This window comes from Pomacea canaliculata, linkage group LG4 (genome assembly GCF_003073045.1).
Source record: "Pomacea canaliculata isolate SZHN2017 linkage group LG4, ASM307304v1, whole genome shotgun sequence".
Lineage (NCBI taxonomy): Eukaryota > Metazoa > Mollusca > Gastropoda > Architaenioglossa > Ampullariidae > Pomacea > Pomacea canaliculata.
This window is the reverse complement of record NC_037593.1, coordinates 16,902,596-17,015,196: the sequence shown is the minus strand read 5'-3', so window position 1 is coordinate 17,015,196 and position 112,601 is coordinate 16,902,596. Positions and strand designations below refer to the sequence as shown.

Below are 112,601 nucleotides of genomic sequence, written 5' to 3'. Positions count from 1 at the left end.
TATGTCACACTGTATAAAATTCATGCGAACTTATCTGTACAAACTCTCATGAAGTGGCTGTAGGACAGTAGCTCTGTTCAGTCTGGCAGGCTAAATGCAGTTCACAACCTTTACTGACTCAGCTGTGGAAGGATGATAGCTCCAAGCACCCGAACAGACGATTACAAAGTAAATTCAAACAGCAGCACGAGATGTCTGAAGCCGCTCAGAAAATGTTTGTACATCGTCCTGTGGGTTTTAAGTTCAAAGTTACAACTACCTCTTCCCTCAGTCTCTGGCTGTCCAGCCCTGGTAATGTGATCTGACTTTCTTTAAAGTGGTAGAGATTTATCTCTACCCTTCTCCACCACCCCACTTAGGTCCTTTCAATCTTTCTCTCCTCTCTCTTTCTCATCTCACGGACAACTATCAAGTAACATCGCACCAACTTCTTTGTCCAGTCTGCTAGTCTGATCCGACTGGTCATTAACTGTGACAGATTTATCGCTACCTGTGGGCCTGCCTAGGTGGCACCTCCATCGGCAAGTGCTTTCAATGGTTCTCTTCTTTCTCACCTCACAGACAAACTAACAAGTAAAAGCGAACTGACTACATGTTTGCTGCTTAAAAATAGTAGAAAAGTGGTTTTCTACAAGAACTCATTACGACCAGAGGCGTTAGAACCCAGAAGTGTCAAAGAATGGCTTATTAAAATTAAATCTTTTTCGAGAATTTGCTGTCAGATTTGATTAATAACTTATAAGTAAAAACTACTTTTTGTCAAGAAAAAGTACGTCTGTTTTTCAATTGCAGGCGTGCATCAAACACACATGGATGCTTGCATGCCTCCCAAATCAGACCTACACTTATGAGTAGGGGATTTCAAACACTCGTGTAAAAGGTTTTATGGAGTGCACACTGATGGAGACAAGAAATGTGTAGCACCTTGCTCTGGTCTTATTTTGCTGTGTGGTCTAAAACTCAAGCTATCACAGCTTCCAGCCTCTAGACCAGTGGTTCTCAAAGTTTTTCGGACCGCGGACCACTTTACTTAAGTAAAAGCTATGGCGGACCACCAAGGCCTAAGTAAAAAATATGGCGGACCACCAAGGCCTAAAAATCAGTCTGTACTATGAATTTCAAATTTAAATTGCCGCATTTGTTTCATTTTAATTCAAAACTTAATGTCTTTTTGTAAAAGTAGTATAGTAATAAATTGACATAAAACTACTTTGCAATTAAAATGTTAATGCGAGGAATGCATCACTTTAAACATCACTTTGCTGACACATGACGACTGTCAGCCGCGGACCACCTGACTTATGCCCGCGGACCACTAGTGGTCCGCGGACCGGACCACTAGTGGTCCGCGGACCACACTTTGAGAACCACTGCTCTAGACCAGTGGTTCTCAAAGTTTTTCGGACCGCGGACCACTTTACTTAAGTAAAAGCTATGGCGGACCACCAAGACCTAAGCAAAAACTATGGCGGACCACCAAGGCCTAAAAATCAGTCTGTACTATGAACTTCAAATTTAAATTAGCGCATTAGTTTCATTTTAATTCAAAACTAAATGTCCTTTTGGAAAAGTAGTATAGTAATAGGCATAAAACTACGTATACCTCGTTATTTGTAATTAAAATGTTAATGCGAGGAATGCATCACTTTAAACATCACTTTACTGACATATGACGACTGTCAGCCGCGGACCACCTGACTTATGCCCGCGGTGGTCCGCGGACCACACTTTGAGAACCACTGCTCTAGACCACCCTGATAGCAGCTACTTTGTTCCCATCCAAAGTCACACCTCACAGGTGGGCGGGGAGCAAGGTCTGTCAAGAGAGAGTCTTCTGGACGCTAACAATGCAAAGTTGTAAATCATGGTGTCAGCTCCCCAAACACAGTCCAGTGATCAACACTGCGTGGTGTCCAGCATAGGGTTTGGTGAAAACAAGAGAAGTATATAGACTGTAGGTCTTAGTACGCATTATCTCTTAATAACCAATTTCAAATATTCTGTCAATGGAGCATAACAACAAGCTAGCCATTCAAACTGTAGACAAACAGATGCACTCTTAGATAATTAAAATAAACATTACAATTTGACAACTAAATTAAGCGTAATACACCAATCGAACAGAAATTTAATAATTAATAAGAAAGTTAAATATTCACGACCATGAGTCACAACAGTAAGTACAAGACTATAGGCCATCAGTGTCAGTAAGTAGATATGCTATAAACTTCAAATGGCTCTACCTTGATGTTTGTCTGCTAAAGACTTTAATACTCTTATTAACTAAGAACGCGTTGGTGACATTAGGTAAGTTCCTTCGGGTTGAAAGTTCGTAAGTGTAATCAATATTGAGCATAAAACTGTTGTCATAACCACAGAGAAACTCGAGTAGCAAACACAAGTCAGTGTTGTTGTCCCTGATGTCAGCTGCAGTGTTTTCAATGCATAAGTGTGGAACCTCTTCCAAAGTAGGATAGAAGAAAGAAAGGTGAGCTTGGTATTAGTGGAATGCGGTCCACTCCATCGTAGGGGTCCGCACTGACCAGGCCCCATCCACCAACCCGCCCCTCCGCTGTCTATTCTCCGCCCCCTTCTTCCCCGCTGGTTAGCTGGTCACTTCAAGTGCGCCCTGTAATAATGGGTTTTCCTGTACTACATCACTACATGAACTGAGAAACTCGGTGGTGAAGTCAACCTACAAGCTGAGGAAAAGGTACCTTCCACCTTTGTCTTCCACCAACGCCGCCCCTCTCAGCTCCCTTCCCCGCCCCTCTCCCGCCCTCTACTTCCCTGCCGGTTAGCTGTGGTCACTGCAGGTGCGCCCTGGGATAATGCGATAATGGGGTTTTCCTGTCATACATGTACTGAGAAACTAGCTTGGTGGTCAGTCTACAAGCAGAGGAAAAGTGTCCTGCTAATATCATTTTGTGAAAATGACATTTTTCCCTAAAATTATTCATTAAAAAAAAAAAGCAGGCCATTTTTTCCGCCCCCCTCGGTCGCTGCGCCCTAGGCGATTGCCTAGTTCGCCTAATAGGTAGAACCGGGCCTGGGGGTAGGGACGTCCGGCCCGCGAAATAATTTGATCTAGCCCGCCAAGGCAAATGCAGATTTCTGTAAGTCTAGGAGCTTTTTTCATAGCATCATAAATTTATAATAATGGGAATTTATAACGACCAAAATATATCACACTCTCTGCACAGATTTATGATGAAGTGAATAACATAACGTACATTTTGAGGGATTGGCAACGAACGTCTATATGGGATAGACAGAACACACACACTTTAGTAGTTGAGTACACTACGAGACAGACACATATGTTTCTCGTCGGCTGCCTGCGGTCTGTTTGAAAGGGTAAACCACTTTCAGTTTAATGGCGGCTGTTGATAGCGTTCTCTAGTTAACCATGCATGTCGACTCATACAATGGAAAAAAAAAATTTCGTCGACGTTTGCTGTGTACCTTAGTAAACAGTTCGGGCTTACAAATGTCCAACACTATCCTTTCATTTATTTCCAAAGGATGATCAAATGGAGAAAAACTTGGGCTGCGAAAAATTTGTTTGGGTTTATGAGTTGGGTTTTTTTTTTTTTTTTTTTGTGCATGTGGAAGCATGCCTGTGCGTGTCTGTAAATGTCATGAACAGGTATGTGCTTGTGTACTGAATAGTCATTATTATTATTGCTGTTCCTCTTCTTTCACTGCACAACTACAAGCAGCAAATTGTTAGGAAAAAGGTTTTGTTACTACTCTGTCCCTTATAGGAACTTTCTTATTTTAAACATGTATTTTACAGATTCCAAACGTGCATTGTTTCTTTAGGCCTGTTATAGGAGGAGAATACCTTTTTTGCTCACCTTATTGTTGATTGTGGTGATCGCTCACAGGACAGTAGTGCCATGCAGGATAGGACTGAACACGCTACAAAAGTGATAACACAATGGCAAAACTACAGCTTGACCAAAAAGAGAAGGGTAATTTTCAAGTAGATAATTTTGTATGGGCCGCGAATGATGTTATAAATATCAAAATGGCCCTTGAAGTAAAAAAAATTGTTCCCTATCCCTGACGTAATCAGTGAGAGATGGTAAGGTGCGGCAGCTCTGCCTTAGCTGTTTTAATGTGGCTGACTTCGACAGTATTCAAGATCGACGTGTTTCCCGAATCTGCAATGAAGTGTACCTCTTCTGCATCACGTCTTCATCTACATATTTCGACGCTACAACTTATTGTTTTTGATCAGCCCAATACTGTTTTTATATATTTTTGCATACATTTTTAAGTGCTAATTTTTCATAAATATATGTAGATGTTCATGTAAAGTCGGCGTTTTTTTCTGTTTTGTTTTAGAGAGAGGGATAAAATGATAAGGGTAGCAGGAAGGGAGGCGGACATACAGAGATAGAAGAGAGGGGAACTATATATTTCCTAGTCACAAAACCAAGCTAACAGTGACAGCTGCAAATGCTTCATATCTTGTTGGACAACTATTTACTGAAACAGTCGGACATAAACTCCAAAAATGGAGCCATAATACGGCTTGGAGATGGACAGGGGTGCTCCATATGTCATATAAAACACATAAACGTAGGAACCAGGTGGGGGGGGGGAGGGAGAAGGGGGCAACCTCCCATAAAAAAAAGGACAAGAATGTGAACGTCGTTCGCTGTCAGCATGGAGTCCCTCCCCCCTCTCCCGCCAAAAGCTGAGCCTCTTCCTACGCTACTGGTCAGAGATCTGTCATACGCACTCAAGCACGCACGTACACATGTAAGTGAAAAAAAAGGAGGCCCCTCTTGGCCTCTAATCAGCCAGAGATTCTTGGAGATGTAATGCCACACGTGATGTTTGGCATTCGGTAACTTGGAAACCGTTCAAGGGGAGCTTCTTGATTGTGAAAGTCACGCTGAATGATAACGCGGCCTGAAGTGCAAACACGCGGAGGGAATCTCAAGGGAAATAACAAGCAAAAACAGTTAACGTCTTCGCCTAGCAGTAGCTACCTCCCTTTAAATATTTGCCCTCCCGGTCGGAAATTAAAAGCCAGTGGCGATCAAAGCATTGTGACGAACCTGAAAAAGGTGGACGGCAAACATTATGAAACACGGCTGAAATAACGAAGCAGCATTTGAAATGGATCCCGGATGAAGCAAATACGAGAGGACTAGCAAGACAAACATTGATTGGAAACACCGAGCAGCAGACCTTGTGGGCCGCCACAGGGCAGACAGCATAGCGGGGAGACAAATGCTACGCTTATGCCTCAGATATCGCAAGACGACTTTCCTTCCTTTCTTTATTTCACTCTTTCTCTCGCTTTTTCTGCTTTTTTTTTCTTTATAGTTGTTAATGGCTTAGTGTTTAACAAGAGTAGTTTAGTTTATTCCTTGTTACAGTTCGAGGAGCATAGCGCCGTAACAAGTAAGAATAAATGCGGTGGTAGTGGTGGTGGGGAAATGGGGGAGAAAGAATTAAAATATGGAGGTTATAACGATATTTCAGTCCGCATGACCGACAATTCCACTGAAGTCGACACTCGCTGAAAAAAAAAATTGTTGACGTTTGTTATTAAATGTAGTCATTTATTGCGCATACGAAAAAAAAATTGTGCATAAATGAAAGTTGTGTTGTAAGCTTATTTACCAAGGCACTTGGTTTTTTTAGTCTCAGCGGCGTTAATAATATTGCAGGCTATGAGTTACATGCTTGTCTCTGGCAAAGTTTAGAAGAGAATCAATTACAGGGCTATGATCTATTTGTAGGAACAATATTCTGGCACGTGCACACAAAGTGCGCTGTTTACATCATTTCGCTTCTATTTCTGGCCGCTTGGCTTGTTGTAAAAATATCCGTTTTCTGGTTGTTAATTAAGCTAAGACAAAACCGCCTAGCTCTCCTAGTATTCTGTGGCGCCCAGGAGACCATTTAGCAGTCCATTGAACAAGGCTGCAGAGAGACAGAGAAGCGATGAACGAGGGTTCGGAAACATCAGCAGCATCTTGATCAGAGTGTGAGGGGTGGAGGGGGATGAGAGAGAGAGAGAACTTGAATTGAATTTGGAATTTTATTGAGTAGGCCTTCAGCCGATTTCAAGGGGTTCAAAAGCCAAGAAACTTTAAATTGAATTTAAATTGAACGCTGCATTGAATAATCAGCTATTCATTACAAATTTTAACTTCGTACGCATCATAGATGTAATTGACAGATTACTAACATTAGCTAATGACAAGGAGAAACGAGAAGCTGACGGATACTGGAAATATCTTTTTTTTTTTTAGGAATATACTTTTGTTTTCTCAAGTCACGGTAACTTGAACAGAAGAACATAAAATGTAATTCTGATTCCATAATTCCTGGGGCTAATTGCATAACACGTTTTCAAACGGACCTGCCGTTTTCTCGTCTTCACTTCGCGATCTTGTCGTCACTTTTTTTCTCAGTGATGTCTATATTTAATGGAACCCCTTGCTAGAAGTTTCCAGTCTATCATTTTCAACGCTCGATTTCTCAGGAACACTGGTCATGCTTGCTTGCTAAGCTAGGCGCGTATTCTCGACTACCCGAGTTGTACTTCAAGACCGAAGATGTTGTTTTTTCTTCATTATCATCAGTCATCATCGTCATCGTCGTCGTCGTCCTTCAACTGTTAATGATAAACAAGAAGAACAAGAACCAAAAAGCAGTTTAATTAAGAACAAAGAAGAAATGTAAACTCTTGTTACTGACATACAATTGTGGCAAAGAAGCTAAACATTGTACACGTACACACAAAGAGATTCTTGGTTCAAACACACATGCGGGTGTTCACCTATTCTCACAGCCAGTATTTTTACAACAGACCAAGATTTTGGGCTAACAGTTTTTACATTCAGATCACCTCGCTAAGAACTGTGCAACAGCTTGGTCATAGTAAATTTTTTTAACCTTAATCATAACTGAGAACTGTGAAGCTGAGCATGGACAAAGTCTTTTAAAATCGAAGAGTTTGGAAGTCTTTTGTTTGAAGGGAAAATTCCAGACCGAACTCGTTTTGACGGCAACATTTGGCCGCGGTCGTCCGAGCGTAAAAAAAAGGGGGGACTGATGGGGTGCTTTTTGAATCAGTTGCCGGTGTACACGTGTCGGCTGTGTGAAAAACTCTTGTATTGGGGAGGTGGGGGAGTCGTTACTCGCCATCCGATTTACATTTCCGATGACGCTTAATTACCTCCCCTGCTGCAAGGCTGCAGACAGATGAGAGAAAAGGCTGGCCAGAGATACTAACCATCTGCCTCTTAAAAACGTCAACATTTATTGAAAACCAGGGTTAGGAGGAGGGAAAGGGAAGGCTTCGGTCGGACAAGCGAAGCTACTCGCGGTACCACGCCGTTGTCTTCAAAGAGAATTCACGGCTGCGAACACCGCATGTGTGTGTGGTTTTTTTTTTTTTTAATGTCTACAAGAAATTTGAGTACAAGGTAAATGTGTATTTACTATAAAAGTCAAGGTTGGAGGGAGGGTGAGGAACCCCAGACACATACTTTTAGCTATGCTTCAACTTTCTTACTATTTGTCATCTTCCTCCTGTCTCCATCCTCTCCTCTTCTCTTTCACGCACATTTATTCTAAGTAAGAATTTAACACTTGTCAAAACAGTAACCACACGGATTCGTCCGAACTCTGTAGCACATCAGTCCAGACCCCTACTCGTGTCGTAGAGCAGCCGCAGTACCATTCTCGATGTCTGCAAGCTCCGTGTGTGGAGCTCGGCCTGGAGAAGGAACGTTTGCACGGTTCGTACAAGAGAACAGGAAATAATCGAGACCACTCATGCGGGGAAAGCATTGATTAAATCATTCGTTGGGCGCTAACACGCATCGCCGATTGCCAAAAAAAAAAAAAAAAAAAAAAAAAAAAAAAATTGCAAAGGGCTCTAACCAGCGTTCATTCTTTTGCCGATGAAAGAATGGTAAAGTGTTCTGGCAAGAACGACAACGAGCCTTGACTGTCGTTCTTATGGAAGCAACAGGAATGCAGAAAGGAACGCCGAATGAAACAGATGTCAACAGACGTCAACCGAGGTAAGTCTGTGAATTTCAAACTATAAACGAGAGATAATGATTATTTGTAAACAATCCTAATCAGTACTCTGAACAATAAATAAAAAATAACTAAATAAATAAATAAAAAAAAAAATCAGCAAAAACCTAAGATTTGACTGCAAAAGTTATGTCTACCGTGTCTTATCCTGCAAATCGAAATTATGGCTGTTTTGTGCTTCGCTAGTGGGAAGCCCAGCTTCTTAACTGTCGGGTAGATTTTTTTGGAATCGAGATGAATCATGTTCATCGACTGCTATGAAAAACAGAGATGCACCTGCAATAATTTATACCCTCGTCCAACGGCAAGGCACTTAAAGGTCGGTCAATAATTTTTAATTGAAATGATACCATGTCCAGATTTCTGTTGTGAGTCGTTCTGCGAAATTAAATCCAATACGGACCGCAGATCGTCACAACAAAAAGATTAGGGACGGCTAGGGCCATTGGCTAAAGCCACCAATCGTGTCGACACTCAGAGCGAGAATGAGTGATGTTCATGTAACGCATCGTTCACGTGCAGATAATGAGGACCCATGGAATTATGCGGGTGGAGCGTGTGGGGCGGGTGGTAACGCTCAAAGTTTGACCCTTTCGCTGCTGGCTAGAAATTAGGCCCAGCTAACCTACAAGTAAATGCATGGGACTCCTCCTGCATTGATCCCTAGAAAAAAATATATTGATGTGTAAACTATGAGATTCTATTAGAGGTCGTTACTCTCCTTTTCCAGTTTTATTTTCAAGGATGCAAATGATCAAGAAAGCCCATCGCACTTGCTTACACGGACTCAAAAAACCTGAATAACATACCTTGACTTAAAGGCGAACCCGAGTCAATTCAGCTCAAAGTTAAAAGCAATTTTTGCAGTATTAATGGCCGGTCTTAACTGAACAAATATTGCCAAACGATTGAAAATGTTTGGCAATGTTGTTGCATTAGGGTTATATATATATAGATGGTCGTCTATATTTGTCGGACTTTTAACTTTGGAATTATTTTATTAAAATTAATTATTTTAAGAAATAGAAGATTGGATTGACCTATGTACCTTACCGCGTCACTGAAGTCCGCAACAAATTTAACAGGGTTAAAATAAATCGACAGAATTCAGTAGTCAGGAAGTGCAATGTCGTCTCCAGCACAAACTTTACTTATTTTTGTTTAAAACCGTTCAGGAAAGAACTCTTCTTCCATGAAAATTGGATAAAACCCATTCGCTGCACATATCTCGGACCTAATCCCGTTTTCGTCGACTCACCGTCGGATCGTGTGAAGATACCTTAAGTGACGTTGACGAGAATCGCTCCACAATGTAAGTCGACGCCTGCTTGCGGCCAACCCCTCCCACTACAACCCCTTCCCTCACTTTCTCTCCCTCTCTCCATTTTCCCCCCTCCAAGCGTGAACGATCGAGCAGAGTATTGGAGATAATGTGATACCTGCTGTCAGAGCGGACGTTTCCAGTGCCCTAATAATATAAAAAAAAAATAAAAGATGGCGTGGAGTCGGTGAACAAGAGCGTGTTGACCTGCTACGTTTAGCAACAATCCATAATCCGCCCGCAAGAACACTGAGCACTGCTCACCAATTAGCTGGCTGTCGAGAGCCGCAGACGGTGTCACAGTACGCGATCGAATCGTCCTGGATTGCACCACGGAAAGTGAAGAAGGTTGTTGTCTTTGTTTACCTCCTTTTTTTGATCATTCCACGCAAGCTGAGGAAGGGGAGAAAAGGACAAGTTATTTGTGAACGATGGTGTTATTGTGTGATGATGTCTTGTAGGGTCAGTCTTCAGGAGGTGTGTGTGGGTGAGAGAGAGAAGGAGTGTGTGTATGTGAGTGAGATAGTAATAGCAATAGTAGTTCAAAAAAAGGGAAAGGAAAGTAAAAATATTAAACCAGATTCTGAATATTTAAATTAATTATGTTAAAATTAATTAATGCAAGTCAACAAACAGAAAAGCTTAAAAACAGAGAGAAACTTCAAAAACATCCCAAACTCTGTTCTTTATTTTCACAAATGGCATGTTCAAAATATTCAGGAGAGACTTAGTGGACCAGAGAGTGGCCGAAACCAGGACAGGACAGTTGGTCTGGCTTTTACGTCAAACAAACAAACAAACAAACAAACAAACAAACAAACAAACAAACAAACAAACAAACAAACAAACAAACAAACAAACAAACAAACAAACAAACAAACAACAAAACAAAACAAAACAAACGTGGAAACATAAACTGTTGGATTACTAGAATATTGTCAAGTTAGATGTACATCGTTCTTGATGGATCCGTCTTTTACAGATGTGATGAGCACCAGGCTGTGTGACTGTCAAAAATGGCTTTCGAAAGGAGTATTTTCTGGTGTGCACATGCACGCCCGCGGACACGCACACATACGCACAGGCTCAGCATGACGGTTGGGGGCAAGTACACGAGGTGCATGCGATGGCGCCACTTACACTGTCTCGACCAGTGTTTTTAAAATTCCTGCAGGCTTGTCTGGTAATGGTACACCTGCCTGCTTTGTTGTCTTCGAGTTTCCACTTCTCCCGACTTCCTTTAAAGAATGCGGGCTGTCAGACACGAGCGCTGGTGAAGCATTTCTAGTCGAGTACGAGTGAGTGCGATTGTGCGTGTGCTAGCGTGCGTGCGTGCGGTAGCGAATGAGCGGTCTGGAAACCGAGTATGTCATATTCCTTCGTGTCAGCATCTGCAAACTTTTCTCCTCCTGTGAACATCACACATTTATGCCCATAGCCTTCGGTCAGATGAGGTGTAAACAACTCTCTGTGGAGACCATCTCCTTTATTTCTCTCTGACTACTAAGAACAAAGCAAAATATTTTTCATGCGCGAAAGTGAGCCCAAAGGGAACTGCTCCCCCTCGCCATCTTAAAAGCGCCATCATGAGCAAACTTAGAGTGTAAATGATGGAAGTTGTGGGATGAGAGGGTAGGGGGAAGAAGGTAATATAAAAACCAAAATAAAAGTAAGAATTTAAAAAATAAAACCATTCAAAATGGAGATAAAACACGATTAAAAGGGGCTGTTCTCGTGATACATGGACCGACTCTGACGCTGGAACAGAAATTCTGTCAGGAAAATAGCTTTTGTTCTGCTTCGGCATGAGAGATTTGTGTCCCTTTTAGACGAATACATTCATCTACAGCTGGCATTTGGCACGTATGCTTTATGCAGGTGCTGGGATGCACGCACTCAGCCACTCCATTTTCTCGCGATTTTTTTCTCAACCCTGAGAATGGGTACTACATACATTTCGTAAAACTGAAAAAAAAGTGTTAAAAGACCTTTAGGTGATCTCTTTAAAAAAGAACAACAGCTTTAAAAATTACTTAAGAACTCGGCTTTTCTCACGTGACGTGTGTGGAACACGAAAACGCTCTACCCTGAGTGACGTCGCCACGTGACGGAATGACAGGTGCGCGACAGTCAGGGCGGCTCTGGGACGAATCTCGCGAGATTACGTAATGGCGAGATTTGCCAGAAGCGAGTGAGGAGATTTCATAAAGTTGACTCACTTCAACCTCTGGTCAAGTCAGCTTCCATGAACTTCTGCTCCGTGTGTGTGTGGTGGTGGTGGTCGGTGGTGGGATGGAGACTGAGGGGGGAGGTAGTGGTAAGGGATGAGGGAGAGTGCGAGGTGAGAATGTTTTGTCTGTACGAGACCCTCAGTGACGAGACTACAGGAACGAGTCACTTTGTCAAACAGCGTCCAAAGGTCTAGCGGGTAAAAATCTCCGAGGTGGGAGTGAGAGAGCGGGGAGGAGGAAGGGAAGTGTTTGCTGTGCAGGAGAGGAAGAGAAGGGATGGGAGCGGGTGGAAAGGTGGGGAAACTTCCCCCCCCCCTCATTAGGTTCGGCGAGCCACTCACAACACAGGCGTTGAAGCCTCGTCTGGCAACACGGGGCTGGCTGGCGGGGCGACATGGTTAGCAGCTCGCTCGATGTTTCACTGATACGCCGCTTCTATCGGTTGCACTTTTTACGCTCAAGTTACCCTTGCAAGCTGCGAATCTCCGGGGGGTCCTCCAGAAGCAAAAAAAAAAATACAAAAACTACCTCCCCCTGAACACGCACATACACACCACCACCACTACCGACACCACCACTACCGATACTTCAGATTCTGGGGTGGCGGAAGATAGGGTGGCGTTGTCTTGTGGTGGAAGAGAGCACTTCATGCACCAGCTCACGATGTAATGTTTAGTGAAGCATCATACATCATTATTTCCCCTACCTCAACAAATTTAAAAAAAATATCCTCCGATTTAAAAAAAATGTTTGGGGTCCGAAATGTTTTCTATCCAAGCTTACACAAACACAGATCTGCATGTACGAGCGTGTTCATACAGGGATCAGGGACATACACCCGGGTTCAACTGTGGAGCAAAGAGACTGTGGTTCAAGGCTCACCAAGTCTGTAACTAAGAGAGTATGGGAACCTTTTTCTTCACACACACATGCACGCGCATGCGTAGGAATTCGTGCGCTGAAATACAAATACCAGTTCATTCAGTTCGTGCATAGTGAACAAAGTATTTGCACTCATGCGTGTCACCCTGAGTATCGACCCTCAGCTCGTGCATCTCGTCATCTGTTGCTGGAAAGCAATCTCGTGAGACTGTCGTCTGCTCCGGGACCTTCTCGCCGCCGCGTCTGTGAGTGACGTATGAGCCTCTTGCCAGCAGACTGGGGACACTCGCGTGTCGCTGGTCAAACTAGCCAGACCCTCGTCATCAGCGCCTTCAGTCATCGGGTGTCTGGAGTAGCAATGCCGCTCATCCTTTGCCTTATAGCAGCCAGACCGGCTTGAATAGTCCTGCTGACTATAAGAGATACGTCACCCATCACGGGATGAGAGAAGTAAGGTCAGCCCCTCACAGAGAAAGGTCCAGGAGCTGGGTGCACGCACACACACAGAGGATGACATAGTAGTCTGTTTAAATGTTTATAAAGTATTAGGAGTAAGGTTAGACATCCTCCCAGCAAACACGTGGAAGCAGGTTGCACTAAGAGTCCCTCACAGACCTTCAGTAGAGTTTCCCAGGTTCTCTACACTGTGACGTGTACATGCGTGCGTGACTGAGTGTCAGGAGGTAATCTCAGTCCGAGGCGTACATCAATAGGTTCGATACCCGTGCCGTATGTTACATATATATGTTACATACTTTACCCAGCTGTTGATTGACTACCCCACTGCTTTGATGGCTGCGAAAAAAGACAGAGAGAAAGAGGAGAAGGAAATCGTCCTCACAAGAAACATCACGAGATAACTGCGGTCTCTAATACTTCACTCCCACAACGACCACAAGATTACAGGGCTATCATTACTGCTGAGCTTTATCATTATTTCGGGTTTTTTTCCCTCGTCACAGGACATCTATGTCTTGTAAGCAAAGAGAAATTAATTCCGGTGGTGGCCTTTGAAGCCACGTCACTTGTGAGTGAAATAGCTCTATTATGTGAGGAGAAAAACTACCGGCGATTGTGAGGGCCTGTCAGATAATCTTTTTATTTGCTAATACACATCTATGTTGCACCCGTTTGAATTGCTGGAAAGCGGAGCCGGCAACTGCAATTTCCTGGCAAGGAAAGCCGCCGCCATTTGCTGGTAAGAAACACTGACCGCCATGGGCAGGCCCGGTGAATTATTTCAGTCAGCGATCTACCCCGGACAACGATCGCTTGTTTTAGCACATAAACTGAATTATAGTTATTTTCTGTCATCGTTTCAGCTAGGTATCATTACTCCCTGACGAGGATAGAAATAGATCACTAAGTGTAGTTGATCAGGTTAGCCAGGAACCTTGGTGCCAGACCGAGTGCTGGGTCAATGGGTGCTGACGGCTGTCCTCTGTGTGTGCGTGCGCGCGCGCGTGTGTGTGTGGACATTGAAAAGATAAGACTAAGAATATTGCCAGAGTATATCTTGTATATATATGATGTGTATATCTTGTATATATATATATGATGTGCTGATGAGATACAGCTGAGATAAAACTTGACGACTTGAGTGACAGAAAAATAGAGAGAACGAGTGAAAAACTAGTTCGATATTGTTTCTCTCTTAAGATTGTATGTATTATATGTGTATATTTATGTATGAATAAGCACTTTTACTTGGTTAATGCATGTTTTTATTCTGATGAACTGGTTTTGTTACATTGAAATGGACTGATATTTTTTATTCAGACGATTTAAATTCATTTCTTTCTCTCTTCTCTTTTTGTGCGTTTATTATAAATTACTCTTTCTCACTCTGCTTGCCCCTGGGGTTGTAAACACCTGACTGCAAGGTTTCGGGTGAGGCGCACCTGAGGGCAGGTGAAATCGCAAGGCGTCTTACTTCGTCTGCCGTCACGTCACGCACACCGGGCGAACGTCACTTGAGCTGTGAATGGCTCGTTGTCGCTCTTGTCGACATCCATTTAGACCTGCGCTTTTGCCCACGAGCGATGATATCGACAGCATCCCACCACCACCACCACCACCACACACACCACCACTACACACAAATAATGGCATCAGCTCTGTCTGCAAAGTGAAACCTAGGCGGCGCTAAAGAGCGTGACAGCTGTAAAACTGATTCTGCCGACACCAATGGCGGGGCGACAGGTTGGGGGAAGAAAAAAAGAACAAGAAAAAAAAGTTGTAAGACTTTCGTTTCAGATGAGTAATCCTGACATATAACAGTGTGCACGCACACTGCACAAAGAAAAGGGTAATGTTGGAGGATGAGGGGTTATATGGGTGTCAGGGGATACAAAAAAAAAAAAAAATCGCGGGCCTCGTCTCTCCAACTTCTTTGAAACGTGGAATGAGAGAGGAGGGGGAGGAGGAGGAGTGATGGGTAGACGGAGGGCGGCGGGTGTGTCGCTTGCTTTGCTAGACAGGATGGCTTCTCCAAGTTGTGAGCTCTTTGAAAAAAAAAAAAAAAAAAAAGAAAGGCACTTCCGAGGCCAGGGCTCACGTTGTAAGCGGCTTTCGTTCACTTCCTGCAAATTGGCAAAGGGGGGGCCAGGCGATCGCCGCGGGTTCCCAGCGCGCCGCTCGTGCAGCCAGTGATGATGATGCGGCGGCGGCTGTGTTGCTGTTGACGTGCGGCGGAGCAGAAGTCTTAGTTCCAGTCGCGATCGACGCTGTGGTAGCATCTTGCAGTAAGAGACCTCCTCTCGGTGTCAGGATCCCATCCAGCTGCTAGTAAGTCTGTAGATGAGACGGTAGCTTTATAGTCCTGCTGGCAACATGAGAGAGTGATTTCTTTCTTCTTCTCTCTGTATGATGTTTTTTTCTGTCTATCCCTTCCTCTCTCTTTTTCTCTGTATGATGTTTTTTCCTTTCTGTCCGTCTTTCCTTCTGTTCCTCTCTGTATCATGTTTTTTTCTTCCTATCTCTTCCTCTCTCTTTCTCTCTGTATGATGTTTTTTCCTTTCTTATCGTCTTTCTTTCTGTTCTCTCTCCTTCTCTCTGAATGCATGTTTTTTTTCTTTCTGTCTGTCTTTCTGTACCTTTCTCTTTCTCTCTGTTGCGATTGGGATGAGAAATGTAAGGGTTGGAAAGCTTGGTAAATCCACTTTTTAGAAATGAAGTCGACGTATGAAATTTGTTTAACGTGTATATTTGAAAATAATTTAAGCGCTACAGAACTGTTACATTCAAACAATCTCTCAACTTTATTGATAGTATTTTTCATTCATCCTTGGCGAGTAAGAATTTTTATAATATGAAAAGATCGACTTCCTTTCATGTGAGCAATCCTGGGGTTCCACTTACATTTTTTTTATGCTTATGTTTACACCTTACCACATGACATGATATGTTGACATGATTGAAAAAAAAAACGTAACCTGTTGCTGACATGAAACTCGAATTAATGTTATTGAAATGTGGCATGATATGGATGTACCCGAATGTTGGGATGATAGAAACATAAACCCTCATTATGGGATATCTTACGAAGTAACCTTTTGTTGACATGATATTAATGTAACTTGGTGACGACATGGGGGGAACCTGATCCTCATGTTTGCATGAACTTCAACTGACCTGCAAAATAACTTCCGCTCGTTTGGCCGAAAATAATAGATGATGGAGTTGGTTGTGGAGCGACAGCTGAACAGCTCGGTGTCAATGACATAGAGTGTGTATGTGTGTGGATGAGAGAGAGAGATGGATGAGAGGACAAAGAATGTGTACTGGTGGTGTTACGGGAGAGAGAGAAAAGAAGAGGGGTAGCTCTGTATACTCTAACACTGTGGACCTCTTGACGCAAAAAAAAAATATAAAAAAAATAAAAAATAAAAAAATAAATAAATAAAAAAGGCTGACAGTCTTGGTGGACACCAACACAAGAAATCTTCTCAGAAATGTATTTATTAGTTTCTCCTGGCATCGGGACCTCATCTTGAGAGCGAGCTGATTTCACGCACATAGCTGAAAGTATTTGTTGAGCCTCGACCAATCTCCTCCCTTCAAACTCCCCAACATCCGCACTGCCACCCGGCTGAACTCTTGTCAGCGCCAGCTTGTGATTTCACCATTTAAAACGCTGTCATCATTTTTTTAATGTTAAATTAGATTTTTAGCTTTCATTGTAAAACTTCCATTCTTATTTCCTTTGGCGGCGTGTTTATTTCCGCGTTAATTTCGCTGTTTGTGCGCGGAATCAGTCGCCTTGAAATTAGCAAGTGCCGTGTGTTTTACACCCGGGCCGGAAATTGCATGCCAGCTGACATGCGCATTGGCATTCCTGGCCTCAAACTAATCGCGTAGGTCGTTTACCTTCTCGCTGGATCCGCGAAGCACTGGGTGCTTGCTCTTCTTTGCGGAAGTCATTTCCATAATTTTCTTTCGCCGGCATGTACGTACATGGTCGTTATGGTCACCATGCAAAGCACTTTGTGTGTTTAGGCTGCTAACGTCTGTAACTGTCTCACCATCGGCGCCATATTGACAAGGTCCCGTGAAAGAGACCAGCGTCTACTTGCTAGGCGACCGTACTGCGCATGCGCACTTCCTTTGCAGGCTATGCGCGCGCACACTACACACTTTATCTGTAGCGGATAAATGTTTAGATATATAAAAATACTTTAAAGCTGTTAAGTTTTGTAAGTGCGGGTGAATCAGGTAGACCGGAAGTGTTGCGATCGTAAACAATCAGTTAAAGCAAAAAAAATTCTTTTCTAATCTCAAAATAATTTTTTTAATATATTTATATCTCGGTAAAAATGGTTTGCGATCTTCGCAAGAGGCTAAGCGTTGGTCTCGGCAGACAGACAGCAGTCCACCTATACTCGTCCCTGGTTCTATCCTTCTCTCAATTTTACGTGCGTGCGTGTGTATATCTCTCAAATCTTAGACTCGCTAACTTTTACAGTTGTAAGTGGGAATAGGAGCAAAGGTCTTGCGGTTATGATTTATCAGATGCCAGAGCTTGTCTCGGCGTGCCCCTACTCTCACGTTCACTGCTCGGTCTCACGGCCACTGGTCTCTCGGTTTCGCAGACCCATGGAGGAGGAGAGGCGCGGGTCTGTGTGCCGACCGTGAGAGGTCTGGACAGTTGTCGGCACTGGTTCTGGCCACTTTCCACTCTTCTCCCAGTGCAGCTGTCATATCTCTTTCATGTCGACGGCTCTGTATTGACAAGATTCTGTCTGCCCTCCATCCTCCTCCCTCCACCATCACCTCCTCTCTGCTGCTGCCCGCTGTATTTCTCTCTGTTCCTTGCTGTATGTCCCTCTGTTGGGAGCTGTATTTCTCTCTGTTCGCTCTATTTCTATTTGTTCCTTGCTGTATTCCTCTTTGTTCGCCGTATTTCTCTCTTTCACGCTCACTCAATTTCAAGATCATTTACAACTTCATAATTTATAAGTTTATAAACTGTACTTCACCTGTCCATTAATAATAAACAAACTCAATTTTTCTCGCCATTAACCTTCTTTCTTTCGTTCTTTTTATTTATTTACATTTTTGTTTTATTAATATTTTCTCATTTTATTTATTTCTCTTTTTTTTCATCGTATTTTTTCTCTCTTTTTATTTTTCTCTCTCTTTCCTCTGTCCACAAACTACAGATAAAGCTCCGTGGTTTGCAAGATATATACTCTACCACCAGCCCTATGACAGGAAATGCTACCCTGACAAGAAACCACACATTAAGCTTTCCTTTATCTGTTATTAAACTAGCAACCACATTACTATCTTCATCCCAAAGTGTATCTGTATGCGGACTGGGCTCAGAGGACCAGCTATAATCGCTTTTTTTCAGCCAAACTCGAGTTTATCTCTGCTATTACCCATTACATGGAACATTACGGGCCACGTAGGTAGAAGAATGGAATAAAACTAACTCAGAGAAGGCTGGAATGTTGCTGTGTGGACCAAATGTCTTTTCTTTCTTTCTTCGCCCGTTGACTATCCCTTATCTTTCTCTGAAAACCGCGGAGACAGAAAACTTGGAGCTGAAGATGTCGAGACTGGAGCTGAGTCAACAACAGGAGGAGGCAGCAGTTCCTCTGTTCCATGTCACTGTACCAGTTCACTACCACTCTACCCTCCCTACAATACCGGGAAATGTCGGACTGTAAGACTGATTATGGAAAACTAAAATATCAGGTGTGTTTGCTGATCTCTTGACTCAAAATCGAAATCACTGTTTGCAAAACAATGTTTCTGGCTCCACGTTTGCTGTTGGAGCTGGCGGCTATATTCTTTGGTGACGACCATCAGATTTTTTTCAGAGATGATGTAACCTTTTGTCCACAATACCTGTGAACTTTCATCCTTCTTTTGTTCTAAAGATTTTCTGTTCAGCCACTCCCAGTCTTTTGCATCTTGTCTTCACACATACACACACACACTCGCACGTGCACGCACAGCAAAATCTTTAAATACTTATCGCATCATTTATTTCTTCTATGCTCTTTTCTTTCTCTCTAGAATCTCTTGATGGCGAAGCGACCCATTTCTGTCCCTTTCGTTGGTGTTATGTGTTGTCTTGCCATGCGCACTGTGACGAACCACACACAAATCTTCCAGACCCGCCATGCCCCCGGTTCCCATGCTGTGACGTCTTACTTCGTGCTGCGCTCCCAACAGCACTTCGTTGTGTCACCATGGAAACCCCACCCCAGGAACAGTGCATTAATCCAGTTCCGAAGCTGAACCGAGGGACCTCCTGTGAGGGCCAGACTCAACTTCAATGCCCCCCTTCCCCTGCTCTACCCACCATGACACTCCCCAGGATTCACCTGGTCATCTCCTTCACCCGAGTCTACCTGGTACCCCTCCTCTCTGCCTACCCACAGCCCACATGCCATGTGTTTTGGGTGCAGCATCCGCGGACCATATGTTGAGAAGCACAGGATGGGGGTGGAGAGAAGGGATGCAGAGGCAGCAGTTCTGGCTGTTATCTATGCTTGGTTCGAGATTAAACTTATCTTCACCGTGGCTTCGTTGATTCGAACCTGGTGTGAAATAAAGTTTGTACATCGTTTAGTCGCTAAACAGCTGTGCGCATTCAGTTTCTATTGTATTTTTATTTGCTCATATAACTCTGTGAGTGATCCAGGTTACTTTAGGCCATTAATATACACCTCACTGGACTGTTCATCAGTCCCGATTCTGCAGTTGTTTGTGGTTAATGTAGCTCTGTGAAAGCGCCATCTCTATCAACTAATATAGCTCGGTGTCCCTACATCCACAGTGCTTCGGGGTATGTTTGCTGTAAACTTCGAATATAAATAATATTCAGTACAACAGCTAATGTCACAAATAGAGGTGCTGTCACTATGACTAAAATTATTTTGTATTTCTTTTAGTTATCGAAGATGGTGATTACAATCAGAGGGGGAAGACTAGTAAATAACAAAAACACAACAACAACAACAACAACAACAACAACAACAACAACAACAACAACAACAACAACAACAACAACAACAACAACAATAATAATCTCAAAAATAATAAACATCCCGTAATAGACATAGTAAAAAAGAAACTGAGTAGTAACACAACAACCTTTCATAATCCACTCAACAATGAAAAGGATATATAAAGGTTATATAAAAGTGAGTTAACAACTGACTAAATAATAAAAAGAATTCAATAAAGAGACTTATAGACCTCTTAAGCGAAAACTTTGAGGCAGACATTAATCATCATCATCAATCATCAATCCATCATCTATTACCACTACTTTAAAGAGTGTATAGTGAAATGTTTGACTCTCTATGATGTGACACTCAGTGGAGGACAGACTCGCAGCCATCATTGTCCTTAGTAACTTTTTTTTTCGTCTGTTTTGTGTTTCAGCATTTTTTGTAAGCGAGGCGACAGGCGCCGGATGGCGAGGGTCTGTGAGGCTGGCGTCGGCTTTAGTCTGAACACGTCTTGCCCGCGCTCCCAGCCTCGGTCTCGTGGCGGGTCCTAACGACGTCTGCAGCCGCCTCCGCGCGCAGCTTCCGGTGTCCAGAGGAGTCCGTAAGGCCCCCTAACCAACGGACATGTAATGGGGGAGGGGAGGACAATCTGAACCAAGTTCTCTAGGCAGTGCCAAGGGATACCGCAGTGGGCGGATTCATTTGACATCATTACCGCTCTTGTTTACTGGAGCTGAGAAGGATTTAGCAACTGGACATGCTGTGGATGGACAAGAGGCTGAGTTAATTGTTTGGACAGGATTTCAATCCAAAGGGAACATTGTAAGGACGCTTTTGCAAGGATATTTTGGAGACGGTGGTCAATGATCAGAGACCAGATGGTGCACATTACAGAATAGTGAAAAGCACGTTTTGGGGGCGCTGGTGCTGGTGCTGGTGTCTACCTCTCGCCCGAGTGCATCCTGTGAAATGCTGCCGAGAGGCGAAAAAGACACAGCAGTGAGAAACTTTGAAAACATGCAGACGCACCTGACTACGTAACCCTTTCCAAGTATGGCCGCCATGGGCCACTACTCGCACGTCCACAACGGAAGTTCCCCACGCCCCCCAGGGCGTCTGCGCACCTATGACGTCACGGTGATGGCCATGAGGGCGGAAGTGGCCACCATCGCCTTCTGGCGCGCGGTCATCGCCGAGTGCCTGGCCTCGCTGCTGTACATTCTCTTCGGTTGCCTGGCAACGCTGACGTGCACCAAGCACCTGGACAGCAGCGCCCACACGCTGATGGTGTCGCTGTGCTTCGGGCTGACCGTGGGCACGCTGGTGCAGTGCTTCCAGCATATCTCCGGCGCTCACCTCAACCCGGTGGTGAGCCTGGTGCATGCAGTCACATGCAAGGTGACGCCCTTGCGGGCTTTGCTGTACGCCGTGGCGCAGACCGGAGGAGCGGTAGCAGGGGCTGCAATTCTACACGGGTGAGTGAATGGTCACGCTGATATTTTATACCAACTTGGTTTGGTTTAGAAGGTTTCTCTTTTGCTAGTCTTAATAAATCAATCAATCAATCAATCAATCAATCAATCAATCAAATAATAATAATTAAAATAGAGGTGGGGTGTGGGTCAAACGTTCGAAAAATTTTGATGTAAAAATAAGTCCAATAGTAACCCAGAGGTTTAGTTCATTAACATATATTAACAAATTCACTCGCAGATATCAAGGTTCTCCCTACCCGCACAAAAAAACCACATGCTTACACGAAAATTTTGATTTAGAAATTCTTCGAAATTTTGGACATCCCAACGAAAATTAAAAAAATATCCGCCGACGATAGAAAATGATTTTTTAATTTTTTAAAGTGTTTTTAATATAACACACCTTTGATTCTGCATCAAACTTCTGATTGAGAAAATTCTTCCAACTTCCTGATGTTCCTTTCTTCTACAGAAGGTTATTATTTTGTTTTAAAATAATCGCTGCAGACCACCTTTTCTAAAGAAAAAATTTCTTCGATGATTTAAAAAATCAAAATCACGAATGCATTTTACACAGCAAAAATAAATCCACAGAACCACAGAGTTGAGTGAAGTGAGGTCAGAGGTTAACCGGGTGTATTCATGTTAACTGACGTACCCTGTAGGGATGTGAAGTCTGCATGTAGATCAGACTGGAATGTTGATGTTTATATCTTCAAAAAGACAAAATATTCTCATAGATTATTGCTCTGAAAGTCGTATCTTTGTAATAAAATAGGAAACAGATATTAGAAAAATATTAGACTGTGTTAAGTCCTTTTTTTAAAAATTCAGATACCTTTTACTTGTTTTCTGATCATGACGGCCAATTATGTCCAAGCATATGCACTCATAAGCCGTTTGCACCTGTTGGTATGCTTGTGTAGATATGAATGAGTGTGTTTTATATGTGCGTTTTTATATGCATTTATGTTGGTAATAATTTACAACAGCAAGTAATAATAATAATAAAAAATAATTTTCTGATTATCTATCCGTCTCATTATCAAAGTGGAAGTCTCCATTTATCACGAGAAAAAATTTACGATTTAATGACATATAATGTATCAACTGTTAGCTATTTATATTTCTATTACTCTACCGTTAGTCTGTCCATCTATGAGTGTATGTAGATGTACTTGCATGTGATTTCCTTCCTGAAATTATTAGTCACGAATTTGTTGCTGTCCGAGTTTGAGAGCATGCATACATTATATTACTATATAATTATGACTGCACAAATATATATCACGAGAAAAAATTTACGACATTGTAATATTATTATAAAATATGGAAAATGTTTTCTAACCCTATTTCAATCAACTGTCTATCTGTCTGTCTGACGATATGTTGAAAAAAAGGAACTGTTAGACTGTGTGGTAGTTTACCAAGAGAGAATATCTGGAGGAGGGTGATGGTTTGAAGAGATGTGGAGGCCAGTGTGTGTTTCAGAAGGCAGAAGTAGAATGGTGGTCAGGGTGGGTATAGGGGTGGTTGTGGTAGGAGGAGGTGAAATGTATTATAGTTGTGTGGAAGTGGGTGTGCAACTTTACAATCTTTTCTAATATGTCCTTGCTGCATAATTATAAGTGTATATGAGTGTTTGAGAACACAGGTGAATTTGCGAATAAAAATTGTATATGATTTGGGTATATTACCATATTTGAGTAGGTTCTCGCACCCTTGCTCTAGCCAATGTGCTTAAAGCAATAAAAGATCTGTCTGTCTGTCTGTCTGTCTGTCTGTCTGTCTGTCTGTCTGTCTGTCTGTCTGTCTGTCTGTCTGGGAGTGTGTTATGTTAGACTGTATGTTTTAAGCTGATGTTTGAACCCAACATAACGCTGATATGTGACGGTTACTGATATTATGAGTGTCGCGACTTCTTGTTTGCCGATTTGACAACCTGGAGATATTCACACACTTATGTCAATCATGACTGTAGAAGTATCAAATAATGTGAAAACAGTGATAAATGAGGTCGTTAATGTGATAACAGAAAACTTTAAGTATATACTTTTAGCTGTCGACAATGATTAGAGAAAAAGGAATATTCATCACACAAGTCGATTACGAATCTATCATAGAATGACCCACCACCACCAACCACCACCACCACAAATCTTCCCAAATACAAATAACCACATTACACAATCCAGCAGCCAAGCCAGCAGACTGACTGTATCTCAGAAAGATGGAGAGGACCGAGTTAGAGATCGATGCTTGCAGACCGTGACACCGGTATGAAATATTTATTGTTCCTCTTCGCAAACTAGAAATTCGCGTGCTGCGGTGAGCGTGGGACAGTCTATATATAGACAGACATTTACCTTTTTTTTCCTTTTTTCATTGCCTTTGCACAAACGTAGAAAGAACAAAAAAAAAAAAAAAAAAAAAACACAAAAAAAAAACACAAAAAAAAATCACCACGAAGCAGACGAAGACGAAGACGAAGAAGAAGATGAAGATGAAGACGAAGAAGACGAAACGCGAGATAAACTCCAAAAGAAATGCAATGAGCCACCGAAGCCCGACGACCGCTATTAAAGGCGGGAGGAAATTCTGGTGGTCTAAAGTGCTGATGTATGGTGGAGAAAAGACCATTCGGAGGTCTGCTTGTGGCTGGAGATCAGTGCAGGAGGGTCCGTGTGCTGGTGTTCACTTGGCGGTTTATGGCCTGGACTGTCTGGGATCGAAAGCCTCTCGACTTGTCTATTTCTTTTTCTTTCTATTTCTTTTTTTCTTTTCTTTCTTTATTCGTCGATTGTGAAGCGTGGTCGAGATGTGCGATCAAGACTGATTGGGAACGAAAGCGGGTTGGAAGTGGGTGGGGATGGGGAGAGATAGTTGTGGGGGAGGGTTGAGGATGGAGGTAATGACAGTCCCAGGCCTTTGACCTGATATGGTGACTGGAGTTGAGGATGGAGTCCTTCCTTTAAAGATTCACTAATCTTTCATGGTCTTCTTTTCATCATTTATCATCTGTCATCAGAAGGTTTGAAGGAATCTTCGGGGAAAGAAATGTTTCGTTTCTTATCATTTATCTCTTTCGATATATTTCATCTTCATCCTCTTTGAATATTTCAGAAAATGTTTCTCCAAAAATACATTGAGTCGGGTATTTTTCATCATCATTATCTGTTTACTTTAAAGATGTCTGTTTTAATTGATCAACTCACCAACCTTTTATGACTGCTGTAGTAACACTGTAACATACTGTAACACGAATATTCATTTTAGTCCGTTATACAGGGTGCTTAGCCAGGTGAGCCGGTCCACCAGTTCTGTTCCACTTAAATTTCTAGAATGTAAAAATAGAGAAAAACACATTTATGTCTCTCAGAATTCTGCGTTTAATGTTAGAGGACCAAGAAAGTTGTCTCCTCATCTGCAGCGCTCCGTTACATGCCACTAAGTTCCGTATTTTCTTCAGATGTCCCTCTCGCCAGCGACTCCGTAGGTCAGGGACCCCACATACATATCTCAACCAATTCTCTCCCTGCCAGGGGATGAAGGCTAAGGGAGAAACCCCTAACAGAAAACCTGGACTGGAGAGGGGGCGCTGCTAGTCCAGTACATTGCCAAAGTATAATTATGATATAGTCGAAAGTCAATGAATTGCATACTAGATCGGAGGTAACGCAGGCTACAAGCTCCGGGCCTTCGGGAGATGGAGAAACAGTGATACCCCGAGTACACAAGCTATTCCATTCGGGATACAACAGAAGGCGGGATCGATGCATCGGATTCCTGGTGAACGAAAGAATAGACTCTGGTGGTAATGAACTGGACACTGATTTCTCGCGAATATCCATATAGCTGCCAGGCCAATGAACCTTACGGTGGTTCAAGTTCATGCCCAACCACCGAAAAGGGACAACGAGGTGGAAGCGTTTTATGAACAGTTGGCCCACACGGTTCGGGGCATCTCCAAGAATGATATGATCGCCATCGTAGGTGACTTTAACGCAAAAGTCGGTCCAGACGCATTCGACCATTGAGCCGGCACCGTAGGACCCCCTGGTCTATGAGAGACCAACGCGCGAGGTGTGAGACTGTTGGAGCTGGCCAACAAACTGGGCTTTGTCATCGCGAACACCTTATTTCCACAAAGGGTGTCTCGCATGGTGTGCGTCTTGTGTCATGCGTTTGTGTGCGCGCGCGTGCTCTCTAGACATAGAAAGTGAGTAGGGAGGGAAGTACGTTTGTACAACCGTCATGAAAGTCTCCAGAGTAGACATCGGCTTCTCCTCCCCATCACCAGCACTTCTCTTCTCCGCGTCTCGAGTTCGCGGCAAACGTCGGCCAGACCCTCCCCTATCCCGTTCTCTCGCCACCAACCTCAGCAGCACGTGCTCTCGAGAGATGCGCTATTAAATCATCCAGGCGTTGAAAGTGGAGGTCGCTGATTCACACCCTGCCGCCTTGTCTGGCGGTTACGGGCCTCTGTAGGAAGTCAGTCGTGTGGTCTTGCATATATGGCTAAGTCACAATTTTCTAGTTTGTTTGGAGTGAGCGAGGGAGTAAACTGAACGAAAAAAAATCTCATGCTCTTTTCAGCGCTTCGGTTGCATGCGCAAACTCCAGACGGCGCTGGACAAGGTGGTATGTAAATTGTCTGCTTTGACTGCCTCGGTTTTTGGGGTGAAAAGGGCTGGATCGAACAGTTTCTGCTGAGCCTTGATGGACATGCCAGCTGGGGCTAAAGGTCACATCCCTGGACGGAAACTGAGCGCGCATCATTTCATCCATCAGTCTTTCTTTCTTTCCTTTCGTCGCAGCTCGCGCGTGAGCTTTGTGTTGTGTGTGCGATTGCGCTCTGTTACACCTTTTGGTGGAACTGTAGACTTTTCTGGTATCTGTGGTTTATTACTTACACCACTGCCGCTTCTTTTGTCCCGTCAAACTTTTAGGGGAGTGATCCATCACACCGAAGACTGTTGTGACATTCCTCCTTCCATTTCTGGGGAAAATGCCTCCCTGTTCACGCGCATGCGCCTCACCTAAATTCCCCTTTCTGAGAGTGATTCCCTTCTAGTCCAGTACTCTATGGGGAGGGGGTCAAAGAATGCTTAGGTTTTAGAATATTAGAATAAAGAATTTTGTTAAAAGCACAAACACAAACTACAATAATGAACGACATCAAATAAAACGAAATGGATTTATGAACTAATGGCTAACCATTCTCCTATTATCTGAGTTTCGACAAACTTGTCATCGGTAATGTAAATGTATTCCACGTACAATCTTGATGTCGGTGTTGTTGAGTTCTTTTTGCCCATTGTGGTATTTCTAGTCCTACTCACTGACTTGAAAACTGAGACCAGACTAGACGTTTACCAACAATGGGCAGGAATGGTAGGTACATTCATTCGGCTTGTGTGAAACAGATGCCTAAAGATTCCTAGAGTTTGTAGAAAGCCGCTGACTCACCCAATAACCTTCATCCCCACAGGCAGCTGAGGACAACTTGGCTTTCTCCAAATCGGTTGGTCTACCACCAAATCGACTCAGTCTTTTGCAGGGTGTTTCAAACCCACCCTCAACAAGCCCCAAACAAACCCTCGAATTCGCTTTACTTTAACTCGCAAGAACCAAACTGGGAAATCTTCAAGACCGAAGATAAATTTTCACCCCGTCCCCCAGTCACGGTTGACTGCAATGTAGACACACGTGATGTAAATAACAAGCGGCAAGAGGCAGCTACGTATGTAGATCACAGAAAACTCAGTAATGGTCTGAGACGATTTCTTGAATAACTGAAATGCCGAGAAGTATGTCGTCAGTGGTCCGGTACGATACACAGTGGGATGTATTATGTCCACATGTATGAGCGAGCTCAGTAACCGACTGACCGAGGCTGGAAAGATTGATAAGGTCAATTATTTTGAGAGGTTCTGGGAGGTGAGGTTTGTCAAAAACTGATGTCATCAACAACAACTACCCGATGGCATAACCCTCACCACTGTCATCTCATCAAATCTTTGACCTATACAGTTTTAGTCGATATATCACATCATCATTGCTGTTGCCGCTGTCGTCGTCGTTGTTGTCGTTATAATTATCATTGTCACAAAAATTGAAAAGGACGATGGAAGAAAAAGAAAAAAAGGGACAATGACTTGGACAAAGATACTAAACGAACTCGAAGCTAGACAAGCGGCCTTCCAGCCATGTTCATCCGCATCATTCGAGTCTTCGACTCCCTCGTCACTGCCTCCTCTACACCCTACCCAAGCCATCCACCCTCTTCTTTCATATTTACCCTTACCGTGCATCACACCACCCGGTTAAAACGAAAACACTGGTCAGAACGCTGCCCCGTAAAGACAGCCAACCACGTGGCCTCTCTGTCTCTCCCTAGACCCTCAGCTGCTTATTACAAGCCTCCTGCTGTAAACAGCCGCGAGACCCCTCCCGCCCCATCAAACAGTCATCTTCAACATCTATCTTCGAGTTCCTACGACAGTACTAATTTACGTACAAGTTTTCTGAGTGCAAGCAACAAAAAAAGGGAAACAAAATTAGAGAGAGGGGGAGGGTCCACGAAGGGAAGAGAGTAAAGGGGAGGAGATGTATAAAAAAAAAATTACGCACGAAGGAAGTGGAAAGCACGAAGGAGGCAGCGGCTGCAGGAGGGAGAAGAAAAACAAGCATGGAGCCGGCATGGTTCTGTGCTCAGTCCGCCATCCACGAGCCTTGACTGCCCGAGTAAAGCAAGTTTAACATCGTTCGTTCGTGTAACAGGCGTTGTAAGGGGGGAGAGAGAGAGGAGGGGAGTTCAGAAAAAAAACGGGTTTTTTTGTGGGCGGTGGAGGACGAGGAGGTGGGGTGGGGAAGATGCACGACATGTGGTACAGATAAGCCAAAAAGCAAACGGACAGACTTTAGAGCGGGACCCGGATGGTAATGTAGTTAGAAATATCGCTTAGTTTCCTCGACGACAGGTTTGCAGGAACGGCCTCTGGTGAAACTCGTCTCCCTCTGTTTCACGCCTCGCGATAACGTCAGCGATGAAAACATAAAGAACGCCTTAACCAGTCTGACAATGTGGTGCAACAGACCAGAACTTCCCCCACCCCAACACACACTCTCTCTTCAGATCGAGACTTTCAGTGAACAATATTCAAATATTTTTTTGCGCGGAAACAATTTTCTTTTGTATTTGTCCAAGTTTTACTCATAACTTCAAATCTTCTTATGCTTAGAGGATTGAAACAAGGTATCATAGAATTTGTCTATAGAATATGCATCATGGCTTCTTCAGGTTTTTTTAAAAATTTTTCTGGATGTTTTTGGTTTAATTTTAAAAAGCGATGTTCAGCGTATATTCCACAAGAAATGTAGCACACCATTCATTACCAGGCGCCAACACCTCGGCTGAATACCCAAACTGTATTTACGAGTTTCCATGAAATGAATCAACACAAAGAATTAAAACACCACCCCTTTCCTCCAACATGTACCCACACCCTTTGAGATCTCAGATGGCGGGCCAATTGTGTTTTTCTAGAATGAAGTTTTTCCGTCCTACGTGCCGAGATTGGCGGGCGATGAATGTCGGTGAAGTGAAGACTTACTTTCCCGGACGTGCGCCTACATTGGACAGTCTTGGCGGCCACTTGCCCGCTAACGTTATTAATCACTCTTGACCATCGGAAATCGACACAGAGTAGGGCAAGATACTGCCTCTGGGGGAAATAATTTAGGCACTCTTATCGTAGGGAGTCAAACTTGGTCTCGCCAGTGGAATTATGGGGCACGAGGCTGGGACAAGGCCAAAAAGAAGACGCAATAGCTGTGTGTGTGAATGAGGGAGAGAGAGAGAAAAAAAAGGGAAGCATTTACCAAAGTGATAAATAAAATAAACAAATGTATGATTTAGAGAATGGAAATTTCGCGAAGGTGTTAGAACAATGCGATTACTAAATGTCTGAAATAAGCAGGTGAAGGATCGTAATCGGGATTTAAGACCTCAATGCTTTGTGCTGCATCCACCATCACCGACTTACCTCCACCAGCTCTGCAGCAACTTGACATCGCCAGAGCTCAATACCTCCCTCACCGCTGCTGAACGCGATTGGCAGGACCGTTAACGGTAGATGGCGACTCTGACGACAATTACTGCCAACACCACCACCAGCAGCAGCGCCACAAACACCAGTTAAGTGCTGGCGAACAATAGTTAAGGGCAGCTTTGTCGTTGAACGTGATTTCCTGGCAAGAGTTGAGAGTGCTGTCCCCTGAAGGGGAAGGATGGAGGAGAGGGAGATGGGTGCTGGGCAGTGTAGGGATGGTGGTGAAGGTCTTGGGGGGGTACAGAGGCAGAAGGATGTCATCCAACGCGTGACCAGCACGAGTCCAAGCAAGACCAGATGCCATCGATTTCTCGCGCTGCTCGTCTGAAATTTTGTTTGCCCCGTAACTGTCACGAGATGCTGCGTTTGGGGAAAGAATGGGATTGATTTTCATATGTCTCGGTGAGCGAGCAAACAAGGCCCGGTGACCCCCGTCCAGAGATACACTTTTTTTCCCAAGGCCCACTGTGTTTGACTTTCATCATTGTGATGGCCATATTTCTTGAGGAATGAAAGACAGCCAGCGCACTTTCAAACTTCCTAAGACGCTAGAAAACATGTACCGCTACTTCCTTTTTTTTTTTTTTCTTTTTTTAATTCATCGGCGGGAGCTCGCTCGGTATTAAATCTGGCTACGAGCAAATAAACTTTAGAAAAAAAGAAATCGTCAGGACTCTAGGAAAAAGCTGGTAGCTTGAAGAACAGAGGTTGATAACGATTGGGTGCTTCCTGTGTTACGTGATGCTGACAGCAAAATCCGGGTCCTCTGGGCATGCGCGGAAAAATGACGTTATGAGCACTGTGGGTAGTCGTGGAGATGATACAACTTCCTAGTCTCAGGCTTGTTTTTGTGGTCGCAGAGTTGAGGAGTGGAAGGTGATTTTCCCATGGTTTAGTTTCAGTTCATGTTTCAGTTACCAGTTTGAGTTTTGAAATGAGTGCTCCCCCCTAGCCCTAACATTGCTGCCATGTTTAACGGTCCACGAGGACAGGGAAAGGTTTGAGAGTTGGCCTCCATCCATGCTGGTTACCAAACCAGAAAAAAACCCCAAATAATAATCCCTTAAATTTAACACTATAGGCCGGATTCTCACAGTACTTGCTAACCTACACCTTGCCCATCCCTCAACCATTGAATTATTTCCCCTTGCCTACTTTCTAACCAATGACTTTGTACGAATCCCGTTTTGCCACACTCGTAGGACACCAGGAACCTCTACAGTCAACGGGTGTAAGCTGTGGATTTTTGTTTATTGTTTGTTTACCGTGGATGGCGATACTGACAATAATGATGACAGCGATGCTAAGGACGACTACAGCGGCGATGTGGTGATGACAGTGTAAGTGCTTACCGCTAGTCACCTTCCTGAGCAAAAATTAGACCATGAAAGTGAGTTTCATCACCTGGAAACAGAACCATTAAGTGTTAACAATATTGAGATATGCAATTTATTGAAATGTCGGACTACAGACCAGAGAGTAAGAAGCATCCCAGACGACTTGTCATCGCTCTCCGACGCCGGCGCGTTTGTAGTCACGCACCCCAGATTGACTGAAAACACAAGACGATGCCTTTTGACCTTTCTGTGCTTTTCCCAGGATGCACCTACCGATCGACATCATCAGAACAGACGACAAGAGAAAGAGAGAGAGAACAGGGGAGTGACTGAAGTGGATGGGGATGGGAAGAAAAACAGTGGAGAGAACAGACCTTAGGTGATGATGCCAGAAGACCAGTCTGTCTCTGTGACAGAAAACTATTTTTAACTGATTAACAGCCAAAAGCGTCTTGATGAATTTCGTGAAGTTCATCTGTCACTAGGTGGTTCTTTTTTTTAAATGTCAATGGTTGGAGGAAGAAGGCTTGTGTGTGTGTGTGCGCACACAGGAGAAGCAGGCGAAGAAAGAAGTCCTTCAGGAGAAAAGAAAAGCAAATGGCTGAGAGCAGGACACTAGATGGATGGCGTGAAATGAAGCAGCACTCCCTCTACAGAAATAGCACGCGCGTGCACGAAAAAACATTTTGAGTCATTTCCATGTTGGTGACATGAAGAGAGGGGACGGGTTACGGCCAAGGGCATCTTGGGAGACGGATTGAAAAATGAGGTCTCAAACAAACAAATAAACAAACAAAGAACCGAAATGCTGGGCCTAAAGCCTTCCGAATGGAGACGATCGTCAAAAATAGTCGAACACGTGCATCGCTCGGCAGGTCGCGAACCGGGGGCGTGGAATTTCCACGTGTGTGCAATGATGAAGTGGACGTTAATAGCCCTGGTTTCTCGGGGGAGACCCCGCACTCACATCACAAACACATTTATCCAGCCATCCAGCCATCCACAAATCGTTCATCATTAATCCATTCCTGAACCAAAAGAGAAAAAATCGCATAAATGAACATTTGAATAAGTTTGACAAAGTAACTTGCCAAATGGTTGTATCTAAAAACTTTGTCAAGGTTGGTGAAACATTCGTCAACTCTGAAAGGTTGAGAACGATCTTTTATTCAAAACCTCGTCGGACGAGGGCCACAGGATTCGTTCATTTCCGCACTCCCGCTACATTTGCAACGTGTTATCATCGTTCAAGCCATTAAGGTTATCGGGGTCAAAGTTTACGCCTTATTTCACTGCAAGGGTAGCTAGCACCAGATGGCGGGACCGTACGGGGGAGACTGAGGCTTTTAGCGAGACACATTTATGAGTCTTCAGGAGAGTTAAATCATGAGGTTTCTGGTTCGTTTCTTCTAATGACGCGCGGGTTGTTATCTTTCAGACGACCGTAGCGATGATACTACGAAGATTTAACTCGCCTGGACTACATAGGATGCAAGCGTCATCGCTGAAATCTCGCGTGGGAATGGAACACTGAATTCAAAATTAATCAGAAATTGGACCAAAAAATAATAAAAATGGAGCTCTGATGTCAGTTCCGTATCAACACTTGTTTGTTTACTCCTTCAGAATATCATATCTATAAAATGTTTATTTTTGACATGGCTAGATGAAACATCATTGTCGAATTCTTCGAGGATCGCTGCGTGGAAGAGAAAAGTTGAGGATGACGGCGATAACTGGAGGTATAGCTTTGTGATGGAATTATTGGTGGCGAGGAGAAAGTCCTGATCAGACGAGAACTGAACGCGGCAGGGAGGAGTGTAGACAGGTTGAAGCATTTCACACACACTCGTTATGTCTAGAGTTGTCTTCTCCTTTCCCTAGTTTGTCCGGAAGCGTTCTTCTTCTCGGCAGATAACCGCGATGGTAAAGTAGATTGTGCTGGAGTTGGACGGAGTTGCCTCCGCCACCCAAGAAACATGTCTTTGGAGGAGATAAGCACTTCAGAGGCTGAGACCTAGAGCTTTGACACTAGAACCTAGGTTTCCGAAGACATCTTGGAATATATATATATACTTAATAATAAAAATGTTTATTGACAAACATGTACATGAAACAAACGTGTTCGGGGAGTATATACAGATGTTTAGAAGTAATTTTAATGTTAAAACAGTTGTAGGGAGGGTTTAGAGCCTATTACAAAGCTACCTTACCTTGTCTTTCTACGACTGCGAGACAAAGATAGCTGGGAGAAGTTCGCTGCGCTACACGGGTATCGAACCGGCGCTTCCTTAGGTTTGGACGCCGTTTTTACCATTAGGCTACTCCTTCCCTTTTTTTTCAACCTTTACCCTGCGCTTGGTCAGGATGAAGATTATCCAGGAATTCCACTCTTATCCTTCTCTTAATATCTATCAGTTACTGGAACAAAAGATTAATGACAGTGACAGTCCACGGTTGTTGATGTTAGTTTAAAAATTATACGAAGAAGGATTTGATCTTTTGCAGCTCATCCAATCTTGTTGTAAGCAAATTCTTTTTTTTTAATGCGATATCTGAGCAAGGGAGGACACCGGTGTTGGAGATGCTGACAAATTTCTCTGTGCCAAGGTTTTTTTAATATTTATTTCTTGTAGCCTTCCAAAATGAAACTTATCACAAATTCCAGAAACGAACCCTATTTTTTTTTACTCGTTTGCTCTTAAAAGTGTTGTTACAACATCAGATTATTCTTGTTATTTGTGTTTGAGAGAGAGAGAGAGGGAGGGAGGGAGGGAGGGAGGGAAAGCAATTGCATAATGGGAACGAAGGGGGATTAAGATACGGAGGACGAGGGCCGTAACTGGAGGTCAGACCAATTTTCCCTCATGTCGACATGATCGCATCGTTTGCCACTAACCTTTGACATCGGTCTTATCACTCTGCGGGGAAGCGGAAGCCAAGAAAAGCGATGTCCAAGGTGCGAGCTAATGCTTACCGTGAAGTTAAGAGACGTAATTGCCTGCAGATTGACTCCATTTTTTTTTTCTCTCGCCGTCCACGCATGCGCACTGAACGATATCCGCAGGAATTTGTATTCTTTGGGTGGAAGCGGCGAAGCCTTGTTGGCCTCCCTGGTTTGTTGTTGATTGGCCGTGTGACCGCCACCTTCCTTTCCCCACCCCCCTGATTAACATACGAAACAAGGATAATTTATTTTAGTTGAACAAATTTACAAGTCGGTTTTTAGCAAAAAAGCGCGAATTGCTAAAAGGAGATATTATCATGGTTGTGAGTGATTGATGGTAGGAGCCTGACATCCGGGCTACTGGACATTAGATGATTGGGACTGATTGACGGCAATCTGGCTTATAATGCTCGCATTCACACGCATGCTTACATTTATTAAAAGACTATGATCATCGCATACGGGACATTTTCTCTTAGCATGCATTCATTTGCATGTTAGTACTCTCTTCTCCGCACTCTCCCTGTTTTTTTTTTTTATTTTCTCTGACTGCTTTCTGTTTTCTCTCCTCCCGTGTTCTCTTGTTTTGCTCGAGTCAGGACAATCGCAGTTACATCTCCTCCCATACAAGTCTCCATCCTCCCGTCTCCCTTCCCCCCGAGATACAGGTTACATGTCCTGCCGTCTGTGTTAGTGATTTCTGCTGCTTGCTTTACACCATCTCCAGCCTTGTACCCCGGGGGAATGAATACATCAGCTTCCCTGCCCCCCTTGCTTCTGCGCATTCATTCCTGCAGCACAGACAACCGCCATCCTCCGCCACACGCCATACAGCACGACCGTGTATATTGATTGGACCAGACTTCCGAAATATAGATATTTGTTTCTTGTCTCATGCACACCCAGTAGACACTGGTGAGTAGATGCAATGCGTGGGTAGTCGGGGTCATATGTAGGTGGGGGAGCGGGTAGAGGGTGTATGTGGGGTCGAAAGAGATATCATGAAAGGGAAGGCATGAAACAGGAAAGAAGATAAACCGTAGAAGAAAGAAGATTTGACTCTATTGCCTCGGAAAATGAGATAGCAGTCGATGATGTATGACCAGAGTACAATGCAGTAGGCTGTCACGTGACTAGGATACAATCAGGCAAATACTTTTCTTTTCATATTTTCTCAGGGAAAGAGGGGAGAGGATGGGATGCGGGGAGAGAGTATGATGTTTGTTGTAAGGGTTTAATGCCGAGTCAGCAGCTAAGGTATGTCACATCCAGAGATAAATTCCAAGTTTACACCCTCGGTGTAGCAGAAACTGAACAAATATTAGAACGATGTACGTGCACACACACCATCTTTTGATATTGCAAGTTTCAGCTTGATTACAAAAGCTCCTGACATTTACTGTCTGATGTCGCACTGTTGGTCAAGAAGGCCTAGAAGACCACCATCGGATCTTCCCACCGCGAAATCGCTCACCACAGCGACGACACCACGCCATCGCTTACCTGCTGTAACCTAGACTACCATGCTTACATTGACACAAACTGGATGAGGGTGGTGTAAGTGCCTTGAGGGGGAGGAACGGTGGCACGGTGTTTGGCTAACTATCTTGGAGGCAGCAAACACTTTAATCATTTGTCTTTCAACAATGACACCAGTGTTCCCCAAGTTTGTCTACGCTCTCCGGCAGTTGTTTTTCTTCGTCCTCCACTCCCCCGCAGCCTCAGTTTTGGTGTTTGAAGGACGGTGGAGCCAGGTACAGCCTGCAGCACCAGCTTACATATCGTAAGGCTTTGTGTTAAACAAGCACTTAACAGCCGGCGTGTGGTGGGGCTTCCGAGCCGGGAATCGAACCAAGGGGTCTGGGCGGAGCGTACGGCGTGCGGTGTGGCCCGGGGGATGGGAGGACGCGGACCTGGCCGGCGTCGGTTGGAGAGCTCTGTCAACAAGAGGCTGTCATACTTTTCTACTCATTGTGCTCAGCAGCTGGGTAGTGCCGGAAGGATGGAGGGGCGGGATGCTTTCAAGCCGCCTGTCGCACGTGGGTCACTGGATTTTGTTTTCTCATTGAACCGAGAGGCTGGCTTGCTCCTTTTAAAGGGCAGGTGATTGTCAGTCCTTTTTTCTCTCCAGGATGCACTTGTGAGTGCGTCTGCGTGCATTTGTAGAAGATTTTTGCACCTGATTGATTATTTAACCCCATGATATCTAAATATTAAATTCGTCTAATGTTGAGAACTACGTCTTACAACACAACGGACTTGAACATCTTGGAAGTACTATCCTTATGTGAATATACTTTTATTTACTTATGCAGTGTATGTTGTAGAAGTGAGCGTGTCTGTTATATGAGGATGTGGATGCATGGTTGTTAGTCTATTAGTTAATCTATTATGATTTATGAAAAGCGCTATGAGCAAATCTTTGGCAAAGCGCCACGTTATAATAATAAAAAATAATTATTATTATTATTATTATTATTATTATTATTATTATAGTAGTAGTAGTAAGCACACTCTTGGGTTTGGATAAAGAAAAAAAAAATGATAACAACACCGATGATGATACTGTGGCTTGCTGTTGCTGATGATAATGATGATGACATCGTGCCATAAAGCCATTAGCGGCAGTGCCACCACATCACTGATGATGATGAAGATATGAACACAAGGTGCTGTACCGCCATTAGCAGCAGAGGCACCACCACAGCATACTAACGATGACGACGATGATGATCTTTTCGAATTTTTCGGAAATGTCCATTAGTTGAAAAAAAAAAAAAAAGAAACCCATCAGCTGTGGTAGGAAGTCATGGCGAGCAGCGGATGAAGAATACCTCAGTCTTGTGGGCGGCGGCTTTTTTAACATAAAGATTGATTGGTGGCCATTATCGCCATGAAGAGGGTAGAGGGAGGTGATGGTAAGATGTAGCATTAAGGGGGGTGGGAAATGCTTCAAAAATAGAAAGTAATTGTTGCCACATTGTCAGGGAAAGAAAGGCGAGCGTGGAAAGATCAACACTGGCGAGGTGAGGGTGGTGCAAGGGGCCGGCACTCTAGACTGTGGTGAAGTCTGTGGCAGGCGCCGCGTTTGTCACTGACTGCAACCCGCGTTCCATTCTACCAGGCATCTAAGGACTTTTCTGGAATATTCCTGAAAACAAGCCCTCAGGACATCAGAAGGGTGCTGCTGAGCTTTGGCATTTGTGCTATGCCCAGTTTTCTTTCTTTTTTTTCTTTTGTACTTTCTTTCCTTCTTTCGTTCCTTTTTCGTTTTTTTTTTAAAGATGTACAAGCACCTATATCTATTTAGACAAGCTTATTCACCATCATGTATTTTTTTAACTACTGGGGGTTTGACGTCAGCACTACGTGATTAAGCCGTTAAACACAGGGAGGACGTAGTGCGGGGGAAACTGCTCCTCCTCGCCTGAGGGAGTCGGCATTGCATTAAATACTAGACAATATTGACAGGTTAGGAAACAAACCTAACCTTTTCCTCCAGTCGGAGGTAGGCACGTTTTCTTCTGCGGTAATCTTACACTGATGTGAGAAAGCTAAGAGGACGTTCATTGGGAGTCGTGGATGCTAATTAGCATGTAGCCTGGCCACAGGGAAGGGAGACAACTCCGATGGTGGCCTTGTTTGCTCTTGGGAAGGTAACTCGTTTGGGGAAACAGCCAATCGATTCCGTGTGTTTGTGCGTAGGGATGACATGGTCAAGGTATTTGTTTATTTACGTATTTACGTTACCTTTTGCTTGTCCAATGACATTTACCAAGCTGATGTTTCCACGTTAATTTTGTTCACTTGGTCTGATGAGAAATATGTCTATTCCTTTATTGTATATCCTGCTGATGACTCTGGGGAAAAGTCAGGAAAAAAAAAGTAAATGGATTTAGAATGAATGAGAATGAGAATATTAATTCAATTCTTTATTCATTTGTAGTCACAGTGCATCATTATTAATCTGTTATGAAAGCAGATCACTTAATAGTCTTTTCTGTAGACCAAATCCTCTGTGGATAGCTAAGGTTTACAAAAGTGATTATAGCAAAGTGTAACATCATTTGATTTATTATAACAAACTGTGACAAACAAGCCTGAACCTCCACATTCTGCAGGCGTGGTCTCGAGGCACAAGTAGGTTCCGAGGCTGAGTTAATTAATTTAACATAGTCTGTCATTAAACTCAAAAATTAATCCAAGATCAACCCTGACAAAAACTTGTTAACACACTTCACCCTACAGTAAAAACAAGAGAGAGAGAGAGAGAGAGCGAAAAAAATCAAAGATTAAAACTAAGAATGACGGACATAAGATAAAAGAATTACACACCACATTCATTTCAGCATGGAAAAAACATGACTATAACTTTCAAAATAATTTTTTTTTAGAAACATACACAACATTTCTGTTTCTAAACATTCATCATTTAAGCATACACAGTAAAAGAACGAGGCGCCTGCAGTAAAACTGGATGTATAAATAGTAATATATGTTATATCTTCATATATAAAATGCACATGAAACACTGATGTGATGTGGGAATAATAGTATTAAATATAATTCACATGATACATTGATAGATGTAATAAATAGTGTAAGTTATAGATGTATATATAAAATATCATAGTTAAGTTATATATATACACACACATAACGTCCATGAGCAACTGATATAAAATGTAAATAATAGTAAATTATCTATACATAAAATGGACATGATACACTGATATGAAGTGAAAATAATAGTGTATAAGTTATATATATATAATGCACACGAGACACTGATAGGTGTAATAAATATTATAAATTGTATATAACGTCCATGAGACACTGATACAAAGAATTCAGAAGAACAAAAGTTTCTCTTTCCCTTGAGGACCACAAAGAACAAAAAAATCCCTCAACTTCCGCTGTTGAGCGGTTCAGCACTGCGCATGCGCGAAAGGTAATGCGAAACCTGTCCATATGCGAGAATAACTGCAGCATTAAATATTCTTTGTAATGAAGCAAATAAAATATAATAATAATAATGCACTTACATAAAGGCATATTCAAGCTCAGTGGGAAAGCTCACGGCGCTTTACAACCGCAATAATGAAAGTGTGATCAAAGCTGCAAATGCTCCTATCCACACCACTATGCCATTCATAGCACAGATCACATAGGTGCAAATCATTTTTTTGCTGCTTCATACCGGTAGTTGCGAGGGCATTTTAAAAAAAAAAAACAACTAGATTGAATTCACAAAACCACAAGAAAGGGAAGCAGTAAAATCCACCGACATAATATTTTCTGCTGTCCAGATCCATTTGCTTACAAATAGTTTTGGTCTTCATGAACTGTCGACACACTGCTAGAATCTTCTGTAGAAAATGATTTCACAGAGACAAATCTGTTTCTTCCTTGCAAGAGTGCCAATGAGTTGAACTTGAACTTATCACAGCAGTTCAAAGGGAAAATGCAGTGGTGGTGTAGTATATTTTCAAAGATTAAGTTAGAAGAGTTACAGTTCCATAGCTTTGTAGTTCAGATATAAAAAGTCGTTATTAATCTTGACAAAGCAGATCAGTTGATACTCAGAATAGTTTTGTCCAAAGCTCAAATCATCCGTTTATTGCTACACGATAACAAAACAGAGAGGATGTACCCCACCGTTTCGGTTATGTGATCTCATCGACGAGTTGCACAAAGAAACTGTCATGGAAGGTAGCTACAGGAGGCTGGCAGTTGAAGGGACAATAGAAGGCTTTAGATGAAAATTTAAAGGCCACAAACAAACAAAATGTTAATCACAATGATTTGAAGAATGTGTGAAATAATAGGCACAAAACTCACAACAGGTGAATGCAGAAAACAGAGGTGAGGTAAGGTGAGGGAACCTCACTCTAATCAGAAAGGCACAGTGAGAGCGAAAAGACAACAAATTAAAACAGAAATAATAGATGATGAGCCACTGAGTGCAGACGAGAAAAATACAAATACAAAATAATCTAAAAGACCCAGAGCTCAGGAAATAAATTACAAAAAAGGACAGATTGAAAGAGATGGAGGCAACGAGCGAGTAAGACTTAAATAAGATGATAAGCGAGAAACTGAAAATTCAATGGTGATGGTTGAGTGGTTGAAATGGATGGATGGAGATACAAGCAATAATAGTGAGTGAGTGAGTGAGTGAGTGAGTGAGTGAGTGAGTGAGTGAGTGAGTGAGTGAGTGAGTGAGTGAGTGAGTGAGTGAGTGAGTGAGTGAGTGAGTGAGTGAGTGAGATTCAGTGACCTGGTCACAAATTCTGGATTCATAAATTCGAAACCAGGCTAAAATACCTCTTCACATCATCATTTCACACATCACACAATCTATTCAAGCTTTATTCCTCTGTTAAACACTCGCAGCTCTTCACCGAGTACAGAGAGAGAGAGAGGAAGGGTATAGGAAGACACTAGCTGAGGGTTTGTGGGAAACCTCTGGCGAAAAGAGTTCTGTGACTAATGTGTGGATTCTCTTGCAAAGACAGGTGCCAGACAGACGAGTCTGTCGAACGCCATGTTTTGGTTAATGGAAACATCCTGCTACTTAGCGACAAGGAATCCTGCTGGCGCTCTCCTGTGTTTACGACATGTCGACAATTTGTGGCGCGGGGGCAGGCCGTCACAGCTGCACGCAACTCACCACGAGATCTCAAGTGTTTCCCAAAGAACTCTTCTGTCAGGAAGTCGACCCCAGGTCAAAAAAAAAGGTGGAAAAAAGCAAAAGGAAGATCTACCCTCTCGTCCCCACCACACACACACAGAGTGAACGAGCAAGAAATACCGCACGCTTGCGCACAATCGTTGACTAAAGGCAAATTAATTTATGCTGTCAAGCTTATTAATTAGAAAGATGGTCTCGTTTCTCTAGTAATTTTGTTCAGTTTTTATAAACTTAAAATCCAAACTTCTATTATTTGACGAATAAATGACTTATTCAGCTCGTCTATTGCAGACTTGAATGAAAGTGGATGTTATATACAACCGTGCAACAACAAAGACATTTTTTTCGCTAATTACAATCAAAGTTGTAAAAATACTGAAAAAGATTCATGTCATTGCGTTTGTACAAGTTGGCATTGCCAAGCTACACTGCAAACTTGACTGGAGTAAAGGCCAGAACTGGAGGATCCACATGCTGAAGGATCCAGATGTATCTAGACAAATTACGATGGTCAGCCCATGAACAGGAATCCGCGAAGATGGAGTATGAAGATGACATGTGAAGGGAAGAGCTGTGTAGGGAGGGGAGAGGTGTGAAAAGAAGCTGTTAGTTCCATGGAGGATATCGCCTGCTGCATGTCACTGGTTTACCTGCAGGGGAGGGGGAGCTGTGAAAGAAACTGTCCGATGTACATCACTGGCTTACTGGTTTGGGGAGGGGGAGAGGAGATAGAAATGGAGTGTCACCCAGGGTGCTGTCAGGCAGGGGAACCTTCTGACCCAGTTTTGTTTCTTTCTTAAAACTAAATAGACAAAATAAAATTCTTATGAGAACAAGTTTAATTTGTTTAAATATTTAATTATTTTCAAATTTAAGAAAAAAGCTCAGAGAGAGTGTGAGTTTAACGTAGAAATATTATTTTCTTATTATTACACTTAATGAAGTACCACACATCATATCTGAAATCGTTTGTTTTTGATCCTCATCCTTATCCTCATTCTCTTCTTTTTCCTCCTCCCCCTCCTCCTCTCCGCTCCAGTTTGTGTAATATTGAAAACGAAAGTGGAGGAAAAGTGTATTCCCTTGATTTCAGGAACAGTATCCTGCACTCAGCTTAACAAAGTCATTAAAACAAAATTCCATCCCACAGGCCCTTGAGAGCAACTACTCTATCATCTTTCCTTTGTGCGATATTTTTGTCATTTAGTTCTGATTTCATCAGGAAATACGATTTGTTTTGGAGAAAATGCTTCGCTGGAGAATATTATTTTTTTGTGAGACGCTGCTGTGCTTTTCCTCCATGTCGAATATTATCGATATTATTCCGGTAAAAAACTGAAGTTGCCGACTTCGGAAAAAATTACTGAGATCAGCATTTTCACTTCAGCTGAGAATTCTCATTGAGTATTTTGTTCATTCTTTCATTGCTCTTTCTCTCTGTTTTTCTTTTTTGCCTGTCCCTCTTTCTTTGTTTAATGTAACATTTATTTTGGGGGCACTTGGTGGGAATACATCCTCGATGTTTGCATGAAAGATTTTCAGGAATTATTGTGTGCAGAAAAATTGTTGAAAATATGTTGATGGATTCTAATTATGACTGTCTTGGGAATAATTACAATGGAAACCAATTGTCGTTGGCCGGTGGACCACCAAAAGGCTAAAGGCTTTTGTCAAACAAACGAAAACGCAAGAGCAGACGAGATTAATTTTATTCTTAAATCTATTCCCTGGGTAAGTCTGTAAGTAATGGCCGGCGGAAACTTACCAAGCGAAGTTCCCAAAGCCAATTTGATTTCCTCCGAGCACGAGTTCTGGAGTGGTTGATCTGCAATTAGGATAAGAAACTGGACAAAATGGCGCCCAAGAGGCGGCGGCAATATCGGTGATGGATGCCCCGTGGAACTGTGGGAGTCGGAGTCCGAGGGTCCTCGAGGGGGTCGAGGGCATCGAAATATAAAGTACTTCGTGTCCGCCACGGACTTGGTTTTGATGTGACTGACGTAAGACCACGAGGGGTCGGGCCATCGGAGAAGGATTTGGAGGTGTGGGTGTAAGTAAGGGTTGGAGGAAGGAGAGTTTGGGAAACTACAGTCGAACTTTCTCTGTTTTAAACCACCCGGAGAAATGTTTTCGTCTCTCGACGATGCTCGACAGAAAAATAACATTGATCGCTAGCTCTTCGAGTGACCTCCTTTCCCTACTCCTTACTCCCCCGTACGCAGTCTTTGATTAAATAGAAAAAAAAAATATCAGTGTATATTTGAAGGAATGAGCTAGACATTCATATCGTGCAGGAATAATAATCAGGAATGGGATGTATTGATAGAGAAGAATTTCTAATGTCAAAGACTGGAACATTTAGGATCCAAATAGTGAATGGCTGGTGGCGGGAATCGATAACTAGAAATAATAAGTAAATATATTTCCATCCTCATGTACTCCAGAGCAGCCTCTCATGTTCCCCGAGATAAGTAAAAATAACAAATGAGGCAGGGTAGACCCAAGCTGAACACAGTGAAGCTTTTTTTCGCAAGGAGTGGAATAGTATTGTACTGTTTACTGACTGTGGGTATGTGTGTGCAAGCATATTACACTTTGCATAGAAAATATTATCACTATGATTCATCATCATCATCGTCGTCGTCATCGTCATCGTGTTAAGAGCACTGGGAATATCTCAACCTCCCTTATGTACATTCACTGGGTCTGATCGTGGCATTTCTATTTGGAAGGAAAGCGGTTGTTGCATGAAATGGTTCTGAACATTTCCCTCAAGACCTCGCTGAATGAGTATTCGTGTCTTGTTTCCATGTCTGAAAGTGTCCCTTTGGTACTTCCCTCCTGCTATTGAAATGCATGGGCCCGTTTATGTCTTGCAAGGGACAAAACATCTACAGGAAAGGAAAGACGAACAAGAAAAGAAAGGATCTACACACTGAACGTTGACATTAGGCAGTTCTTGTGTTGTGGATGCAGTACCAGTAAAATTGTAGTTTGGCTGAATAAGAAGGAGGGTATGGAAGGAATTGTTTAACTTGCCCCTAACTCTACACAAGGGCTCACCTACAGCGCGAGAACTGTAAAACTTCTTTGCCTGATCTCACTGATCTGTTGTTTATTTTTTTTTTTACTTTTTCTTTCTTCTCCTCATTGTCCTCCTTTATCAGTTGTCCTCCTTTGTCAGTTTGAAATGCTTGTTTAGTCCTTTTATCCAGAAACCACTTGCTGCTCCTTGTTACAACTGTATCCTAGTTGGTAGGACATTTCCTTCGACTTCAATGATTTTTACCATGTTTCGGTTACACTACTTCCAAGCTTTCTCGTGAACTTCCAGCTCGTGTTTCAACCCATATTTTTGTGTGGTTTTGTTAACACAACATACATCAGGGTCAAAGATTCTGGTTGAACACTGAAATGAACGCTTTTAGGAGAGCTTTCGCAGATTGTTTTCTTTTGCCCCGAAAACAACAAAACAACATCTGTCTTTCAAGGACCGGAGGTTGTCTTTTTTTTTTAAGGTCATCCCATCTCTCCAATGACCTTTTTGAACTGCTCCCATCTGGTGGACAAAGTGAAGGTCTTCTGAAGCTGCCAACAGCAGATTTCTTTAAGTCTGCTCAACCATGGCAGTGCCAGAGTCGTTAGGACACCCATGTTTATTTTGTTGTCACGGAGAGGTTCGCTTCTCTCTCTCTGCCTCTCCCCTAACATTTTTGTTAACTTGCCTTTGAATTAGACTTTGGGGTTCTGGAGAATATCAAGCGATGTCGAAGGGCTGTTTTAGCAAAATATAAAAATATAAAATATAAAAAAAATAACTTCAGGTTAAAAACAAGAAATAAGATATAAAGATGTCCGACTGAGAATACCAACTTGCCTACATATGAATATATTTATAATATATTTTTAATATGTTTAAAGGTTCGTGGCGCCACACTCCGGATGCTCCCTGTCTTGAGGATGAAGCACCTAGACAATAATAAATTGTGGTCGCAGGCGCAAGATGACCGAATTACCTCGCTGTCAGACATGAGATGGTGGAGAGATACAGCGGCGGTAGTCGAGTCTCCCATGTGGCAGCTCTTTGCTGTCATACAACATTGGGATCAGTGGTGTGGGTTAACATCCTCCCGCTTACAGCTGTAATGGACCGTTGGAGCGCCGCTGGCTTCCGCTCCTCCGCTGGCAAAGCTTTGGCCTCGGACTTCGACGCCAAGCTTGCAGCTGACTTTGCCGAAGCTTCGCCCACAGCTGTCGACGGTTTGGGAATCAGTTGCTTCCTGCATCTTTTTGTAATTGTTTTTCACAATTTTTTTTATGAGAAATGTTGATTTAGAGTTTTGAAATTTTGAGAGCTGATCAGTGAATTTTAATTTATGCGAATGTTTGACGAATACGTGACGTGGCATTTAACGGATTCAAGGTGAAAGGTCATTGCAAATCTCTTGTAACTCCACCGCTGTGTAAATCGTTTTTCTGTAAGGACATTGGACTGTAAATTAGGCGTTGATTTAAATAATTTAATGACTAAGATAATTTACTTAATAATTTCATAAATAATGTAAGAAAAAATTTATATAGCATGTTAGTATGTAAGTCAACCACACACACACTCCGGTGCGGAGTCGCATACCTGGGACTCACGTGTAACAGATTAAGCGCGAAGAGTTCTCGCCTCTGGAGGGTCCAACAGGATCTGAAGGGAGGAAGACATTCTCGCCGGCAGTTAGCGTGAGGGGCCCTCCGGGACGCACGTGCGGGCCCATAACCCGGCGAAGCACGTGCGAAGCGTGTTTGTTCACGACACAGCCTCCTGTTTTGCCTGTCATACCGATCACCTCTCACTGGGGCTTTCACCCACGTCTCTAGCAGGTCGCAAAAGGTTTCAACAGATGGCGATCATCACCCTTCCCTTCCGCCATCTTCTCCCCTTTTCCCTTCATCTCCCCTTTCCCTCCTTTGCTCCCAACAACTCAGGCTGTTACTCCCTACTCTTTCTTCACAAAGTGTGAAAGTTTAAAGCCAGCGAATGTTTCTGTCCCTGGAGGACGAGTTTTACGGGAGAGAAAATGGTGCGAGTCGTGTAAGAAATTGGAAGGGAATGGAGTGAGAGGGAGAGGGAAAAGAGAAAGAGGGAAACTGAGGTTGGTTTTGTCATTATGATTTATATGTAGCTGCAGCTAGATTGCCTATAAATTCTCGTCATGGCAAACACACAAACACACTCGAGCTTCCCGAGGTACTAAAGGATAGGAAAACTTTCTTTGCATCACAGCCATCTCAATGTGTTGTTAGTAGACGATCATCATCTCTGTCGCATCGACACACTCTGACATCGAATGATGGTCGTAAGAGGATGAGAAGACAACTAAAACATTGTCTCCCCTGTGTGTGCATACTTATGTGTCTTTGCAGAGATGTAGAGAGAGAGAGAGGCGGGGAAGAGAAAAAGAAATAGAAAAATTTTGTGAACATAACAGCAATAAGTCTCACAAACACACACACGTACGCGCGGTAGGAAAATAAAGATGAGGGAACTGGAATTAAAGAGCGGTAAAACAGCAGAAAAGAAAGTGTTAAAAGGAGGTGAAAGAGAAAAGTAGGCTGGGGAGTGATGTCAAGGAGGAGAAGGGTGGAGAGCTAGAAGTGATGGAGGGCTAAGAGGAGCGTTTACTCAAGTTGATGTTAGTGGGAGGAGGAGTCGTGGGATGTCACTCTTGATCTTCTCGTCCCGCCCCTCCTCGTTGCCTTGAACATCGCAGCGTCAGAGACTGACAGCGAATTCTCTCCAACACGACCAAACCAACATCAGCAGAAACAAAACAAAGCAAAGCAAACTCCAGCAGGAAAACAGAAAAACAGAGAGGTCAGAATACAAGAAACTGGGGAAGGAAAAGGGAGGAATAAACTTTTGTGATAATAGTACGCATGCGCGCACACACAAACACACAATTTTACTTTTTTTTTTTTTTACATAGACATACAGGTATATGCTTACACTCTCCTTCACACCTCTATCCTTCTCTCTCTCTCTCCTTCTCTCTCTCACAAACACACACATACACATGCATAGACGAATTCTTTCACACAAACTTTCTGATTCACACACAAACACTTTCACACACAAACCATCCCACAAACCCACATTCTCTCGCTCTTTTACACGCAGACACACTCTCTTTCACACACATCCTCCCACAAACATACACACACACAAACACACACACACTCTCTCTCTGTCCTCACCATCCCACTCCCTCCCCATTCTTACAAAGACTGAGACAAAAATCAAGAAGTGCTTCCAGAGAGAAAGAAAGAGAAGTTTCCGGCGGAGGGCCTGGTAGATGATGAGAAAGGACAAGTAAATGTTTGTACTGCATAACTGTCATAAGTATGTTTACACGAGCACATGTGCGCGCGCTGAATGAATGTCTGGCATGGCCCCCTACAAGAATGGTTTCCCCGAGCAACTCTCGCAGCTATTCGCCTCTGGAATCCGCTGGTTGCGCCAGAGATAGCGGCGTGAGATTTCCAGGACAGGCGGCCATTTTGGGATAAATGGGGGGAAACACAGTTTGAATGGGGGAGATGACATTGGAAGATAGGGCAGATGTGAGGGGGGTGGGAACCAGTAGAATTAGTTTTTTTTCTTTTCAGGATGCTTTTGCGAAAGATGATTTTCGACTTTTGAAGAGATCGAACTGATGAGGTGTCAGCGCTTGAATCGGGGATAGGGGAAACTTTCTAGTCGGTATGTTCTGATCAACCGAAGTTAGTGAAATCCGGGATATCTTTCTTTTTCTTTTCCTTCTTCTTTTGCGTCTAAGATAGGACATCAGCGTACGTAAGATTCCATGCACAAGAGGGCTCTGAGTGTTTTCTTCTTGACTTTTTTTGCACCTCTTGTTATCTTGCTTTCTCCTTCCTCCATCCTCCCTTTATCCTCACGGGCTATCCTTTATTCTTCTAATTCTCATGGTTTAGTTCGATGACTCTCTCTCCTCTCTCTTCTCTCTCTTCTCTCTCTCTCTCTTCTCTCTCTTCTCTCTCTTCTCTCTCTTCTCTCTCAGCTTTACTGTTGTGGTTTCCTGTTTGTACACCTGTACCTGTACCCTAAAGGGAAATTCAATCGAAGATCAAAGTTACAGTCTGCTTCGCCTGAGCAGGATCCAAGGCACAGGTCAGAGGAGAAAGGGTAATACGGGTATCGTGCATTAACAAAAGCCATCATTTGTTTTCCTTCTGCGCAGGAAGGAAGGATTGAGGATCGTAGGAAAGGCAAATGGCGGCGGCCAGTCAGCCGGCCCTATAAACAGGTTTTACAGGTAGAGAAAACAAAACAGGGTTCCGAGATGAGATCTGAACCCAGGACATAAAATCCTCAGTGTATTGGTGACAGGCGTTAAGCGTGTACTAGACATAAATTGCTTCAGACGACAGACACGACAAGCATTCACCCCATATTGTAGTCTTACGACTACAGCTGTGTACTGTAAATTATGTCGTGTCTACACATAGGGTAATCCAGGTCTACATGATTGTAAGTTATTTTGTGGTCTACGTCTTCCCCTATACCATATATTTCTGTCTACACACCTGCCCTGTATAGTATGAACTATGTCTAGAAGCTGTAACATATTGGAGCCTATGCTATATGTTGTCTAATCACCTATACTTCATCGTAAACCTATGTCTACACGTGTGCACTCTCTCTATATATATATAATGTGTGTGTGTTACCCGCCTATACCATGCAGTGTATTTTATGTCTTCATGTAAACTGTATACAATAATGATTTGTTTGTTCATGCAATAAGAGCCGTGCGTGTGAGGCGGGTATGTGTATATGTGTGTGTATGTATGTGTGTGTGTGTGTGTATGTGTGTGTGGATGCAGCCAGACTGCGGAGACAGCAGATCGAGTGTTCCTCTCCTATTTGTCTTGGCTCGGAGAGAAAGAAGCCTGGAAAAGCCGTTGTGGCGATAAACAGACGCTCAGTAAATCTACCCGCCCTGACACTTTCCCCTGTTTTCCCATCACTAACGTGCAAACACTGTCATACGTTTTCATCATGCTCGCACGCGTGCTTTCACATACCGCCGCTTGTCTGCCGGGGGACCATCGTTTTCCCTTCGTTTCTTCTTTGTCCCATCCTTGTTCGTCTGGCTTTTATTCTTCCTGTTCTTCTCTTGCTTTTTCTTTTTTTTTTTTTTTTTTTTTTTTTGCCTTTTCTATTGTTTTTTGCCTTTTCTATTGTTTAAGCGCGCAGTGAATTTTGTTTTAGGATGTCCTTATCTTCATCCGTCTTATGAACCGAGGAAATATTTAGTTTCTACACTTTCTAACTTGAATGTCATATAGAACTTTTACATCCGTCAACATGACTACATTATACAGAAACACAAAACCATGAGACGAAACAATAGATTTAAAAAATTGCCCTTTAATCGTTTTTTTTTCTTTAATCTTTGTCGTCTGTACTAAACAGAATTTGATAAGCATGTGCACTTCTTTTCTTTTACATCCGAAACGAATCAGTCAAAAGGAGCTGAATAATGATGTGCTGATGCCTTTCTCGTCCATCACGAAGGCTGCTTTGTGCTCTTAGAAAAAAAAGTCAGAAGACACTACACATTTCTTTAAAAGGTCTCGAACAACGAAATTGGTTGATACTCTGTTTAATAACACACTGTGACCACAGCAAAATAACATCTGAAGTCAGGGTTAAAAAAGGAGATCTGTACATTCTTCGAGGTACAATTAATAATCGTAGTTTGGAAAACTTAAAATTCAAGTCAATGCACAACAGGTTTAACAGTAACAATTTTATTTTTGAATGATGTCTACTCCTGATTTAAATACAAATTTTCTGAGACTTTTTTTTTAAAAAGGCAAGTCCTTAAAGTAATTCTCCCATGATTTACGTTTTCAACTTTCTTTAAAAGCAATTTTTGGTCCATGAGTCGTATCCTTGTTAGTGGCTTATTGTGGTTGCTACTGATCACTTTGATGTGAGGGACAAAGGAACACCAGTCCCAATTCAGGAATGGACTTTTTTAATCAAGCCTGAAATATTCATTGATACTCATTCACGTAGAAATTGGAAAGTCCTTCAATTTGCACATATGAAATCCCTTCTGCACTTCTTTGAATTAGAAATATGTCATTATCTTCACTTGCTACAGCCGTCCGTGTATTTAACATCATGGCCATCACCGGACCTGTATAAGGGGAGGGTAGAAAGCCAGAAACTTTTTTTTTTCTAAAAACTTCTAGCCTCGTGCGTAAATCTCCTGTAAATATCATTCATCATCATCACTCTTAACCCTGATTAGCTGTAGAGGCCATGGCGATATAACCACCAACTCTTTTTCCCGTTCTCCTCCTTCTCTGGGATGCGCCTAGTGAGAGGCCTTGTAAGTTGTCTGCCCATTTCTTCTTTTGTCTCCCTTTTTTCTCCCTCCGTGTAGTTCCCTACAGGATCATCTTTGTAAGTCTTGGTTACCTCGATGTATGGCCATACCGATATAACTCGCATCTTTTTAGTGACACAAGTTCTTCGTACAGCTCAATTATTTGTGTGATTTTCTTTCCTGCTTCCTTGAAGTGGTCCTTGCAGGAAATAAAAAGATTCGTAACTGGCTACCACCTTTTTACGACATCACTATTATTGTAATAGTCTTGTAGTTTTTATATTTTTCCTTCTTTAGAGCAAGAGATAATGTAAAAAAGCAGAATGATTTGCTTGTTTTATTATCTAGTAAACAAAAAAATATTTGTAATTGTTGTTCCAATTGTCTGTGTGTCTGTCCCTGTCCTTGTTTGTGCCTGTTAGCCTATTCCTATCTTATCTATCCTGTCTGTCAGTTTGTCTATTTGTGAATGTTAGTGTATGCGTGCTTGCAAGTGTTTGTATGTTCGCGCTACATGAGTCTGTTGTGTTGAGACATTAGTCTGTGCATGCGTTCTCTAAAGACTAAACTTATCAGTTTTGACGGAAAGTAATTATTGAAATGATTTAAGTAAATTTTCTTGAAAGAATCTATTTTTGTCATTTAATTATTTAATTTCAGCATAACTACAGGGACTTGTCAGGCCGAGCTGGGAGCAACTTTACTTCAGTACGGGTTATCTCCCTGGCAAGGCCTCGGAATCGAACTCCTGCTCACCTTCCTTTTCATCTTCTGCGTCTGCGCCACCATAGATCCCAACAGAACGGATGGAGGAGGGAAGGCCCTGATGATTGGCTTTGCTATGGCGGGGTGTCACCTTGCTGGGGTAAGGCCAGAACCGCACCAACATTCTGTCTCTGAAGTTCAGCTCGCTCTGCCCACCCTTGAACAAACTCATTAAGAGGTCCACTTTGTAATATTTTGATAAATATTATCCGTTTGATTAATACCCACACAGATACACACTTGCTTTCTCTCATACACAAATAAAGAGGCAGTCAAACACGCACGCAATCACACACACACACTGCAGGGCACAAAAATCCACATCAAGGGAGCCACAAATTTTCACATGCGCTCATGAATAATTTTCACAAAACCGTTAAAAAAATCCACCCATTCTACCACGCACAGGTTGACACTTGTGTACAAATTATCATTTCAGTTACGTAAGTTTTTTTTGGCTTATATTTTCTGGCTGTTGCATGCAGTTTCGGTTCACTGGAGCGTCCATGAACCCTGCCAGGTCGTTGGGACCAGCGTTTGTTGCCAACAAGTGGAGTCACCACTGGGTGAGCAGTGCTCATAGCAAGCGATTGTTAACAGAGATATTCATTCAAAACAGCGAAGATTTTTTTTCAATCAGTCTCTCCATCTGCATTGTGAATGTCTCTTCCTCCCTCATTGCTCTTTAAATATGTCTGTTAACCTTTCCACATTTTACTTTTACAGACTCAACGATAAATAACAACTCGGCAACAATTTTTGTTTTGTTTTGTTTTGTTTTGACACAGTGATGCTTTGCAGTTTGCAGTTACATAATTAACAATAAACTAATCGTCATCATCATATACATGTACATAAAAGGCTGTTCTTTTTTTATTTCTCAATTTTTAGTTGTTTTATTTTTCGTGTGACTTTCTGTAGTGGAGCTTATATTTGTTTTGTGACACTGCCTTTCTTTCATTGTCTCAGATTTACTGGGCGGGGCCTGTGGTTGGCGGGGTTACTGCTGGTCTCCTGTATGAGTTCATCTTTGACCCCAGCAGAATCCGCACGAGGTCACAGGCTCGAGCCGTGCCAGACCCAGAGATAGGTAAGCACACGCCGAGGTTCAAATCGAAAGTTAAAGCACGTGTAGATACAGACATGGACACACAGTGAAGTCAGACTATCAAACGCATGTAGACACAGCTGTGTGTACACAGGTTGAAGATGGAAAGTCAAGAGATTCAATATTCTTTATTCTGTCAACTTCGAAGGGTATTGAGATATTAAAAATATACCCATACATGTTCACACACATTCCTATCTACACATATCTATGCATTAGCTCACTGTCATCTTTATCATCATTTCTTCATTACCATTGTCATCATCTCCACAGTGGCTACTAACAACAGTATATTTTAGCTCAATTGCGATAACATTTTACTGAATATTTTCGCAGATATGTGTGTTGCACCCGTTTAATTCCATGCTGTGTGGGTGTGACTGTGCGTGCGCGCGTGCATTATATGAATGTGCGTTTGTGTTGAGTGTATATTTGCGTGCGCTTCCGTGTGTGTGTGTGTTTCATGTGTAGATTTGCTCACCGCCAGTGCACCCCCTCTGCCGGCGGACTCTGCCTCCTCTTCCTCCAACGCCCGCCACTACTACAACAACAACCACTCCCCTCACACCGCAGACGGCAGCAACCTCCTGGGCAGCCCCCGCAGCTGTCGGCGCGCAGAGGTGAACCTCAGTGGCACGGCTGCCACCACAACCACCCTCACCACCAGCATCCCCCCACAACCTGCACACCCAACCTCTACGCCCCGGGTACGTTTCGGGGAGCGAACTCTCATCGACATCCGGGACTTTCGCAGGCCCCCGCCTCACGACGACCCCACGTCCCTGCTACAGCCCACCTGCGCCGGGGAGGGGCCAACGACGACGTCATCCTCCCCCCACCTCGCCGTCCCCCACCGCAGCACGACGACGCCATCTACGGGCGGCGCAACCCTTTGAATGACGTCACACCCGGTCGCGAGAATCAGGCGTACGCCTTCGACTCGAACCCTCGACGCCTGCAGTCGCCAGGCGCCAGCACTCCCCGGGACATCATGCAGATGTTCTCGGACGGACGGGAGACCATTTGCCTCAATGACGTCAGGGTGTTCTGACGTCATGGTGACGTCGACGTGGTCTGACCTGGTGACGTCATGGAGTGCAGAAACATAAACGTGTATCCACGTGTTTCTACTGCAATAATCACTTCCTGGTCTTTCTTGTGGACTTTGCCAAGAACACCTTGAACACTCCAGCAACTTTAATCGATGTGAAAAGGAATAACAGTCACAAAGTATTATATTTAAATCGTCATATTCGTTGGAATATTCACATGAGGTGACTGACAACTTCGCAAGAAACATTTTGGTGGGAATAGGGGGCACACTGCGAAATACGTTAGAACATTTGGCCTCGTTAGAGTTTTGTACTCGAGAACCTTAATCGCATCTTAAACGATTAACTGGTGTTGGTTGATACTGTCCCTTCTCTCAAATCACTGCACCGTGGTTTATTTGTGGCCTGCCTCGTGTGCTTTTTGCCAACAATGAATCAGCGACAATCAGTTGATGTTGATTGTGTGCTAGACAACGTATGGAAGAAGACGAAAGTCCTCTACAACAGGAATTTTCAAGAAGAAAGTGCGACGAGGGCTCTGTACGAGTCCGGACGTATGTCTCTCCTTCAAAAATTGTACGTTTCAGGTCTCGACTAACAGTTTAACCGCAATAAAATTTTTAACGTCAACCTGCAGCAATAAATTTTTTAGTTTGTTTTCTTTGTTGACAAAAGTCCTCGACATCCACTGTTTCTAGGGCTGGCTGCCTTGCCGTGACATAGCCTTAGTTTCTGGCTCAGCGCTAAACACCAATTCCCTCTCCCCCAACCTTCGACCTCTGCTTCTCATGACACAGAGCCAGAAAAATCTGAAAAACACAACAGATCATAAAGCTTTAGCTTTTGTACTTCCATTAACACGAGATTTCACATCGTCTTAAACCGGAAGTTAATTAGCGCTTTGGCCTCGTTCGAGACATTAACGTCTGCAAGTAGTTCATATAGATATATGTCTGTGGTACAAGCGCAGCAGCCTCCTCACGACCTCGCGATGTGACCGCCGTCGAGACGATGGTGTGCCTCGCCCTTTGCACTCCACGCAACGCCATGCTGACACTCTTCAAAAAAAAAAAGGAGTGACAACTGAGCATGGCATGTAGAGGACAAAGGTGACGTGGCGACGCCCCGAGCTCGGGTCGTGACGCACTGGCAGCTGTGTTACCGTTGCTTGAACTTCGCTCAACTTTGGAATGACACGGACAGGAGTGTTGGGGGAGCTAGGGCATGAGAATAGTGCTGAGAACGTTCTGGAAAATACAATTGCTTATAGAATTTTCTTAAATGTAGAACATGGTTTTGGTTTGTTTTTGGACAAATATACATGCTGATGTTTGTAGCATCTTCAATGCAGTCAATACAACGAGAGAGAGAAGCTCGGAGAAAGAAAGGAAGAGGTTTACTTATTTGTTGTGTTCATATTTTGAAGACGATCATTGTTTACTTTCTGAGGCACCATAATATGTGCCTTGTGAAAGTGAAGCTCAAGGTGAAGTTAGTGCATGGAGGCAACTAGTCAATCCAAAACTCAGAGACTCTTCCAACTCTTTTACTCTCAGTCCATCACACACACAGCCCTGGTACCACAGAAAAACAAGTTTGTTAACTATAGCATAATCTCTTGTACAAAGGTTCTTCTCTACCTTGCAGACTTCCGAGAGGCTCATGTAGATATGTCACAGATTTATCCGACAATATATACGACGCCTCAGTATCAAGGTAAAACTCCTAAATCCTCTGATGAGTCATTTCCATATTCATTCATGAGAGAGAGACAGAGAGCTGATGGCTAACAGGCCACATGCTCTGAGTAAAATACTCATGCTTGAGGATTTCTATTAGTCACTAAATAAGGGGATAAAAGACAGATATGAAATTCTAGCAGCAGAAATGCTTAGAGAAAGCCAAGGGAGACGCTGGAACAAATGAGTGCTGAAGTTTTTATTTATCAAATGGATGCATTTCTGAAAAATGAAATTGTTTAATGGTGAAAGATAAAGCAGCTGATGCGTTTACAAAATGGCGCACACACGTTTTACAGTAAATAATTGTTCTTCCTGTTCTAGTTACTGGAGAGGTTGACTAATGGTTGATTAGGTTGATTAATGGGCTGTTAGATTGTTAACGGGTTGTGTTATCTGGTTTTACTTGCCATTCCTAAGCCTATTCGTCTGATTTAACGACTTACCTTTGTACATGCTGCAGAGGTGAGTCGTGTGTCAGACGCAGGTCACAGGTCACAGGTGAGACACTGGGATGTGAAGCACTTCTCTGTCTACAGATCGTCTTCAGCGACGGAGGGCTCATGCTACTGAATATTTTCTTTTTTGGTATTAAGCCATTTTGTTGCGTTGACAATGTTCTGTTGTTGTCCAACGTGAGCACAACGGTTTATTTGGTTGTCCAATAGTAGCAGAATGCAGTCATTTCAACAAGTTTTCTGTTGACAGCAAAACTGCATGCAACCTGCTCTTGGGCCTGCAGTTATGTAAAACCGTAAAACTGAGGGTCGTTCTATGTCTATGTGTACGAAAGCAGTCAGGCGTAACGACAATTAGAACGAATCACAGCGCTTTTGATAACGGAAGTGTTTGAACTTCAAGAGGTCTGAAACTTGGAGGCTGATCTTTTGTCGAAATAAAATATTTGAGAATCTGAGGTGCCGTTTGTGTCTTTGAGTTTGTTCTTGTGGGTGCTGACTCGTTGAAGACTAGATTGTGAAGTGGGTTGTGAGGCTAGAGGTGAGTGCGACCACGTGACCGACTTTGTGGAATTGTGATGGTGTGACTGTACTGCACGGCTGTACGGCAAATGAACACAGAGACCTTCTATGGTTTTCTTTCAAGTCACGCGAAGCCTATTAAAAATAATAAGATGCGTGACTTAAGCAGCGATGTGTTTTCGCTAGATTTTGTGAAGGGAAGAGGAAGACGGAAGAGCACATCGCCATCACTCAGCTGTCATGTCCCTCTATGACGTATTAGCTATGGCGGCAGAGGCACTTTGGCTGCCACCTCGCGCGTTATTCTTATTCGTCCTAGCTGTTTCCTCCTCGCAGACCACGTTACCTGTCATGGGACGACTGTCCCTGACTTCTCAACCTCTGATCCTAGTGTGAGGATGACCGCAGCCCTCGTGCCGCCCCTCACGGTTGGGGATTTTCGCTGGCTGTCCTACGGCAGCCATGATGAAGATGAAGAGGATGTTGGGGTTCTGTCAGGGTTCGATACCGACAACACGATTCCCGACGGCTTCTGTAAAACCTGGATCGGAACACTGGTGGCAGTGAACGCCACCTGGGAGGAGAATCACTGCCGGAAATGTCGGTGTGACGTCATGATGGGCGCCGTGTGTCAGAATCCCCAGTGTGCTATCACCTTCCACCCGTACCTGGAAACCAACTGTGAAGAGGTGAGAGAGGTCATCATTATCGTAACTGCTGTAGATTTATGTCATTTATGGTAAACACTCATCAAGATTTTTAATATTAATTTTTTATTTCAGAATTAAAAATCCACAGTTGACAAGTTACAGTTTATAGGACTCGTCACAAAACAGTCGTGCTCTAGTGGGTAATAATTAACATAAATAATGGCATAACAGACAGACAAATACATAGAGAGATTGAAGAAGAAAAGAAGAGAGGAAAATGTGAAATTTAGACTATATAGGTGTCTAGTTGAAGTGCAGTATCTCTCTTACCCTTTTAATTCAAGTTTTGAAATAAGTCGTACAACTGGAAAACTACGATAGTCTAGTAATGCAATCTGTTCAAACTTGTTGCTATTTATTTTCTCAAGTGGTCATCGGACAGCTGTTGCTGTATTCGCAGCGCATGCGTACACGAAGGAAAACATTACGCTGCAGATGATTGGTTCGTTCTGACCTATGATGACCCTTGCACCCTGTGCCAATGTAACCCGTCCGATGGACTGCCTAGCTGCGTCCTAACCAAGTGTCCGTCCCTAGGTTGTGTGGACGCCAAGAAAGTTCCTGGTCTGTGTTGCCCTGTTTGTACCTCAGGTAAGTCAGCGAGAGCATTGGCAAGACTTGAGGCAAGACTAAAAGACTCCATGCCTGAAACTTTCGAATTTTCAGTCTTTGAAAAATACTAATTTTTTAATCCCGCACTGATTTATTGATTTTTGTTCAGCAATTGTCTTCTAGATCGTAAGTTGTCAAGGAAATGTCGGATTGGCAGGAAAATATTTCGAGAACCTTTCCATGCTGAAAACAAAATGGGATGATTGAATTTGGAAATTTAAGATAATGATCATTTCCGTAGGGTTGAACTGTGCCATCCCATCATTGCCGCTGCTGGACGGAGAATACGATCTAACACCACTTCCGGTGTCCACATGGCGCCTGTTCAACGCTTCCGACGATTCGCCCGCCAAGCAGAACTGCACGTGCAGCGTAAGAGAACAGCACGTGCGTGCAACGTGTTCAAAATGTTGTTTTTTGTTTGTGTGTGTGTGTGTGTGAGTGTTATATACGTTACTTTATGTACGTGTGCTAATTTATGTGTAAATATTTATATAGGAATGGATGCGCGAGTGTGTGTGTGTGTGAGAGAGAGAGCGAGAGAAAAAAATTATTACCTGTTTCACTTACATTAACTCGATATTGGATATTTTGAAAAAAAAAATGTATTTCAAATATTTTCTCGGGTCACAGAATCCAGGGGGACCTGCCGACTGTACTTCGGCTGAACGCAATTCAACAGAAACGTCAATGGACAAGGGAGGCAATCTTTCTACCATATGAAGCTGTCTTGGCTCCAGTAGTCTCCCGTGGACCTTGCCCCTGTGATAACGGCGATCTCTCACCAGTTAACTGATTTACAGCACAATGTACAATAACGCCATGCATTAAGCACTAATTCCTTTCAAAATGTTTTTAAAGTGCAGTTATTATCTTTGGATTAAAATTTTGCATGAACAATGGTTCAAAAGACTTACACGAATGCGTGTTTTCATGTGTGAGTGACGGCCTGAAGCCGTTTAGGATCTGAACCTGTGACAAAAGTTTGACCCCTAAGATGGGGCAAGTGCCGTTAAATTAATTTTAATACTCTTGTTTTTTTTTTTTGTTTTTTTTTGGTGTTTTTTTCGTTTTGTGTTTTTGTGTGTGTGTTTTTATGGGTTTTTTAATTCTTGTTTTTTTGTTTTTTGTTTTTGTTTTTGTTTTGTTTTTTTTGCTATACCTGTTGAAAGTATGTGGCATGAAATGTGGCATGAATCTGCTCATCTGATTCTCGTGCCTGTAAAAAGTCGACACGTTACGGTACGTGAAATCTTACAGTCGCTACAACTGGACACAGTCTTTCAGTTTCAAGCAAAGTTTACATATTGCTGTCAATTTTTCATGTTTCTGATATTCTTAGCAGATATTAAATACAGTTTGCGTTCGGACAAGCATTTTATTTTTTACACAGGACTTCCTTTCTTTGTCTACTAGACAAAAGTGATTATCTCGGTGATTAAAGTTTCCACTATTTGGGGACAAAGTAACCTCACGATCGTAAGTATGAATTCAGATCGCATTAATGTTTTGCAGGAGGAAGTTGACAAATACCTTGTGTATAGACGCTGTAGAACTTTCTGATGTGACACGCCTCAAGGCAGTCCGAATGTTTGAAATGTATCTCCTGAAACCTTTATTCATTCATTGATGTAGTTTCAGGTTCAACCAAGAAAAAAAATATTAAGATGTTGCGCGTATGAGGATCTTGAGTACTCGTAATATGTTTATGAGTACATGCGGTGTGGTTGAAGAGGCCGTGATCTTGTGAGGTTGGCTATGCAACATCTTTGTAAAATTAAACAGCCGTGATTTTTGTTTTACGTCCGTTACAGACTGGTCAGCTTTCCATGCTGATGTACACAACGATCATTTCCAAGCGCCCATCACAAATACAGACATCATTGATACAGTAATACTGAGATTTTATTAAAGATATGAAACCTATCCCTTTGGAATATCTCGAATACAGTTCATAAGGTATATGCTAATGTAATTGTGTTTAAAATAAACTTTTGTGGCTGAAGCTGGATTTTCGTAACGAAATTCTGCGAATCGTTTGCACATGAACATGGATTTTGGTTACATAAATATCCAGCTTACTTGAGATGAGAGTAACCTGCATATGTCAAGGCAGAGATCAAAGCTTGAGTAGATGACTAAACTACTTTTGAAGTCGTCAGGCATCATGTTTGTTTGTTTACCAGAAATAGCAACATGGTTAATAGACAGTTTTATGTACCATGCACGTTTAAGACGAACAAGAATAGTCAAGACTAAAATAAAAAAGAAGGAGTACAAAAAAAACAAGCGTTTAGCGGCAACTGTTTGCAAACACGATGGTAGCAAGGGACGTAACTACAACGAGGAATGCTGATGCTGGAGTGCATGTTCCTGCAACAACAACGAAAAAATAATAATGAAAATCATTTCGTCTCGCTAGTTCCCCATTTTATCACTGCTTATCAAGCTTATTATTTTATTCCGATTCGTGTAGAGTTTATAAGTTCGCAAGCCCAACCCCGACAAAAGCGAACTCATGCAAATCTCTCTCTGTGGCTACAGGAACAGGAAACAACGATACAGAAGTGCAAAAGCCGATGGATGTACAAGTATAGCACTCACCTTTGCTGTGTGTGGTAGTTTATTGCCATAGTCGTATTTGAGTCTGCAAAGAGAAAAATCGCTGTTATAAAGCTAACGGAAGATATGTCGCTTTTATATATGATGCCCTTGTTTAAAGGGACACACACACGCGGTCCATGGGGCTTTTTTTTTAAAATTGCCGTAACAAAAATGTCTGTGAACTGTGTATCGAAGGAAGCGTATCAATTATTATTTAATCTTCATGCAAAACAAACTGGGTAACAAAAGTGAGAGTAGCCTTAGGATCTGTGGGTTTTAATATGGTATGGTTAAATCATATAGCTGAAGACCATAAACTGCTTCTCTCTATTTTCGAAAGGGAGAGAGAGACACACACAAACGCACTTCGCGGTGTCGTCACAGGATGGAAGGGGTATAAAAGGATATGTGATTCGATGAGTGAGAAGATGATTTACATATATATATATGAAATATTCAAGTTCTCTCTCCCTGGACCTACGCAGACTTTCGTTTCTGAGAGACTCTCGCCTGAACCACTAACTTGTATTACTGGACTCCTGGCAGACGATTTTTTTTTTCCCAGTTAACTACTAAAACGAGGCATGCTATTCACAGCTTCCGGTTTAGTCACAGTCTTTGTTACGGCTCGCCGAGACTAACAGCGGATCACTTCACAAGAGGCTAAGCGTTGGTCTTGGCAGACAGACAGCAGTCTACCTATACACGTATATACCTATATACTATCCTGAACTAACCGAAGAAAGACGCTAGTAGGCCGACAGTATTATACGAGACGTAGTTAGGATCAGATTACAAAATTTACATCCTACTTACTGTCCGTGCAGGAGACAAGTGCAAGTGCTGCAACAAGTACCAGGATACCTGGAGGAGTAAATAAAAAAAACAAATAAGAGAAATTCCAAACGTACGTCTTAAAATACTTATTCTGCGCAATGATTTGTAAAAGGTGTTTGATGTTTCCCACCAAACATGGCAACTCCTTCACAACTTCAATTAAGTGAGCTATTCTCTTCGTTCTTTTTGATGGGAAGGGGCGGAGTGGACTTTTTTTCTGACAGTTTATATCAGGTTCTGCTGAAGCTTGTCATGCTGAGGTCGAAGTTTGCATCCCCTGGCAGGATGATCTTCATGATTGATTGTCCGTGAAATTACTCGGCCTTTCTTCTTGATTTGCCTTTAAAGGATTCAGAACTTTTTATTTGAAGAACAGACGATATTTCAAATAAACTAGTCAAAGTCAGCCAGATGAGCCAGAACGAAACGAAATTTTCCAAAGTGATAAATGGGAAAAAACCTAAATAACCAGGAATAAAATGAAAACACTCAGATGATGAGTCTGAATGGGAGCTAGAATGGGAACTCACAAAATAATCGCATCATGTTGACTCGTCTCCGAACCAGTACAACGAAGCAGATGGTCCTGAAAGAAAAAAAAAACCCAATTGCTTTAAATTCTTTGCTCTACAATCAGTAAAATTCATAATGTATTAACCATATAATGTAAATACAGTGGCGTAGGAAGATGTTCGGCGTTGGGGGGGCAAACTCCCTGTTGACAGTGAACGGCGTTCGCAATCGCACATTACGTAAAAAAGGATGGGGGGGTACTGCACGCACGCACGTACACAGTGGTAGCATCACAACACGCTGCTTTATTGTTAAAAGGCAAAGCAGCATTAAATAAGAAAAAAAAAAAATTAAAGAATGACTCCGGCTAAAACATTATACCTAAAAAAGAAAACTGACAGCAACGATCAACGCTCTGCATATGCACACATGCGCATGCACAGGCTGCGCAGTCTCACACGTATCTGCATACTGGGCAGGGTAGCCATCGGGTGGAAAAACAAGGTAAAGATTAATTAAGCCTACTCACCAACGTCGTGACACGCGTTGTTCTATCTCAAAACAAACGCGGGGAAAATCCGCTGGTTAACCCTCTTCTAGACACCACGCCAGTTCCAGCGACAGTCCACACAGCAAGTCCACATATACCTGTGTGGCGGTTTCTATAGGCTTCAAGAAACTCCAGAACCTTTCCCTACCCACAGGGCCAGCGTCCGCGAGATAATACACGTTACAAAGAGGCACAGCCTTATACCTGAACTCGGTGTCCGCAGTGGAAAATAGCCCCATACCGCATAAACTGGCCAGACCACCGTGGCAGGGGACGAAACTAGGGTGGGAATGGCCTCATCCCCTTCCTCGCTACTGCTGAGCCAGCGATGCGACACGTTCTAATCTACCAAAAGTATATACAAGTGTTGAGTACCAGCCAGTCGTTGATGCCTTGTGTAGTTTTAGAAATGTTACTTATGCACTTCCCCTGAGTCGTAGATAGCAATAATACCACTCTCTCTGTCTCTAAAGAAAACTACCAATATAGGCATGCTGTGTAAATTTACAATGGCCAGTGGGCCCCTTGTAAGCGAATAGCAGATAATTTTAGGGGTGACAGCGAGTGGGTTGGGGCAGGGAGACCACACTCGATTGGGCCCTCAATTTGTGACGGTGATGACGTGTTCCCCTAAGGAACTATTCCTGCCCCCCCCTGTATTGCTCATTAAATCACACTAACATGTGACCATCGGTCAGTACAAGTGTTAAGTGTTTGGCAGGCCTAATTTGCACTTAAAAACTATTTCCGTTTAAAAAGCATCGCTTTGTATTGCAAGTGTTCCGTGGCAGTTCATTTCAAAACCTGAGTGTCGAGGGTAGGTCTTCGCATCAGTGTCGGAAAACCAATGTGAAGCATGTCTACATTCGAGCACTGAAATAAATTGCGAGGGTTCGTTAGCCAAATTCTGATCAGTGCACTCTGAAAGTGCACTGAGGTTGTAATCAGTGGGACAAAACACATTTAATTTACACTTTTGAGTAGATACGGTTGAGACACAGTTTTCACTGTTTCCTTCTCGATAGAAGAATTTCTTCTTCCTTGGTGCATTCTTTAAGAATTGTTTATCGTGGCAGTCGTCTAGGCATTAACCTCAGAGAGAGTATCTTGAGTGTTAAAAAGTACTTTATACATCCCTACCCTTTCGTTTAGTTGTCGCCTCTCCTATAACATCATCAAAGGTCAATAGGAACGCGTTTTAAAAACCGGAAACATTCTAGGAAGAAGGTGATATGAGGGTGTATCTTTGCAGCAAACTGCGTATTTTGTAGTTCATCAGACACGCAAAACACCTTATCGCTAATCAACTGTGCGATGTTTCCGTTAGAGGAAATCTGCGATTGTCTGATTACTTGGTAGTGGTTGCTGTTTTTTCGTGCTTCGTTTGTACATGGTCTGTATGCGAATCCTGTGTTGAACGTACCACTGGGATAATGTTGTGCTCAGACATTATTGTTGCTGTTTGTCTGTGCTGTATAAGGCACAGAGCGAGTGCGAGACGCGCTTTTATAATTCATCTATCATCATCATCGTCATCGTCGTCGTCATCGTCGTCGTCGTCGTCGTCGTCGTCATCGTCCATCATCATCATCATCATTGCTGTTGTTGTAGTGCAGAAACAGGATTATGAGACTGTTGCGGGTTTTTCCTGCTTCAGACCGAAACATCCTTAAATTATAAAGTACTGGAAACGATGAGTTGGTGATTAATCATTTTTTCAGAATTTCTTGTCATGCACTAAGGAAGGATAAACTTAGGAGGAAGTTCATTTCTATGTCGATATTTGTCCTTTTAGATAAACTTTTTTTTTATCGAAACCTTGCCGATCAAACTTATTTTCCTTTCCGTCTAGCTGCCTTAAATGACCGTACAAGTGAGTGATTCCCCATTATCCAAAAAATATTATTTAATGATTTTATCACAGAAAGTGTCCCGTGACTGCTCACGTATCTTCTCAGAAGCATTCCCTTCTCAATATATTAGGTTTTCACGTGTTTACCGAAACGAGAAATACACTGACAAGCGACTCGTTCGTCCCTCGACACAAGACCGGGGTGAGCAGTTCACACAGCCACGGCAATCAAGGGATGCTGGATCAAATTTCGCGAGTTTGACAACCGATAGAAAGGAACGGTATAAAAAAAACAAAAAACAAAAAAACAAAACAAAACAAAAACAAAAAAACAAAAACAAAAACAAAAACAAACAACGACAACAACAAACTTTCCCTACCTGTTAGGCAGTCAGGTCGATCACGGAGCACAATTTTGGATGACTTCGACGTCGTGGACACGGTTCGCATCCACTTCTCCGGATATGTTTTCTGCTCGCGTGGGGCTAGTGGGCAAACCTGCTATTTATGTGAACTTGCTGTGACGTGATGTCCCACCCTCGTCACGTGACCGAGCTAGCGCCAACAAGGAAGCAGATGGTGGTTGTATCTTCCAACAGGAAGAGGTTGTCTCGGTTCTTCTCATTGCAAACAGTCATCGCATCACTGTGTGCATATTTGTTGCTGAAGTGTTTGCGAGGAGGGGCTCAGTGGTTGTGTGGCTGCATCCTCCTCATCCGCATTTATTTCTCGCTTTTCTCCTCTCTCTCTCTCTCTCATATTTATATACTAATGGCGCCCAACAAGAAGCAATTTGCTTTACAAAAAGTTGTACAAAATAAATTGAAGAAAAAAATGTTGTGACGAATATTTTTTTATGTTCGTATAAATTTTATTATCTTTCATTAGCTGATCCCACTATTGAATCGAATATAAAACGCGACTAATAGCAATGAAAGACAACTTTATTTGCCTCAGAAAGCAAGAACTCTTTCAGTACATGGCCTTCCATTGTTTCATGGCGAAAAAAAGCTTCCCATACTAGTGAGGTTTGAGCATGATCTGCGTCCGAAATGATTGTCAGGTCATCAGACGCCGTTTTGGCAGTTCAGCTCAAAAATATGTCACAATTCTACTGATTAAATGTGTTAAGTTTTTTAAAGGGTATCTCAAGCCCTTATTAAGTCAAATCATTACAAATCAAGATAAGGAGCTTAAGAACGATGACTGTTCACAAACAGCTAAACCTAAACTACCAACATGGCGTCTCAGTCGGTCTAGGTGAACACAGAACAAATAATAAAACCTCTTTACAAGAAGACAAATGGAGCTAGTGCATAATTATTCATCGACACAACAATAATAGTCAAGCTAGACAGGATATGGGGCAACAGTACCATCAGGTTTGCTATCACGCATAGATTGTACAATTCTCTAGTATCTCCATCCTGTTGTACTGATGTTTAACCTTTTTTGCAGCGAATATAAACAAAATAATATATAGTTTTGATTGAAGGGTCCCAATTATCAAATCATGAGTTAATATAATTGGAAGTGCACATGGTCTCCACTACCATTCCAGATACAGACTTTGCAAGTAATGCGGCAATGTTTGTTCATCATGCTTTTAACATGAGGCATGAAACTATGGAAGAGATGGTTTCTAAGAAAATGTAGACAAATTATCGGAGTGAGATGCTTTGAGTTTTACTGTCCAAGTATTTTCACTCTGTCAGTCTGTCGCGATGTACAAAGGTTGGTGTCCGGACAGTAAATGTTGTGAGTTCTGAGCTTACGGTAACCCCGTGAGAGATTTGTTTCTTTGCCTTATCCGAACTTTGGATATTTTTTCCTTCTGGGCGTCAGAAAACTTCAAGATGCGCACGATGGCCCTGAGGTGGTCGTCGCCGTCCTTAAAGGTGTCCGCCGTCAGGTAGTGGTACACGGCATCCTTGAGGAAGGACAGGGTCGTCTCCGCCTCCGTGTCCGGCACGGGCATCTTGTAGTAGGCTTCGTGCCGTTGGAGCGTCTGCCACTTGGCCAGTTCCGCTTGAGTGCGCACCAGCTTGTTGTGCAGGTCCGTCAGGGTACCTTTCATCTGGGGATCCTTCTGGACGATCTTCGCCTGCATTTCCAGCTGGTGGATACAAAACAAGGGATCGTACCTCGTAAGACTAAAGTAGGAGAGAAACTTCTAGTCAGCTTTGTGGATCTATGCAGCTAAAGATTATTAAAAAAAACCACATAAAATATTCTTTTGAAAAAAAACAACAACAAAAAACAATAATTTCGTTATACGTTGACAGAAAACATGACCAGCGTCATTATCTTCCTCCTCGTCGTCGTCATCTTTTTCCGCTTTATCATCGTCGTAGTCGTTCTCGATATCATAATCGTAGTCGTCGTTATCGTCGTCATCGTTGAAGCTGAGTATTTTGACAAGATAACGATAAGTCGTAGAGACTCGAAGTATTTGTTAAAAATACTAATTTTAAAGCAGGCTGATCTACCACACCTCCTCTTCGCGTTCAAACACAGCAGAGTCGTGTCCCTTTTTGAACATTTCCTGCAACATTTCCTCTGTCTCTTGTTCCTTCTTGACTATCTGCTTCTGCAAAAGTAACATTAATTCCAGAAAATCATAATCCATGTGTAGTTGATATTCAGATTAACATTTCTGTTACATATCTATAAATTGTTACAATAGATAAGCACCGGTCAAATAATCAAAAGCCTATTCACTGTACTTGCGAGAGAACGGATCAAGGTAAGATATGAGGCTGCTCTTAAATCTGACCAATAGGGAGACACATGTCAGACGTTCACCTTCAGTTCGTCGACTTGTCTTCGCAGATTAGACATCATCGTCAAGGACTCCTCTTGCGAAGCACGCAGAGAGAATACTTCCTCTCTCGTCAGAGCGGTCGTTTTCATGGCCTCCTCGGTTTCCCTTTGCGCCGTTGCGAGAAGCTGCATGAAAACTAGAAACTCACAAAATCGGAAACAGTTTTCACCAGAGAACATTTAAGGTGGAAATTATCTGTGTGTCAATGAGATTGGTCTATCTATACCAGCGACATTTTATTGAACAACGATCGTATTCCAAGAACGTTGAACGTCACATCAAATATGTAAAAAAATAATAAAACTCAGAATAATCATTAAAATCACGATGAAAATACGGAATTCTCTAACAGATAATCTTTTGAGTTACAAAAACTTCCTCTTATTTATCACACGTTTTGTGTGTATTTTGGGGGAGGGGAAGATTTAGAAATTTAGGGGTTTTCTTCTTTGTCCCTTCTGCATGTATGGACGTTGTTGATTGTTAATGTTCTGTGATTGCTGTTGTTGTGAAGGGTTTGTTATGACTGTTTTAACTGCTTCTAGCTGCCTTCTGAGATAAATAAAGTTGTCTTTATCTCAATTTCCCAGGCATTAACCCTACCTGCCATCTCTCTCTCACACACACACACTTTCCGTCTCCTCCGTCCTCTGGATTATGTGTTTTGCTACATTCTTCACTGTCTTCCTTCTTCTATCCTTCCCAAAGCAACTTACCTCCCTTGTCTCTGTTCTCAGTCTGGCCCGCCAAGCCTCCATCTCCTCATCCTTGTCCTGCAGCATCTTGCTGAGCTGTTTGACCTGCTTCTTCAACTCACGGATGAGCACGTCTTTCCTCTGGGTGGGCGTGAGGTACTCCTGCCTCTCCTGCCCGTGGTCCTGGTGGCGCTTCTCAAACCTGAGCCTGCTGGTCACCGTCTCCTTGGCCGTGGGAGGCACTCCAGTCATGAAGCAAGACGACGACGTGTCCGACATGCTCCAAACCCTGCGCAAGACATGTCGACGAGCTCTAGCTGCACTACCTTCCTCACAAAAAGAAGAGTTTCTTGAAAGTTTATCGCAGCGCTGGTGGAGACCGCGCGAGAAGCCCATCATCAGCGAATCCTTGTCCTCTAGCGAGTCTAGCGAGGCGGAACTTTTCAAAGTGTCTGGCGATCCATTGCCCATATCTAGGCAGGTTCTTTCCGATGCCGCGGCCAGCTTTGGAGAAGGCAGCTCCTGGACAGGAAGTGATAGTTCGCGAGTGACCTTTCGCCCAGTTTTACTCTCCCTCCGCTCACTCTGCGTTCGGCGGAGAACACAAGTACCTTGAACGGTTCCAAGTCGGAGCTTGGAGACCTGCCCGTCGTTTCTGACAGAATATGCCGGGGCTGGGGACGAGCAAATGGCGTTAACATCGTGCTTGCCCCGAAGCTGCCGAAAATCGGTCTTGGAACAGGCTGCTCTGGAACCTTTACTGATTCCTTCGCAGGCGAGCATGTGGCAACAAAACTCATTTCCGCACGAACTCGATGACCTCTCGTCGCAGATCCTTCGCCACCTTTCATCGGCAAGGACCTGCTGCGACCTGCCAGAACTAGTTCCCGTTCTGTGTGCTTCGACTTCGTCTTCCTCGGCGTATCTACCCTCCTCCCGACCAGAGTTTTTCCCATTCAGGGTGGGAAAGTATTTTACGCATTCGCTCCGGGGACTTGGAATGATTGATTTTGATGTCGTCTTTGCAGAAGGCGCTTCGGCAGCTGACAACAACGACCATCGACAACTTCGACCCGCAGTTCTCGTCAACTCGACCTGACCGCTCTCCGCGTCAGTCACTCTGTTCGCGCGCATCGATCTTTCCACTGCGACCTTTCTGTTTATGTTTACTTCAGTGTTGTTAGTCCTTCTGCCTTTGCTTGACGAGAACAGCCCTTCCTTTGCTTGTTTCTCGTGTTGGGTCTCCGACGCCTCGTCGCACGGCGCGATCGTCGAAGTCGTCCCGACATCGTCCGGCGTCGGACTACTGCTGCAGCGTGGTGCAAGATCCCGCAGGATCTCGAACTCCCGATCCCTCTCGAAAGAAGAACTGACGTCAGAAGACACGTCTGTGAGTGTATCCTCGTCCAGTTTCGACTGGCAAGTCAGCAAGTTATCATCTGGCGAACTCTTAGCTGCCATGCTGAATCACTGATGGAAAGGAGAAAAAAGGAGTTTAAGAAGAAATCGTCCTAAGAGAATTTAGTTTTTCAGGGCTAGGCTATACGCATGGATGATGACGACGACGACGATGATGATGATGGTAGCAAGGACTATAAGAGCTTACCCGATTCATAGTATGAGCAGTTTTACGCATTCCTAATAGCTAATATAGAGTGAGTCCTCGTTTGAGTGAGATAAATACTTGCGTGTATCGTTCTTCTGAAGATGGCGGGTGACTGCCACACCGAATAACAGATAACGGAGCTATACTAAACTCGAGAGTCCAACTTCAGGCTGTCACAACTCACTGAATTCTGGTTAGAAAAATTGTGGTGGGGAGGTAATTCCATCTGATACCTTGTTACCAGACTTAACGCACTTGTTTACCATACGCGCGCACACACACTCTCAGACAACAAAAATCCGGAGTCTAATGCCACAGGTTTCCGTCTTGCCATTGTTCTACACTATTCGAGAATTGCTTAGCACTTCAGAGAATAAGCTTGATGCTGTGATAGAGCGATGTACACGTGTACAGGAAACGCAAGCACAGGAAATGGAGGACAGGAGGACACCGTGGCAAACGTGAATGAAGTGGATAGGTAAAGATGAAGAAGCTCACAACCTGCCGCATCAGATATGGCTGTCATAGAGATCATGCCTAGCCATGCTCACCACCTGCCACATCAGTGATAGCCACTAGAAGCTTAGAGTCTTCTACCATACTTGATAATGTCGGCATGATTAATTTACTGTCAGTTTCTAGTCAGTACCGGCAACAACTTTACAGATAAATGACACACCTTACAATTTTTAAACAGGCATTGCTAAGCTCATTCATCAGTAAAATACAAATAAAATTAAATCATGAAAATATTCAGCTGCTGAGGCCCACATACCTGCAGTTTCGAGAGCTTATGTTTGCAGGCCGGACATAACACTGGAATGAAGACGTGTCTGTCCTCTCTTGGGTGTCACAAAATCCTCCATGGTGGCCTTCGAACATACTGACGTAGACATCAGCGAGAAACAGCTGCTGCCTCGGCCATAAATATAGTCAGGGCTAACGTGGGTTTTAAAAAAAAATCTCTAAACATCTGACGTATTGATCATATCGCCTGCAAACACATCTGTCAGCCAGTTATTAGTCTATCACATGACTGCGGTGAATGCCGGGAATCGATATCAATCTTTACTACAAGGAAAGGGGGACTGTGTGGGAGGGCACTCACTCTCTTCGCACCCCACTGCCATCCTCATCTCACGTGACCGAAATCCTTGCTGATCCATGGTTCATTTTCATCCTCAAAGCGACAATGGCATGTAGTCGCAAGAAACACCATCGTTTTTTTATTTAAAGAAACATTACATCAACTATTAAAAGATTTTTTGGGGAGGGGGATGGGGAAGAGAGAGCAATATCACGAACTTATATTACTGTACTGATTGCAGACGAATTTTTTTTTTCTCAGTTAACTACTAAAACGAGGCTGGTGTATACAAAGCTTCCGGCTTAGTCACATTCATTGTTAAGTCTCGCCGAGACTAACAGCGGGGAACTTCGCAAGAGGCTAAGCGTTGGTCTCGGCAGACGGCAGTCCACCTATACACGTCCGTAGTTTTAAAATACGAAGACTTCAGTAGTTTGTGTCGGATGTGACTATAATATAGTAGTTATGGCGATGACTGAGAATCGTGCTTTAATTTACAATATCTGTTGCGGGGGCTGTGAATTGGGACTATCATGGATGAACCGGAGAAAGGCGAGACTACTGTCAGAATTTATTATCTCGAGGAATCCGAGCTTGTAGTAGATGATTATATAGTGGTTATCTCGACATGGTTCGATAATTTTATTATCTATCGCTCATATTCCTTGGGACTTGCACCTCGACAGTAGAACTCCGGGACCTGTGCTGTAGTATCTCCGGTCAGGCCATTGTCCAAGTATGACACTGCAAAACTTCTTGAAAGACATTGGTGTGGCTGCAGACCATTTAACCTGGAGACAGAACCACCTCATAATACGTTTTGTTGCACTCTAAGAACTCGTACACGTGTGTGGACTCTCATAAAATGCCTGACTAGCAGACTTGCAGACACGAAGTAACAGTTGGAAGATTCATTCGATTTTGAATGAACACAGTTCACGTTCCTGTCTGCCATCTCAATGCAGAACGAGTTTCTTCCTTAAGGTGGATGGGGAAGAAGTTTCTTCATGTGGTGGACCGAGTTATTTGCCTTAATATAGTATCAGCTAAATATTTACCACAGCCGGTTGGTTTTGACTGAAGGCCGATAATGTCGCGGTGCAAGGTGCCGGCAGCTGTTCGACTTTGCAGGTCTTGTTATTAATCTGATGGAGCTGTTTTGTTTGTGTCGTACAAAGTTTATCGCCGATAAATTCTTGTAGTCTTGTTATTGAAATATTTAAAAATAAAATAACCAAGCACACACAGCACAGAGAATGACTGTTGGCGAATGGTGACGCACAAGCATATCATCTTTGATGAACCTCATCTTTATTTCGATTTAACAACCGATCTTGAGTCGTGGATGCAAAGCACTGAAAGGGTGGTGGTGGATTACAATGGACTCGTGAAGGGTGGACAAAAAAAGACAACGTACGTAATGTCTTAAGTTACAATTATTCAATTCATAAGTGTTGAGCAAGAATAGTTTTATGGTCTTTTCAAAGTTGGTAAGGCATCATTTCCCAGGACAGCTAAGGACATTTGACATGATAACTGTAAAGGGAATTCCAGCAAGGTGCTAGCAGTGATAATGCGAATATTTTCAAATCTTATGATCACTCATCATTAAATTTTGCTCTCACGTGTGAAAACTCAAGGAATGGTGAGTTTATCTTCAACAAAGCCATAAAATGTACCATCACGGCCTATGGGGAACTCTCGCCTGCATCAATCTCTCTTTACGGATACATGACAGTATATCTACCAGCTGGACCATTCTTGATAATAGTTTAATACTGTTGTGAAGAATATGGGAGGAAAAGGGTGGACCTAACTCGCCCGAAGGGAAAGGAGACACTTCTACTGCTTCACCCGACTTTCGCCCAGTCACACCGAATCGCCCGCTTATCCGCACGTCCACACGCGTACCCACTTTCACTGTGCAAACACAACTGACAACACATAAAATTATTGTTAAAAAAAGAAAAGAAAAACAAACACGGCACCATCAGATCACACAGATATTACTAGCAAAACGACCTGACAAAAGGCTGGTACTTTCTCAAGTGGACAATATCTTCATACATACATACGACGGACGCTTACGAAATTATTCACTTCAGTATTTATTCTCAATGCCCTCCAACCCTGAATTTGATTAAGAAAAAAATGCACAATTTTTTTATGTGAGCTATGGCATAGAGAAGCGTCAACTGAGAAAGTTCTCAGTAATCAGAGGTTCTGTAACATTAATGATGTTATTAATCTGCAATTTCCCATCCCATGTTTTATTTGCCTGTTCTTCAGCTTCCACACAAGTCAACAGTTTACAAGGCTAATGACATTAAAGCGACATTCATATTGCCTTGGATGAATGTTCACTTATGTGATAATCAAACCTTCTTGATGACATGACAAGAACATTGCAATTCACAGGCATCTCTGCTTCATTCAGCCGCTTGATTCTGTCTTGCAGTGTGGCTGTGCTGAATGCGAGCACACGAGGTGTGGCGACAATTTCAGAAGGTGTGAAGTTGTACTCCTTTACCAGAAGGTCCAAGTTTGCCTTTAGCTTGGGAAGGTTGATCGAGTAACATCCCGGGAACCTTTTCAGCATGCCTTCAAGTTCAGTCTGTGTGCAGGCAAGTCTGTAGCAAAGATACTGGTGTTTATCAGCACAATTACTAGCCTGAAGAATAGCCTTGTCTTCTAATAAGCGTTCCAGAAACTTCTTAAATTTGACATCAGATCTGACGATTCTAGTCACCGAGTTCGGGGGAAAGTCCTTGAATTGTATTCCTGAGTTTTTCATCATCTCCAAACTAGTTTTCATGACATCTGCACGAAATGCAAAAATCCACACCTTTTCTCGCAGAGCTTCTGGTGAGATGCTGTACTGCTGGAGAATCTCAACCTTTTCTTTTAGAGTACTAATTCGTGAGTCTTGAAGCCACTGGCACTTGTCAAATATTTTCTTAGCCTCTGGCAGTGAGAGGCCTGCATGCTCAGACAAGAAGTGGACAGTGTCATTGTACTGTTCACAGGCTTCAGCTTCCAGGACTAGTCGTTCATACCTGGCCTGATACATCTTGTGGGTCATGTTGATCATGCCCATGGTTATTGGTCTGATGCCCTTTTCCTCCAACTGTTGGATTCGGCTGGCAACTGTTTCATATCTGCGACGATAGATTTCTGGATAGGTTAATATCTGCTGCGTGGTGATGCCATGCTGTGCTAACAGTCGCGACAGTTCTTGAAACTTTGTGAAACCCATAGTGACCAGACGCCGATGATGCGAAAGTAATTGGACCATTTCTGACTCCTTTGTCTTGAACTGACTAGCTAAAAAACTAGCACGACGGAGCAGCTCTTCCTCAGAGAACACTGACCTTTGTGAGTAATAATATCCTGGATTCAAGTTTGTGCACAGCTTGATCTTCACTGGGATGCAGAGTGCTTGATTGAGTTGGGTGGGATACCAACTTGGCAAGGCAGATGCCAGCTTCCTTGTACAAGGAGTTAGCAAGTGACAGGCCATTAAGATGATGAATGTTGGACAGAACTTTCTTTAGGACAAGATGAACGCAGGTGTTTCTCATCTAGCCTTCTTTTTGTTTATTGACAGATATCTGTAAAGACACAACACACACAAGACATGTTAATAATAATGGACTGCAGAATCACCCTCATAAAGGAGTGTGCTATCGATGAAGACAAGACATGGAGACTACACAAAGAATTTGAGAATAGGTAAAAGTACTGAGAGAGTGTTCAAGACACACAGTGAAGACAGAGAGATGAGGGGGTAACACACACATGAGAAGGTGCTCGACAATGTCTGGCACAGCCATAAGGTTTATGAATTACTATTTGTACAAGCCCTTCTTTGTGCTGATCCTGCTTTACAGATGTGAAATGTGGACTCTGCTTGCAGACATGGAGAGGAGAATCTTAGCATTCGGGAACAAATGCCCAAGGAGGATGCTCTAGATCTCAAGCAAAAAAAAAAAAAAACCCCATAAAAATCTGTGACTTTGTGAAAAGAATGGTTGCCACACTTGTAGGATACCAGAAACCCCTACTTGCAGCAGTTAAACGGTGTAAGCTAGTCTGGTTTTGATGTGTGACCTGGAAGGACACTTTGCCAAAGACTCTCCTCGATACCTTGGCGGGTGGTCAATGCTGCAGTGACCAGAGGAAGAAATGGCTTATAAGCATGAAGTGGACTAGTCATTCTGCCTGCTATCACAAGGGCCTTGTCAACTGCTGCATTTAACCACTTCAATCAAGAGATGAATGACTGATGACAGACTAGTTAGAAGTTATTTTCCAGACTTGCAAATCTGAAAATGTCACACCACTTCTTCACTCTCTTCATTGGCTACCAGTTAAAGTTCCCTGAAAACATCTTTTCACAAAATGCTATCCCTGAATAACTAAACTCACAGGCAATATTGTCTGTCATGCTAACCATCATGTAACAACTCCATCTTACACTGTTTATATCAGTTCATACCTTCATCCATAGCTTTACATGTTACTCCTCTACCTCATCTTTGTGTTGTTCAGTGTGCCTATGTGTACCTCACTGTCTACTCGCTGTTACCTGTCATTTATCATTATTGGTTTTCGAAGAGAGTGTGGTCTATCTTAATTATGATGCTGAACGTTATAAGTTCATATATTATTATTAAAGAAGAATGAAAAAACACTGCCAGACACTAATGTGTTTTCAACTTTGTATAAGTATTTTGTATAATAATAAATGCAATATAGAATTTCAATATTTAACAAAAAATTGCAAGATATTCCATAAGCTGATTGGCAGTAAGTCAGCAGAATCCTTTTAACGGTCTCTATTTTCTTCTTCTTCAAGCTATGCAACACTGTTGTTTTAGTCTGCAAAATGAAGAATTAGGATGCATTTTCTTCGCTTCCTACCAATGAACCTACATGACAACCTCAATTTCTTCAAAAATCGAAACGAGAAAACACTCGGTTAACAAGCAGTTTCTGAACTAGAAGCTAGCTGATTTAAGTCATCGGAATGAGCTGAAATCAAAGCCTATATCCAGCCTTTAGACTTAAATTTTTATTTCATAATTTCAATGAACGATGTACAAACAAATCCAATTGCCGTACTCGCCTGTTTGATGCACGGCAATGCTGCACAATAGTTAACGACAGTTATCTCCCTTACACGCGGGGTGGCGTGTATGTTCCTCATGCATTGCGCATGCCCATTGGAGTACAAGACTTCCGACTCAACGAAGCCGATGAACCGGTGAAATAGCAAGCCATATATATATATTTTTAAAGGCAACGTCACGTTGTTGACAGTACGCAGCCGATAACCAACAATGGCTAGTGTGTCATATCACATTGCCAATTTACTTGAAAAAGTGAGCCTAAAACTTCTGTGATATAGCGTGCTTGATTATGCGACTCAGTTGCATTTAAAGTTTAGTGGATAGTGCATCACTATGTATCCATATAGTTTGGTAACTTCGTATTGTAAACGAAAACATTTATTTAAAACATTATTATATTGCAACATTATGTGTATGCCCATTTTCGATTGCGCACGCAGGTTTTTCTTTTTTGTGTTCAGAAATTCCGAACCGTGATTTGCAAAAGTACTTATACCATGGTTCTTGTTTTTGAAGGAGTTTTTCCCCCATATGACAATTAAAATAAATCTTTTTGACACTGTAAACTGTATGGAGTTATCTAACACATGAGCACTTTAACTTTGGAATGGTTTTACTTTGCATGCACTCTCCTACTCCTCGAGGCTCCAGCTCTGATTCCTCCACTTTCACACACCCTTTTGAAACGCCATGTAGACTGGAGAGTTTTGTAAGGTAGTTTTGTGATCATGTGTACATCTTATGAAGTAAAAATGGTAATAGATGAAAGAGCTAGATTTTTTTTGAAAATTTCTAATCATGCTTATTATTAATGGAGATTAAATTATAGACCAAATACAGCACCACCAATAAAGTTTTATTTGTGAATCATCACATGTCTCCTTAATGTTGTAGTAAGATGTAAAGATAAAGCAAGTTTGAAGAATTGGAAAATACTGCTAGAGAAGAACTAACCTCTAAGCATTTCTTAAAATTTCAGATGACCTCAAGTGACAAAGACTTTAGGTTTATGGCTACAAATGACTTAATGGCAGAACTGCAGAAAGATTCTATCAAGTTGGATGATGACAGTGAAAGAAAGGTATGTTAAGGCCTATTCTCACGCTGCAATGTTTTCAATGTTTGCATGTACAAGATTTTGCATGCAAGGCAGCTTTGCAGCACCATTCTATTATCGCATAGCAAGCCACTTGTGAGTTGAGGGGTGACATCATCTGCACAGCACATTGGGTTGTCAACAGTATGGCAGACAACATTGACGACTAGATACTTTCAGGCACTAGTACGGCTTCATTAGTTATATTACTTGATGAAGCGGAGAGAGAGAGAAAAACAAGGGGTGAGAGGGTGGGTAGTGCAAAGGTGTGGTTTAGGTGCATATTTCTGTGTTTTAAAAGAAATATACCAGTTCATATACTCAGGATGGGCAGTGTTGAACAGGCATGAATAGTTTTCCCTAAGCAAAATCGTGAGTACACACCTTTCTTCCGACCACATCACCATTTTCACAATTTGGAGGTAAAAGGGATCTGCAGTATTCAAGCATTCCGATTGACTAGTCATACAATATGGGTCAGCCTTGCGAGAAAATATAAACACTTTCTGTTGTTGGAAACCTTGATTCAAGGCCCTCTGTAAGCCGTAGAGCGGTCCGGTGGCGCAACGGTTAGCACTGTTAGCGCCTTCACCAATACAGTGAAGGTTGGCTGCCCTGAGTTCATTTCTCGTCTCGGGCACGCTGATCTTTCTCTGCACGTGGCATCTGTTTACAGGGCTGGCTGCTTGCCGTAATATAGCCTTAGCTGCTGACATGGCGTAAAACACCAATTCCCCCCCCCCCCCCCCCCCCCCCCCCTGTAAGCCGTGTGCAGAACTCGCAAAGACCTTTAGCAAGGCTGCAAAGCCCACAAAGTGCCATACACTGCAACCCGAAAAGAGCCCTTCAGACCCCATTTATGTGTGTGTATATTTAAACTAAAGGAGTTGTGTTCCATCTTGACAACACGAGGCCACACACGTTTGATCAGTCATAAAAAGAAATATTGCAGCTTGCAGCTTGGATGGAATGTGTTACCACATTCACCATGCTCGCTTGACCTTCTACCCTCAGACTTTCACTTATTTTGCTCTTTTCAAAACTCCTTTTGTGGTATAACGCTCAGTTCAGATAAGACTAAATCAGTAAAGAAAGGTTGTTCTATAAATGAGGGGTTAAACTCACTAAAATATGACAAAAGATTATCAAACAAAACAGGCAATAGATCGTTGATCGATCTTTGTTCTTTATATTATAAATGAATGACCTTTAAAAAGCAGAAAAATATGTCATTACTTTTCCAACAGCCCAATAGTACATATTTAAAGATTGTTTTATAACTTATATCTTTGAATAATATATGCTTAGGTCATCATTGCTAGCCAGCAGTATCCTTCTCTTACTATTAAGGTACAAAAGACATGCAGTTAGATAAAAGTACAAATAGCAGTGCTAAAGTATATATTTTCTGGACTTTGAATGTGTGTCTTCCTGTATTTAATGATTGCCTTTTTTTTTTTTTAATGTACAGTCATCTGAAAAAGTGCTTAAGATGATAACAGACACAAGGCTGAAAATGTGAAATAATGGATTTTATTAAGCTGATAGATAATTGGACATTTACATGTACAAACTACAGTTTTGATTTAAAGAAGACTTTAAAAAAAAAAACTTTTTGGGAGGCATTGTTGAAGATTTGGGTTTGTATGAAGGTGTACTTTTGCAGGTGGTGAAAATGCTACTGAAGTTGCTGGAGGACAAAAATGGTGAAGTGCAGAACCTCGCAGTGAAATGGTGAGTACACCCTCCACAGTAACTTTCTTTGTGTTCCTATTATGTGCTGCAAGAAATTCTTGCCATCAAAAGGACATGGATATGGGTCAAAAGCAGTCATTTTCTAACTCATTAAACTCATTAAGTGCCATGTTGGTATTTTTGTTTCCATGGTTATGTCATTGCTTCTGGTCTTTTCAAAATAAAGGCTTACAGTCATGATCAAAATTGTGAGGCTGCAGGATTTTTTATTGTTAAGTGGGTGTGGGGGCATTTTTTCATTAGCAAGTCATTTAGGATAGGAATCCATAGAGGCATTTCAAAAGCACGTTGATTGTAGATAAGTAGTTTGTTGCTTTAAAAGAGTATTAGGCGTGAAAGTTAGGACTATGGTAGGATAAATATTAAAATATAATGGCTGTGAATTCGACTGAGAATCATAGGTCAGGAAATTAAACTTGGCTCAGAGTCTAAGAGCTAAGAAGGCAGACATTTTGTGCTATTTGTAACTAGTCCTATATGTTAAACAAGATTATTGCAGCTTAGTCTTTCTGCTTTTCGGGCTGTGCTCCACAAAGTAAAAATAAATATCAAAATAATAGTGTGAATTGCAGAACTACATTATTATTGGTGATTTTACAGCTTGGGCCCTTTAGTGAACAAGGTGAAAGAATTTCAGGTGGAAGTCATTGTGGATACTTTATGCAGCAACATGCTGTCTGACAAGGAGCAACTTCGTGATATTTCCAGCATTGGTAAGAATCCCTGATGGCATCAAAGCTGTAAAATACAGATTTCACAGCCATATAATACCAAAATAAAAACATGATGTATTGAAAAAAAAGGGAAGCAAGTTCATTATTCATATTTGAGAATCATTTAATTTGGTTAAACTGTATTGGTATATATAATACAAAGTTTTTTTTTTTTGTCTCTCAGGATAGTGTTTTTAAAGAAGAGTCTTGAAACTAGATGTGCACTTTGCTATCCTTGTATCTACAGACTTTGTACATTTTGGATGATGTCATGATTTTGCCATATTGCAGGCCTGAAGACAGTGATTAGTGAGCTGCCACCTTCGTCAACAGCACTGGCTGCCAGCATTTGTAAGAAGATAACTGGTCGACTAACAAGTGCAATTGCTAAGGTAATGTCAGATGATTATATCATAGAAAGAAATGTTTATACATTCCCACTTTGTGTGGTTTTATGGATAATAATAAAACAATTTCACCACCATTGAAGGAGTGCTTTTGTAAATAGTAAAATGTTTGATGGATGCAATCCTCTTCAGGGTATTTTTCCATTATTAAATTTGAAATTTTAAGTTACCTCAATGAAAAACAAGAGGAGAGGCTGGGAATAGAACATGAAGTGACTGTAAAGCTCAGAACTGCTACACTAATGAGCAATGTAGTGCACTTTAATGGAGGCTTAACCTGTGTCACAGCAATGCATATGGACTATTAACACTGGGTTTTACAGTGGTTAAAATATGATTGTCATTGGCAATCACTGTAAGCTCTGCATATTTGTGTGGCAGCAAGAGGACGTTTCCGTTCAACTGGAAGCATTAGACATCCTTGGGGACCTGCTGAGTCGTTTTGGTGGTAAGTGGTCTGCAAAGAATTTTGAGATTGATCGCACATACAAGCATATTAGGAGTCTGAAGTTTCATAGAAACAAAAGCAAACATATAAACATCTGTATAAAGACAACTTCAAAAACTGCCTTGTGCATTCCAATTCACGAAGACCTCACTATATGTTGTAAACAGCTTGCTTAAAGTGGATGCTATATTAAAAAAAAAACAAACTCCAAAAGCTTAGTAAATATGATCTTATAAAAATGCACGGTGTGTAAGATTTCATTAACTCGAATACTCATTTACACATTTAATTTAAGCATTTAAAAAAAAAAGAAGTAATGGTGGTAGGAAAACTAATAAAGACTACAATTAAATTTCAGAGTGTACAGTTATGAACAGTTTTCATTAGCCTTAAGCTCAACAACCATTTCTTCCTTTTTTGTAAATTCTCCCTGACGGTTGTTCACCAAATCCATGAAATCTGAATCACTGATGTCTTTTGCTTCACAACTGTGTGCTTTGTTTGGAACTAAAATTGTTTCTAAGACTTTGTTCGTTTCTGAGATTGCTTCATTTTACAGTGACCTTTGCGAATTGTTATATTGTGTCTTCAGACATGTTGACTCAGCATTACTGCATCAGACACACGCATACAAGCATACATGGCTGAAAGGATGATTATGGAAAGTGTGTGATTTCTGTAAGAATATTGTCTAGTTTCAACATTGCAGGTTTACTGGTGAGCTTCCACAGCTCCATACGTCAGGCCCTTCTTCCGCAGCTGGCATCTCCTCGCCTGGCTGTCCGTAAACGGGCTATCATTGCCATTGGTGAGATCTTTGCTTCTCTGTTGTGTGTTTGAAGCCTTTCCAGATTAAATTATTTGGGCTGGAGGGAGAGTTTTTAAATACAAGTCTTTTTAAATTGTGTGAAGCTGAAAATGATTCCCCAAAACGGGAATGCATTAAAATTTATTAGATAATATTGGTAAATAAATAAAAATACTGTGAAATTTATATCATTACAAGCAGTAGCCTTTTTTTCAAAAGAGATACATGTGTGTTTAATATAGAATGCTTTAAAGTAAATTAAAAGCCTTACGTTGTTGTTATTTGAAAGTATGGTGGGGGCCTAGGTGAGTCAGACATGATTGATGCCAGTCTCTTACAATTGTACAGGTCATCTGGTCATGAGCTGCAACAGTGCACTGTTTCTAGAGCTCATAGAGTTTTTGCTGGCAGAGTTGAACAAAAACTCATCCACATCCACCACCCGCACCTATATCCAATGTCTTGGGGCTGTAAGGTATGTTTGGTATGGAGATGCTTGGATATTTATTTCTTCGTTATTTCCAAAACAATATGGAGTATTCTTTCTTCATGGACTTTGAGACTATTTGGCCATAAAAGATGCATAGCTACTTTATTTTTGTAGTGAACTATTTTAATCAAGTATTTTTTCCCTCCACCAGTCGTCAGGCTGGACACAGGTTTGGTGAGCATTTGCAGAGTATTGTACCCTTGGTGGTCAAGTTTTGCCGCAATGATGACGATGAATTGCGGGAGTATTGTTTGCAGGCATTTGAGTCCTTTGTTAGACGTTGTCCTAAAGAAGTTTCACCATTTATTCCAGAGGTCAGTAATGAAGCTAGGTGAAATGTGAAACATGCAAATTGTATATTGCTAGTCTAAATGTTTGACCAGATCAAAAGGACAGTTATGTAAAGCGAGATGACTTGTAATAAATTTATTACCAATATAAATGTTTAACTGTGTCTCGTTGAAAAGGGTTTACTATCTGTATGACAGGCTCTGATGAACAAGTCCTTTTTGTACTGATGTTTTAAATGGAATTTGCTCACTGTTTATGATGAGAAACTTTTTCTTTTACTCATTTAATTATTATTCTTGTTGTTGGTTCCATTAGTTAATCACTATGTTACTAGTACTATTTATTTAAATATTATTTAAGATTATAAGTGCAATGCAGAAAATTGTTTTCAGATTACAGAAATTTGTTTGAAGTATATCTGTCATGACCCTAATTACAATTATGACGATGAAGAGGAAGAGGATATGGACACTGAAGCTGATGAGGAAGAAGAAGAGTAAGTTCCAATTGTTCTTTTGCTGATAACTAGTGTGTGGCAGCTTTATGTAACGACAAGACAGACTTCAAATACATTTGCATTAAGGTAGTGCTTTGAATGTGCATGCCTATTATAAATTTTTGGGGAGTGAAAGTACACAAATATGACATAATTCTTCCCACATGGGTTGCTCATAAGCAAACAGCTGTTTAGTAATGTATATGTTGCAATTTCTTAGTTGATTAATTTTATTTATTCCTATTTTGTTTGAGGGAGAAAAGGTGTCTTTTCACACTGGACTGAATTCTACCATTTTTGTTTTATGGCTTTCGATAATGCAGTCTCTGAAAGAAGTTTGATAAAGGGGAAGTAACTGTTAGCAATCATTACTTGTTGGAATTTAGCCCTAGATGTAATAATTATAGAAAAATTTTGAAGCATGTATTTGATATAAGACAAAGAGGAAGAGAACATTGAGGAAAGGCAACATACAAAATCCTAAACCATAGGGAAAGAATGAGTTCAGAATAAAAGTTTATGGTATTTCCTGCTTACTTTGACAGGTTCTGTGACTGCTGATATACTTTACTTTTGTTAGAGATAGCAATGAGGAGTACAGTGACGATGACGACATGTCATGGAAGGTGCGTCGTGCTGCTGCCAAGTGTATTGAGGCTGTCATCAGCACCAGGCACGAGATGCTGGCAGAGTTCTATCGCTCTGTCTCTCCAGCTCTGATATCTAGGTTCAAAGGTGAGCAAGAAAACATGATATTAGAAGAAGTGACATTTCTGTGAAGGGTAGGGTATTACAAATTTCTTTCTGTCCATATTTTATATATTTTTTTATTTTTAATACAGAACGAGAAGAAAATGTAAAGAATGACATATTCCATGCCTACATCTCTCTTCTGAGACAAACGCGACCTGTAGCTACTTCCTCTTCTGATGCTATGGATGCAGAAGATGGGTGAGTGTCTTCACCATGACTGCACTAGCACTCATGTGTAAAACCACCTGACATATATTTTAATAACAGTTGGTTATAAAGTGTACTAATTTGGTTAAGGTCACCGGTTTAAATGTTAATATTTCATATTAAGTATGCCAACCCTTGTGCTGTTAACAATTAACAAATACATGTACATCTTCATTAAAATTTGTAATATATATGTATGTGGTTTTTGGAATTGCAGCCTTAATAATAATAAGGTTGATTTATATAGCATTTTAGCCCAGTGTCAAAGGCAGGCTTGAAGTGCTGTACAAAAAGAAAACACAGCTGGTCTCAAAGTGAAGAGTTGATTGTGAGCCCTGCAAGTGTATGAAAATAGGATGAATGCCATCAGCATATATGCAATATAATAAAGCCTTGCTAAACCTTCATAGCTGATGATAGTCAAAGGTGAAACTTCACTGAGGATGGAGGCATGTCTTGGAAGTTTGCTTCAGATGCACAGATGCCATGGACACAAGGATTAAGAATTGCATACATGATCATAGAAACCTGCATACTGTAGGCTTTAGAAGCATCCATAATCCTAACATTGTAAGCAACATGACCTGAATAGGTATTAGCAATGAGTCGTGGAGCACCAGCATGTAAAGTGTTGGCAATTTATCACACAGAACATTTTCTGAAGTCTGCTGTGTTCTCATTTAAGGCCAGTCTTGATGCTGCAGTCCCAAATAGGAGACATCGTGAGGGCTATCCACAAACAGCTCAGAGAGAAGAGCATCAAGACTCGACAAGGTTGCTTCAGCCTCCTGACAGAGCTGGTGCTGGTGCTGCCAGGAGCCCTTGCAGACCACTTTAGTGCCCTCGTGCCAGGGATCCAGTACTCTCTTGGGTTGGTTTTGAAGGATTTTATTCACATTATTTATATTGGTGATTGGTGTTTTATGGGAAGTTTTGGTCTTGTTAAAGTGTTATGTCAAATCTGTTAGCATTTCATAAAGATTTAATCTATTTAAAAGTAGAAAAGATGTGTCTTTTGTTAGGGCATCTGTTAATGCATGGATGTTGATAGTTGTGTGTATTCTTTTATTCACCATAAATAATAAGCCTAAAAATATTATAGCAGTCAACTACCGTGCTCATGTTTTTAATTTTCTGTATGCATTTCACTCTATTTGTCATGTAATGTCATATTTGTACAGTGACAAAAATTCAAGCTCAAACATGAAGATCGACACTCTCTCTTTCCTCAACACTTTGCTAGTTCATCACAATCCCACGGTTTTCCACCCTCATATGAAAATTCTGGTGCCGGTGAGTGTATTTTATTTTAAAGGAAGATGAATTTGCTTTAAATGTTGATTACTGAATGTTCTTAATGTGACTTTCACATTGCATTGTGTGGTATTGGTTAAGTATCAACCCTCCAGTAAATTTTTAGCAGAAATAGAGGATGCATTCATATTACAAGGGTTGCGCATTGATAAGCTAAGAAAGAGGAGGTGAAATAAAGATCGTAAAAATCTTGAGCGACTGGCATTGGTGGGCCAAAAGTTCTTTGCATGCATAAATGATTGGACTACACACATTTGATGTTAGCAGTGACTTCAATTTCAGCCTATTGTGAATGCTGTTGGTGATCCGTTTTACAAAATCACATCAGAGGCGTTGTTGGTCACACAGCAACTGGTTAAAGTTCTGAGACCTCTAGGTATGTTGTACTCTGCTTACTTCATGTGTGTATGGTTTGTAAACTGCTGTTTGCTGTAGTTTAGCTTTTGTAGTTACATGGAATGAAACTAGAGGAAATGATGGTTAGCTGTCAATTTGTACATGTTGTATGTTGCACATATGCTTAAATAGTATCTGATGTTGAGGGAAAGAGAAAACAGGTATTTCAAAATCTGTACAAATTTGCTGGACATGAATACAGCTTTTTTAATTATTATTTTGACTGTTGCTATAACTAATGGGGTGGACATAATATATTTTGACAAAGATTACAGTTGTGGAAATTTGAGATATTCACACTACTTTCTGTTGCTCAAAATACACTTGCTTTGCTAAGAATGCCTTAGGATGTAATTTTTTTTATTAATATAGTAGTATGGTGATATAACTTTTGTTTGTAAGACTTTGACAGTGGTATTAATGAATTCAAATAATGTGTCATGTACACCACTACCAAAAATCAAGAAATACTGACCATCAGACTTGTATTATTTTGTAGCATAGTTTTGATGTTATTGAAGTTTGAATTTTATTAACTGGTAGCCATTTTGGATAGTTTCCATGCGAACTACTGGTTAGCTTTACACGAAACTGCTATTTCAACATTCTTACCAGACTCTATTGATATATGTATAACAAAATACACAGAATAATAGAACAAATAAATCAACTATACTATTAATGCCTTGTCTGCCTTAGGAATTGCTTGAGGGTCCAAAAGGCATTTAAGATGTTTTGCAAACAAATTGGTTAGATTTATCTGGCAGAATGCATAGCAGATGGGCCAGGATACAGTGGTTTATAGCAACAGAATGTTTATCTTGCTACAGACATGCCTGGCGTCAAATTTGACTACAAGCCATATGTCAAAGATCTTTATAGCTGTACTCTTATGCGCTTGAAAGCAGCTGACATAGACCAGGAGGTCAAAGAGCGGGCTATTTCATGCATGTAAGTGTGTATATAATACTTGTGTTGGTTTTAAAAAAGTGAGTATAGGAAGAACAAAATTTTATTGTTTCTGAAATCAGGTGCAAAACAAGTATGGTTTTATTTAATTGGTTTAAAAATAATAAACGATATGTATTTGTAAATGCAATGTAAAGTGCTTTAATTGCAGATATTTTGTTTGGTGAATGTTTAATTATTTTCTACAGGAATTTGTTTTCATTGTCGTATATGTTTGCCATGATGTCATCTGCTTGATGTTTATGTTTCTTTGTTGTATGGTTAACTATCAGTTCGTTTGTAGTCTATAGTGCATTATGCTCACCTCCACATATGGAAATGTGCTCTTACAAATTTTATTATCATCTGTAGCGCAGAAGTGCTGCAAGATACATTAACTATCACTTTTTTCTCTCTCCTTCTCTGCGGGAAACAGGGGACAGATTGTCAGTAACCTAGGGGACTGTTTGTCAGTGGAACTTTCTGAGTGCCTTCCATTGTTTTTGGAGAGGCTGAAAAATGAAATCACTCGCTTGACAACTGTGAAAGCTCTCACCCTTGTTGCCAGGTACTTAAACGATTAAAAAAAGGGATGAATTTCTGCTGGACGCTAGATGCTAATGATTTAAATTTTATAAGCTCAAAATATTGCAGTCAGTCAGGTATCAAAATGTAGAAAGTGTTTGGTGGAAGAACAAGTATTGATTTTAGAGTTGGTTTAAGTTAATGCTGCAAGTACCTTTTTAGTCATCATTTGTGATCAAAATCATATTTAAAACTTCATAATCTGTACAGTTATAAATGGTTTTAAGAGATATGATACAATCTCCTACATAAGACAAATGATGTTCATTTTGTAGCCAGATTTTGTTATTCTTGGGCTTTTTTCCCAGCTCTGTTTTAGGGGAAACTTAAGTGGTAGCTTTTTCAACCCTCTTAGCACTGCATAAAAGTATAAGTACGTACTAAAGCAATGGTGTTTAATTGAAGATGACAGTGGGTGATGTTTGTTTTTATTGTTGCTGCTCTCATGTAAGCATTAGACCAAGAAACAATACAATTTTGGGAAAGAGAAAACTTGAAGTTTGCAATAAAAGTAACGAAAATTTTCTACTTTCACTCTGATGAAAGCAGTATTCCAAGAAAATTCAGTTTACCATTAAAAGAAAATAAAAACCAATGCATCTATATGGGCTACCTGCCTTCATCAAAATAATTGGCAAAGACCATTCTCCATTAATTAGAAGAAAACAGACAGGCTCATATATGTTAAAATCATTAGCATAGTCATTTTCAACACCATATTTTTCGCTAGCGTCACCAACAAAGTCATTCTCGGGGAAATCACTCAATGAGCTACACATTCTTTTCAAGGGGAAAAAAATCCCAAAATTGCTCAGAATCGATTGAAAATGTCTCCAAAACTGCAGGAATATGACCTGAGAATAGAAACAAACTTTCTGATAAGTATTTTTTTTTTTTACTGTATCAACCAACAGGAGAGCTTTTCTTGGGTCAAATAAACAGAGCCACGTTTGTGGCTCAAAGCGCTCTGCTGGCAAAACCATGATTGGGGCCAATCATGCTAAGAATGTTAATTTTAGAACATTATATTACCCCTCCCCCCTCTCATCTACTACATAAAAAAAAACAAATGAGGTTGATTTTTTTTATTGCTTGGGCTTGTTACAGCTCTCCTTTAAATATTGACATCAAGCCAATTCTGGTGAGTGGTGCAGCTTTTTTGTTGTTTTTGTTTGGTATAAACAAGGGACATGTATTAGGGTTTTGGGGATCTTACATACTTTGTGAATTTATCTTTCTGATTATTTTCTTGCAAGACAAATCTAAAAATTAGAAAAAGTTAAATTTGTGGTTTTATAATTTTAAGTGCTTTTTTTTTCTTCATGTGCTTTTTTCCCTCTCTTGGCATTTACCAATACCAATGGGCATTTTAAGGTAAGATTAGAGAGCTTAAGTTCAGTCCCAAAACTATTATTAATTTTGAAGGAAAATTTTCTTTTTAAAAAAAGATGTTTATCAATGGCTACAGTGGATAATTGAATTTATAGACAGAAGGAGTGCCCATTCTAGCATCATTCTTAAGGAAGAATCAGCGAGCCCTCAAGTTGTCTACATTACAGTGCCTTGATGTGCTTGTCCAGAACTATGGTAAGTTTGATTGCAGTCATTGCTTTGTCTTCCTTGCCCTCTACTTTTCTTCTCTTTTCTTTTACCTCATCTAGTTCCTCTTTTCTTTGAACTGTCCTCAGTATGCTGCTTCTTTCTTTAGTTTCTTTTTGTGGGCTTGTTCTCCCTCCTTTTTCTTTCCTGGCATGATAATTGAGGTTTCTCAAGTTTTAAGAAAGTTCTGTTACTAAGAAATTGAGTTGTGAGCAACTTTTTTTTTTTCTTGTCCATTTCTGCTACATGCATTGGATGCTTAATGGAAACTAATGAATTTTATTTTGTTCCTATTTTGATAGGATCAGGGTTGACGAAGGCAATGATTAGTGACATTATGAAAGAGATGCCTCCTCTTATTAGTGAAAACGATCTTCATGTCTCACAAGTAAGTAGTATTGTGCATTTTTGCTATTTAATTTAAAACTTGTAAATATGTTGTAAAAGGTTGAGATTATGTGAGTGTCATAAAAATACCTTAATAAAAACTGTTGCAGCACCACTGTTACATTTATTTTTTTGTTTTGACTGGTTGGCAGCTGACCATGAACCTGCTGACATCATTGTGTGCTGTCAGCAAAAGCAGCATGAGTAACCTGCATGCAGACGTCATGCCCATGATACTATTGCTGGTGCAGTCACCTTTGCTTCAAGGTGGCGCTCTCCAGGCACTGCTGGAGTTTGTGCAGGCTATTGTCAGACTTGACCTGCCCAAGCTGGGTTTTCGGGACCTCCTTCAGGTGGTTATTTAAAATTTGCATTCACTGACAAGTTGAAAGCTTGGTGGCAGCTGGACTCCTGTGAACAACTGTTTTACTACATGGGCTGTCGTTAGTTTGGAGGGTGGGAGGGACATAGTTTTTGTTAAAACTCAAGACAACTTTCAAAGCAGCTTTTTAAGACAGTTTTGCATGTGTATGTAAGGGTAGAAAAGGTGCATGCAATTTAGTTTTGGTGAAATAATAGGGATACTTATGTGGCTGAGATTGAATACACGTTTTGTTTTGTTACATATTTATGTATGCTTTGTGGTAAGAGCACAGCTCTAGATTCAGAACAGTGTCATGCTCTTGTGAGTTACCTGGGAAACACCTGCCTCTTTTGCAGATGTTCCTGACGCCTATCTACAATGCAAGACCCATGCAGCAGCCTACAGGACCCTCTTTCTCAGTTCACAAACAGGTAAGACATTGAAGATTGTTACGGATTTGTTAATAGTGTGAGCTGTTCAAGGCCAAACCTCAGTCATGAGCATTAGCACCCCGAGTTCACAATAAACCTGCCATGAGGCAAATGTTACTTTTCTATCAACTCCACTGTGTGAGGACTGTGAGGGAGAAGTTCAGCTTAGAATGAATAGAAAATTTAAGCTCGTCATTAGAGTGACATAGATTACTTTGGCAGTAAATTACATTTATAATTTTTAATGTCCTCGCAAAACACTATACGAGACAAAATCTGGATATAGAAGACATTGCCAATCTCTGTGGGAATGACAAAGATGTGTTTTTATTCAGTGAGTTTTTGTGTCATGAAATAAAAGCCCAGTGTGATGAAATTTTATTATTTTTGTGTTTGTTATATTTAACTTTTTTACCTCATGATTATTTTTTCTTTAAATGTTACAGGCATTCCACTCCATTGCCAAGTGTGTTGCAGCACTTACAATCATGAACACAGGAGAGGCCGTGAAGGTGGTTAACCAGTTCGTCAGCGACATCAAGGTTAGGCTTTATTGTATTGCAACATCCTATTTTTTTCATCTGATGAGTAATACCAGATCTTTGCTTTGGACCCTCAGATCAGTTCTTAAAGATCTATATTGTCATATATGGCTTGATTTTTTTTCTTTGTGCCTACTGAAATTTCTTTTCAAAGATATCGTAATGAATTTTTTTCGTTTTAAATTTCCAGAATCCAGCATCTTCAGAGTCTATTGTCATTTTTGCCTTATTGGCCCTTGGAGAGATAGGCAAGCATGTGTAAGTATTGCCGTTGTTTTGTGATTGTTTTGTTTCTGGGGGGAAAAAATATGTGCTTTGTGCTTTGATTTATCACAGTGAGAGATCTGCTGCCTCTCGGCACAAATCCAGTATTTATTGCACGTTATAGGCCAGACAGGTCACTAAACATTCAATTCGGATCTGAACAAACAATAATCTGTAATCTAAAAACTGAAAATTCTTTTTGTGCTTTAATATTAATTCTTATTATGCAGAGATTTAAGCAGCCATGGAGAAATACAGAACGTTATTCTGGAGTCATTTGCATCACCAAATGAAGAAGTAAAGTCAGCTGCTTCATATGCATTAGGTATGGATGGACATCTGGAACATCAGATTAGATTGGCTGGTTTCTTTACAGTATAGTACGATATTATTTGTTTTAAGGGACTATTAAGTAGTCTGGAAAGCTCCAAACTAATTACACCCGCACAGACCATCACATTATCATATCCATTATACAGATCAGCATGAACCACACCCACACAGAACAACTCTCTTTCACTCTCATTTGATTGTGGTATGGGATAAAAGATTTTCAGGTCATCAGGCATCATTTTGCAGCTTCCAGATTAGTATTTTAAGTTTTAAAATCCTTTCAGTTTTTTTTTATCATATTTTTGCAAGCAGATTGTATTTGGCCATTATTAGGATTTAACTTACAGCAGTCAGTCTGCAGCTGTATTTGTGTAGGCACAGGCAAGCACAGAGATCAAGAAAGGTGATGGAAGCTATTAAATAATTTTTTTTATTCCTTGTTAGTAGACTAGGAGGTAACTGGGGATATTGCTGAAGGATGCAGGTACCTACCTTGGCATTGTTTTTGGGATGTTTCCAGAGGGTAGCTTAGAATTTTCCGGCTCTAGTCACCAGAAATGGCGAGTCTAAGATCAGATGCATGATGTCAGTTCTTGGCAACAAAATATAGGACAAAGAACTAGACACACAAAGACTGAAAGAAAAAAGAATAAGGAGACCAGATACACTGTCACATTGAAAGTCAAGTGACGGTCCCTTGTGTCTCCTATAACACCATGGCCTTCTGGTGACTGCAGAGAGTCAAGCTGACTCTGCGGACAGATACGAGGTCGACATACATTTTCTCTTAGAATTTTTTTATGTCATTGCTTGATGAAACTGATCTCTTTGCAATATTCCCACCATTTGGTACAATGCATATTTCTTTTAAGTAGTATTACTTGATTTTATTGAGACTAAATGTACGCAATACTGATTTCGGTTTCAGGCAATGTGAGTGTGGGCAACTTGCCAAAGTTCCTCCCATTTGTCTTACAGGAAGTGGAAAACCAGCCTAAGCGACAGTATCTTCTGCTTCACTCACTCAAAGAGGCAAGGCTGTATTCTGTTTTTGAAAGAAATTTTCCAATGTGAATTGATATGCAGAGCTAGCATATAGCAACATGAAAGTGAATTTCTTTTTATCACTTCTCTTTTTGTGTTATTACTGTCAAAGCAGCTTTTTAGTCATCCTTAGATAAGAAAACTTTTTCCTAAGACAAGTAAACTTTAAAAAAAATGATAAAATTACAGTTAATATTTTTCAGTCAATACTGCAACATTATGAATTAAATTACTTTTTAATTTATGGTTCTGAATTTTATTTGGTAGATTATCAGTTGTGAGTCAAGTTCACTAACAGGGGTGGAAATCCTCAAGTCCTACATTCAGACTATCTGGTAAGTTAGATGGATTTATGCAAGAAAATGGGAAAACTTTCCCCTTCCTCTTTAATTTTTATGACCTTTGCATATTAGGCTGTTTTTTACTTGATGTACTGTTTAATTTGAATAGTGCACTTATTCTGGGGACTTGTAAATAGCCCTGCTTTACGCAGCTATATTTTCTGTGGTCTGGATGAGCTGACTAGTGTTTTTAAGCATTTCAACATGAATTTTCTTTGATTTTTACACTCATAAAACTAGAAGTATAGCAGCAGTAATATGCTTATATAGCACAGCATCACACTCTTAAACAACATTGTGGCTAGATTATAACAAACCTGAAAGTAATGGTCATAGGCTAATCCAAATTTAGTAACAGATCAAAGAAAAGTTTTATCATTAGTGTTTGACATTAGTTGGTGAAATTCTTCAAATCCACTAATGAAGAATAATAGGAGAGCGGTGCTGTTTTGATTCTTATGTTGCAGGAATATGCTTTTTCATAACTGTGAATGTCCAGAGGAAGGTACACGAAATGTTGTTGCTGAGTGCCTAGGCAAGCTGACTCTTATTGATCCTGCAACACTTCTTCGCAATCTGCAGCAGCACCTGTCGGATGAGTCACCCCTCACTCGTTCAACAGTTGTAACAGCCATCAAATTTACCATATCGGACCAGGCATGCCACTTATTCTTTTGTCTTTCCTCCCCTGACCGGCATTTCAACAGTTTTGGATCTTTGCAACTAGAAACATGCAGGACATGCAGTCCATGTCTGAGCAAGCTGCAAGCTGTTTGTAAAACTGTAACCCTTTCTCCTTAAAATGAAAATGATCTATATAAACAGGAATTTCAGAAAATATGACGTGTGCCAGAAAAAAAAAAAATGCTACTGTGTCTGTTTTGAGCATCACAATCTATCTATCTGCAGCCCCAAGCAGTGGATCCCTTGCTGAAGACTTGCATTGGCGACTTTTTGAAAACCTTGCAAGACCCAGACCTCAATGTACGCAGAGTTGCCCTTGTGACTTTCAACTCTGCCGCCCACAACAAGCCAAGCCTCATACGTGACCTGCTAGACTCGGTCTTGCCACACTTATATAACGAAACAAAAGTTAGGGTATGTGACATGCATAGATGTTAGATTTCTTGGATAAACATCACTTAATGTATGGATGTATGGGACTGCGTGTGTGTGTGTGTGCGTTCGTGTGTTCGTGTGCATGCATGTGAGTGTCAGTGAGTGAAGGTGGCTTATTTGGTGTAGTGAATTTGTACGCATTCATTTCCCACTTGAGTGGTCCTTATCCATTCTGCAAACCACTAGCATTTGAGTATTGTTTCCTTAAGTTGTGTTGATATGCAGTAGTTTGTGACATTAAAAGCAATGCCATATGATGACAGGGAAAAAAAAAAGATTTTGCTATCAGTGACCAGAGTATTCTGAGGCTAATTTCAGATGTGTGTTACTTGCAGAAGGAGCTAATACGAGAAGTTGAAATGGGACCCTTCAAGCACACACTGGACGATGGCCTTGACATTAGGAAGGTATATATGGCTGTTCATCTTTAGACTTAAGATGACTGGGCATCTGAACATTTTTGCCAGAAAAGTATTTAGAGATGGGTTTTGAGCTTTTCAGAACAGTCATTGTGAGTAAAGAAAATGCAGTGATATAAAAAGTATATAGAACTATCCTGAAAGCAGTGTAGCATTAATTTTTACTTGAAAATTTTATTTTCTGCCCAGTTTTTAAGATGAAGATTCAGTTGTCTTAAATGTCAAGTGATTTAAATTTTCATCTAGCTTTAAATTTTCACACACACCTGCAAGTGGTACCACACTCATACATGCTTATACATTTGCATAAAACACACACACTGTCTCGAATTGCACATATGTATATAGACACATTCACATTTACTTGAGCACATATTTTTTGTCTTTTCTGAAGACTGGTTTTTCTGCTTGTTCTTTTGCTCAGGCTGCATTTGAATGCATGTACACTCTGCTGGATTCTTGCCTTGATCGACTGGATGTGTTCGAGTTTCTTCAGCATGTGGAAGATGGTCTAAAAGACCACTATGACATCAAAATGTTAACATATCTCATGCTGGTACGCTTGGCACACTTGTGTCCCAGTGCCGTACTGCAACGTAAGTGTATGTGTTTGCGTGCGCATGCATGTGTGTGTTTTGGAGATGGGTTAAATCTTTTGAACATGTGTTTCATGTGTGCCCTTTTATCCATTCAGCATTGCCAATGTCTTGCAAAATCTAAACTACTTCCAAAATCTGCAAACATACAAATATGAAACTTAAAGAAAGATAATCACACTTTTTAACTTACTGTATACGTCCAGAATGTGACAGTATTTTTTTCCGATATTTATTTCTGCCTTGCACAATGATACACAGTATGAATGTGTCACTTCTAAAAAATTCTTGCTCCACGCCATTTTCAGGTCTCGATCGCCTGGTAGAGCCTTTAAGAGCTACTTGTACCACCAAAGTCAAGGCACACTCTGTCAAACAGGAGTTTGAGAAGCAAGATGAACTCAAGCGATCAGCACTGCGAGCAGTGGCAGCACTGCTTAGTATTCCAGATGCTGGTAAGTCCAGAGCCATGAAGAATCATTTTTGCTTCTTCTTCTTCTTGATCCTATTATGATCTTCTGCTTCAGCTCTTTCCTTTCCTCTATTTCCAGGTCCCTAAAGTCAGCCATTCCTTGAGCTGTTTTCCTTTTTTCCCCAGAACATGTGTGCAGGCAGTCTTCCACATCTTGTAATTCTGTCCAGTGGTTGGCCACTGTTTCTTCCAGGAGTCCCTCCAGTGTTTCAAACCTGTTTTTAACTTCGCAGTTGAACTCTTCTTGCTTTCTACGATTTCCATAGACTGGCTTAATCGCACATCGCAAAATAATTGATGATCACCACCCTCGCTTAACTCTTCAAGTTATGTGTTTATTTCTTTGAAGCAGCATAATAATGACAGCTAAATAACAGCAGGTGGTAGTTTACTAAAATCTGGGAAAATTATCTCAAGTGGTGGTTGGTGCAATTTGTTGCAGACAAGAGCCCTCAGATGAATGACTTCTTGACACAAATCAAAGCCAGTGTTGAGCTGACAGCAATGTTTGACAGCATCCAGAGAGACGCCTTGAGCAACTCCTCTGACATCATCTCGATGGATACTAGCTGAAGACTGGATGGTGGCTATTTCCATGCACATGTATTTCAGAGAGGAATATTTTGTGATCATTGCCATCTTTACATTTGAGTGGAAGCACCGTGAAAACATTGGTCTGTCATTTAGGCTTCGAATTGAATGCAATGCGAGTGGCATTGGACAATTTTTCTTATCTCCCTTTTGTACATCTTTTGGGGGTTGGCATGATTAGCCAAGTGATGGCAGTTTTTGTAATGTTGCAGTTGAGCATGAATGAAGTGTTCCATGGCAAAATCTTGGTGACAGGCGTAAATCCTTTATCCTGAATCTGTTGGACATTTTTTTTTTTTTTCGGAAAGCATGTGTGTGGGGGGGAGCACGTTCTTTGTTATGTTTTGTTTTTAAGAATTTTTTCCACCCATGTCCTGTGCTGGCTGGGTTTATAGCCAGCGTATTGGCTGGTACCACGTCCATTGGTAGGAGACAGGACAGGTCTGGTATAGTGCTGCTATTTATCTGAGCAAACACTAGCAGTCCTTACACACTGATATAGCTTTCAGATTTGTTTGCCGCATCTATGATGACAGAATTAATGTCTCTAAAAGCTTTGACTTTCTGGCTTAGAGTTCCAGCAAAACATTGTGTACCCAGAATAATTAAGCATGTAGCATTGGATATGTGTAATGAAATGGCTGTGTTCTTTATTGAAATCTGGGAGAAAGCAGGACATAGTGAGATACTGTGGGGACAGAATGATCAGTTGGTGCAGTATCTTAGAAGACATTGCAGGAAGGGTCAGGTAGATGCTAAAAGAGATGGGGACATGAAATGGAAAGCCACCACATTTGGCCCCTTGTGTTACATGAAAGGTTAGCAGCATTGTTGGTATTATGTAGGTAACGTGTGTGCAAGGATTAAAAGTTGTGCTTGCGACGGGAAAATGCTTTGATGCTGTTGTAAAGCACCAGGTGCTGAGTATGCTAACGGTCCATGGATGTTGCCTGAAAATACGCCCACAGGGCGGAGACTTTACACATCATCACTGCTTCAGCTCTTCTCCTCCATCCCCCGCACTTCTCACACCAACTTGTTCCTAGTGTAAGCAGCGTGTGAGAGGGTTTTGTGCTCTGCCAGTTTATATTGATCTTTTGAGCTTGATGATTTAAGCGATTGGTTATTAACGCACCAGTTTCTCGTTGTTATTTGTATGTGCGTGCATTCATGTTGGTCTATATACTACCAAAAAAAAAAATGAACGAATGACCTGAAATAAATTAAGCATAGTAAAAAAACAAAGACAAGATATACAGAAACCCTCCTGCTTTAATATGCTTGGACGATGTGGGCTACTTTTAGGTGCCCTACTCTGTAGTAATACCATAATACCAGTAGAGTTCACGCAGAAATCTTAATGATGTACGCAGTAGACGTATGCGTCAGGGACTTGTTTCGAAATTAGGCGCTGCCCTTGGTACGCCTGCGAAAGCTCACTCGACAGTGCATACCCGTAGAACAATGAACAGTCTGACATCATACCTCCCCCTTTCCGCCATTATCCGGTTATGACCCCACCAGGGTCATAGTGCCGCTGTGTGACCGGCCGGAACAAATGCACCATGGATTTCGGGCCTTTCTCCGAGAACCTGCGCGTGATCAAAGAAACTGTGTAGAGGCCTTGTGTTTCACCACCAATGCTATTCCCGCAACGAAAAGAACTTGCCGTTGGCGACCTTTGAAAGTGGACCCCAAATTCAGACATTCTGTGCACAACGGCGCATTGTTTCACTAACGGAAATCGTTCTTTTTAGAGGCGATAAGGCTAGATGATAGGGCAGGGGTTCTAGCGAAAGGAAGATTTATTTTAAAGTGACAGCGGGAACTTTCTGCACAATGGACAGCTTGTGCTGTAAGTCATGTAAGCTGCTACAAACATTCTCTTCACTGGACTGGTAGGGTTAATAATAATAAAGCCCTAATAATTAAACACACCCACCCGAAACGGCATTTGCGATCTGAGAGGTGACAGGAATACATCTGACGGTGGGAAACTTGAGCTTAGGGTGTTTATCTCGGGGTGCTTCGGCTACCCAGGGGCGGGCGTGATTCAGCAGCAGTGAGGTCGCAACTCTTCACAACAAGCGAAAAAGGCATGGGCTTGATTGAGAGGGGGCCGAAGGAAATGCCCTTGGAACCAGGTTGGATGCTATCCTCTAGCTGGGTGGCCAACGCCCAAACAGTCGGCTGGTGCTATGGTCCAGGAGGCCGGCGTCTGTCCACAGGTAACACCATCAGGGATATGACCTACGGCGTCGACGGGGCATGGTGAAAAAGTTGCCTAAGTCTACAGTCGTAAGGTTGAGATGGAGCTTTGCAGGGAGGAGTCTTCGAGCTGACCGAGACATAGGCGTGGGTTGTGTGGACCGAGGATGATGCCACGCCACCTACTGACTGCCTTCAAAACCACCCAATGGCGCATATGCTGCCTCCGTTGTTGACACGGCATTAAATACCAACCAGCCTGTCCCTTACCTACAAGACAGGTGTGCAGTTGAGTGCTGCAACTTTTTGTTAGCATTGTATCTTTCAATGCCATTGAAAACGTTATGGTTGGCTTCAAGTTTGACAGGAAAAGATGTTCTCAGACTCGACTCGTACGAATTAACTGAAAGCATTACGCTTGTTCAGAAGAACGGCACCATTCGCTCACCTACCTCAAATAAAGGATTTTTTTCCTCTATTGTATTTTCAAGTGCACACGTGCAAGCCGTTGAATTTTTTTTTTTTTGAAACTAAATGTCTGTCATCTCCCCACCGTTTTCCCCCATCTCCGCGACACATAAAACACGCTGGCACATCATATTCCTAGGGTGGATATGGCGAAAGTTAAGGAAGCATCATATTTCGTCTAGAAGTTTATCTCTGTCGGCGAAATTACTGCCGATTAGGCAGAGGAAGTTGAGCCTGGTGGCATCACGCGCTGGCCGCTGAAGCCACAGACTTGCCGAGGGCTACGGATAAACACCGCATCTTTTTAAGTTCTTCTCGCACCCAGGTCTGTGCACGCACCCTGCATAAACAACTTTGTTCGTGCCTTTTTTTTTTAAGGGTTGGCAATGCAGAAGTGCAACAACCGCTAGCAGACTAACGGAATCCAAGAGCTGACGTCACCGCCGTTGACCTATCATCCTGGTTCGCAGGATATATTCCTCCAGCATGATAGCATCTGCAGCTCTAGGTGTGTGCCCGGTTTGTTTACCGCAGGGTCCTGGATCGCCCCAGCACTGTGTCACCTTTCTCCACCTTCTGCGAAGAACAGTCAAAAAAAAAAAGAGGGTAGGGGGAGGACCAGGAAAAGGAAACCTCGATCTTACCGCTTCAGCAATAAATATTTACAAGAGGAACGAGAGGAAAGTTGATGAGCCAGAAAGACCGCAGTTCCGGATGTTGTTATTTTACTCTGACTCACTCTGCACCACTCACCTTCACACTGTCTTTCACTGTAAAGTGTTTTCGTGGCTACATTGGGCCGAGTGTATAAGTCAGCAATAACACCTCTCTACCCCATCTCCCTATCCGAATATCTCGGAAAGTCGAGTATAACAGTGCTCTTGCGATCCCCCCACTGTAGTTTGAACCGTTTGTGACTCCTCTTTAGAGCCATTAGGGTGAAGTCACTGCCACCAGTTGAAAAGACAACAAACGGATGTTTTGTTGTTGCTGTGAACAATGTTTTGCTATTAGTGATGACTTGCCAGTGCATGGAACATGATTCCACTTGAAATATGTCGGGTCTTGGGTTGAATGACCACAATTATAAAACCTGTGTATTTCAATCTCATTTTAATAATTATAAATAACAACAACAGTAGCTTCAGATTTACAAGCTCATTAACTCTGTCACCTTCATATCCGATATGTTTGTATAGACCAGTGAACAAGCGTTACGGCAGCCATTCGAGCTTCATTTTTTTAAAGTTGTCAGGGTAAAGAAGTACATGTACCTTGTTTCTAATCTGCACCAATCTCTTTATATTCAGGAAAATAGGTTGTAATAAAAAAAAGGAAGATTTAAAAGTACAGGTGTAGTATAGGTAGTGACATTTTCTCTAAGGGAACGCAGTAAAGTATGTCCTTAACCGGGCAATGCGCCAGACCTTCAAATTAGTATTGGTAAACAAGTGTCGACATGTTCATCAAAGTTCCATTGCCTCAACAGTTCGCCCACTGACATTCACATACAACTTGGCCAAACTTAACATTTGCTCGGTCAAGAAGGACCGTTAGGCAAGTAATTGTTTGGAAGTTGGGGATTGAAGGAATGACAGGTGTACGACTGCTGGTGTTTTATTTGACTTCCCTGAATTTATTACAGAAGACCGTTAACATTGTACACAAAGAAATCGCGTTTTCCAAGCTGTGGGTTGGACACAGTAGCATTTGGGGGACTGGTTAGTTGATTGAATACCTTCAAAAAATCGAGTCGTTGGTGTTTATATTAGAATCTAAATAATAATAATAATAATAATAATAATAATAATAATAATAATAATAATAATAATAAAAAATAATGTGTGATTTATATAGCGTATAATCACGCTTACGAAGGCGCATGCTCTATTTCGAATCCATTTAGAAAGGATTGGACATTGGTTTACTCGCAACCTGTGTGTGGGTGAACATCTCTGACACATCACCCACCGTACCCCCGCCTTCCTTTGTACCACGCATGCTCTCATCACATCATCATTATACTAATTAACCACACCCAAGAAAGGGTTAAGGTCAAAGTACATTCTCGCACTCACCGCATTTGGAAGAAACGACAACTGCATTCATCTCAGGGGTAACTGCATGTATATTATTTCAAAAAACAGTTTATATATTGCATACTTGCATATTCCGAGTTTCAGCCTGTCAGTAACAACAACTGTGCTGTAAAATACACTGTCGGTACCTGAATCGTTTCATCTTCAGCCAGAAACGGTCACAAGACATTTTCATACAATCATGGAGAGAACCACATCGCATCAGGGATGAGCAAATGGAAGTTGGTGGTTCAACAACACCCAACTACCCTTGACAAGGAATGTATGGTGGAAGAAGCACAGAACGCGGGAACTGTCCGCCTGGCTGTCTGCTTCACTAATGTATGAGTGAGAGAGAGAGAAGACAGTGTGATAGAGCAAGATAGTGTTCAAGTGGATTTTCAGGACAGTTTCGTGAATGGGTCATGCCGCTTTAAACACATTTCTTCTTTGCATTCTAGGAATGCAGGATGGGTATTTTTTAAGAAGAACACTTTCAGCTCGCAAAGTATAATGTTGTATAATGTGCAAAGGGTATTTGAAACTTTTCTGTCTTGTCCTTCTCTCTGAAGAACCGTTTTGCCTTTATTCTGGCCAGAAATCGTCATGTCCTGACACCGCCATAATATTTCTCGGAAAGCCAAAAGCCAAACACATTTTATCAGCGGCAAAGTCTTCTGAAAAGATTTTGTAGGATTCGCACCCTTACCTCCTCGGTGCGACTTGATAGTCTTGCGCCCAGTTCATCCGCTTCTACATCTTATTCCTAAGGTAGGCAACATGTCACATCTCTGCAGTTGAGAATTGTCTACTGGATCGAACCTGGTGCTGACTGTGAAAGACATGAGAAATGGGGTTCGCCTCGTAGGGAGGATACCTAAAATGGGGGAAAAGACTGCTGCGATCGAAGAGCTATGCCATCATTTGTATATATGTACACTACATACTGTAATATATACATATACACACATCTATGAGTTCGCTCGTGTTGACTTCAAGCATGCAGTCTCCCTGACTTGATGCAGAGTTGTCTGTAAACGATTTTGTTCATGTACAAGATGGCGAGTGTCCCAGTTCTGTCAGCAAGACACAGACATTCTCATCTGTTGGACAGAGGTCAAGACTTCACAGTCGGCGACAAACCATACGAAGTAGCACTGTCATGGCAACGCCTCGCTACTTCAACACATAACATCCGGAGTATTAACTGCACAACACTAGCCACGTACAATGACCGACAAACGTATGTAGAGGCAGAAAGGCACCTGGTGCTCAACGACCATGTGATGGCTGTGGCCCTATTGACATCACAAGCTAGAATGTAGATCAAACATTGTGTGCTTTTCCCCTGAAATAAAAAAAAATCACACCTACTATTTCGCCAGTCAATACATCTGAGCATACTCAGCATTTCTGTTTCATCGTTGGCCAGACTGATTTCGACGCAGGACGCCACTGAGGAGCTTTTCGCGTTGTAGCAGCTGCTCAGGTGACGTGCATACAGAAGTTTCACCCGCCAGTGACGTATCAGGAAGGAGGGTCAGGGTTCAGGTCCAGGTCACCGTTCATCTCTTGCTGCCCCTGACACTCGGGAACCCGCAGGTCCTTGTGGTACACGATGGAGGACACGATGCTGCCATCCGGCAGGCAGCCCCCCATGGGCAGGATCCCCACCCGCCGGAAGCCGGGGGTGTTCTCCACTATTCTGCGCATGGCCAGGTTGTTGGAGAAAGTATCGATGTAGATACCCAAGAAGCCCAGCCGCTTGCAGTAGTCCACGCAGGTGTGGAAGCAGAACTCTCCGATCCCTTTGCGACGCTCGTCTGCCTGAACGATGATGTAAGGATCCGCAACGCACTGGCCCCGGAAGAACTTGCTGAGGGCGATGACCAGCACCGCCAGCGTCTTCCCAGAATCCTGCTCGCACACGAAGAGCATCTTGGCATCCTGCATCTCGGACCGGAAGTGAGCCTCCGTCGGGAACTCGTCGGCCCCGAAGCCGTCACCGTGGCGGGCCGCCTCCTGCACGAGGACGTACAACTCCGAGATCTGGCGGTCCGTCGCCTTGGAGATGGTCACGTGACGGCCGTCGGGGACAGTGGTGGTGGTCGGCAGGATCATGGTGTCGTGGGGGACAACGGTGGGACACACGGCGACGTCTTTCTTTCGGACGACGTCAGAGCAGGTGCTCACACCTTTGACCATTCTTTGCACACAGAATCCCGCAAGAGAAAGGAAACCTGAAACAAGTCGAGTGAGTAATGTTTCATTGCTTGACATTATAGATGGACATATAAGAGATATTAGCGACAGTACCTCGTAACTGTCAAAAGAAGATAATGCGGTCTGGTCAGCGAAGAACCCACGAGCAATTATATGGCGAAAATGAGTGTCGAGGGAAAACAACTATGTAGGAAATGACAATGTCTGTGATGAATTATAATTACGCTCTCGTGTGTGCAAGCTTTCACTCTAACTTGGTTCGCACCGTGCTGGGCAAGTGTAAAACATCATCAGGGTGATACTCAGTATGTCATTTAAATCATTCATGCTACCCTACATGTTTACCAGCGACAGACTACCAACAGTTCTCACCCACACCACCGGGTACGATCCCATAGAACACAGGGGAGCGGAGCTGAGAAGATTGAACGGAGGGGAGTGGGGCGTGGAGCTGTGTGCCGTTAATGAACTGCCTTAAATAAACGGGGTGATGGGGATAGCTTTCTGACATCGGGTAGAACTAGGTCCGGCAGGTAAAGCTGCCACCCGGCTCCCAGTAACGCGCTTGTTTACAGAAAGATTTTTTTAACCTCCCATGAATAAAAGTTTCTGCATTTTAAACAGCGTGTGTGTCTGAGAGAGAGAGAGTTTGTAATCTGAGTACTTGTAAGAATGAGAATAGCATTTACGGTAATACCTGAACTATTTTCATGGCGTACTGAACATGTATTTATACTGTAAATTATATTTTATGTTTGCTTTACGATGCCGAGTAGTTGAACAGGAACAGTACTGATCACGTGTCGGGTCAGGTTATGGGGTCTCCTCACTCAGCAACATACAAGGCCGATGTGATATATATATATAAGTGCTAGGGGATGAATGGAATGGAGTTCAACCTCTACACCCTCCTCAGCTGTTCCCCCTGACCCGAAAACGGCTCTTTAATAAATTCCTCCAAAAAATTTCATTTCCTTTCTGATACTGTTAATTAATGTCTGAAGAGAGGAGGGCAGAAATGAGGGAAGAGAATCGAAAGAAGAAAGGCTATCTTGATCAAAGCACTAAGCATTGTCCGACTTTGTGTCTAACAAACGGGAAATATTCAATTCGAGCTGTGACAAGGGTTGGAGACGTAGACGTTGTAGCACAGCTCGCTACAGTCTCACTTCACTAAGCTGCTGTTACACTGAACAGGGGTCACGTGCTCACACAACTTGTTCTCTATTGTTGTTAAAGAAACCCTATGATCCTCATACGCGACAGTATAAGGTGAATAAAGAGAGAGGGGATGCATGTAAAAATTTATGAACGACGACAAATAAAATAAGATCTCCTTATGTGTGCATGTCACGTGACATAAATCATGGTAATAACATGGAATCTTAATGTAATGACTGGACAACACAGCACTGTCTTTCAAAGATATCCAAAGCGAAAATTTCTTCTGTTCACTGTTGATAGATGGCAGTCGTCTATACCGCCTACAGCATCTTTTTTTTTTTTTTCGTTCCTTTTCAGCATCCGTGTAAGTATTTGTGCCCAGGAGGTACAGTGTGCGACATGTTACCTTCTCTTCACTGACGGATTACATCGATTCCTTGACGAGTCTTCCTCTGTGTGTGTGCGCGCGCGTGATCGTGCTCTTTAGAATTCAGCCACTGCATCTTTTCCCTTACACACCTTTAGCGGTTGGAAATAGTCCCCGAGTCATATACGTGACAATGCTACAAGACGGGTTCATAGGAAATGTAGAAAAGTACACAGCTGTCGCAGGTGTCCCGCGAACTGAAGTGTAAGTAGATATGACTCTGACATCATAGACGGTAGACTAGGGGAAACAAACTGAGTGAGAGAGAGACGAACACTGGAACGGACTGACAGGAAGAAAGAGATAGAAACAGAGAGAAAGTGACGTAATGGAGAGAAAAACTTGCAACATACTTTTTATCATCTTATAATAGCGACCGAATTCCTAGGTGTATATATAGTAACCTCCAAGATAATAATAGAAGCACATTGATATAGAGTCTGTCTCCAGGAGGACTCGGAGCCCTATGCATACATACAGCCGCGCGAGCACACCGGTTTAGGACAGGCATCCAATCCACATGCATACACAAAAACATGAAGACATACTGCACAATAAAATGTAAACAAAGTTGATTAAAAAAGCGCTTTACCCACTATCAAAGGTAGGCTCAAAGACGGAACAGAAGTCGTGGACACTGGTCTCAAAACAAAGAGATCACTGCCTATCCCTGTGGTGCAGAAAGTGTGAAGAAAGTGAATGCCATCAGCACAGCCCATAAGGTCGGCAAAGGAGTCCACTACTACATACCTTCGATGAAAAGTTCTGCTTCGAAATGTAGCTGAAAAGTTCTGACACTTGTATGGAAACTCAAAGCACAGTAGCCGGTGTTGTGGCATAGCTTTCGCAGAAACATTACATCCACTCAACTCCCGCTAGAGCAAACGGTCATTGCAAGTCAACCTCCCGGAAAAGCACAATGTCAACTGTGTCAGACACGTCCCCAATATGAAGGAAGCTTGATGTGGCATCGCAACATCAAAACTCTCCGAAACAATCGCAGAAAAAAGGAATCGAGTCTGAAAACGACACACCACTGACACACCCATCCAAACTCTGAGCCACGACAAGATGACACAGACGTGGCAGGAGAAATAAAATTATCCAGAAAAAAAGAAGAAAATTTTGCAGACACATAAGCCATCTAGGAACAAATTAAATGGCGCAACAAATTCATAATCTATATTAATCACAAATCTCAACACACATCAACAGAAAAAGACAATAAATGAGGGAGAACTGTCACCTCTAGCCAGCTGTGCAAAGGGACATCACTCTCCGATCACTCTCCAGGGTTATCCCAAGATAGAGACAATTATTGTTAACAGTTCTCACGTCAGTTATTTTAAATGAGGCGGGTGTATGTTTTATAAAGCCGTATGTTGGAAAGTGGATTATCAGACTCTCCTAGCTACCGTCACCTACTCATCACACACACAAACACACACGCACACAAACACCAACACACAGCATAAGACATACTTAACACAACATACGACTACGAACTTAAAAAGGATTTTTCTCACGCACCTCCCATGTGAACAGCCTCTAGCAAGGCGAGACCAATGTCAGGTATTCCGCATGTTGCACAACTAGCGCAGACAGTCACAGGGTAGTCCGGGTAGTCAGATGGCGCCGACAGGCCCACCCGAGACTCGGAAGGTCTTGTGCACCTCGGTCCTTAACATGCAGTACTGGTGTTCTGTACGACATAGTCTTCAGCCTTAGGGTATGTCATCGACACAGAAAGACTCCCGCCCCTCCTGAATAACATTGTTCATTATTGCTAATATCTCGTGGGATGCGTGTGCGCGTGTGTATCTGTGTGAACGTGCAGCGGGCGCAGGCAGGGTATTACGTTTCCTTGGCAAAGGACATGTCGAACCGCCCACCCACCCATCCGACCAGCCAGTCATATGGTGGAAATAAGACAGGGTGTGCTTACGTGACTGAGATTATCTTATCCACGCCGGTGTAAATATTCATGGAGGCGGCAATACAACACTTAGAATATCGTCAAAGATTATCGCGTAGTCAACCTCCATCTTCTCCGCCTATCGCTCCCTTTTCTTGAAGAAATTCACAAAAAGCTTGTGTGTATAAATAAATAGTTACGATAATAACTATTAATAACAGAAAGCTCAAACCTACCGACTCAGTCTACCTCCATCATGGTTTACACCCTCCCAACACTGTCACCAAGCAGCCCCTCCCATCCTCTCTTACGTCACCGACACGACAAAATTCAAGATAAGTAAAAGTGACGTCTACAACAATGACGAACTTTTCCAAACAAGTAATGATGATGACAATAATAATAAAAATAATAAAAAATAATAAAAAAGTAATATGCAGTATTAAACTCATCAAGAATAGCACTTGATTAGTAGCTTTGTTCAGGTTCTTAAATTTGAAGCTCGTTAACTTATAATTAGTCAGAACTGGTAATACATCACAATCTGTTGTGTTTATCCCCGCCCCCAGGATCTGATCCTACCCTCCTACCCCATCCACCCTGCTCACACACACTGACACTAGCTCAATGGCATTTTAACCAGTTACGAGAAGCCGGCTTTGTCATCGATGCCGGCGGGTGCTTAGTTCTATTTGAAAATAAGAACCTATTACCTACATTAAACACTTACAGGAAATTTCGGTGTCTGTCGTCAAAAACATTAAAACATCACGTGACAACACCACGGGCAATGAAAGAAGAAGGGGGGAGGGTGTGAGCCTCTATCACGGCAAAGCAGCCAGCCCTGTAGACAGGTGCCACATGCAGAGAAAGCCATAAAAGGACTTAAAAGCTATCCACAGGTAAGTGCTACACATCTGTACAGGTGATATTGTCACTGTACGCAGGGTCAAGGAGCATGTAGAGGTATGACATCAAGAAATCAAATGACAACGGACACCCTGGAATGGGAGCACTCAGCATGACCGACTGCATTCATGGGTGTCCTATGTATAAGTTGGTCGTGTTAAAGCCAGTATAATAGAGTGCAGGTAAAGTGGGTTCTTGCTCTAGAAACTCTAAACCCACAAGTAGTGAGTGTCCACGTGTCTAATGCCGAAATCTTGTCTGAGTGGATAGGAATCGTCCGTTAAAACTACAGTTGGATTGTTGATAACACGTTTATCATGAATTGTCTCTGTATTTTTCTGTACCCTCCCAACTCATCCCCTTCTGTTCTTTCAGTGTTGTTTGTTCCTACCCTAAAAAGTCTACACATTATGCACAACAGAACGAGTTAGAAGTTTATGATAGAAGAGTCCGTGCTCGTGCTGCTCATCTTGAAAGTCAACTGAGGGCAGCTCACAATAGAAGGACATTTACAACTTCCAACAAGCGAAAGCCGTTTCACCCACAGGTCAGGACACTTTGACACAGGGACACAAACGTGCTTGTGAACCCTCCAGCGTGTATGAGAAGTTTAATTAGGACTGACCTGTTTACTGTTGAGACGACTAATCTGTAATACTTCCCCAACATCAGGTAATCTGAGGGGAGAAAAACCTGTAATCTTGATCTAGTGTGTCTACCCTCAGTTCAAACAATTATAATGGTTTGGCCTTGCCGGTAATTCTTATAATTCTGAGCCATTTCCGTGATTATGGAGGGAAAAACACAAAGGTAAACAAGTTTTATTAGGGTAAACAAAACGAGTCGAGTCCGCAAAGGTCATTGCGAAGATGAAGTGTTAGTAAACAAGCCCTTCTGCCAATTTATCTTCTAATTCTCATTTTAAAAGAAAGTAATAATAATCGGGTACCCAGATTGCGACCCAGATGTGAAGGAAAGAAAAAAATGTCAAGGCTAATGACGAAATGATATCTACATGGAGATAAGAGAGACCCACTGAAAGCGACTGCACAGGGAATAGCAACCCCAGATTTTTTTTTTTTTTTACTTGATTTGGTGGAGCCTCCCTTTTGCATCTGTTAGTGTGTGTTTCGACCATCATCTTCACACCTTTTACACTTATTTTACAGCTTGTAAGACTCCTCCCTGCCAGTCATTGCACACCCGTTTTCACATCTCCGGCGACTCCATCGTCATCGCCAGTCACATCACCCACCTTTGGTTGATGAGTCTTGGTCATGGTCTTGCAGGTGTGGCTACAAAAATGTTAACATTTCACTGACCAACTATGTTGCAAACAGTCGCAAACCACCGGCACAAAAGAGTTGGCGATTTAGAGATTGCTTCAGAACAAGCCGCCAGGTGATACGAAGAGAAAAGCCTCTCAACAATAAAAGAAACACAAGCTCTCTTCAACATGGCAGCAGTGAGCTCGCGATAGTAATCAGAGCCCCTCAAGGGAGACTGTAATATAGTCGTATATTATGTGAATAGGGTGCTCAGGGAATGTCTTCCACCTGGCCTGTTTCTTGTCTGTTCGGGATTGAAAACAGTCACTACCCTCTACCCTCTACCCCACCCACACAAAAATTAGCAGAATCTTTTCCGATCACAGTAGCACCCTTCCATTTTGTTTTCCTTTCCAGGGTACAGTGGTAGTAAAAATGTCTAATTATGTTTTAACAGACTGTCTTCGCAATCTTCCTTTCCTCGTCAGGGGCAAATGTTCGTCTGGATATAGTGAGCGCTCCCAACATCAGGGGTTAATAATATGACGGGATTTTTTTTTTTTTTTTTTTTTTTTGCGGAAAGATATAGTGAAACCTCTACAAGCTCTGTTTTGTCTTTTTATAACAAACACGCTAGTGTTTTGTATTTTTATAATAAATACTCTACAGTCTGGTTTATGTGTAAGAAAATTTGTGACAAACGTGACAATTTTTGTCCTCGGGTGTGTGTTCGGGTGGATGGTGACAAGAACCCTCTCACATGGTGACAACTCAGAGTCGCGAGGTCAGAATTAAGCAGAAATATTAGGTAGACTATCCAGGTGTAACGAAAATACAGCAGCTACCTCCCCCAACCACCCTAGAGCCCTGCACATGAAATTCAGTGGTCTACAGTGCCTAGCAGAGATGGTGGATGCCCTTCTCATTCCACCCGGGTTTTATCATTTCTGATAAATCAGGATAAATAAACAATGATAAGTAAATTTATTACACTTGGTTAGTGTGCAGAGAAAGAGTGAGGGAGAAGACTCCCTGAGGCCACAAGAAGGAAACAAAACTATTTCAAATGAAGCTGCCTGAGCCAGTTTGTTGCATTAGTTGTCTTCACCATCAGCACAAAACTTTTTTTTTTTTTTTTCAGAAAGGGCGGCACCCACTTCTGGTCAGTAGCGTTCCGTATATACAAGCCGTTCTTGTAAAAGCTTTCTCCAACTTCAAGAAAACACCACAAACGTAATGGAAGAAACGGAACGAGCCAAGCTTTAGTTGTAATGAAAACAAACCAGCCGACCAAGCCAAGAAAAACATTCAGAAGACGGTGACGTACTAGTGAAAGTGACGTTCGGAGGAATACTCTCGGCATCACGTAAACAACACACAGCTCAAACTTTTCTTGCTTTTGAAACAACATTCTGGCTCAGAATTTTAGCAACTGGCGAGAGACACTCATCTAAAAGGAACAATTGTGTGAACCACTGGTTCATCAACAGACATGCTTATCTAGGGGAGGGGTAGCTCGCTGGCTTGGAGCATTCTCATTAAGTGTAGCTCACCACCCGTTCGTAGATACGACAGTAAGAGAACTTTTTTTTAAAAAAAAAAGTATGAAAAGTGGTTTCGTGCATTAGCATATTTATATATTTACTTAACGTGCTATCAACAAACAGCCCAAACTCAAGTCTTTTAAGGAGGGTATGATGCTCGATTCGGGATCGGGGAGGAGAGGGGTGGAGGAGAAGAGCACGGCACACACTCACCTCGACAGTTACCCGAAGACGCTCAAATGAAAGGATAGTCCCCGTGTACCGCATGAAAGCTTCCAGCTTTGTGTGAGAGAGAGAGACAACCAGCAGCTGCTTTCTTCTCCCCTCACTTCGACGTGAATGCGATGTCAACACAAACCTGCGCATGCGCCTTGAGGTTCCTCCCCCACTCACCACAGGAGCCGAGGAGAACTCTCTCGCCGCGCGCACAGCCGCCCCACACTAATCGAACGTAACATGTTGGTCCTGTGACAACTCTTACACCCTCACCCCCTACCCCGACAATCGGGTACTTGCCAAGAGCTCGCGAGGAGCACCCTGACGCCAGAATCGGTTGGAGACGGGTGAGGTGGGTGTGAAAGGAGAGAAAGGCGGCTCACAGGTCGGCACATTTTTTTTTTTTTTTTTGTGCACAAATTCTTTTTTGTATGTGATAGGGAAAAAATACCATTCCTTGCTGTTATCCCTCCTCTTCAAACAGTTCTTTAGACTGCGAGATTGCATCAGGTATCCGCATACCCCGAGTAATTAAAGGCCTCAGCGTGCAACAAGTGTCAGATGACAGGTCGGAGGTCAGTAAAAGAATTTCCAGAACTAAAATACAGCATATACCTCCGGTGTGGAGATGCAGGCTTACAAGATGCGCGGAAAGATGTCAAACCCCTGACATCGGTATTGCGTGCATGGACACAGTTGCGTTGTCAAGGGTTACCACCGTATCTCAGTTGGTGACGTCGCTGTGTGCACTTTTGTTTCTTTCGTATCGTGAATGAGGGGGTTGGTCACTGAGATATGAACAAATTATAACCTTGTACTGAGCTGACCCTAGTGGTTTCAAAACATGAATCTGTACTCTTGCATGCTTTAAATAGCAAACATGTGCGTTACTCGTGCATGTGCTGTACTTTAGGTCTCGGGTGAACACCCCTAACCCCATATATACATTCATGCAGAACTCGAACTCAAACTTAAAAAAAAAACTAATTATTTTCACAGGTAGCCGCAGAGAGGAAACAGATGGGTGTGATCAAGAAAGCGCACAAAGAAGTTTGCACAAATGTTGTTGACATAGATACATGCATCAAACCGTCTGAGCAAAGCGTCTTACAGTTTGTAGAGGCGAGGGGTAATACCGGAGACTAGTGAAAGAGAACAAGAGGATTGACAAACAAGTTGGAGAGAGAGAGGAGGAGGGAGAGAGACAGAACGGAGGAGGTGAACATCACTGTACCTGCCGAGTGTAAAAGTAAGGCTGTCGGTCAAAGGTCGCTCACTGACTGAGCGCTCCGCACACTCTGCGGCGGCAGGTGGCAGCTGAGTGCAAGAGCAGACGAACTCGAACTCGACCAGGGGCTGGATGGAGTCAAGCGGGTAGCTCCATGACTAACACTCATCACAGATGTGCTGTGCAGAGTCAGCGTGCTGACTAAAGAACGTCTACATACATATAAGGCCCTTTGCTCCGCCTCAGTAGGTGAGGCAGCTGAGTGGTCCAGTGTGTCAAAGCTTCCACAATCATTGAGCAGATGTAGTCAGCAAGCTTGGCAAAGAAAGTGACTGAGATGTAGCTATCTAGCTGTAGCCTGTCTCTGACTCAAATTTTCTTACTTTCTGCATATTTGTGCTTTATTAATAGTCACAGCTCGACTAGGACGGGTCATTGAGAATGTACTCCCTCTGTGACCTCGCAGGCAAGGAGAGGACAACATCCAGCCACCAGCCCCATGCAATTGTTGATCACTGTCCACAGCTGTCTGTAATCCCTGAGAACACTAGCTGATCCCTATCCACAGCTGTCTGTAATCCCAGAGAACACCAGTCGATCACTCGCCACGCCCCTCTCCTCACTTCCAAACTGCGACGACCGGTAAACGTACCATAAACCGATAACCCGTCTACGTCATCTGATGGGAGAAAGCATCTCTTCCGATGCTCTGACCCCAACACTAACCCCCTCCACACACGCACAGGCTCAGGGCAGACTACTCCAGCAAGACAACTCGAGGACTTCCGCCAGACACACCAGGCTGTGCAGCAGGCGACAGGCTCACATGTCTCCACGAGTGATGGACCTGACATCACGCAAGGTTTTCATGATAGGAGGACAAACCTAATTTTTGCCACTGTTGCATCCCCTTCCAGGTATCGAACCCTCCCTCTCCCCCCTCAACACACACTCTCCTTGCGACCTGGTGATACACATTTCCCGCAGCGCCATTGAGCGGGTGGGGAAAGATAATCCCTGGACAAACACCTCCACAGGTATTTCGAACCCGAAATAAAAACACAATCTTATTTTTAAAGGTAGGTTTTTTTTCCTCCCTGATGCCTTGAGATGATACGCAAAAAGAGTCTATACGACAAAGAGGTTAACACAGTTTGCTTACGGAGCTTTGACCTGAAAAGACTTGGTTGTGTCTGGTCAGTGACACTAGTAGCAACAGGTGCTACACACCTGAGAACGGTCGGTTCCAGATGTACAGGTGAATGAAGTAGGGAGGGAGGCGGCATAGTGTGAGCTGTAACGATGCAAACCCACCCCATCCCCTTCCCCAAAAAAAGAGGGTCACCTGATTGTCACCCGGGCCGATGTACTGGAAAGTCTGGCTTCTTGCCACTGGAAAGGGGACCGAGATGCCAGCAACCATTCATCATCCATCCACGCGGGAGATGGGTGAGGAGATGGGTAACGGAGGGCTTGTGTGGGTCATTGTGCAAAATTAATATACTTCTCTCGCAGGCCTTGACCTGCTTAATCCTCCGGCGCTGCCTCCATCTGTACTCGGGGGGGGGGGTGTTTGGGGGTGGGGTAAGCTACAGATGAAACCGAGGTGGAGAGGAAGGAAGGAACAGAACTGTGTTTGAGTGACATTGCGAAGCCCCGCCCATTCCCCAGTCGGAGGATTCTGTTATCTGATTTGATTAAACACAAGCAAGCACTTCTTCTAAAGTTCATCTGAAAGTCACGAATGATGGCGGGTGAAAAGAAAATGGCACATATCTAAATTATATAAAATTATACACCAAAGTATAGAGAGGGAGGATGGGGCAATGAGTAATCTCATCCAAAGGTATCTGGAACAGGTAAGATGCTAGAAACTCAAGCACTACACATGGCACGTGTCGTCTTGGTCATGCCTCCGTACCACCATATACTGCCACAACCATATGCCTCAATAATTTAATAACTACATGCCATATTACTTCAGTTCCATAACCACAAACTCTCTGCCTCCACCCCTATCACACACCCATACATATACCTCCATCCGTGCCACATATGCACACCAATATACCCCAGCATCACATACCGCCATACCACCAAACACCTGAGGTTTAGTTACCCCGGGAAAAAAACCATCTGATGTTCGACAATGGTATAATTGTACACAGCAGCACGAGGAACAATTTCTACCTGCGCACCAGGGTGGGGCTGCCACACCTGGATGTCTGCCTGCTGGAGAGATTAGTTTTCAGATAACAGCAGCAGGGTGCAGGGTATGTAGCCAGACACCCGACAACAGTCACCTCTATCTACCAGGTGCACCCACATGCTGGATGCGCACTGATCTGACACCTTCAGAATGAAAGGAAGAGTGAAAGATTAAAGCCAATTAAGAGAGAAAGAAAAAAAACTACAGATGATAAAAAAATGAATTAATGAATCTGGCATTGACGATTGAGAGAGAAAACGGCATTGACCTCTTTTTTTTCCAAATTTCTCTGTGTTAATAAAGACAAGAACTCTCTTTCATTCTTCCTTTCTCCGGGTTAATAAAAACAGTAACTGTAATTTGAATCCTTCATTCTTTCATGTTGACCTTTTTCTTGATCTTTAATGTTGGTCGTTTTTTTTTTTCTCGTTTGCTCACCACCTCCACCCCTATTTACTGCATTTTACCGGCCTCCCTCATACTGACCTTTTTCTTGATCTTTAATTTTTTTTTTTCGTTTGCTCACCACCTCCAGTCCTATTTACTGTATTTTACCGGCCTCTCCGTCCTTCCCCCGTCCCTCACTTTCGGAGAAATCGGGTTGGAATGGGTGTGATAAAAGTTTAATCACATTTTATTAACGTTCCGTAACTCTTCTTGACAGGTGTTACCAATCTGGAATACCTTTTCGGGCTGTTTGCTCGCATGTTTATATTTAACTTAAGATTAAAACGAATGTGTACACCTGCACGTACACCTGCCTCACAGCACGTACACCCGATACACATGGGCAAGCAGACGAGCGGTATATCTTTCTTTTAGATGTTGAACTTTTGACCTCTGTGGCAGTGTCCAACGGGTCAGGGTCTGCACCCTGTAAAGCGGAATAAATAAAACACAACGA

General features: G+C 42.2%; 6 protein-coding genes and 1 non-coding gene across 14 annotated transcripts; 4 read left to right on the top strand and 3 right to left on the bottom strand.

The window, feature by feature from the left end:
• The first annotated feature begins 14,378 nt into the window (after positions 1–14,378).
• Positions 14,379–55,495, top strand: LOC112562992 (aquaporin-2-like). Its single transcript, XM_025236660.1, has 6 exons — positions 14,379–15,303; positions 20,419–21,460; positions 50,626–50,830; positions 51,216–51,296; positions 51,700–51,820; positions 52,310–55,495. Exons 2-6 carry the CDS (start codon positions 21,039–21,041, stop codon positions 52,732–52,734), a joined length of 1,254 nt encoding a protein of 417 aa, XP_025092445.1. The 5' UTR covers positions 14,379–15,303; positions 20,419–21,038; the 3' UTR covers positions 52,735–55,495.
• Positions 55,496–55,529: 34 nt separating this feature from the next.
• LOC112562817 (von Willebrand factor C domain-containing protein 2-like) lies at positions 55,530–59,217 on the top strand. Its single transcript, XM_025236335.1, has 4 exons — positions 55,530–56,298; positions 56,688–56,910; positions 57,173–57,303; positions 57,565–59,217. The coding sequence occupies exons 1-4, from the start codon at positions 56,008–56,010 to the stop codon at positions 57,652–57,654; spliced, it is 735 nt and encodes a 244-aa protein (XP_025092120.1). The 5' UTR covers positions 55,530–56,007; the 3' UTR covers positions 57,655–59,217.
• On the bottom strand, positions 58,819–69,516 carry LOC112562816. 2 transcript variants are annotated; one of them, XR_003098931.1, is made up of 8 exons: positions 69,188–69,516; positions 66,828–68,276; positions 66,093–66,236; positions 65,782–65,877; positions 63,668–65,403; positions 60,903–60,958; positions 59,536–60,399; positions 58,819–59,304 (listed from the first exon to the last, which is right to left on the bottom strand). XR_003098931.1 is itself a non-coding variant. In XM_025236333.1 (5 exons), the coding sequence occupies exons 2-5, from the start codon at positions 68,265–68,267 to the stop codon at positions 65,059–65,061; spliced, it is 2,025 nt and encodes a 674-aa protein (XP_025092118.1). In that variant the 5' UTR covers positions 68,268–68,276; positions 69,188–69,516; the 3' UTR covers positions 63,667–65,058. The 2 variants fall into 2 exon arrangements, 1 of the variants encoding a protein (XP_025092118.1); XM_025236333.1 differs by lacking the exons at positions 58,819–59,304; positions 59,536–60,399; positions 60,903–60,958 and having other exon boundaries at positions 63,667–65,403.
• A 1,360-nt stretch (positions 69,517–70,876) lies between these two features.
• Positions 70,877–74,658, bottom strand: LOC112563149. 3 transcript variants are annotated; one of them, XM_025236907.1, is made up of 2 exons: positions 74,628–74,658; positions 70,877–73,110 (listed from the first exon to the last, which is right to left on the bottom strand). In XM_025236907.1, the coding sequence occupies exon 2, from the start codon at positions 73,017–73,019 to the stop codon at positions 71,838–71,840; it is 1,182 nt and encodes a 393-aa protein (XP_025092692.1). In that variant the 5' UTR covers positions 73,020–73,110; positions 74,628–74,658; the 3' UTR covers positions 70,877–71,837. The 3 variants fall into 3 exon arrangements, with proteins under 3 accessions (XP_025092692.1, XP_025092693.1, XP_025092695.1); XM_025236908.1 differs by having other exon boundaries at positions 74,624–74,656; XM_025236910.1 differs by lacking the exon at positions 74,628–74,658 and adding an exon at positions 73,998–74,601.
• Positions 74,659–74,709: 51 nt separating this feature from the next.
• LOC112562529 (cullin-associated NEDD8-dissociated protein 1-like) lies at positions 74,710–94,970 on the top strand. The gene is made up of 33 exons (XM_025235811.1): positions 74,710–74,883; positions 75,611–75,712; positions 77,394–77,461; positions 78,083–78,195; positions 78,487–78,587; positions 78,984–79,050; positions 79,760–79,858; positions 80,207–80,333; positions 80,500–80,662; positions 81,032–81,135; positions 81,716–81,870; positions 81,978–82,086; positions 82,781–82,966; positions 83,277–83,388; positions 83,692–83,785; positions 84,636–84,756; positions 85,190–85,321; positions 86,446–86,479; positions 86,826–86,925; positions 87,240–87,325; positions 87,477–87,677; positions 88,045–88,119; positions 88,566–88,661; positions 88,852–88,919; positions 89,156–89,250; positions 90,187–90,290; positions 90,570–90,637; positions 91,111–91,300; positions 91,553–91,741; positions 92,098–92,169; positions 92,606–92,777; positions 93,086–93,232; positions 93,692–94,970. Exons 1-33 carry the CDS (start codon positions 74,842–74,844, stop codon positions 93,820–93,822), a joined length of 3,723 nt encoding a protein of 1,240 aa, XP_025091596.1. The 5' UTR covers positions 74,710–74,841; the 3' UTR covers positions 93,823–94,970.
• LOC112563396 lies at positions 89,911–90,037 on the top strand. Its single transcript, XR_003099029.1, has one exon.
• Positions 94,971–98,624: 3,654 nt separating the features above from the next.
• Positions 98,625–110,417, bottom strand: LOC112562855 (protein SPT10-like). 5 transcript variants are annotated; one of them, XM_025236424.1, is made up of 3 exons: positions 108,258–108,374; positions 103,939–104,110; positions 98,625–100,834 (listed from the first exon to the last, which is right to left on the bottom strand). In XM_025236424.1, exons 2-3 carry the CDS (start codon positions 103,943–103,945, stop codon positions 100,122–100,124), a joined length of 720 nt encoding a protein of 239 aa, XP_025092209.1. In that variant the 5' UTR covers positions 103,946–104,110; positions 108,258–108,374; the 3' UTR covers positions 98,625–100,121. The 5 variants fall into 5 exon arrangements, with proteins under 5 accessions (XP_025092209.1, XP_025092207.1, XP_025092210.1 ...); XM_025236422.1 differs by lacking the exon at positions 108,258–108,374 and adding an exon at positions 104,560–104,671; XM_025236425.1 differs by lacking the exon at positions 108,258–108,374 and adding an exon at positions 104,354–104,534.
• Positions 110,418–112,601: the final 2,184 nt, after the last annotated feature.

What these genes read in the sequence shown, in the direction of transcription:
- LOC112562992 (XM_025236660.1), top strand. Translation starts at nt 21,039, where the DNA reads ATGGCCGCCATGGGCCACTACTCGCACGTCCACAACGGAAGTTCCCCA. An exon ending in GGGGCTGCAATTCTACACGG is followed by an intron (nt 21,461 to 50,625) that starts GTGAGTGAATGG and finishes ATTTAATTTCAG; the next exon opens with CATAACTACAGGGACTTGTC. An exon ending in CGTGCCAGACCCAGAGATAG is followed by an intron (nt 51,821 to 52,309) that starts GTAAGCACACGC and finishes TTTCATGTGTAG; the next exon opens with ATTTGCTCACCGCCAGTGCA.
- LOC112562817 (XM_025236335.1), top strand. Translation starts at nt 56,008, where the DNA reads ATGACCGCAGCCCTCGTGCCGCCCCTCACGGTTGGGGATTTTCGCTGG. An exon ending in TGGAAACCAACTGTGAAGAG is followed by an intron (nt 56,299 to 56,687) that starts GTGAGAGAGGTC and finishes TATTTTCTCAAG; the next exon opens with TGGTCATCGGACAGCTGTTG. An exon ending in TTGCCCTGTTTGTACCTCAG is followed by an intron (nt 56,911 to 57,172) that starts GTAAGTCAGCGA and finishes TCATTTCCGTAG; the next exon opens with GGTTGAACTGTGCCATCCCA.
- LOC112562816 (XM_025236333.1), bottom strand. Translation starts at nt 68,267, where the DNA reads ATGGCAGCTAAGAGTTCGCCAGATGATAACTTGCTGACTTGCCAGTCG. An exon ending in GACAAGTCGACGAACTGAAG is followed by an intron (nt 65,878 to 66,092) that starts GTGAACGTCTGA and finishes TTACTTTTGCAG; the next exon opens with AAGCAGATAGTCAAGAAGGA. An exon ending in TGTTTGAACGCGAAGAGGAG is followed by an intron (nt 65,404 to 65,781) that starts GTGTGGTAGATC and finishes TGTATCCACCAG; the next exon opens with CTGGAAATGCAGGCGAAGAT.
- LOC112563149 (XM_025236907.1), bottom strand. Translation starts at nt 73,019, where the DNA reads ATGGCCTGTCACTTGCTAACTCCTTGTACAAGGAAGCTGGCATCTGCC.
- LOC112562529 (XM_025235811.1), top strand. Translation starts at nt 74,842, where the DNA reads ATGGCTAGTGTGTCATATCACATTGCCAATTTACTTGAAAAA. An exon ending in TCGTGATATTTCCAGCATTG is followed by an intron (nt 78,196 to 78,486) that starts GTAAGAATCCCT and finishes GCCATATTGCAG; the next exon opens with GCCTGAAGACAGTGATTAGT. An exon ending in CAATGTCTTGGGGCTGTAAG is followed by an intron (nt 80,334 to 80,499) that starts GTATGTTTGGTA and finishes TCCCTCCACCAG; the next exon opens with TCGTCAGGCTGGACACAGGT.